The 144,179-nt window shown below is 44.0% G+C and overlaps 1 protein-coding gene across 3 annotated transcripts; it reads right to left on the bottom strand.

Annotated features, from left to right (window-relative positions):
- Window positions 1-25,860: 25,860 nt before the first annotated feature.
- RASIP1 (Ras interacting protein 1) lies at window positions 25,861-143,840 on the bottom strand. 3 transcript variants are annotated; one of them, XM_040434344.1, is made up of 12 exons: window positions 143,478-143,840; window positions 121,619-121,770; window positions 113,962-114,560; window positions 63,433-63,812; window positions 61,632-62,270; window positions 49,235-49,272; window positions 44,910-45,061; window positions 42,900-43,015; window positions 40,721-40,961; window positions 38,779-38,951; window positions 36,277-36,424; window positions 25,861-26,614 (listed from the first exon to the last, which is right to left on the bottom strand). In XM_040434344.1, the coding sequence occupies exons 2-12, from the start codon at window positions 121,750-121,752 to the stop codon at window positions 26,415-26,417; spliced, it is 2,820 nt and encodes a 939-aa protein (XP_040290278.1). In that variant the 5' UTR covers window positions 121,753-121,770; window positions 143,478-143,840; the 3' UTR covers window positions 25,861-26,414. The 3 variants fall into 3 exon arrangements, with proteins under 3 accessions (XP_040290278.1, XP_040290287.1, XP_040290296.1); XM_040434353.1 differs by having other exon boundaries at window positions 25,861-26,611; XM_040434362.1 differs by having other exon boundaries at window positions 26,415-26,614; window positions 113,971-114,560.
- Between the last annotated feature and the right edge of the window lie 339 nt (window positions 143,841-144,179).

Genomic DNA, 144,179 nt, shown 5'->3' with positions numbered 1-144,179 from the left:
CCATATACTACATCAGCTGCAGGCTGAGCCTGTGTCACCCAAGTGCATTTAACCATCAACAGTGTGGTTATTTTTTGGCCATATATTACATCAGGGGCAAGTTGAGCCTGTCACCCAGCGCCTAAAAAATAGACCTGACATTTCTATTCAACCAAATCTGCACAGTTTTAGCTGGTCAAGTTATTTGTAGTGACCGTAAAAGCAGACTTTTTGTTTTGGGTTGAAAACGCATTCCCAAATTTGCCATTCTGAAAATAACTAGTTTGTGGTATTTGAGGCCTACTTGAAATCTATCCCAAAAAGAAAATCTTACATTGAAGGTATTGATAGTGTGATTCAGAAAAACCTAAGACACACGCTAGCGTGCTGATAGAAGTGTCATTATGTGATTAAACCTATAACTGTCACACAGCGCAAAAAAAAAACAGGTCTCACATCTCTATTCAACCAAATCTGCACAGTTTTAGCTGGTCAAGTTATTTGTAGTGACCGTAAAAGCAGACTTTTTGTTCTGGGTTGAAAAAGCATTCCCAAATTTGCCATTCTGAAAATAACTAGTTTGTGGTATTTGAGGCCTACTTGAAATCTATCCCAAAAAGAAAATCTTACATTGAAGGTATTGATAGTGTGATTCAGAAAAACCTAAGACACACGCTAGCGTGCTGATAGAAGTGTCATTCTGTGATTAAACCTATAACTCTCACACAGCGCAAAAAAAAAACAGGTCTCACATCTCTATTCAACCAAATCTGCACAGTTTTAGCTGGTCAAGTTATTTGTAGTGACCGTAAAAGCAGACTTTTTGTTCTGGGTTGAAAAAGCATTCCCAAATTTGCCATTCTGAAAATAACTAGTTTGTGGTATTTGAGGCCTACTTGAAATCTATCTCAAAAAGAAAATCTTACATTGAAGGTATTGATAGTGTGATTCAGAAAAACCTAAGACACACGCTAGCGTGCTGATAGAAGTGTCATTCTGTGATTAAACCTATAACTGTCACACAGCGCAAAAAAAAAACAGGTCTCACATCTCTATTCAACCAAATCTGCACAGTTTTAGCTGGTCAAGTTATTTGTAGTGACCGTAAAAGCAGACTTTTTGTTCTGGGTTGAAAAAGCATTCCCAAATTTGCCATTCTGAAAATAACTAGTTTGTGGTATTTTAGGCCTACTTGAAATCTATCCCAAAAAGAAAATCTTACATTGAAGGTATTGATAGTGTGATTCAGAAAAACCTAAGACACACGCTAGCGTGCTGATAGAAGTGTCATTCTGTGATTAAACCTATAACTGTCACACAGCGCAAAAAAAAAACAGGTCTCACATCTCTATTCAACCAAATCTGCACAGTTTTAGCTGGTCAAGTTATTTGTAGTGACCGTAAAAGCAGACTTTTTGTTCTGGGTTGAAAAAGCATTCCCAAATTTGCCATTCTCAAAATTACTAGTTTGTGGTATTTGAGGCCTACTTGAAATCTATCCCAAAAAGAAAATCTTACATTGAAGGTATTGATAGTGTGATTCAGAAAAACCTAAGACACACGCTAGCGTGCTGATAGAAGTGTCATTCTGTGATTAAACCTATAACTGTCACACAGCGCAAAAAAAAACAGGTCTCACATCTCTATTCAACCAAATCTGCACAGTTTTAGCTGGTCAAGTTATTTGTAGTGACCGTAAAAGCAGACTTTTTGTTCTGGGTTGAAAAAGCATTCCCAAATTTGCCATTCTGAAAATAACTAGTTTGTGGTATTTGAGGCCTACTTGAAATCTATCCCAAAAAGAAAATCTTACATTGAAGGTATTGATAGTGTCATTCAGAAAAACCTAAGACACACGCTAGCGTGCTGATAGAAGTGTCATTCTGTGATTAAACCTATAACTGTCACACAGCGCATAAAAAAACAGGTCTCACATCTCTATTCAACCAAATCTGCACAGTTTTAGCTGGTCAAGTTATTTGTAGTGACCGTAAAAGCAGACTTTTTGTTCTGGGTTGAAAAAGCATTCCCAAATTTGCCATTCTCAAAATTGTTGTGAACGGGAACAATGAGGAAAACATCTAATAAGGGACGCGGACGTGGACATGGTCGTGGTGGTGTTAGTGTACCCTCTGGTGCTGGGAGAGGACGTGGCCGTTCTGCCACAGCCACACGTCCTAGTGAACCAACTACCTCAGGTCCCAGTAGCCAGCAGAATTTACAGCGATATTTGGTGGGGCCAATGCCGTTCTAAGGATGGTAAGGCCTGAGCAGGTGCAGGCATTAGTCAATTGGGTGGCCGACAGTGGATCCAGCACGTTCACATTATCTCCCACCCAGTCTTCTGCAGAAAGCGCACAGATGGCGCATGAAAACCAAGCCCATCGGTCTGTCACATCACCCCCATGCATATCAGGGAAACTGTCTGAGCCTCAAGTTATGCAGCAGTCTCTTATGCTGTTTGAAGACTCTGCTGCCAGGGTTTCCCAAGGGCATCCACCTAGCCCTTCCCCAGGGGTGGAAGAGATAGAATGCACTAACGCACAACCACTTATTTTTCCTGATGATGAGGACATGGGAATACCACCTCAGCACGTCTCTGATGATGACGAAACACAGGTGCCAACTGCTGCGTCTTTCTGCAGTGTGCAGACTGAACAGGAGGTCAGGGGTCAAGACTGGGTGGAAGACGATGCAGGGGACGATGAGGTCCTAGACCCCACATGGAATGAAGGTCGTGCCACTGACTTTCACAGTTCGGAGGAAGAGGCAGTGGTGAGACCGAGCCAACAGCGTAGCAAAAGAGGGAGCAGTGGGCAAAATCAGAACACCCGCCGCCAAGAGACTCCGCCTGCTACTGACCGCCGCCATCTGGGACCGAGCACCCCAAAGGCAGCTTCAAGGAGTTCCCTGGCATGGCACTTCTTCAAACAATGTGCTGACGACAAGACCCAAGTGGTTTGCACGCTGTGCCATCAGAGCCTGTAGCGAGGCATTAACGTTCTGAACCTTAGCACAACCTGCATGACCAGGCACCTGCATGCAAAGCATGAACTGCAGTGGAGTAAACACCTTAAAAACAAGGAAGTCACTCAGGCTCCCCCTGCTGCCTCTTCTGCTGCTGCCGCCTCGGCCTCTTCTGCTGCTGTCTCGGCCTCTTCTGCTGCTGCTGCCGCCGCCTCGGCCTCTTCCTCTGCCTCTGGAGGAACGTTGGCACCTGCCGCCCAGCAAACATGGGATGTACCACCAACACCACCACCTGTGTCACCAAGCATCTCAACCATGTCACACGGCAGCGTTCAGCTCTCCATCTCACAAACATTTCAGAGAAAGCGTAAATTCCCACCTAGCCACCCTCGATCCCTGGCCCTGAATGCCAGCATTTCTAAACTACTGGCCTATGAAATGCTGTCATTTAGGCTGGTGGACACACACAGCTTCAAACAGCTCATGTCACTTGCTGTCCCACAGTATGTTGTTCCCAGGCGCCACTACTTCTCCAAGAGAGCCGTGCCTTCCCTGCACAACCAAGTGTCCGATAAAATCAAGTGTGCACTGCGCAACGCCATCTGTGGCAAGGTCCACCTAACCACAGATACGTGGACCAGTAAGCACGGCCAGGGATGCTATATCTCCCTAACTGCACACTGGGTAAATGTAGTGGCGGCTGGGCCCAAGGCGGAGAGCTGTTTGGCGCACGTCCTTCCGCCGCCAAGGATCGCAGGGCAACATTCTTTGCCTCCTGTCTCCTCCTCCTCCTACTCAGCTTCCTCCTCCTCTTCTTCCACCTGCTCATCCAGTCAGCCACACACCTTCACCACCAACTTCAGCACAGCCCGGGGTAAACGTCAGCAGGCCATTCTGAAACTCATATGTTTGGGGGACAGGCCCCACACCGCACAGGAGTTGTGGCGGGGTATAGAACAACAGACCGATGAGTGGTTGCTGCCGGTGAGCCTCAAGCCCGGCCTGGTGGTGTGCGATAATGGGCGAAATCTCGTTGCAGCTCTGGGACTAGCCGGTTTGACGCACATCCCTTGCCTGGCGCATGTGCTGAATTTGGTGGTGCAGAAGTTCATTCGCAACTACCCCGACATGTCAGAGCTGCTGCATAAAGTGCGGGCCGTCTGTTCGCGCTTCTGGCGTTCACACCCTGCCGCTGCTCGCCTGTCTGCACTACAGCGTAACTTAAGCCTTCCCGCTCACCGCCTCATATGCGACGTACCCACCAGGTGGAACTCCACCTTGCATATGCTGGACAGACTGTGCGAGCAGCAGCAGGCAATAGTGGAGTTTCAGCTGCAGCACGCACGGGTCAGTCGCACTGCGGATCAGACACACTTCACCACTAATGACTGGGCCTCCATGCGAGACCTGTGTGCCCTGTTGCGCTGTTTCGAGTACTCCACCAACATGGCCAGTGGCGATGACGCCGTTATCAGCGTTACAATACCACTTCTATGTCTCCTTGAGAAAACACTTAGGGCGATGATGGAAGAGGAGGTGGCCTAGGAGGAAGAGGAGGAAGAGGGGTCATTTTTAGCACTTTCAGGCCAGTCTCTTCGAAGTGACTCAGAGGGAGGTTTTTTGCAACACCAGAGGCCAGGTACAAATGTGGCCAGACAGGGCCCACTACTGGAGGATGAGGAGGACGAGGATGAGGAGGAGGTGGAGGAGGATGAGGATGAAGCATGTTCACAGTGGGGTGGCACCCAAAGCAGCTCGGGCCCATCACTGGTACGTGGCTGGGGGGAAACACAGGACGATGACGATACGCCTCCCACAGAGGACAGCTTGTCCTTACCTCTGGGCAGCCTGGCACACATGAGCGACTACATGCTGCAGTGCCTGCGCAACGACAGCAGAGTTGCCCACATTTTAACGTGTGCGGACTACTGGGTTGCCACCTTGCTGGATCCCCGGTACAAAGACAATGTGCCCACCTTACTTCCTACACTGGAGCGTGATAGGAAGATGCGCGAGTACAAACGCACGTTGGTAGACGCGCTACTGAGAGCATTCCCAAATGTCACAGGGGAACAAGTGGAAGCCCAAGGCGAAGGCAGAGGAGGAGCAAGAGGTCGCCAACGCAGCTGTGTCACGGCCAGCTCCTCTGAGGGCAGGGTTAGCATGGCAGAGATGTGGAAAAGTTTTGTCACCACGCCACAGCTAAGTGCACCACCACCTGATTACGGAACGTGTTAGCAGGAGGCAACATTTCACTAACATGGTGGAACAGTACCTGTGCACACCCCTCCACGTACTGACTGATGGTTCGGCCCCATTCAACTTCTGGGTCTCCAAATTGTCCACGTGGCCAGAGCTAGCCTTTTATGCCTTGGAGGTGCTGGCCTGCCCGGCGGCCAGCGTTTTATCTGAACGTGTATTCAGCACGGCAGGGGGCGTCATTACAGACAAACGCAGCCGCCTGTCTACAGCCAATGTGGACAAGCTGACGTTCATAAAAATGAACCAGGCATGGATCCCACAGGACCTGTCCATCCCTTGTGCAGATTAGATATTAACTACCTCCCCTTAACAATATATTATTCTACTCCAGGGCACTTCCTCATTCAATACTATTTTTAATTTCATTTTACCATTATATTGCGGGGCAACCCAAAGTTGAATGAACCTCTCCTCTGTCTGGGTGCCGGGGCCTAAATGTGTGACAGTGGCCTGTTCCAGTGGTGGGTGACGTGAAGCCTGATTCTCTGCTATGACATGAAGACTTATTCTGTGCTGACATGAAGCCAGATTCTCTGTTACGCGACCTCTCTCCTCTGCCTGGGCCTAAATATGTGACAGTGGCCTGTTCCAGTGGTGGGTGACGTGAAGCCTGATTCTCTGCTATGACATGAAGACTGATTCTGCGCTGACATAAGGCCAGATTCTCTGTTACGGGACCTCTCTCCTCTGCCTGGGTGCCTGGGCCTAAATATGTGACAGTGGCCTGTTCCAGTGGTGGGTGAAGTGAAGCCTGATTCTCTGCTATGACATGAATACAGATTCTGCGCTGACATAAGGCCAGATTCTCTGTTACGGGACCTCTCTCCTCTGTCTGGGTGCCGGGGCCTAAATATGTGACAGTGGCTTGTTCCAGTGGTGGGTGACGTGAAGCCTGATTCTCTGCTATGACATGAAGACAGATTCTGTGCTGACATAAGGCCAGATTCTCTGTTACGCGACCTCTCTCCTCTGCCTGGGTGCCTGGGCCTAAATGTGGGACAGTGGCCTGTTCCAGTGGTGGGTGTTGTGAAGCCTGATTCTCTGCTATGACATGAAGACAGATTCTGTGTTGACATAAGGCCAGATTCTCTGTTACGGGACCTCTCTCCTCTGACTGGGTGCCTGGGCCTAAATGTGTGACAGTGGCCTGTTCCAGTGGTGGGTGACGTGAAGCCTGATTCTCTGCTATGACATGAAGACAGATTCTGTGCTGACATCAGGCCAGATGATCTGTTACGGGACCGCTCTCCTCTGTCTGGGTGCCGGGGCCTGAATGTGTGACAGTGGCCTGTTCTAGTGGTGGGTGACGTGAAGCCTGATTCTCTGCTATGACATGAAGACTGATTCTGCGCTGACATAAGGCCAGATTCTCTGTTACGGGACCTCTCTCCTCTGCCTGGGTGCCTGGGCCTAAATGTGTGACAGTGGCCTGGTCCAGTGTTGGGTGACATGAAGCCTGATTCTCTGCTATGACATGAAGACAGATTCTGCGCTGACATAAGGCCAGATTCTCTGCTACGGGACCGCTCTCCTCTGTCTGGGTGCCGGGGCCTAAATGTGTGACAGTGGCCTGTTCCAGTGGTGGGTGACGTGAAGCCTGATTCTCTGCTATGACATGAAGACAGATTCTGTGCTGACATGAAGCCAGATTCTCTGCTATGGCATGAAGAGACTGATTCTGTGCTGACATGAAGCCAGATTCTTTGCTATGGCATGAAGAGACTGATTCTCTGCTGACGTGAAACCAGATTCTCTGCTATGGGACCTCTGTCCAATTGATATTGGGTCATTTTTTTATTTTTTTTTTAAATTCATTTCCCTATCCACATTTGTTTGCAGGGGATTTACCTACATGTTGCTGCCTTTTGCAGCCCTCTAGCTCTTTCCTGGGCTGTTTTACAGCCTTTTTAGTGCCGAAAAGTTCGGGCCCCTATTGACTTCAATGGGGTTCGGGTTCGGGACGAAGTTCGGATCGGGTTCGGATCCCGAACCCGAACATTTCCGGGAAGTTCGGCCGAACTTCTCGAACCCGAACATCCAGGTGTTCGCTCAACTCTAGTCACATTCTATTCCTCTATGTACACATCTTCCCATATTCAGTCACTTTGGTGAAGGGGTGCTCCGCATGCTGGGCGGCATCTCGCGTGCTGGTACGGCGGTTCTTGGCACATCGGTGGTCCGTAATACTGGTGAATGGCACAAACTGGTGTGGGCTATTCATCTTCTGCATTAATCATGTTGTGTTTTAGTAAGATGTCTCAAGAATCATTGATGGACGATACATCATCATCCTGTGTGAGCGTGGTGTCACATTCCGCAAGAGACTCCACACCATCATTTGGTCATAGACTGTGCCCAAGTTGATGGCAGAGTTATCCAAAAGAGGCATTCCATTTCCAGCTTCTGCAAGGAAGGCGGAACTGTTCTGTCTTCAGTTTCGGAGGTCCAAAATCCGCAGGTGGTGTCCATGGACACTATTCAGACCTCTCTTACGCAACTGCACGCGGCCATCAACTCCATGGCGTCATCAATGTTGAACTTTCAGGCCAGGCTAGAGTCGGTCGAGGCAGGCGATACAGCTGCCCGTTTGGTCGAGGCAGGCTAGTGTTGCTGGTGGGTCAGGTTCTGTACCCCCTATCGCACCGTTCCACTTCGTTCCAGCCAACATTCGTCAGGAAATAATTGACTGCAAGGATGTGAACTTAACATCCTTACTCATAACAGCTCATGAGGCGCCAGATAACAAGACCATAGTCTGAGGGGAGGTCTCGGTGGTCCTCAAATCTAAGGACGTGAGGTTGAAAAGAAACTCAGTATACCAGAGTTTATCTTAGCCTTTAGTCTGTACAGGGATGTTGTCTTATCCTGTTAGGGTCCCATCCACATGCACACTGGGTACAGTATGTTATCAATGGTCTTTCCGCAGGTTTCCATACAGGGCTATTGGCTCTTCTCTTTTTGCAGGTCTCTCCACAAGCAGACCGCGTACCATCACCAGTGCCCAGGCTCGACCAGCTAGTGATGGACTAACGGTTCATCTCGCCACCGCCAGGTCCCTTATGACTAAAGCCCTGTCGTGTAACACCCTGAGGATATATAAGAAGGCATGGACCTCGTTCTGTAATTTTTAGAGAACCCATTCTTCGGCAGGAGTGGGCAACATCTCTCACCCACTGGCCTTTGCCGCATTTTTTGGCCATTCTCACCACAAGCTGTCATTTAGCACTATTAAGTTATACCCGGCTGGGATTCAACATCATTTGTATCTATGGCATCCTAATTAACCCTCCTTGTTTTCAGCCCATCTAATTAGAATGTTACTGAAGGGTATCCAGAAGGGGTCCGCTGTGGCCCACCCTACACGACAGCCATTTACAGGGTCAATGTTTAGATTGCTTTCAGATAAACTACGCAAAACCCCTTCAGTAAGCACACTAGTTTATTGATCAAGACACCATGTACCTAGCCTTCTACGGCTTCCTCAGACCAGGCGAGTTCACCTGCGCCACAACATGCAATTGCTATCTGAGGAAGGATCAGCTGTCATGGGATGGATCATGCTAAATTCTTACTTTAACGTCCACAAGACGGCCCGAGCGGGTCAGCTCACAGAGGTTAGATACTTCCCCACTGGTAAAAAGTAGTGCCCAGTTATGGCAGTGCAGGATTGGACGCGCTTTACCGAAGCAACCCCAGGGGATGCTCTTCTGCTAAGGCTGGGTTCTGCGCCTTTGAGTTGTCAGAACTTTCTCAAATTCATCCGAATATTATTGAGGAATGTTGGGGTCAGTCCAAGTTCCATCACGGGGGATTCCTTTCGCACTGGTCTGGCTTCGCCGCCTCAAAGCACAACGTCTCAGTGCATGTTATTAAGAAGTTGGGCAGATGGCAGTCGGCTTGTCATGCACGATATATACCAAATCCAAAGCGTGAAATGTTTAATGCCATTGCTTTCAGGAATCTGGTATTGTGATTTTGTTTATAACTAGGGATGAGCGAACCCGAACTGTATAGTTCGGGTTCGTACCGAATTTTGGGGTGTCCGTGACACGGACCCGAACCCGAACATTTTTGTAAAAGTCCGTGTTCGGGTTCGGTGATAGGCGCTTTCTTGGCGCTTTTTGAAAGGCTGCAAAGCAGCCAATCAACAAGCGTCATACTACTTGCCCCAAGAGGCCATCACAGCCTTGCCTACTATTGGCATAGCTGTGATTGGCCAGTGCAGCATGTGACCCAGCCTCTATATAAGCTTGGGTCCGTAGCGCTGCACGTCACTCTGCTGATTCAAGCATAGGGAGAGGTTGCAGATGCGACGTTAGGGCGAGATTAGGCAGATTAACTCCTCCAAAAGACTTCATTCTGTGATCGATCTGCAGCTGTGGATCATTGAAGCGCTAATATTGACTTGCTCACTTTTTTGAGGCTGCCCAGAGCGTTTTTAGATCACTTTTTTTCTGGGGTGATCGGCGGCCATTTTGTGACTTGTGGTGCGCCAGCACAAGCTATCACCAAGTGTATTTAACCATCAATAGTGTGGTTATTTTGTGCTATATCCTACATCAGCTGCAGGCTGAGCCTGTGTCACCGAAGTGCATTTAACCATCAACAGTCTGGTTATTTTTTGGCCATATACTACATCAGCTGTAGGCTGAGCCTGTGTCACCGAAGTGCATTTAACCATCAACAGTCTGATTATTTTTTGGCCATATACTACATCTGGTGCAGGCTGAGACTGTGTCACCCAAGTGCATTTAACCATCAACAGTGTGGTTATTTTTTGGCCATATACTACATCAGGGGCAAGTTGAGCCTGTCACCCAGCGCCTAAAAAATAGACCTGACATTTCTAATCAACCAAATCTGTACTGTTTTAGCTGGTCAAGTTATTTGTAGTGACCGTAAAAGCACACTTTTTGTTTTGGGTTGAAAAACTATTCCCAAATTTGCCATTCTCAAAATAACTAGTTTCTGGTATATGAGGCCTACTTGAAATCTATCCCAAAAAGGATATCTTACATTGAAGGTGCTGATAGTGTCATTCAGAAAAACCTAAGACACACGCTAGCGTGCAGATAGAAGTCTGATTCTGTGATTAAACCTATACCTGTCACACAGCGCAAAAAAAAAACAGGCCTCACATCTCTATTCAACCAAATCTGTACTGTTTTAGCTGGTCAAGTTATTTGTAGTGACCGTAAAAGCACACTTTTTTTTCTGGGTTGAAAAACTATTCCCAAATTTGCCATTCTCAAAATAACTAGTTTCTGGTATTTGAGTCCTACTTGAAATCTATCCCAAAAAGGATATCTTACATTGAAGGTACTGATAGTGTCATTTAGAAAAACCTAAGACACACGCTAGCGTGCAGATAGAAGTCTGATTCTGTGATTAAACCTATACCTGTCACACAGCGCAAAAAAAAACAGGCCTCACATTTCTATTCAACCAAATCTGTACTGTTTTAGCTGGTCAAGTTATTTGTAGTGACCGTAAAAGCACACTTTTTTTTCTGGGTTGAAAAATTATTCCCAAATTTGCCATTCTCAAAATAACTAGTTTCTGGTATTTGAGGCCTACTTGAAATCTATCCCAAAAAGGATATCTTACATTGAAGGTACTGATAGTGTCATTCAGAAAAACCTAAGACACACGCTAGCGTGCAGATAGAAGTATGATTCTGTGATTAAACCTATACCTGTCACACAGCGCAAAAAAAAACAGGCCTCACATCTCTATTCAACCAAATCTGTACTGTTTTAGCTGGTCAAGTTATTTGTAGTGACCGTAAAAGCACTTTTTATTTTCTGGATTGAAAAACTATTCCCAAATTTGCCATTCTCAAAATAACTAGTTTCTGGTATTTGAGGCCTACTTGAAATCTATCCCAAAAAGGATATCTTACATTGAAGGTACTGATAGTGTCATTCAGAAAAACCTAAGACACACGCTAGCGTGCAGATAGAAGTCTGATTCTGTGATTAAACCTATACCTGTCACACAGCGCAAAAAAAAACAGGCCTCACATCTCTATTCAACCAAATCTGTACTGTTTTAGCTGGTCAAGTTATTTGTAGTGACCGTAAAAGCACACTTTTCTTTCTGGGTTGAAAAACTATTCCCAAATTTGCCATTCTCAAAATAACTAGTTTCTGGTATTTGAGGCCTACTTGAAATCTATCCTAAAAAGGATATCTTACATTGAAGGTACTGATAGTGTCATTCAGAAAAACCTAAGACACACGCTAGCGTGCAGATAGAAGTATGATTCTGTGATTAAACCTATACCTGTCACACAGCGCAAAAAAAAACAGGCCTCACATCTCTATTCAACCAAATCTGTACTGTTTTAGCTGGTCAAGTTATTTGTAGTGACCGTAAAAGCACTTTTTATTTTCTGGATTGAAAAACTATTCCCAAATTTGCCATTCTCAAAATAACTAGATTCTGGTATTTGAGGCCTACTTGAAATCTATCCCAAAAAGGATATCTTACATTGAAGGTACTGATAGTGTCATTCAGAAAAACCTAAGACACACGCTACCGTGCAGATAGAAGTCTGATTCTGTGATTAAACCTATACCTGTCACACAGCGCAAAAAAAAACAGGCCTCACATTTCTATTCAACCAAATCTGTACTGTTTTAGCTGGTCAAGTTATTTGTAGTGACCGTAAAAGCACACTTTTTGTTCTGGGTTGAAAAACTATTCCCAAATTTGCCATTCTCAAAATAACTAGTTTCTGGTATTTGAGGCCTACTTGAAATCTATCCCAAAAAGGATATCTTACATTGAAGGTACTGATAGTGTCATTTAGAAAAACCTAAGACACACGGTAGCGTGCAGATAGAAGTCTGATTCTGTGATTAAACCTATACCTGTCACACAGCGCAAAAAAAAACAGGCCTCACATCTCTATTCAACCAAATCTGTACTGTTTTAGCTGGTCAAGTTATTTGTAGTGACCGTAAAAGCACTTTTTATTTTCTGGATTGAAAAACTATTCCCAAATTTGCCATTCTCAAAATAACTAGTTTCTGGTATTTGAGGCCTACTTGAAATCTATCCCAAAAAGGATATCTTACATTGAAGGTACTGATAGTGTCATTCAGAAAAACCTAAGACACACGCTACCGTGCAGATAGAAGTCTGATTCTGTGATTAAACCTATACCTGTCACACAGCGCAAAAAAAAAACAGGCCTCACATTTCTATTCAACCAAATCTGTACTGTTTTAGCTGGTCAAGTTATTTGTAGTGACCGTAAAAGCCCACTTTTTGTTCTGGGTTGAAAAACTATTTCCAAAATTGCCATTCTCAAAATTGGTGAACGGGAAAAATGAGGAAAAAATCTAATAAGGGACGCGGACGTGGACATGGTCGTGCTGGTGTTAGTGGACCCTCTGGTGCTGGGAGAGGACGTGGCCGTTCTGCCACAGCCACACGTCCTAGTGTACCAACTACCTCAGGTCCCAGTAGCCGCCAGAATTTACAGGGATATTTGGTGGGGCCCAATGCAGTTCTAAGGATGGTAAGGCCTGAGCAGGTACAGGCATTAGTCAATTGGGTGGCCGACAGTGCATCCAGCACGTTCACATTATCTCCCACCCAGTCTTCTGCAGAAAGCGCACAGATGGCGCATGAAAACCAAGCCCATCAGTCTGCCACATCACCCCCATGCATATCAGGGAAACTGTCTGAGCCTCAAGTTATGCAGCAGTCTCTTATGCTGTTTGAAGACTCTGCTGCCAGGGTTTCCCAAGGGCATCCACCTAGCCCTTCACCAGGGGTGGAAGAGATAGAATGCACTAACGCACAACCACTTATGTTTCCTGATGATGAGGACATGGGAATACCACCTCAGCACGTCTCTGATGATGACGAAACACAGGTGCCAACTGCTGCGTCTTTCTGCAGTGTGCAGACTGAACAGGAGGTCAGGGGTCAAGACTGGGTGGAAGACGATGCAGGGGACGATGAGGTCCTAGACCCCACATGGAATGAAGGTCGTGCCACTGACTTTCACAGTTCGGAGGAAGAGGCAGTGGTGAGACCGAGCCAACAGCGTAGCAAAAGAGGGAGCAGTGGGCAAAATCAGAACACCCGCCGCCAAGAGACTCCGCCTGCTACTGACCGCCGCCATCTGGGACCGAGCACCCCAAAGGCAGCTTCAAGGAGTTCCCTGGCATGGCACTTCTTCAAACAATGTGCTGACGACAAGACCCGAGTGGTTTGCTTGCTGTGCCATCAGAGCCTGAAGCGAGGCATTAACGTTCTGAACCTTAGCACAACCTGCATGACCAGGCACCTGCATGCAAAGCATGAACTGCAGTGGAGTAAACACCTTAAAAACAAGGAAGTCACTCAGGCTCCCCCTGCTGCCTCTTCTGCTGCTGCCGCCTCGGCCTCTTCTGCTGCTGCCGCCGCCTCGGCCTCTTCTGCTGCTGCTGCCGCCGCCTCGGCCTCTTCCTCTGCCTCTGGAGGAACGTGGGCACCTGCCGCCCAGCAAACATGGGATGTACCACCAACACCACCACCTGCGTCACCAAGCATCTCAACCATGTCACACGGCAGCGTTCAGCTCTCCATCTCACAAACATTTGAGAGAAAGCGTAAATTCCCACCTAGCCACCCTCGATCCCTGGCCCTGAATGCCAGCATTTCTAAACTACTGGCCTATGAAATGCTGTCATTTAGGCTGGTGGACACACACAGCTTCAAACAGCTCATGTCACTTGCTGTCCCACAGTATGTTGTTCCCAGCCGCCACTACTTCTCCAAGAGAGCCGTGCCTTCCCTGCACAAACAAGTGTCCGATAAAATCAAGTGTGCACTGCGCAACGCCATCTGTGGCAAGGTCCACCTAACCACAGATACGTGGACCAGTAAGCACGGCCAGGGACGCTATATCTCCCTAACTGCACACTGGGTAAATGTAGTGGCGGCTGGGCCCCAGGCGGAGAGCTGTTTGGCGCACGTCCTTCCGCCGCCAAGGATCGCAGGGCAACATTCTTTGCCTCCTGTCTCCTCCTCCTCCTACTTAGCTTCCTCCTCCTCTTCTTCCACCTGCTCATCCAGTCAGCCACACACCTTCACCACCAACTTCAGCACAGCCCGGGGTAAACGTCAGCAGGCCATTCTGAAACTCATATGTTTGGGGGACAGGCCCCACACCGCACAGGAGTTGTGGCGGGGTATAGAACAACAGACCGACGAGTGGTTGCTGCCGGTGAGACTCGAGCCCGGCCTGGTGGTGTGCGATAATGGGCGAAATCTCGTTGCAGCTCTGGGACTAGCCGGTTTGACGCACATCCCTTGCCTGGCGCATGTGCTGAATTTGGTGGTGCAGAAGTTCATTCGCAACTACCCCGACATGTCAGAGCTGCTGCATAAAGTGCGGGCCGTCTGTTCGCGCTTCCGGCGTTCACACCCTGCCGCTGCCCGCCTGTCTGCGCTACAGCGTAACTTCTCCCTTACCGCTCACCGCCTCATATGCGACGTACCCACCAGGTGGAACTCCACCTTGCATATGCTGGACAGACTGTGCGAGCAGCAGCAGACCATAGTGGAGTTTCAGCTGCAGCACGCACGGGTCAGTCGCACTGCGGATCAGACACACTTCACCACTAATGACTGGGCCTCCATGCGAGACCTGTGTGCCCTGTTGCGCTGTTTCGAGTACTCCACCAACATGGCCAGTGGCGATGACGCCGTTATCAGCGTTACAATACCACTTTTATGTCTCCTTGAGAAAACACTTAGGGCGATGATGGAAGAGGAGGTGGCCCAGGAGGAAGAGGGGTCATTTTTAGCACTTTCAGGCCAGTCTCTTCGAAGTGACTCAGAGGGAGGTTTTTTGCAACACCAGAGGCCAGGTACAAATGTGGCCAGACAGGGCCCACTACTGGAGGACGAGGAGGACGAGGATGAGGAGGAGGTGGAGGAGGATGAGGATGAAGCATGTTCACAGCAGGGTTGCACCCAAAGCAGCTCGGGCCCATCACTGGTGCGTGGCTGGGGGGAAACACAGGACGATGACGATACGCCTCCCACAGAGGACAGCTTGTCCTTACCTCTGGGCAGCCTGGCACACATGAGCGACTACATGCTGCAGTGCCTGCGCAACGACAGCAGAGTTGCCCACATTTTAACGTGTGCGGACTACTGGGTTGCCACCCTGCTGGATCCCCGGTACAAAGACAATGTGCCCACCTTACTTCCTACACTGGAGCGTGATAGGAAGATGCGCGAGTACAAGCGCACGTTGGTAGACGCGCTACTAAGAGCATTCCCAAATGTCACAGGGGAACCAGTGGAAGCCCAAGGCGAAGGCAGAGGAGGAGCAAGAGGTCGCCAACGCAGCTGTGTCACGCCCAGCTCCTCTGAGGGCAGGGTTAGCATGGCAGAGATGTGGAAAAGTTTTGTCAACACGCCACAGCTAAGTGCACCACCACCTGATACGGAACGTGTTAGCAGGAGGCAACATTTCACTAACATGGTGCAACAGTACCTGTGCACACCCCTCCACGTACTGACTGATGGTTCGGCCCAATTCAACTTCTGGGTCTCCAAATTGTCCACGTGGCCAGAGCTAGCCTTTTATGCCTTGGAGGTGCTGGCCTGCCCGGCGGCCAGCGTTTTGTCTGAACGTGTATTCAGCACGGCAGGGGGCGTCATTACAGACAAACGCAGCCGCCTGTCTACAGTCAATGTGGACAAGCTGACGTTCATAAAAATGAACCACGCATGGATCCCACAGGACCTGTCCATCCCTTGTGCAGATTAGATATTAACTACCTCCCCTTAACAATATATTATTCTACTCCAGGGCACTTCCTCATTCAATACTATTTTTAATTTTATTTTACCATTATATTGCGGGGCAACCCAAAGTTGAATGAACCTCTCCTCTGTCTGGGTGCCGGGGCCTAAATGTGTGACAGTGGCCTGTTCCAGTGGTGGGTGACGTGAAGCCTGATTCTCTGCTATGACATGAAGACAGATTCTGCGCTGACATAAGGCCAGATTCTCTGTTACGGGACCGCTCTCCTCTGTCTGTGTGCCGGGGCCTAAATGTGTGACAGTGGCCTGTTCCAGTGGTGGGTGACGTGAAGCCTGATTCTCTGCTATGACATAAAGACTGATTCTGCGCTGACATAAGGCCAGATTCTCTGTTACGAGACCTCTCTCCTCTGCCTGGGTGCCTGGGCTTAAATGTGTGACAGTGGCCTGTTCCAGTGGTGGGTGACGTGATGCCTGATTCTCTGCTATGACATGAAGACAGATTCTGTGCTGACATAAGGCCAGATTCTCTGTTACAGGACCTCTCTCCTCTGTCTGGGTGCCGGGGCCTAAATGTGTGACAGTGGCCTGTTCCAGTGGTGGGTGACGTGAAGCCTGATTCTCTGCTATGACATGAAGACTTATTCTGTGCTGACATGAAGCCAGATTCTGTGTTACGCGACCTCTCTCCTCTGTCTGGGTACCGGGGCCTAAATGTGTGACCGTGGCCTGTTCCAGTGGTGGGTGACGTGAAGCCTGATTCTCTGCTATGACATGAAGACAGATTCTGCGCTGACATAAGGCCAGATTCTCTGTTACGGGACCGCTCTCCTCTGTCTGGGTGCCGGGGCCTAAATGTGTGACAGTGGCCTGTTCCAGTGGTGGGTGACGTGAAGCCTGATTCTCTGCTATGACATAAAGACTGATTCTGCGCTGACATAAGGCCAGATTCTCTGTTACGGGACCTCTCTCCTCTGCCTGGGTGCCTGGGCTTAAATGTGTGACAGTGGCCTGTTCCAGTGGTGGGTGACGTGATGCCTGATTCTCTGCTATGACATGAAGACAGATTCTGTGCTGACATAAGGCCAGATTCTCTGTTACAGGACCTCTCTCCTCTGTCTGGGTGCCGGGGCCTAAATGTGTGACAGTGGCCTGTTCCAGTGGTGGGTGACGTGAAGCCTGATTCTCTGCTATGACATGAAGACTTATTCTGTGCTGACATGAAGCCAGATTCTCTGTTACGCGACCTCTCTCCTCTGTCTGGGTGCTACACCTGTATGTCACCTTGCCACTCTGTGGTCTCTTGATGTTGCTGCTACCTCAACACAATGCCACCTTGCCACTCTGTGACCTCTTCATGCTGCTGCTGCTACCTCCATACTCAGTTATTGTGCTACTCTGCGGCATCCTCATGCTGCTGCTACCGTACCTCAACACTATGTCACCTTGCCACTCTGTGGCCTCAACATGCTGCTGCTGCTACCTCCATACTATGTTACCTTCCCACTCTGTGGTCTCCTGATGCTACTGCCACCTCCACATTATGTTACCTTGCCACTCTGTGGTCTCCTCATGCTGCTGCTACCGTACCTCAACACTATGTCACTATGTCACCTTGACACTCTGTGGCCTCATCATGCTGCTGCCGCCACCTTCACACTCTGTCATTGTGCTGATGCTGCTTCCACCTCCACACTCATGTCATTGGATCACTCTGTGGACTTCTCATGCTGTTCCCACCCTCCCAACTTAATGACTGGGTCACTATTTTGTCTTTTTGGCCTTGTTGATATCATCATTTATTTGACCCTTATTCTGATCTGTCAGAAGGAAGGAAAAATGAGACACACAATGGATCCTGTCTGTGTAGCAGCTGTAAGGCCTGTATGGTCCCATCAGAATTGGCCTATGATTTGGTAGCCAAAAGCAGGAGTGGGTACAAAACACAGAAGACATGCAAGTATTCCATTCATCTCTGTTTTGGATCCACTCCTATTTTTTTTGGGCATTAGCAATACTGATGGATTACTGACAAAAAGCTGACTGAGTGAAAGCGGATGCTCAACAGACAATCCATTTTTTGGGGGGTTATTGTTCTGGCGGATCAGAGGAAGGGCAAAATAATCAGTGATGTCAACACAAACTTACTGAGGACACCCTCTCCACTCTGTCAGAGGGGATCTACTTGTATAAGCGTTTAATAGAACATGTTCTGTAGGCATCTACAGTGGATATAAAAAGTTTACACACCCCTGTTAAAATGTCAGGTTTCTGTGCTGTAAAAAAATTAGACAAAGATAAATAATTTCAGAACTTTTTCTACCTTTAATGTGACCTATAAACTGTACAACTCATTTGAAAAAAAAAACTGAAATCTTTTAGGTAGAGGGAAGAAAAAATTATAAAAATAAAATAATATGGTTGCATAAGTGTGCACACCCTTAAACTAATACTTTGTTGAAGCAGCTTTTGATTTTATTACAGCACTCAGTCTTTTTGGGTATGAGTCTATCAGCATGGCACATTTTCACTTGACAAGATTTGCCCACTCTTCTTGGCAAAAACACTCCAAATCTGTCAGATTGCGAGGGCATCTCCTGTGCATAGCCCTCTTCAGATCACCCCACAGATTTTTTATCGGATTTAGGTCTGGGCTCTGGCTTGGCCATTCCAAAACTTTAATCTTCTTCTGGTGAAGCCATTCCTTTGTTGATTTGGATGTATGCTTTGGTTCGTTGTCATGCTGAAAGATGAAGTTCCTCTTCATGTTCAGCTTTCTAGCAGAAGCCTGAAGGTTTTGTGCCAATATTAACTGGTATTTGGAACTGTTCATAATTCCCTCTAGCTTAACTAAGGCCCCAGTTCCAGCTGAAGAAAAACAGCCCCAAAGCATGATGCTGCCACCACCATGCTTTACTGTGGGTATGGTGTTCTTTTGGTGATGTGCAGTGTTTTCTTTGCGCCAAACATATCTTTTGGAATTATGGCCAAAAAGTTCAACCTTGGTTTCATCAGACCATAACACCTTTTTCCACATGCTTTTCGGAAGCAGCAAATTGACATGGGAAAATGTGCTGCAAATAAATGAGGACTTTTGGTGCTTCATGAAAGATGCAATGACGTGACAAATGAGCATTTGCTTGTTTGTTGGGTGATCGGTGGCATATTTAAATTGTGCAATGATCAGGAAAGAACATTTTATTTTCCAATTATCAACCCATGTAAATGGCCCTAACACAGTGACATGGTATTTTTTAACTGCATTGCTTATGATACATTCTGATGATAAATAATGCATCATGATATGATGTCAATTTGTGACACAGGGCTGTATATTTACAAATACAGTAAACTGTAGAAACATTGCATGCCATCGTGTAGGACAAATTTGTAATAATCTGATATGACTATTTAATTTCTAAGCAACGTTTTGGGCCACAACTTTAAATTTGTAAAAAAAAAATAAACTTTATCACTTTATCCTAATTATTACATAAAATGATCCAGATCTTTTTACAGTATCTCCCCTCACATTTTTGCAAATTTTTTATTAAATCTTTTTATGGGACAACACTGAAGATATGACACTTTGATACAGTGTAAAATAGTCAGCTTGTAAATTTGGTGTGCCTTCAAAATAACTCAACAAACAGCCATTAAAGGGCTTCTGTCACCCCCAAAACCCTTTTTTTTTTTTATCTTGTTAAAATCCTTTTATAACGACTATTCCCTACATAGGGATCTTACCTTTGGCTGTGGTTTATTTTCCTTAAAAAACTATCTTTTAAAATATGCTAATCACTTCACTACCAGCAAGTAGGGCGTCCAGTTGATTGACAGGGCCAGCAAACACTCTCCTCTCCAGGGGAGAATTACCTCTGTATTATCTAGAGACTGCATAATTGTACTGCTGCAACTGAAAGACATCTAAAGTAAAAGTTGTGAGTTGCATCTTACCACTGTCTACCTCATTATTACTACCTATGGTTGTACCACCATTAACGGTACTGGCTTCACGACAAAAACCATCAAGGGACTCAGCCGCAACAAGCACCCTAAGCACCCCTAACATCAAGGGCACCTCAACCACCATCTTGGCTGATGCTTCCTACCACAGAGCGTGCCCTGGAGGATTTTGTGCTGTCCACCTCAACACTGTGCTGCCAGCCCAGGGAGGCTATCTGCTAACCGTGAGTAAACTGATGAGCTGTGTGTTATACCATTTGACCCCTCATCGGTCCACCGTGAACCTCACGTGTCCCCCCTGTGACTGGCTGGCTGCACTCTCAGTAAAGGAATACTTCCTGATATTACTTTTAAACCTTTGCCCCTCTAATTTAAAACTATGTCCTCTTGTAGCAGTTTTTCTTATTTTAAATATTCTCTCCTCTTTTACCTTGTTGATTCCCTTTATGTTTTTAAAAGTTTCTATCATTTCCCCTCTGCTCTACATAAATATGACCTAGGCTATAAGAAGATTGGCAACACCCTGAAACTGAGCTGCAGCATTGTGACCAAGACCATACAGCTGTTTAACAAGACAGGTTCCACTCATAAAGAAAAGTCCTCGCCATGGTTGGCCAAAGAAGTTTACTGCACATGCTCAGCGTCATATCCAGAGGTTGTCTTTTCAAAAATAGATGATTGCTGCCAGCATTGCTGCAGAGGTTAAAGGGGTGGGGGGTCAGCCTGTCAGTACTGAGACCATACGCCTCACACTGCATCAAATTGGTCTGCATGGCTGTTGTCCCAGAAAGAAGCCTCTTCTAAACAGTTTGCTGAAGACAAGCAGACTAAGGACATGGATTACTGAAACGATGTCCTGTGGTCAACTGAAACAAAGAAAAACTTATTTGGTTCAGATTGTGTCAAGCGTGTGAGGAGTACAAAGACAAGTGTGCCTTGCATACGGTTAAGCATGGTGGTGAGAGTGTCATGGTTTGGGGCTGCAGGAGCTACAGTTTGAGGGAACCATGAATGCCAACATGTTCTGCGTTCGCTGGCCCTGTCAATCAACTAGAGGATGGGGCGTTTTTTTGCTGCGGCTACCAGCAAGTAGACGCCCTACTTGCTGGTAGTGAAGTGATTAGCATATTTTAAAAGATCGTTTTTTAAGGAAAAGAAGCCACAGCCAAAGGTAAGATCCCTCTGTAGGGAATAGTCGTTATAAAAGGATTTTAACAAGCTAAAAAAAAAAGGGTTTTGGGGGTGACAGAAGCCCTTTAATGTCTAAACCACTGGCAACAATAGTGAGTACATCCCTGAATGAAAATGGCGAAATTGTGCCTAAAGTGTCAGTTGAAATGAAAGTGTCAGTTGGTCACCACTTTTTTCCGGCACTGCCTTAACTCTCTTTTGGCGTGGAGCTTCACAAGTTGCCACTGGAATCCTCTTTCATACGTCCATGATGACATCACGGAGCTAGTGGATGTTAGACACCTTGCGCTCCTCCATCTTACATTTCAGGATGCTTCACAGATGCTCAATAGGGTTTAGGTTTGAAGATATGCTTGGCCAGTCCAGCCCCTTTAACTTCAGTTTCTTTAGCAAGGCAGAGGTTGTCTTGGAGGTGTGTTTGGGGTCGCTATCATATTATCCAGTTTCTGAAGGGAGGGGATCGCACACTGCTTTATTATGTCACAGAACATGTTGGCATTCATGGTTCCCTCAAACTGTAGCTCCTGCAGCCCCAAACCATGACACTCTCACCACCATGCTTAACCGTATGCAAGGCACACTTGTCTTTGTACTCCTCACACGCTTGACACAATCTGAACCAAATAAGTTTTTCTTTGTTTCAGTTGACCACAGGACATCGTTTCAGTAATCCATGTCCTTAGTCTGCTTGTCTTCAGCAAACTGTTTAGAAGAGGCTTCTTTCTGGGACAACAGCCATGCAGACCAATTTGATGCAGTGTGAGGCGTATGGTCTCAGTACTGACAGGCTGACCCCCCACCCCTTTAACCTCTGCAGCAATGCTGGCAGCAATCATCTATTTTTGAAAAGACAACCTCTGGATATGACGCTGAGCATGTGCAGTAAACTTCTTTGGCCAACCATGGCGAGGACTTTTCTTTATGAGTGGAACCTGTCTTGTTAAACAGCTGTATGGTCTTGGTCACAATGCTGCAGCTCAGTTTCAGGGTGTTGCCAATCTTCTTATAGCCTAGGTCATATTTATGTAGAGCAGAGGGGAAATGATAGAAACTTTTAAAAACATAAAGGGAATCAACAAGGTAAAAGAGGAGAGAATATTTAAAATAAGAAAAACTGCTACAAGAGGACATAGTTTTAAATTAGAGGGGCAAAGGTTTAAAAGTAATATCAGGAAGTATTCCTTTACTGAGAGTGCAGCCAGCCAGTCACAGGGGGGACACGTGAGGTTCACGGTGGACCGATGAGGGGTCAAATGGTATAACACACAGCTCATCAGTTTACTCACGGTTAGCAGATAGCCTCCCTGGGCTGGCAGCACAGTGTTGAGGTGGACAGCACAAAATCCTCCAGGGCACGCTCTGTGGTAGGAAGCATCAGCCAAGATGGTGGTTGAGGTGCCCTTGATGTTAGGGGTGCTTAGGGTGCTTGTTGCGGCTGAGTCCCTTGATGGTTTTTGTCGTGAAGCCAGTACCGTTAATGGTGGTACAACCATAGGTAGTAATAATGAGGTAGACAGTGGTAAGATGCAACTCACAACTTTTACTTTAGATGTCTTTCAGTTGCAGCAGTACAATTATGCAGTCTCTAGATAATACAGAGGTAATTCTGCAAATCCACTGTTGTAGGCTTGTCAGGTTTTGTGGTTTTGGAGCAGTGGGTTAGGTGTACCTGGTTCCTTTAGATGCTTTGGATCCTATTCCTTGTCTTTCCCTACAAGCTAAGTATTTTAGACAGGAAAACTCAACTGTCCCTTAGAAGGTTGGTGTGGCTGCCTGAAGCTATAAAACCTTCAGCATGCAAAGGTGTCTGTGGCCCTCAATAATGTCTCTTATCACCGATTAATTCCTAGGAATGCTTGTTTCTTTTCCAGGGAGGCAAACTCTTCTCCTACTGGTCAGGGATGCAAGTCTATAGTCCGGCTACAGAAGGAAAACGTTCTTCTGCACCTAACATCTGAGTATCACCTCCTAGCGAAGTTGGCTCCACTCACTAATCTGTGTTGCGAAGTCTTCACTCTATCTTTCCTCCCACTAACTTGATCTGACTACCTCAGATCTGCTCACTTCTGAACTACATCCTGGTTTCCACTACTCTGCCTCCACTTCACAACTGACTAACTAGGCCTGACCTGAGTATATATAGGACCTGAACTTTATCCCCATCTAGTGGCGGGATGTATAAATTACACCTAATAGGCCTGTTAACAGGGATTTTGCAGATACACAAATGCAAAGTTATACATGACAACCTAGTGCTTGTAATAGAGTAAAAAGTGCTTTTAAGCAGTGCCCACACACACGTAGTGGGACGCTGAAAGAGAGTAGTGGATGCATGGAATAGCATTTCTGCAGAAGTTGTAGCTGCAAATACAGTGAAGGAATTTAAGCATGCATGGGATAGGCATAAGGCCATCCTTCATATAAGATAGGGCCAGGGGCTATTCATAGTATTCAGTATATTGGGCAGACTAGATGGGCCAAATGGTTCTTATCTGCTGACACATTCTATGTTTCTATGTTTCAACAATTCTTTTTTTCAGATCCTCAGAGAGTACTTTGCCATGAGGTGTTATGTTAGACTTCCAGTGACCAGTATGAGAGAGTGTGAGAGCGATAACACCACATTTAAAACACCTGCTCCCCATTCACACGTGAGACCTTGTAACACTAACTAGTCACATGACACCGGGGAGGGAAAATGGTTAATTGGGCACATTTTGGCCATTTTCATTTAGGGGTGCACTCACTTTTGTTGCCAGTGGTTTAGACATTAATGGCTGTGTGTTGAGTTATTTTGAGGGCACACCAAATTTACACTATTCTACAAGCTGTACACTGACTACTTTACATTGTATCAAAGTGTCATATCTCATGAGATTATATAATAAAATATCTACAAACATGTAAGGGGTGAACTCACTTTTATGAGATACTGTAAATAGGTATTCCCAAGATGACACAGGTTTCTCAGTTGGTTACAAACCTAAAATGATCAATCTTTGCAAATACAACTATTTCTCAAAAATGTACAATTGCCAACAAACTAACTTTCTAAACATCCCACTTGTATAACTTATTAACCTTCTGTTGCTACAGGAGACATCCTGCAGTAGTTTTTTTCTTGGCAGCTGAATATGTGTAGATTCTGTACCCTATTTCACTATTCAATAGCGATGTCTGGATATGCAGAAGGAAACTGTGCATGCCCGGTTTCCATATCTTCAGCACTGGATAACTAAGTGCATCCTTGCTCTCTCCTGCAGTCAGTAAGCTCTCCGGGCTGTGTAGCAGCTGTAGCTAAGCATGCGTCACAGATCCTTGGAATCTCCAATGAAATAAGTCAAATAAAAAATGCCCGTATACAGGGTGGGCTATTTATATGGACACACCTTAATAAAATGGGAATGGTTGGTGATATTAACTTCCTGTTTGTGGCACATTAGTATATGTGAGGGGGGAACTTTTCAAGATGGGTGGTGACCATGGTGGCCATTTTGAATCCAACTTTTGTTTTTCCAATAGGAAGAGGGTCATGTGACACATCAAACTTATTGGGAATTTCACAAGAAAAACAATGGTGTGCTTGGTTTTAACGTAACTTTATTCTTTCATGAGTTATTTACAAGTTTCTGACCACTTATAAAATGTGTTCAATGTGCTGCCCATTGTGTTGGATTGTCAATGCAACCCTTTTCTCCCACTCTTCACACACTGATAACAACACCGCAGGAGAAATGCTAGCACAGGCTTCCAGTATCTGCAGTTTCAGGTGCTGCACATCTCGTATCATCTGAAGGCAATCGTCTATGCTGTGAAGATACGAGATGTGCAGCACCTGAAACTACGGATACTGGAAGCCTGTGCTAGCATTTCTCCTGCGGTGTTGCTATCAGTGTGTGAAGAGTGGGAGAAGAGGGTTGCATTGACAATCCAACACAATGGGCAGCACATTGAACACATTTTATAAGTGGTCAGAAACTTGTAAATAACTCATGTAAGAAAAAAGTTATGTTAAAACCAAGCACACCATTGTTTTTCTTGTGTAATTCCCAATAAGTTTGATGTGTCAAATGACCCTCTTCCTATTGAAAAAACAAAAGTTGGATTCAAAATGTCCGACTTCAAAATGGCCGCCATGGTCACCACCCATCTTGAAAAGTTTCCCCCCTCACATATACTAATGTGCCACAAACAGGAAGTTAATATCACCAACCATTCCCATTTTATTAAGGTGTATCCATATAAATGGCCTACCCTGTATATTGTTGCCTTTAGGAAATGTAGTTTGTGGCTGTCACATGGTATGAGAAGAAGTGGAGCCATGTTTGCTCTTCATAGAAAGCAGCAAGAACAGCAGACAAGAGTTGAAAATAATTTGTCGACAAATAGGTGGTATAAACTAGACTAGGCATTCTAAAGATGCACCAGATTTATCATCCAGCATCAGCTGCTGTAATAAATTTGGCACATTTTTAGAACTACCATTCTATGTTTACATTGTCTACAAATTAGACAGAATTTGTAAATTTGGGCCAGCATTCTTAATCTCTAATTTAATCTGATTTGTGAGAACTGTGTAGTTATAACCTGTATATTTCTAACATCAGTATGTATTAAAGTGGTTGTCCGCTTTTTTTTATATTGATGAGCTATCCTCAGGATAGTACTGCCTTCTCTTCATTATACTTCATCAGTATAAAAAAAGCAGATGACTCCTTTAAAGGGGCTGAATTCAACTAATTAGATTGCTAGAAGTTGTCCAATTGATATAAAACTATACTGGATACAAAATTAGAAGAAAAAAATGTATTAATAGCATTTAAGTACTTTGTTGTTGTTTTAATATAAAGAAAATATACATAGAAATTCAGACTTTGCTTCCAAAGTAAGTGGTCATTTATTGTAGAATACATTTGACACATTTTTTTTCCAGAAACATCTAAAAGAGTGCCTTTTGATTAAGCACAATAGAATATAACATACTTGTAGTTGTATCATGGCAAAGAGCGCTTATATGTGAGGCTATAAATTAATGTATGAGCTACTAACATTCGGTAAGTTTATAAAGCATCTTTTTTTACCTTACATATATCCTGTTAGATAATGGAATGAGAAGACATCCAGAACATGGTGCTATCATCTCACAAGTGAACAGTTTTGATTTTTCCTGATCCATATTGTCCATAATAAAATGTAAATGACACAAAATATATAGTCACCACAATCTTTTCTGCTTGTATTCTTGGAAACACCATATTAGTTATGCTCTCTTACTGGCTATTCTCGACCCGGTATAAAGATCTCTGGTTGGCAGGCAGTGATTTCTGCTCAAGGTCCCAAACAAACCGTCTGAGTTGACACAACTGCTTGTGAAAGGCATCATTAGTCATGGGCTGGGAAAGTTGCATACGGAAGTTGTCACATGGTAGAATCAATGGAGGATGATCAGTGAAGCTCTCAAAAATGTCTGCTGTGAACAAAGAAGTAGGTTAGACTAAAAGAAATGTATAGTAAAAATAAGCAGGTAATATCCATTTTGAAAAATATTATAACCAGAGCATACTGTACATTGAAAATTCTACATATGTTAAAGGGGCTTTCCAAGAATTTTTGATGACCTATTCTCTGGATAGGTTATCAGTATCAGATCGCAGAGGCTCCGATGCCCAAGACCCTCACCAATTAGCTGTTTCAGAAGGCATCGGCACTTGCAGTAGTGTTGTTAAAATCAACACTGAAAATGCTAAAAAAAAAAGTTGCAAAACACTAAGGAGATTTATTGATATTGTCTAAGTAAGAAAACTTTAAACTTAGACAAGCAGGTCCACATGGTGCATCTAGTTCTTGAGAAATCATCTGCACATAGCTTGGCAAAGGGAGTGTGGCTTTACAGAAACAGGGACATGGCCTAGTATGCAATATTTACCTGCAAAATTGTACCACCATTCTGGTGCAAAATTTTGCCTCACAGTAAGCCAACCAATAGTTGGTATACAGTTAGCAAAGGGGTCTATCCTGCACCAGATTTATCATCCAGCCTGAGCCCCTGTGATAAATTCAGTTGCAGGTCTAGACAGCTTGGCTAAGCTTATGCCATCTACAGGATTAGTAAATGTGCTGCACAGTTCTATTTTGCTCCCACCCTTAATCCTAATACATTCCAACACCCCAAGAGAAGGAGATTCTGCATGAGCGAATTGAGAAGAATCCATACTTTCAAGGTTACCAAATATTTGTTATGAATGGTTTGTGTGCTAGCACACGGTATGGGTAGTTCTTTGGCACACGGAAACAACTTCAATTCAGAGACTTTTGGTGTAGTTGCTATTTATTGTACAATGGACAATGCGTAACGGAGTTTATAACTTTTTCCTCAAGTCTTGGGGACACCAACAGCAAGAATGGCCAGATGGCTGGAGTCCTCCTCTGGTGCGTGCTGCTGTGTATGGCGCCATACACAGCAGCACGCACCAGAGGAGGACTCCAGCCATCTGGCCATTCTTGCTGTTGGTGTCCCCAAGACTTGAGAAAGGAGTTATAAACTATGTTACACGTTGTCCATTGTACAATAAATAGCAACTACACCAAAAGTCTCTGAATTGAGGTCGTTTCTGTGCGCCAAAGAGGTACCCATACCGTGTGCTAGCACACAAACCATTCATCACTTCTTCCACAGTCCTTAGGAGATTTTGGCAACTCCATCTAAAAGGACCGAACGGGTACCGGCAGCACCAAGCCCCTTCTCCCTGTGTATCTGCCCCTACGGACGTGGTGCTCTCACACGCACAACACCAAAAGGTGAGCATATTCCATCCACTATGCTAAGCCGAATTATCGATGCTTACCCTATGAGCGCCTCTCCCCATTTTTCTCTTGCCATAATTGCCAAATATTTGTTATGGGTATTATATTGAAAACCAGCTATTTTCTCAGAAGGAACCAGTGTGTTAACTGCTGCTTTCTATTTATTAACTTTGAGGTAGTATTCTACTTTATATGTATCAGGTAATGTCTTGTCTACGTAAGTGCAGTATGTAAAATTGTTAAGTTTTCTTTACTAATTAAAACTAGATACAGCATTTACAGATAGGCTTTACATCAGCCATATGCCTCATAGACTAAAGATGCCTATTGACGTCTATGGGAGAGTTTGTAGACATTCTGTGTGACCAGTACAGAATGTCATTGTGCAGGGAGAGAGAGGAAATTAGCTGTGTCCATCACATATTTCCAATTATTATTATTTCATTGTAATCCTTCTTGTGATGATAACAAGGTCACTACTTAATGTTTAGCAAAAAGATTTGATATAAACCAAGAAGTCATATTCTTCAAGCAAGACTACAAACACTAGCTGCTGGGGTTGCAGAAGTTTCATCCTTTCTTGATCACTCCAGCAGGGCAAGGAAATTCACCTGAGCCACTAGAGCTGCGGTCAGCCCTCCTGGTCACTGTCCAATCCACTAAGCCCACTCCTAAATATCAGTATCAGTTGGGCTTTTCCTAGGTTCCTTGAGCAACTGTCAGACCTGTTAAGAAGGCAAGTATCAAGGAAAATGAATATAGATGGGTATGACAGGCACACTCTCATACGTTGCTGCACGGACAGTGCTGGGGTTTAAAGTTGTGTATTTATATCTAAATATTAAAAGTTGTTTAAAAACAGTTATTATAAAAGCAGTTTTTGGTAAATTTGTTGTTGGGGATGGGGAGTCTTCTTTCTTGAATGGCTGTTCAGTTGTGATGTGGTTGTAACGGTCACGTACACACACACACAGGGGGGGAGGGAAGTGACCACTGCGCTCCACCCTTACCCCTGGCCCTGCCTACTTGCCTCGCGAGTCCTAATGACAGGGGACAACTGGACGGCAATCCCTAACTTGGAATAAGTGCAGGGATGACAGACAGACAAACAACAGGACGTGAACGGACCGAGTCAATACCAGGAAAGCTACAAAGTACAAAGGATTAAGCAAAGAATGGTCAGGAGAAGCCAGGGTCAAATACCAGGAGAGCAGAGAAGTACAAGAGGAGTCCTAAGAGAGTAGTCAGGTGGGAGCCGAGGTCACAATACCAGGACGGATGCGCAGTACAGGAGGATCAGGCAAAAGGATGGTCAAGGAACAGGATCAGGTAAGTATTCAGCAGTCCAACAGATAGCCAGGAACCTAGAAATTAACAGGCAACCTGTAGCCAGCAGGCTGCCTGTATTTATAGTGGGGAGTGAGGGTCATGTGACGTGGCCAGCGTCACATGACCGACAGACCAACCAGTCGAGCACCGAGTGATCAGCTCGGCGCTCAAGGCAGACTTAGGAGCAGGGAGCCACCCAGCTAGTAAAGCCGCCCTGGGAATGAGGTCAAACACAGATCCTCATTCCCAAAGCTAAGCAACAGGTCTGCGGGCGATGGGGGACCGAGTGCACCTTCGGAACCCCGTGACAGTGGTGTTTGTTTATGTTTAATCGTTGTGAAGTTTGGCTGGGGTGTAAGGTGTGTGGGTACTTGTGCCGGATGGTTCTTAATTGGGTATTAGGTGTGATGTGTGAACTTCAGTTAGGATGTGTGCATATAAACGCAAAAGTGGGGAAGGGGTTGGGGTTCCAATGTTTCCTCAGGATTTTTGTCCTGGTAGAGGAATTTGTATGGCAGTTTTGTGATAATCATAAAGTCAAAATAGTCCAAAAAAAACAAAAAAATCTTTCCATGTGTTGGATAAGCCTTGCAATGTGAAAGGTGAAAAAGTAATAATAAAAAATGAAAATGCAATAAAAATACAAAAATAGAATTGAGAGTGAAGTATGCTTTCACTTTAAGTTGATTAAAAGATGTGAAGTAGATCGTACTTTACCAATTTGCTGTGTTGTGTTCCGCTTGTTCAATCGCTTACTTTGCCCTGCATTACAAGCCACTGAGGAAGGAGCAGATTAAAAGGATCCGAATCTCGTCTGGTAAAGGAACTCGAGGGTCATATACATTTATTCCACCTTTTTCTTATACAAACCCCACATCCGTTTTTTTGGAAATCATTCGAATTTCCTTTCGAAAAACTTAAAAACCAATCATAAAGAACCAGAAAGTGGATTACCAATTGCGACTCCACACTCCAAAAGCGAAATCCCGCCCGAACCTTTGGGACCAATCGCAAGCACCGCCAGGAGTGACGTGTTACTCCACCCTGTCACGTGAGACGCCACAACACACCCGCAACGGACCACGTGGGACGCCTCGTAGGTCCTTGCAGGGCAAAGTAAGCGATTGAACAAGTGGAACACAACACAGCAAATTGGTAAAGTACGATCTACTTCACATTTTTTAATCAACTTAAAGTGAAAGCATACATCACTCTCAATTCTACTTTTGTATTTTTATTGCATTTTAATTTTTTATTATTACTTTTTCACCTTTCACATTGCAAGGCTTATCCAACACATGTAACAATTTTTTTGATTTTTTTTAACTTTTTTATGATTATCTCAAAACTGCCATACAAATTCCTCTACCAGGACAAAAATCCTGAGGAAACATTGGAACCCCAACCCCTTCTCCACTTTTGCATTTATACGCACACATCCTCACTGAAGTTCACACATCACACCTAATACCCAATTAAGAACCACCCGGCACAAGTACCCACACACCTTACACCCCAGCCAAACTTCACAACGATTTAACATAAACAAACACCACATCACAACTGAACAACCATTCAAGAAAGAAGACTCCCCATCACCAACAATAAATTTACCAAAAATTGTTTTTATAATAACTGTTTTTAAACAACTTTTAATATTTTGATATAAATAAATACAGAATTTTAAACCCCAGTACTGTCTCTGTATTTATTCCGTGCAGCAACGTATGAGAATGTGCCTGTCATACCCATCTATATTCATTTTCCTTTCTACTCACGGCCTCTGGGAGTGCCGATGACAGAGCACCTCACTCCATTTTGCTAAGTTGGTGAGCCACTGTACAACCTACCTTTCTAAGTATCAAGGAACTTAGAAAATAGGCTCATCTCAGATGGTCTGACCTCCCTTTTTCCTCCCATCCTATGTGTGCAAGACCTTTGCTAGGGCACAACAGGTAAAATTTTGAGCAGCTACTACAGTGCTACTACAGAGCTGCACACTATTTCTGAAAAGAAGACCCCCCAAGCTGGAGACCACAAAATTTACATGCAAGTGCTCAGCTATGGTATATAGTGTTGAGCGAACCCGAAATATAAAGTTCGGGCCCGTACCGAACTTTACAAGTTTGGGTACCTGGACACAAACAGGAAATTTGACGGGTTTGAGTTCGGTGTCCGGGCATTTAATAAAGCTTTTAAAAGGCTGCAGGGCAGCCAATCAACAAGCTTTTAAGCTGTGGGCACTTAGAAGCCATCACAGCCATGCCTAGTAATGGCATGGCTGTGATTGGCCAGTGCATCATGATGATCCAGCCTCTATACAAACTGGATCACGTTTAGCACTGGCCATCAGCTCTGAGTAGTGCAGGGACAGGAATCAGGCAGCTGAAGTGAGGGAGAGTGTTAGGAATCTGGCTATTTGTTTTGTGGGTGACCTATAATGATTTTTTGTGGGTGCAATACACCAGCTTTGCACCCTTGACACAGAAATATAATAATAAATCTGGCTGTTAATTCCATGGGTGACCTATAGTGATTTTTTGTGGGTGCACCATTTTTGTACCCCTGACAAAAAAATATAATAGTCTGTTAGTTGAATGGGTGACATATACCCATTTTTGGTGTGAGATACACATGCACTGCATATGTGACAGGGAAATTAATATAGTTAATCTGTCTGTTAGTTCGGTGGGTGACCTCAAAGAATGAGGAGAGCATCAAATAAGGGTCGTGGTGCTGCTGGTGTTGGTGGAGCTCCTGTTGCAGGGAGAGTACGTGGTCGATCTGTGCCAGCTACACACCCAAGTGAAACACCTTCCTCAGGTGCACGTAGGCGACAGGACCTTCAGCGTCATTTTGTAGGCCCGAATACCAGTGTACGAATGGTGAGGCCAGAACAAGTAGAGGCAGTAGTCGATTGGATGGCTGACAGTGCCTCTAGTTTCTTCCCATTGTCTCCCACCCGGTCCCCTGTTGAAACCACAGAATTGGCACCTGCAGCCCATAGGCATCTGTCTTTCGTCTCACCCCTTTGCAAATCAGGCAAGCAGTCTGAGCCCCAAGTCATGCAGCAGTCTCTTGTACTTTTTGATGACTCTGCTGGTGGGGTTTCTGTCGGCCATCCACCTAGCCCTGCGCCAGAAGTGGAACAGATTGAGTGCACTGATGCCCAACCACTTATGTTTCAGGATGAGGACATAGGAGGACTACCGCAGCACATCTCTGATGATGATGACGAAACACAGGTGCCAACTGCTGTGGCTTTCTGCTATGTGCAGACCGGCAAAGAGGGCAGGGGTGAAGAGTGGGTGGAAGATGATGTGGAGGATGATGAGGTCCTAGACCCCACATATAATCAAGGTCATGTGAGTGACTTGTGCAGTTCGGAGGAAGAGCTGGTGGTCACAAAGCACCAACCGCACAGCAAAAGAGGGAGCAGGGTGCAAAAGTAGAGTGACCGTCCCCTAGCCAGCATGCCTGCTACTGCCCACCGCACCAGGGACTGAGCACAGCAAAGCCAGCTCCAAAGAGTTCTCTGGCATGGCAGTTCTTTAGACAATGTGCTGACGACAAGCCGCTAATGGTTTGCACGCAGTGCAATCAGAGCCTGAAGTGAGGCATAAATGTTCTAAACCTAAACACCACCTGCATGACCAGGCATTTAAATGCAAAGCACGAGCTGCAGTGGAGTACACACCTGAAAAAACACAAATGATCTCAAGTTCCTCTTGCTCCCTCTTTTGCTGCGGTCTCCGCCTCTTCCTCCCCCTCTGGAGTGACAGTGGCACTTGCCACTAATCAAACAGAGGATGTGGCAGCAACACCACCACCTCCACCACCATCACCCAGCATGTCCACATTGTCCCATGAAAGCGTTCAGCTGTCCATCCCCCAAACACTGGAGAGAAAGAGGAACTACCCCCCTACCCACTTACGATCCCTGGCCCTGAATGCCAGCATTTCAAAATTCCTGGCCTTTGAAATGCTGTCATTCCGTCTGGTGGAGACAGAGACTTTTAAAAACCTTTTGGTGGTGGCTGTCCCACAGTACGTGGTTCCCAGCCACCACAACTTTTCTATGCGAGCAATCCCTGCCCTGCACAACCAAGTGGCGGACAAAATCAGGTGTGGCAAGGTCCACATAACTAATGATACATGGACCAGTAGGCACAGGCAGGGACATTATATCTCCCTAACTGCACACTGGATAAATGCAGTGGCGGCTGGGCCTGAGGCGGATAGCAGTTTGGCGCATGTCCTACCGCCACCGTGGATTGCAGGACATTTCTGGTTGCCTCCTCCTCCTACTCCGCCTTCTCCTCTATCGCCTCCTCATCCGGTCAGCGTAACACCTTCACCACCAATTTCAGCAAAGCCAGGGAAAAACGACAACAGGCTGTTTTGAAACTCATCTGGGGGAAAAACCCCACACCACACAGGAGCTGTGGACGGGCATGGAACAGACCGATGAGTGGTTGGTGCCGCTGAGCCTCAAGCCTAGCCTGGTGGTGTGCGATAACAGGTGAAATCTCGTAGCAGCTCTGGGACTAGCCAGTTTGACGCACAACCCTTGCCTGGCGCATGTGCTGAATTTGGTGGTGGAGAGGTTCCTGAATAATTACCCCGATATGTCAGAGCTTCTGCATAAAGTGTGGGCAATATGTGCGCTTTCAGCGTTCTCACCCTGCTGCTGCTTGCCTGTCTGCGCTGCAACATAACTTCGGCCTTCCCACTCACAGCCTCATATGCGACGAACCCACATGGTGGAACTCCAGCTTGCACAGGCTGGGGAGACTGTGCAAGCAGCAGGCGATAGTGGAGTTTCAGCTGCAGCACGCACGGGTGAGTCGCTCAGCTGAACAGCACCACTTCACTACCGAGTGGGCCTCCATGCGGGATGTGTGTTCTGTGTTGCACTGTTTTGAGTACTCCACCGACATGACCAGTGCCGATGACGCAGTCCTCAGCATTACTATCCCACTTCTATGTCTCCTTAAAAAAACACTTTGGGCGATGATGGAAGAGGATGTGGCACAGGAGGAAGAGGGATCATTTCCACGGTTATCAGGCCATTCAGAAGTGGCTCGGAGGGTGGGTTCCTGCACCAACAGAGGCCAGGTACACAACTGTCCAGCCAGAGCACAGTTCTGCAGGATGAGAAGGAGCAGGATGATGAGGAGGAGGAACCATGTTCACAGCAGGGTGGCACCCAAAACAGCTTATAGGCATCAATGGAGCGTGCCTGGAGGATACAGAGGACACAGATGATACAACTCCCACAGAGGACAGCTTTTCGTTGCCTCTGGGCAGCCTGGCACACATGAGCGACTACATGCTGCAATGCCTGCGCAACGACCGCCGAGTTGCCCACATTCTAACCAGTGCTGATTACTGGGTGGCCACCCTGCTGGATCCCCGCTAAAAGGACAACGTGCTGTCCTTAATTCCGTCACTGGAGCGTGATTGGAAGATGCACGAGTACAAGCGCACGCTGGTGGACGCGCTGTTGATGGCATTCACACCTGACAGCGGGCACTCAGTGGAAGCATAAGGCGAAGGCAGAGGAGGAGGAGGAAGAAGTTGCCAACACAGCTTGGGCACCGCCAGCACCTCAGAAGGGAGGGTTAGAAAGGCTGAAATGTGGAAAAGCTTTGTCAGCACGCCACAATAATCAGCACCACCAGCAGCTCTTAGCAGGAGGCAGCATTTCAGCAACATAGTGGAACAGTACGTGTGCACATGCCTACACGTACTGACTGATGGGTCTGCCCCATTCAACTTCTGGGTCTCTAAATTGGGCACATGGCCTAAGCTTGCCCTTTACGCCTTGGATGTGCTGGCCTGCCCTGCAGCCAGTGTATTGTAAAAACTTGTATTTAGCATGGCAGGGGGGGTCATCACAGACAAGCGCAGCCGCCTGTCCACAGCCAACGTGGACAAGCTCACGTTCATTAAAATGAACCAGGCATGGATCACACAGGACTTGTCCGTACTTTGTGCTGAGTAGACAAGTATACCAGGCACACCCAGCCATTGTTATACTCCAGCACACTTTCTCTTTGCATTCTCTTTTCTGTTTCCCAATGTGTGTGGGTCTTCCCAATTTTTTTAAAAAAAACTGTGTTGGCTACCTCCTTCTCCACCGCTGCTTCCACCTACACCGCCACGTCCACCGCCTCCTCAACCCCACTTTGACCTCTGCCTCCTAGTTCAAGATTATTATTTTAATTTTTTTTCTATTTTATGTTATTTTAAGTCATTTCCCTATCCACATTTGTTTGCAGGGCAACTGTCCTGCTCTTACCCCCATTTTGCTTCCTTTTGCAGTCCTCTAGCCCTTTCTATGACTATTTTACAGCCATTTTAGTGCACCAAAGTTCAGGTCCCCATTGACTTCAATGGGGTTCAGGTTCGAGTTTGGGTCAAGTTCAGGTACCGAACCCGAACTTTGACCTAAAGTTCGGCCAAACCCGGCGAACCCGAACATCCACGGGTCCGCTCATCCCTACTGGTGTACAGTACAATATACTTTCAGAGTTTATCTAGCTGGTTACTGCTATGCTTCTACTAAAGCCTGTGGTAAGTACAATAAATCTCCTTTCTTAATCATTTGGAAAGCAGTCTACACTATTTTATAGGTAAACCATCATTTGAGGTAGAGTATCCCGACACTGGGGATGCTATCCTTCACATCTCCTCCAAGTAAGGACATCTGAGGCTTATGACTCCCAGAGAGGTGCCCAGTCATGGGACTGTTGGATACTTTTGTCACAGTTTACAGTTGCTTTCACCTTCCATTTCTCTCTTGTAAAAATTCCTACTAGTCATCATAAACTGCCCACTAAGCTACGTATGAGCTGAAAATATGAAATATGACACAGACATGTTTTCAGCATCTTGACTACAAGATGCATTTTGAATTAAATATTTTTACTTATCAGTAAGAAGGAAATTGAATCAAAGAGTTTAGGGCATGGAGCAAGGTCAGGCGGCACTCACTGTTTGTCATCTCATCCTTTTCTTCCTCAGGGGGGTCCCAAGCAGCTGGATGTGATCGTCCCACTCCCAGATGATAGTTCCTTAACAAGTGGTTGAGCTGAGCACTGCTAAGCGCGGAATACTCACTTCGAAGACTGCTCCAGGAAAGCTGTTTTACAAAAATGTATTATTACCGAACACATTTTAATACATTCTTAGCGCATTACACAATTCATAGTGCATAAAAGGCACACTAAACATATATATGAAACGTCTCATCTGTCTACTCAATTACTGTTTTACAATTATGTAATAGCAAACTGTTGTATAGTAGTTGACTGTATAGACAGTTATGTTTTCTGTGCGGCTATAACAACTACAGGGAGTGCAGAATTATTAGGCAAATGAGTATTTTGACCACATCATCCTCTTTATGCATGTTGTCTTACTCCAAGCTGTATAGGTTTGAAAGCCTACTACCAATTAAGCATATTAGGTGATGTGCATCTCTGTAATGAGAAGGGGTGTGGTCTAATGACATCAACACCCTATATCAGGTGTGCATAATTATTAGGCAACTATCCTTTCCTTTGGCAAAATGGGTCAAAAGAAGGACTTGACAGGCTCAGAAAAGTCAAAAATAGTGAGATATCTTGCAGAGGGATGCAGCACTCTTAAAATTGCAAAGCTTCTGAAGCGTGATCATCGAACAATCAAGCGTTTCATTCAAAATAGTCAACAGGGTCGCAAGAAGCGTGTGGAAAAACCAAGGCGCAAAATAACTGCCCATGAACTGAGAAAAGTCAAGCGTGCAGCTGCCAAGATGCCACTTGCCACCAGTTTGGCCATATTTCAGAGCTGCAACATCACTGGAGTGCCCAAAAGCACAAGGTGTGCAATACTCAGAGACATGGCCAAGGTAAGAAAGGCTGAAGGACGACCACCACTGAACAAGACACACAAGCTGAAACGTCAAGACTGGGCCAAGAAATATCTGAAGACTGATTTTTCTAAGGTTTAATGAACTGATGAAATGAGAGTGAGTCTTGATGGGCCAGATGGATGGGCCCCTGGCTGGATTGGTAAAGGGCAGAGAGCTCCAGTCCGACTCAGACGCCAGCAAGGTGGAGGTGGAGTACTGGTTTGGGCTGGTATCATCAAAGATGAGCTTGTGGGGCCTTTTCGGGTTGAGGATGGAGTCAAGCTCAACTCCCAGTCCTACTGCCAGTTTCTGGAAGACACCTTCTTCAAGCAGTGGTACAGGAAGAAGTCTGCATCCTTCAAGAAAAACATGATTTTCATGCAGGACAATGCTCCATCACACGCGTCCAAGTACTCCACAGCGTGGCTGGCAAGAAAGGGTATAAAAGAAGAAAATCTAATGACATGGCCTCCTTGTTCACCTGATCTGAACCCCATTGAGAACCTGTGGTCCATCATCAAATGTGAGATTTACAAGGAGGGAAAACAGTACACCTCTCTGAACAGTGTCTGGGAGGCTGTGGTTGCTGCTGCACGCAATGTTGATGGTGAACAGATCAAAACACTGACAGAATCCATGGATGGCAGGCTTTTGAGTGTCCTTGCAAAGAAAGGTGGCTATATTGGTCACTGATTTGTTTTTGTTTTGTTTTTGAATGTCAGAAATGTATATTTGTGAATGTTGAGATGTTATATTGGTTTCACTGGTAAAAATAAATAATTGAAATGGGTATATATTTGTTTTTTGTTAAGTTGCCTAATAATTATGCACAGTAATAGTCACCTGCACACACAGATATCCCCCTAAAATAGCTAAAACTAAAAACAAACTAAAAACTACTTCCAAAAATATTCAGCTTTGATATTAATGAGTTTTTTGGGTTCATTGAGAACATGGTTGTTGTTCAATAATAAAATTAATCCTCAAAAATACAACTTGCCTAATAATTCTGCACTCCCTGTATATCTAATTGCTATACAGATGTGTCCTTTGTTACCTTTCCTCTTAGCTTGGCATATCCTGAGATGAGTGGGACGAGATGAGCAGCACTGAAAAAACATACGATTTCACGATATTTGGTTGGGATTTGTTTATGCTATATGTGTCCACCCAGTGATTGTGATGTGAATTGCAACTTGTTGAAGGTTTTGCTAGCAAGTTGTGTATTGAATTTACACTGTCAATTTACCGCAAGGTAAAAGTGGACACATCTGTACATAGAGTTCCCCTATAAAGGCTACCTAGCGGGCCATTATGGTACCTGTTTTTGCCACCCAGGATAGACTAGATCTGATGTTGATATGCCCGTCTTTGCTCTTCACTTTAACTTTTGTCCAATTCACCACCCTCTTGTTTCTAACAATGCAGATCATCTGTATACCTAGTAGCTAAGGGAATGGGACCAAACAGGGGTGGCCCTCATGGCACCTTCAGGGACAGCTTCTATAGAACATACACCAGTATGTGCATTGCTATAGCTGCCACAGATTCAAATTCTTTCTATTATGAGTTTAGTGTACAGACAATAATGCATATCCTACCTTTAAAAGACTGGTTTTAGGAATGCACAGCAAGTTCACAGTTGTAGACAACTTTCTGAAGAATTCAGAGGCTATATCACCAAGACCTATACCTTGAAGCCAATCAAGTACAAGGTCAAGGTTTGTACGAATCTGAACAGCCTTTGACCACTGGTAAAATGGTTCTCCATTGCCTGCAAAATATGTAAGGATAATAATTGATAGATAAATGAAATTAAATTAGATAATTAAACCCAAAGCTGAAAATGAATTTTTAGTGAATATGTGTTTGAAGAAATAAAGCTTGTCTTACACGTTAGATGTTTGCTGAACCCGCTGGATTTTTGTGGGTGCCTTCCTATTCTCCCCCAACAGCAGATGTTGTGGAAGAGAAGGATTGAGCTTTTGGGTTTCAGCATGTCTAATCCTTTTGTTTTCAGCTGCCGCTAGAGGAGTCTGGTAACAGCTTGCTCCACCCTTCCTGGTGAGAACACATGCACACTCAAGCAGTAGGTAGCGGTATGTGTAGGGAGGTCAGTAGAGATTGCTGTTGGTCTAACGTGCAATCGGCTGGCAGTTATAGAATGGCAGCTTTTTTTTCAGCTATTTGTATATACATGTATACATACTGTACATACAAAAATCTATTGGTGTCCCTACACCATATAACCATTAAGAAGTTGTACAGTCCATCTGGAACAAGCAATGGGTTAAGTTCAGATGCTGTTATGGAAAAATAAAAGCACGTCATTCTTTTTTTTTCAGTGCAGGCAACCTTCTGCTTCCTGCTGCGAAGGGAAAAAATGCTCTCGGCAGCGCTGAGAGCAATGCAAGGAGGAAGCACACAACTTCCTGCAGATAATCTGCCAGGACAATTAGAGGAACTGCTAACTCATGGATGCAGTCATAGGACCAATCCTTCCTTCATCAGGCAAGATGAGTGAAATAATTAGTCAAAGATGCTTTAAAGCAGAAGGATGGAACTTTTCAGGCTACATACAGCAAATTACACTATATACAATCAGAAAGCATGCATCAAAATCTATTACTACTACTATTAATTGTAATACAACAATAATCTCAAATTGTTAACCCATTTCTAATGACTCTAAATCATAAAATGTCTTAAAACAATACACACAGTATACCATCAAATAAAAAAAAGGAGTGGGGCTAAGCAGAGAAGACAAGATACCTTCAGATCCACAACTTTGATTGTGTAGACAGTTCTTCCGAGCCAAAAGGCTGCTATGCATATATATTACATAAATGTACATGTATGCCTCTTAAAAGGGTATTCCTCTTAAAAGGGTATTCCAATCTTGTAAAGGTGATGGCATATAACTTGGAGATGCCATCCCCTCATGATCTGTAGAAGTTGCACTTCAGGAACCCCCTCACCGATGATGAGAATCAAGAAGTATCAGTGCTGATTTAACACTGCATCCCCTTCTTAACTCCAGGCTGTGCAGGGAATGGCTGTCTGATGCCATTTACGAGTGCGAGCCTGCACGGGCATGAGTTTGTTCAGTCACTTCGGGCGGCACACAGCTACGAGACCATGGAGTATTTAAAGCTCATTTAGTCTGTCTTTCAGAAAAGTTTCTCCTGGGATTCGAACTCACGACCTTTCACATCAGAGGCAAGGCATTTACCCACACAGCTATGAGAGCTGTATAGCCAGTTACTTAAAAAAAATATATATAAGACTTCTACTGTAGAAACTTTGATACCTAGTGTACATCTATACACATGACGAAGGCGGCGGTCGGGTGCTACTGCTTGGGAATCGGACTCCGGCCCAGAATATAGCAAACGTTAATGGTCATGACAGCCAAATAATTTGAGAGTCATAATCTTGCATAACAATTTAGAAGTAGTAAATATATATTTTCTTGGCAATTACTTTTCATAAAATTTTTGAAACTGCATCGTTTTAATTTCATTAATGACATAGCTTTACCTTTTTCCATAAGAGTATTAAAGAGTGAAGCATTGGAGAAAAAAAATAGATAGCCAAAAGTCTGAGAGACGAGATCTGGATGTAGTTCACACTCTCGAGTTAAATCCAGTGTCGCCTGGTAAATGGAAAGCGTGCCACGGGTGCCTTCCGGCATGTTGTTTAACTCGCCTACATCTGATAGACTGCCTGGATCCGTGAAGGGATTGCTCTCCAGGAGGGCAGGCAAAGCTGCATATAATGTCTGCAAACAGAAAATACTTTTTCAAGACTCCTGAATAAACAATTTTAGAAAACAGTAATGCGCTTTTTCCCCTGTGATGGTGCTACAAGGGAACTGAACACTAGCAGATTGATCGGAGTCTCAAAGGGTCACCTAGTGATCAGTTTATTTTCTAGGCTTCTTCTAATTAGAAGAGATATCTTGAAGCAAACAACCTCTTTAAGGCCTGGGCTACACAGCTGTCATTCAATAGTTAAAATTAATCAGTCGTGTTACAAATAGTCGCAGTGTAGTCCAGGCCAAAACCCCTTTTGAGGTCTGTGTCAGTTTTGGCCTTAAAGACCAAGAAATGGTTTTCATTTTTGACAACTCATGAATAACCATTACTTACTTTTATGGCCACATAACTATTTGAAGATTTGTTTTTTTGTGGGGTGAGTTTTATATTTTTAGGCATCATTTTAGGTACATACAGTACATTGTAGTGGTAAATTTATATTATATTTTCAAGAAAGGTGAAAGGCACAAAAAATAAATCCCGGCATTCTTTCCACAGTTAAAACTAATAGAGAGGACAATTCCACTACTAGCCTCACCCAGGCCTTATCCTCCCTGAGCATGCACAGTGCAGCAAGGTACATCCTAGATGACTACAAAACAACAGCACATATGCAAGATTTGGAAAATGTGAATTCCTAATAATTTCACCTCCACGATGCTTCTTCGATGGTAATTTGCCTACAGCACTTGGTGTTTTGAAAAATTATATTTTGGAATTTTGCTGCATCAGATTTAGCAAACAGGGGGATTTTAAAATATTGTCAGTTCATGTAAAAAGGTGTAGTGGCGGTTGTCAGTGCAAAAATGACCTGACAGGTTTCCTTTAATGTTTAATGCGTTTATAATTAAAGGGGTTCTGCAGTTTGTTTAAACTGATGATCTATCCTCTGGATAGATCATCAGCATCTGATCGGCAGGGGTCCGACACCCGGAACCCCCGCCGATCAGCTGTTTGAGAAGGCAGCGGCACTCCAGCAGCGCCGCGGCCTTCTCACTGTTTACCGCTGGCCCAGTGACGTCACGACTAGTATCAACTGGCCTGGGTGGGGCTAAGCTCCGTTCACCATTCATGTGAACATGGGCTTAGCCCCACCCAGGCCAATACTAGTCGTGACGTCACTGGGCCTGCGGTAAACAGTGAGAAGGCCGCGGCGCTACCCAGGTGTCGGACCACCGCTGGTCAGATGCTGATGATCTATCCAGAGGATAGATCATCAGTTTAAACAAACTGCAGAACCCCTTTAAGGATAATTATACATTATACATTCACTGTACAGAGCTGCAGAGTATAAGTACATATACATAATAGTAGCATAAAAAGAAAATTGTTGATCAGAATATAGAACCATCTAGTTCATATTTTATTTTGGATTTATAATAATCATATTACAGGACCTTTTAATCTTGAAGGAAACCTATCACCAGCGACCTCCCTATCTAGCTGTATGCATAGACACATAGCTGTGGTTCACCAAAAGTTTTTTATAAGTTATGATACTATTTCTTAATATGCAGATAAGGCATTTGGTGCTATGAGGGTATCACCATTGCTCTTGTTGCACCCAAGCTTCACTCCTTTTTTCGGCAAGCTCCTCCCTCACTGATTTTATTGACTGGGCCAGGCAGTGGTAAAGCAGCAATGGAGCAACTGGCCACAGAAAGCTTGGGTGTAATGAGCACAATAGTGACGCCCCCAGTGCACCAAATGCTTAATTTACATATTAGGAAAAAGTATTATACCTCGGGATCAGAGCCTCGGATCAACCAAAGAAAAACAGCATTTTAATCAGGCAAACCACAGCTTTGTGTACATGCAAACAGCTGGACAGGGAGGTCGCTGGTGATACATTCCCATTAACTCCATCTAATTCATTTTTGGTTGTGATCCTTAGTTCTTACCTTGGTTAAGTAGTAGACACACTGCTGAAATGTGTACATGATGACCTCATCAAGAAGTGCCATGGACTCCTCACACGCTTCTAAGTCACTTGAGAGCAAAGCATCTTGTGAAGTGCCTGAAAAACAAATGATTTCCAAAAGAATGGGGGTGAAAAGGGTATTTATTCTTATTCATGTCTGATCGTTGGATTGTTTATATGCACGTCTCTTTCCTTTGAACTCTGAGATTCATGTACTTCCTCCTTTGATAATGTCATGTATGAACTATATCATGCAGCATTCCCATCTTCTAGGTTCACTGAGGAGCTGCCAGTGCCTGTTATGTACAGAATGCCCATGTTCATATGTGTCCACATTGCTGAGAAAAATGTTTTAATATATGCAAATGAACCTCTAGCAGCAATGGGGGCGTTACCATTACACCTAGAGGCTCAGCTCTCTTAACAACTGCCACGCTCTCTCCACTTTGATTTTGACAGGGCCAGGCAGTGAAAACAATGATCACACCTGGACCTGTCAAAGCACAGAGGGCACGGCAGTTGCAGAGGGAGCAGAGCCTCTAGATGTAACGACAAAACCCCCATTGCCCCTACAGGTTCATTTGCATATATTAAAACTTCATTTTTCTCAGCAATTCAGACACATATGAACATGGGACCAACACAGATGCCTTTAGCTGCCAAGCGCACATGTAACAGGTCAGCCAGTTTGATAGGTACAGATTTCTTTTTAATATGGAATCCCACATAAAAACCTGTGAAAGCCTTACATGAAATCAGAGACTACAGTAAGGTCCCACACACGTTTATAAGTACAACTCAGGTCATACAGAGTCAGAAAATGGCCATATAAATGAGGTCTAACGCTTGTTTCACATTGGTTTTTGCCCTGCTTCTTTCAAGATTATCCTACATACTCTAGATCAGTGATGGTGGACCTTTAAGAGTCCGAGTGCCCAAACTGCAACCCAAAACCCACTTATTAATTGCAAAGTGCCAACACGGCAATTAAACCTGAATACCAATATAGTATATCTTCCATGTACGTTATCATTTAGCTATAATAGCCTGTCTACATTCAATGCACTGCCTGTGCTGTTCATAGTGCGCCGTGGGTGCCCACATAGAGGGCTCTGAGTACCACCTAGGTTCACCACCACTGCTCTAGATAAAGAAGTCCTATAGTGAAGATGGCCAAAGTCTTACTGCCATGCTGTGTCACATTTAAAAAGGGATGATGCAATGTACAGTACTGGGTATGGGTTGTAACACAAGGTGATCCATCACCATGGTAAAAGATCATGTGATGGATCATGTGATGACCGGAGTGACGTCACCAAAGGTCCTTTACCTGTAATTAATGCTCACCACAGGTCCTGTTCAGCAAAGGAGACAGAAGGAGATGCCGGCTACGCGATCAAGTGGATTAAGGTGAGTTAAATTTTTTTTATTTATGTTTTAACCCCTTCAGCGCTAGTTTACTATGCATTCTGTATTCAGAATGCTATTATTTTCCCTTATAACCATGTTATAAGGGAAAATAATAATGATCGGGTCTCCATCCCGATCGTCTCCTAGAAACCGTGCGTGAAAATCGCACCGCATCCGCACTTGCTTGCGGATGCTTGCGATTTTCACGCAACCCCATTCACATCTATGGGGCCTGCGTTGCGTGAAAAACGCAGAATATAGAGCATGCTGCGATTTTCACGCAACGCACAAGTGATGCGTGAAAATCACCGCTCATCTGAACAGCCCCATTGAAATGAATGGGTCGGGATTCAGTGCGGGTGCAATACGTTCACCTACCGCATTGCACCCGCGCGGAAATCTCGCCCGTGTGAATGCAGCCTTATGAATAAACTGACAACTGTGTGTTGTGTGTTATGGGGCTGGGGTGCTTTTTGTGATAGAGCTAACACTGTCCTTTTAGTAATAAAATTTAGAGAGAAAAAATATATATTAAATTTTTTTTATATATATATATATATATATAACAACTTTGGCTTACCTTCTGACTCCCACTCCTTTTCCATGTCTAGAATCTTTCTCTGTACAAAATTGAGAAGCTCCATAGAGTTGGCCATCCACAGCATTAATGGTTGCAGGTCAGAGGCCACCTCTTCAATCCCTAAAGAACTCCCTAAATTTTTTTCTTGCTGACTGGAATAATAAAAGAAAAGGTTTATATCACACACATAAGAAGTGACTGCAAATTTGTTTTTAACTGGTAATATAGTTAAAAAGCATTTCTAAATTAAATTTTCTCAATATGCACTAAAAGCAAGTATAAAAATGGGGGCATGGACCAATCAGAGGTAACATCTTTGTGCTTGCATGGGTTTATGTTTGGTGCCTTGCAGTGCTGGGTCATGAGTTTGAATCTGACCATTCCTAATCTACATGGAGGTTGTATGTTCTGAGGTTAATTTGGAATTCAGATTGTGAGCCCCAAGGAGGACAAGGTGGTATGGCACAGTCCCTGTCCCTAATAGAGCTTTGTCCTTTTTAACACAAAAGTATTAAGGGAATGTTTTATCAGAAAATGACTTGTTGTCTAAATCATGTTTTATGTTACACATATATTTAAAGAATGTTTTAATTTCCCATGTCACTATCTATATTTAAAAAAAATTATATAATCCTGCAAGTTTCACACTGGCCACTAGGACTAATAGGTCATGATTTCCTGTTCTTTCAAGTAACTTAGTAGTCACTATCATTATCACCACAGGCAGAATTGCAATTACAAGTAACACCTCTATATAGATAACACAGGATCCACCATTCACACTGCCTGATATCACTAGTTGTCTACTCCCCCCTGACCTCCGCACTGGTCACAGAGCATGCCAAGAAAACTTTGGTTTCAAGCTGAAACTAAATATATCTACAACCAATTATAACTGGTGATGGAAATACAGAAAATGTTTTGGAAATAGGAATCATGCAGGACAATGAAGATACATTCTTCAAGCAAGAAAAATCTCATGATCACAAATGCTGGTCACAGAGGGAACATTTAAAGAGATAAAATACTTGTGTACCAAGAAATGAAACTTAAGTTTTAATAACAAACACATATTCTAGATAAGAAATTAGAAAGAAATGATGAACTTCTAACTTAAAAAAAGAGAAATAAAAAAAAACAACCCATCAGGCTTCCAAGTTAGGCTACTTTCACACTAGCGTTTTGGCTTTCCGTTTGTGAGATCCGTCGTGGGCTCTCACAAGCGGTCCAAAACGGGTCAGTTTAAAAAAAATAAAAAAGCCAAGGTCTGAACAGTGCTAGAAACGGGTTTGGAGCATTTTCACCCGTTTAGGCCACTTTTTTCAGTGAGTTTTTGTCTTTATGGGTATGGAATGTGCCACTTTATTTTGCTGGTAACGTTCTTTTGCACCTGGTAGCTTCTGTGTCACATGGTCTGTTGTGGGTGCGGCTTCTGTGTCACATGGTCTGTTGTGGGTGTGGCTTCTGTGTCACATGGTCTGTTGTGGGTGCAGCTCACAGCTTTATTCTACCTCACAGTGCATTGGTGATACCACTATGGAGGCATGTGAGGGCCTGGCTGTCAGTTAATTGCACTGTTCAGACCCTGTTCACACACCACGGGCAGTTGAGTGGTAGGACCCCATGCGTGCTGAGACACCGTGACGTGGTGCATGAGGGGCTCCGATATGTTCCTGACTGGAAGATATTGGCAAAGTTCTCAGCTTCTAACATCGGCATGAGGAATCGGCTAGTATTGTCAGTTACGTATCATTTTGGTGCATTTTTTGCAGTGATTTTTATATGTATATATTTTCATCTGCACAATGTATCATTTTGTGTAAGATGTCCTTGTGGTGCATGCGTTCCGCCCCGGCATCCTCCGTTGTACGCCTTTTTTGCTGGGGATTGCCGTTGTCTGCGGACCGCATGCGGAGGAATTGCTCCCTCGATTATAGACACGCTACAGTGTCTGGGTTTGAAGCATTTTCACCCGTTTTTTTCCTAATGCATTCTGCCTGCAGCGTTTTTATGTCCGTCCTGGGATGCAGAGCGAGACTGACACACAATCTAAGTCAATGGGGACGGATCCGTTTTCTCTGACACAATCTGGCACATAAGAAAACGGATCTGTCCCCCATTGACTTTTAATGCTGTTGAAGACGGATCATGGCTATTGAAGACATAATACAACCGGATCCCTTTATGACGGATGCATGCGGTTGTATTATTGCTAGTGTGAAAGTAGCCTTAGGACAGGATGGAGCATCTAATTATTCCTACAGGAAACCTTTAAAATGTTCAGCAAGGAAATAGAAATGTAGATCAGTGCCAGGCAGACAATGAAATTAGTCAAGTCTGCATACTATCTCTTTACTTGACCGTATAGGCCTACATTTTAAACTGAAGGAATGATTAGTTATCAAACTTCCATAGTAATCTAAGGCTCTGTTTATACAGTCAGGTCCATAAATATTGGGACATCGACACAATTCTAACAGTTTTGGCTCTATACACCACCACAATGGATTTTAAATTAAATGCACTAGATGTGCTTTAACTGCAGACTGTCAGCTTTAATTTGAGGGTATTTACATCCAAATCAGGTGAACGGTGTAGGAATTACAACAGTTTGCATATGTGCCTCCCACTTGTTAAGGGGCCAAAAGTAATGGGACAGAATAATAATCATAAATCAAACTTTCACTTTTTAATACTTTGTTGCAAATCCTTTGCAGTCAATTACAGCCTAAAGTCTGGAACGCATAGACATCGCCAGACGCTGGGTTTCATCCCTGGTGATGCTCTGCCAGGCCTCTACTGCAACTGTCTTCAGTTCCTGCTTCTTCTTGGGGCATTTTCCTTTCAGTTTTGTCTTCAACAAGTGAAATGCATGCTCAATCGGATTTAGGTCCGGTGATTGACTTGGCCATTGCATAACATGCCACTTCTTTCTCTTAAAAATCTCTTTGGTTGCTTTTGCAGTATGCTTTGGGTCATTGTCCATCTGCACTGTTAAGCACCATCCAATGAGTTCTGAAGCATTTGGCTGAATATGAGCAGATATTATTGCCCGAAACATTTCAGAATTCATCCTGCTGCTTTTATCAGCAGTCACATCATCAATAAATACAAGAGAACCAGTTCCATTGGCAGCCATACATGCCCACACCATGACACTACCACCACCATGCTTCACTGATGAGGTGGTATGCTTAGGATCATGAGCAGTTCCTTTCCTTCTCCATACTCTTCTCTTCCCATCACTCTGGTACAAGTCAATCTTGGTCTCACCTGTCCATAGGATGTTGTTCCAGAACTGTGAAGGCTTTTTTAGATGTCGTTTGGCAAACTCTAATCTGGCCTTCCTGTTTTGAGGCTCACCAATAGTTTGCATCTTGTGGTGAACCCTCTGTATTCACTCTGGTGAAGTCTTCTCTTGATTGTTGACTTTGACACGTTTTTTTTTCAGTGTAATAATGGCTTGCTTCACTGATAGTGACAGCTCTTTGGATCTCATCTTAAGAGTTGACAGCAACAGATTCTAAATGCAAATAGCAGACTTGAAAGGAACTCTGGGCCTTTTTTCTGCTCATTGTAATTGGAATAATAAGGGAATAACACACACGTGGCCATGGAACAGCTGAGAAGCAAATTGTCCCATTACTTTTGGTCCCTTAACAAGTGGGAGGCACATATGCAAACTGTTATAATTCCTACACCGTTTACCTGATTTGGATGTAACTACCCTCAAATTAAAGCTGACAGTCTGCAGTTAAAGCACATCTTGTTCGTTTCATTTCAAATCCATTGTGGTGGTGTATAGAGCAAAAAATGTTAGAATTGTGTTGATGTCCCAATATTTATGGACCTGACTGTATGTCTTTGTTTCCTTCCATCACAAGTATATGTCGGGTGTATTCTTTCTTGTACATCTCGAACTGAAGGCTGTGATATATGTCATTATACAGGCATTTTGGTATAAGTCGTCCAAACAGACATAACAGGCAATGCATTCCTATGCTGTAAAAAGGTACATCAAGGCACACCAGCAGGATATGTCAAGGGGGCACTCATTTTGCATATGCCAAATACATGGGGCCCTATGGATATTTTCAAAGTATGTGTCCGGAGCTCTCCCAGAGCACATGCCATTTGTGTTCTCATAACCAGATGTGACGAGATCCTAATATTGTACATTTGTTCAGGACAACTAGTGTTTCTACATAAAGACTCCAGCGTACAAGGTTTCTAAAAACATCCCTTTGTCAATCAGTTTGAATTGGTCTGACAGTAGAATGTATAGTAAATACAAGTCCTAGTCACTATTACTGATCACAACTTACTTTTCAGGTTGTTTGTCTCCAATTTCTTTAATCTTCTCCTAAAAAATTAAAAAACAAAATTCAACACTGTTTTAAAAAAATATATATATATTCTGCAACAAACCCATACTCAATATGTAAATACATTATTTATAAGTCATTATACCCTGGACATTGAAATGTTACTGTATATTGTGGAATAATACTACAGTGGTTTTAGTGAAGCTTTTTGGCATGGGTGAATAAGGGCTTCAGAATTCATCTCATACAATCAATACTTCAAATAGTAACAGCAGCTTTGGCAGCAGAAGAGTGAGTCTGTTTGGGTAGGTCTTCATCAGGGTCCTTTTACATGGGCAGATATTCTGTCCAGTAATGATCCACGATAACAGAATATCAATCAGTGCTCATTACTAGAGATGAGGAGCGAAGTTTTTGAAAAATTTGTTTAGGCCCATTTGGCGAAGTTCACCAAGAATTTTGATTTGTTCCGAATTAATTGGTCACAAATCACTATAAATCAGGTATACCCAGGCCACTCTGTCTAATCCTATTCTTCCTACTTGCTGGCCCAATCTCAGTGTGAAGGCTTGGAAGTAAACCCTCACCCGATCACTGACAGTAAATTTACTTTGGCAGTCAGGCATTTAAAAATGGTGCCGCTGGCATGTGCACTAATGTCCATGACCAGTGGTAATTCCGATCGCTAACCCTTTAGATGCTGTGATCCTCCATGTGTGCTCTGGCTCCCCCTGTCTGGGATCAAGGGAGCCGGAGCATGTAAGCAGCAGCCCCTGTCCTCCTGCGTGATGGTACCAGAGATGGCACACAGCATTGAGGTGGGAAAACCTTCCCCAAAGCAATAAAATGGAGGGATCCAGAATAGGGATGACCATAATCCCTCCATAAGGTCCGGATCCCTCCCTACTATGAAACTAGTGGTGTTTTGCTTTTAAAATGATTAGGGTTAAGACCAGATGGCCGAACATGATGGGTGGATCAAACATGGCCGCTGGATTATTGCAGCAACACTGTCCCTGGCGCATGAGCTCTTGTCATGTCTCTCTCTATGCTCAGCTCATAGGGTAATGGCGGAGACCGCGTGGGACGAGGGTTTTATAGGGCTGTGGCACAGGAGATGGCCACCTGCAGTTTGGCTGGCTGCATGGTATTATGGGTGATGACGTGTTCTCTGGATTCTTACTTTCACTTTGCAACATGAGCAGCAGCCATTTTAGGAAAACCTGATTCGTTACCACGAAGCGAGAGAAAATTCGGTTTCATTCTGAATTGAAGTTTTCAGAAATTTTAGACCGAATTCCTCATCAAATGCTTCTCTTTGCTCAACACTACTCATTACCAATAGTTACATGTGGCAATTATTTTTAGAAAGAGGATGGACAATCGGTAATGCAATCGATCCTTATACAGCTTTAATTTTTCAGCAGCACTCCCCACTTTATATAATGATTGGTGCACATAAATGATGTGACGGCCTGAGTGTTTGCTTGTCAGATGATTGGACAGACATGATGAACACACACTGTTTGTTCCTGATTAGTGTTGAGCGAACTTCTGTTTTAAGTTCGGCGTCTAAAGTTCGGCTTCCGGTTAGCGGAGAATCCCGATATGGATTCCGAATTCCGTTGTGGTCCGTGGTAGCAGAATCAATAATTGGCCATTATTGATTCCGCTACCACGGACCACAACGGAATTCGGAATCCATATCGGGATTCTCCGCTAACCGGAAGCCGAACTTTAGACGCCGAACTTAAAACAGAAGTTCGCTCAACACTATTCCTGATCATTGGCCCATGTATATTTGCCAGGACTAGACAACAATCTAATGTGTATGGGAGCTGCCAACTCTCCCCCAGCAGATGATGTTGAGGGAGAGAAGGAATGGGCAGAAAAGCCACTGCCAGAGATGTCTGGCAGCATCTTTTTCCTTACTCCCCAATGCAAACACATATATACTCATAACATTTATGGACACCTTTATTCTTCTTTGCCAAACTGTCCAAGCCACAGTAAAGGTCTAACTAAAAATTCTCAAATGTTGCCTGGAATATAAATCCATAATTCTTCCCCCATTATCTTATACACTGCAAATAGGCAACATAGTAGAAACATTGGTATATAAAGTATATATCTATATTTTGAAGTTATTCCTGTGTGCAGCATTTTTTTTTATTGTACTGTAAAATTGGTTTGTATGAGCAGGCTATAAAATTACCTGATTTCAGGCACTTTCAAATGTTCTCTGGTAAACTATAGCCCCTAGATACGATATGAGCATTAAGGAGGAGATTTATCTTTCCCCAACAGCAGTTCTCTGGTGTAAAAAAGTCACAACCCCCAGGTTTGCCACAAACCCCGTTTACAGCATAGTCATTACTAACTGCAGCATCTAAACAGTTAGGCCTCTTTCACACGAGCGTGTCCTGATAAGGTCCGGATGCGTTCCGGCAAACCCGCGCGAGTAGGTACGTAATTGCAGTCAGTTTTGAGTGCGATTGCGTTCCGTTGTTAAGTTTTTATCGGGCGGGTGCAAAACGTTTTGCACGCGCGTGATAAAAAACTGAATGTGGTACCCAGACCCGAACTTCTTCACAGAAGTTCAGGTTTGGGTTCAAGGTTGTGTAGATTGTATTATTTCCACTTATAACATGGTTATAAGGGAAAATAATAGCATTCTGAATACAGAATGCTAAGTAAAATAGGGCAGCAGGGGTTAAAAAATATAAAAAATAATTTAACTCACCTTAATCCACTTGTTCGCGCAGCCAGCATCTCTTCTGTCTTCATCTGTGAGGAACAGGACCTTTGATGACGTCACTGCGTTCATCACATGGTCCATCACATGATCCATCACCATGGTGATGGACCATGTGATGAGCATAGTGACGTCATCAAAGGTCCTATTCCTCACAGATGAAGACAGAAGAGATGCCGGCTGCTCGAACAAGTGGATTAAGGTGAGTTAAATTATTATTATAATTTTTTTAACCCCTCCAGCCCTATTTTACTTAGCATTCTGTATTCAGAATGCTATTATTTTCCCTTATAACCATGTTATAAGGGAAAATAATAATGATCGGGTCCCCATCCCGATCATCTCCTAGCAACCGTGTTTGAAAATCGCACAGCATCCGCACTTGTTTGCGGATGCTTGCGATTTTCACGCAGCCCCATTCACTTTTATGGGGCCTGCGTTGCGTGAAAAACGCACAAAATAGAGCTTGCTGCAATTTTCACGCAACGCACAAGTGATGCGTTAAAATCACCGCTCATGTGAACAGCCCCATAGAAATGAATGGGTCCGGATTCAGTGCGGGTGCAATGCGTTCAACTCACGCATCGCATCCATGCGGAATACTCGCCCGTGTGAAAGGGGCCTTAGAGGGAGAGGCTATAAAATCACCTAATTTCAGAACTTGCACATGTTCTCTGGTAAACTGTAACCCCCATATACAGTATGAGCATTAGGGGGGAGAATTATCTTTCCACTATGGCAGTTTTCTGGTGTAAAAGAAGTCACAAACTACTTACATGGCATAGTCATTAATAACTGCAGCATCTAAACAGTTAGGGGGGAGGGGCTATAAAATCACCTAATTTCAGGCACTCTCACATGTGCTCTGGTAAATTGTAGCCCCCTAGATACAATATGAGCATTAAGGGGGATAATTATTTTTCCCCTTTGGCAGTACTCTGATGTACAAAAAGTCATAAACCCTAGGTTTGCCACAAACTCCTTACATGCCATAGTCATTAGTAACTGCAGCATCTAAACAGTTAGAGGCAGGGGCTATATAATCACCTAATTTCAGATGTTCTCTGGTAGCCCTTAGATTAAATATGAGGTTTCTCTTTCCTTTTTGGCAGTTTTCTGGTGTAAAAAAGTCACAAAGCCCAGGTTTGCCACTTTTTTAACGCCATTGCGACTTATCGTAAATGCATCCTCCAGCAGTGCTGGGACTATCAAGACCAGCATAGCACATGCTGGTTTTGATAAATCAGGGCCTAGCTTTCTCTGTTATGTTCACACACCGTGATTTGTTGCATACATTTTTTTCACGTGACAATTTGTTCCATAAATCTGAACTGGGTTGTGTCCGCAGCATGTGTGTGGACTTCGGCAAACCCTATTCAGATGTATAAGACAGTTGCACATATTTCAGCAACAAATCTGTTTCGTGTGAATACTTCCTTACTGTTGCATAGCTTGGCACCCATGCAACAGTTAAAAGTCTTTCTCGATCAGACTCGATCAGTGGTGTTATAGATCTTAAAGTTCCCCATAGTACATACTTTTTTTTATTTAGACTTCTTGACTTTCCACTTACTTGTGTTCAAGAAAACTTCCTCCCTTCCTGTTTACGACACCATTACACAAAAGGTTGTCCCTGTGGTGACTGTGTCGCATACTGAGAGTTTGTGACATGACTGCAGCAAGGACACACTGTCTGAGCAGTGTATGGGTGTCCAGTATGTTGAGAGAATCAGAGGAAGGCTTGTACATGCATGAGCACCACTGTAATGTTTAAATGCAGTGGCACTTAATTAAGGGGTGATGGACGGAGTTTATTTCAAACCATATGTCTCTGCAGATAAATCCACTCATAAGCAGCAGGTACTCGCTGTGCTGGCTGTGTCATACAGCTGATATCCACCTAGATAGACAGCCGTATAGCCCCTTACATGGCACAGTCAATAGTAACAGCAGCATCTTAACAGTTAGACGGAGGGGGCTTCCTCTGTCACGTGATCACATCAAAGACCCCCTGAAACATGCAACATTATTGCAGAATGCCAAGAGGTTATCATGGCAGCAAGGGACCTAATGATGGCTCCCAGATCTGCCATGTGTACGAGCAGCATAAAGCGTCAAATGATTTTTTTCATGCACCAGACCATCTCAGCAGAGAGAATGTGTTGTTTTAAGGTCAGGCAGTTGCAGCTCATCAGAGACATGTGCTGTGTACTCAGGCCCTTTGAAGAGGCCACCAGATTTGTCAGTAGGGATAACTGCCGTATCAACAATGTCATCCCCCTGATATTTTTCTTAGACTAGGCAATCACACTTATGCGACAAGAATCTGCGGAAGAAAATCAGCATCCGCATCTTGCTGGCCACCCTGTAGCTGTTGGGGACCCACAGAAAGTCCCATTGAGGTGGAAGTGGAGAAGAAGAATGAGGAGCTACCACTGGAGGAGGAGGAGTCGGTGGTGGAGTAGCACAAGGCTGCTGCTGATGATGATGACACTGGCCATAATGACCAATCATCACAGTGGAGGCAGAGCCTGAAAAAGATGGCCTGCTTACATAATGACAGATGTATCGTTAGCATCAAGCAATCTTATAATTACTGGATGGCCATGCTTTTAGACCCTTGGTATCAAAGCAAAAAGGTGGTATGTTTTCTTGCTTCCAAAAAGGAGGCCAAAATGCAGTTTTATTGGGATACTCTGTGTATACAGTGTACCATATCTTTCTGCGAGCAGACACCTGCCGCCCACATGTCTGACAAGTAGGCCCCTCTCTGTCCCACACCAAGTCAACCACCTCCTATCATCTCTCCTACCACAAGTAGCAGAAGCTGCAGCAGCAGCCAGTTCAGTATCATAACCGTGATGGAGCAGCTTTTTCAGGTCCTCGCTAGGCTGACGTAAATCAGCAAACCGAGATGTACTGCCTGAACAATCAGATTCAGTCATACCTCGACTTTGGCCTTTTTCTCACACATACCATATTTTCTGACCCCATGGACTTCTAGGCAGCCAGACTAAAAATAGTGGCCAGAACTGGCCCAATTTGGTCTCACTGTACTGGCTTGTCCAACCTCCAGTAACATCTAAGAGAGGGTTTACCAGGTGATGTCATCACACTCAAAAAACAAAGTCACTATATGCCACTACCATTACCAAGAGGGCACTAATATAACTACCCCTAAACCGGTGGCTGTTCCATGCTGTATTGCTACTGCTGTTGCTACTATTTCTATCACATGCCCCTACACACCTTACTCATGCCCTTTCCATATCCACACTGTACTGCTGCTGCTCCCAGAAATAAGGGAGACATTTTCAAGGTTTGTTCATAAAAAGCCACTGTTTCCTCTGACAATTAACACTTATGTACAGTCGTGGCCAAAAGTTTTGAGAATTACATAAATATTGGAAATTGGAAAAGTTGCTGCTTAAGTTTTTATAATAGCAATTTGCATATACTCCAGAATTTTATGAAGAGTGATCAGATGAATTGCATAGTCCTTGGGCTAATTTTGCCCAAAAACACAGCCGTGAATAAAGAATGGTACCAAAACACCCTCCAACAGCAACTTCTTCCAACAATCTAACAACAGTTTGGTGACGAACAATGCATTTTCCAGCACGATGGAGCACCGTGCCATAAGGCAAAAGTGATAACTAAGTGGCTCGGGGACCAAAACGTTGACATTTTGGGTCCATGGCCTGGAAACTCCCCAGATCTTAATCCCATTGAGAACTTGTGGTCAATCCTCAAGAGGCGGGTGGACAAACAAAAACCCACTAATTCTGACAAACTCCAAGAAGTGATTATAAAAGAATGGGTCGCTATCAATCAGGAATTGGCCCAGAAGTTGATTGAGAGCATGCCCAGTCGAATTGCAGAGGTCCTGAAAAAGAAGGGCCAACACTGCAAATACTGACTCTGCATAAATGTCATGTAATTGTCGATAAAAGCCTTTGAAACGTATGAAGTGCGTGTAATTATATTTCACTACATCACAGAAACAACTGAAACAAATATCTAAAAGCAGTTTAGCAGCAAACTTTGTGAAAACTAATATTTGTGCCATTCTCAAAACTTTTGGCCACGACTGTACAGTCCTGATCAAAAGTTTAAGACCACTTGAAAAATGGCTAAAAATCATATTTAGCATTGCTGGATCTTAACAAGGTTCTAAGTAGAGCTTCAACATGCAACAAGAAGAAATGGGAGTGAGACCAAAAAAAATTTGAGCATTCAATTTAATGAAAACAACGAATAAACCGAAACAGGCTGTTTTTAAGCTGATCAAAAGTTTAGGGCCACACCTCCAAAAAAAAACTAAACCCCCCCAAAACAGAAATCCAACCTCCAAACATGAACTCAGTAATGAGTAGCTCCGCCGTTATTGTTTATCACTTCAAAAATTTGTTTCGGCATGCTTGATGCAAGCGTTTCCATGAGGTGAGTGGGAACATTTCTCCAAGTGGTGAAGAGGGCCGCACGAAGGCCATCTACTGTCTGGAACTGTTGTCCATTTTTGTAAACTTCCCTTACCATCCATCCCCAAAGGTTCTCAATTGGATTTAGATCAGGGGAACACGCAGGATGGGCCAAAAGAGTGATGTTATTCTCCTGGAAGAAGTCCCTTGTCCTGCGGGCATTGTGTACTGTAGCATTGTCCTGTTGAAAAACCCAGTCGTTACCACACAGACGAGGGCCCTCAGTCATGAGGAATGCTCTCTGCAACATCTGGACATAGCCAGCGGCCGTTTGACGCCCCTGCACTTCCTGAAGCTCCATTGTTCCACTGAAGGAAAAAGCACCCCAGACCATTATGGCACCCCCTGCACTGTAGCGCGTAGAAAACATCTCAGGTGGGATCTGCTTGTCATGCCAGTAACGTTGGAAACCATCAGGACCATCAAAGTTACATTTTTTCTCATCAGAGAATAAAACTTTATTCCACCTTTGAATGTCCCATGTTTGGTGCTCTCTTGCAAAGTTCAAACGAGCAGTTCTGTGGCGACAAAGTCTTTGAAGACGTTTTTTGTTTTTGAAGCCCTTCAGTCTCAGATGCCGTCTGATGGTTATGGTGCTGCAGTCAGCACCAGTAAAGGCCTTAATTTGGGTCGATGATCGTCCAGTGTCTTGACGGACAGCCAATTAGATCCTCCGGCTCAGTGCTGATTAAATTTTTTTGGGTCTTCCTCTTGACTTTTTTGTTCCATAACCCTCAGGATCATTTAAGAATTTAAGAAATGTAAAATGACTGTCTTACTGCGTCCCACCTGAGTAGTGATGGCGCGCTGTGAGAGACCCTGCTTATGCAGTTTCAACAACCTGACCACGTTCAAAAAGGGAATGTTTTTTTGTCTTTGCCATCACAACATGTGACTACTTGACAGAAAATGACAATGAATCCACATCTTTGCACAGATTTGGCCTTTTAAAGGCATGTGGTCCTAAACTTTTGATCAGCTGAAAAACAGCCTGTTTCAGTTTATTCGTTGTTTTCATTAAATTGAATGCTCAAAAAATGTTTTGTCTCACTCTCATTTCTTCTTGTTGCATGTTGAAGCTCTACTTGGAACCTTGTTAAGATCCAGCCATGCTAAATATGATTTTTTTGCCATTTTTCAAGTGGTCTTAAACTTTTGATCAGGACTGTATGTATAAATATGGGCAGTCATCATTCTGCTTCTGTTAAGGCAATGTATTTGGATGCCTGTTCCCAACAAGCCACTGTGTGTGTTTAAACATCATCTGCCCCCAATAAGGGCCAATTTTTAGAGGCTTTCTAATATGAAAAAGCATAACAAATGTGATGGTGCAGTGTGTTTTTAAATACACTGTTTGTTAACACAGTCAACCAGGCATTTACCCATAGCTACATATATATATCAGTATCACTCTGATATGATTTGCTATTGCTGTCATTGTGTTAAAGAGGTTAAAAGGGGAGGGGAAGAGAAAGAGCAAAAATTAGAGAATAAAAGAGAAAATGAAAGACAAGAGAGAAATAATATAATCCCTATGAGACTTTTAGAGTTTCATATACCAATTTCGGGCCAATTAGAGTACTTTTGATGTGGGTAGAATCTATTCGGACACAAATCGAAGTTTTTGAAACATTCAACGAATCAGTCAAGAAACAAATCTCTACTGTCAGTATATGGCAAGGGTTTTGTTTGTAATACTTGACTAAAATTATATATTTGCTATCACTGCACAGTATCGTTTTTGCAGTCCATAAAAGGCAGATCTGCAAAATATGGATAACATCAATGTTCATCTCATCTGCATTATTTTGCAGACTGCATTTTGAGCACCAGGATAGGACATATTCTATAATTTGCAGAATGGACATATGGATGCGAACTCAAATGGATACAGTTGTGTGCATGGTGCCTAAGCCCATATTTTTTTATTTTTTGTTTAGTTAATTTAATTTAATTACAGTATTCAATGCCCCAGACACTTTCATGCATTGATTAATAACCTTGCCACAAAGCTGTTTGAAGATTTTGGGGTTCTTTTTTGTTTGTTTTGTCTTTATAAGCACACTGAAAGTTTCACCGCTCAGAAATACTTGTATACTGTAATCATATGACATACCTTGGGTCACTTTTACCAAATTCCTTATGCCAGTTTTCTTTTGTTAAAAAAAAGTACACATTTTGGTGCAAACCCCCCAATGTGCAACTTTTTGGGAGGTTTGTCTTGTGCTTGCCACTTTTGAAAAGGTGGGTAGCACAGGACAAGGAATGAGTGTGTGGAGCAGGACCTAGGAAGCTTGGCACATTTATTAAAGAGGACTTGTAACCTCTGCTGGCATATCTGTTTTAGTAACTCGTTGCATTTCCCATATATTAACAATTCTGGAGTATCTATTGTTAAGACTCTGTGTTGTGCAATTCCATGAATTAATAGCAGTTTGCAATAAAGATCCAGATGGGTATTACCATTTAGCGGTGTGTCTCTGCACAATCTGACATTATACAATCAGTGATAGACTGTTCAGTGGCACCCCATTCCCCACCCAAACTTGTAACACCAATGTTGACCTTTTTTGCACAGTGCTAGTAATTTATTTATAACTTCTACCTGGTATAATAAATATAGAAATAGGCAAGTTGACTTCCTGCAAAATTGGGCATTTTATGTTGAGGTCAAGCAACTATATGGCAGCCACTGACTAACCAGGGAAATCACATTACAAACGTTTATCATTGTCATTGTACAATAAAGGAATGGCACAACATAGAGTCATACGAATAGATGCTCCAGAATCTTTATTACATGGAGAATGCGAGTATTTACAAAAACAGACATGTCAGCAGAGATTATATGTCCTGTTTAAAATTTATGCCAAAAACTGTAGTAAAATATACCTGAAATCTACTGTAGGGAAAAGTCATTTAATACATTTATTTTACAGAGAATTAAGCAAAAAATAAGTTCTACTTTTTTTTTTAATTGTTGAGCTATTTCTAAAGAATAAACCTAACCAAACAAGACATAGAATGCAATAATTCCCCTGAGAAAGCCTATTTAGTAGACTTATGAATAAAAAAGTAAAAATTCTGATTCAAAACTTTTGGGCATAACATAAAGTTTGAAGGTTATTATCATTTGACTTTAATTGATATGAATCATTATGAAAAAAAATCAGTTGAAATAATGAAAACATTTTACTTATGTTATATACACTGCGTGCAGAATTATTAGGCAAATGAGTATTTTGACCACATCATCCTCTTTATGCATGTTGTCTTACTCCAAGCTGTATAGGCTCGAAAGCCTACTACCAATTAAGCATATTAGGTGATGTGCATCTCTGTAATGAGAAGGGGTGTGGTCTAATGACATCAATACCCTATATTAGGTGTGCATAATTATTAGGCAACTTCCTTTCCTTTGGCAAAATGGGTCAAAAGAAGGACTTGACAGGCTCAGAAAAGTCAAAAATAGTGAGATATCTTGCAGAGGGATGCAGCACTCTTAAAATTGCAAAGCTTCTGAAGCGTGATCATCGAACAATCAAGCGTTTCATTCAAAATAGTCAACAGGGTCGCAAGAAGCGTGTGGAAAAACCAAGGCGCAAAATAACTGCCCATGAACTGAGAAAAGTCAAGCGTGCAGCTGCCAAGATGCCACTTGCCACCAGTTTGCCCATATTTCAGAGCTGCAACATCACTGGAGTGCCCAAAAGCACAAGGTGTGCAATACTCAGAGACATGGCCAAGGTAAGAAAGGCTGAAAGACGACCACCACTGAACAAGACACACAAGCTGAAACGTCAAGACTGGGCCAAGAAATATCTCAAGACTGATTTTTCTAAGGTTTTATGGACTGAAGTCTTGATGGGCCAGATGGATGGGCCCGTGGCTGGATTGGTAAAGGGCAGAGAGCTCCAGTCCGACTCAGACGCCAGCAAGGTGGAGGTGGAGTACTGGTTTGGGCTGGTATCATCAAAGATGAGCTTGTGGGGCCTTTTCGGGTTGAGGATGGAGTCAAGCTCAACTCCCAGTCCTACTGCCAGTTTCTGGAAGGCACCTTCTTCAAGCAGTGGTACAGGAAGAAGTCTGCATCCTTCAAGAAAAACATGATTTTCATGCAGGACAATGCTCCATCACACGCGTCCAAGTACTCCACAGCGTGGCTGGCAAGAAAGGGTATAAAAGAAGAAAATCTAATGACATGGCCTCCTTGTTCACCTGATCTGAACCCCATTGAGAACCTGTGGTCCATCATCAAATGTGAGATTTACAAGGAGGGAAAACAGTACACCTCTCTGAACAGTGTCTGGGAGGCTGTGGTTGCTGTTGCACGCAATGTTGATGGTGAACAGATCAAAACACTGACAGAATCCATGGATGGCAGGCTTTTGAGTGTCCTTGCAAAGAAAGGTGGCTATATTGGTCACTGATTTGTTTTTGTTTTGTTTTTGAATGTCAGAAATGTATATTTGTGAATGTTGAGATGTTATATTGGTTTCACTGGTAAAAATAAATATTTGAAATGGGTATATATTTGTTTTTTGTTAAGTTGCCTAATAATTATGCACAGTAATAGTCACCTGCACACACAGATATCCCCCTAAAATAGCTAAAACTAAAAACAAACTAAAAACTACTTCCAAAAATATTCAGCTTTGATATTAATGAGTTTTTTGGGTTCATTGAGAACATGGTTGTTGTTCAATAATAAAATTAATCCTCAAAAATACAACTTGCCTAATAATTCTGCACTCCCTGTAGTTGTGTCCTTTCCTAACCTTTGGTTAAAGATATTCCTAGTTGAGTGGCGCAAGATGACCAGCTTTAAAATTAAACTTACACGTTACTCAAAACTCCTAGCAAATAACACAAAAGTTTTTCTTTTAAAGCTGGTGATCTCATACCACTCAACTCAGGATATTTCAAGCCAAGAGGGAAGATAAGCAAGGACACATCTGTATGAACTGAATAATGTGTGAACCGTGCAGCCCCATGATAATGGACCAGGAGACTTTCAACTTTTCTGTGAAGTTTACATTTCCTGTTTTCAGACTGAATGACTTCTAGAGGAAAAATTTATAAGGGAAGAGTACACAATGAAAGGCAGAAGGATATCTCCAAAAACAAAAAGCTGATATAGGTTGTAAATTAATAGTCTTACCCAAACTACTTCCTTTATCATGGTGGCGATCTTCATTACTAGTTTAGGAAAGTGTCCAGGATCCAGTGCTCGAGTGGAATGCTCAATGCAAAGGCTAAAGAGATATGCAGGAGCCAGCTTAAATTCAGTTTTCGAGTTACCAGATTTTTCAATAATCTCCTTTAGTACAGCATCCTCTTCTTGAGAGCGATATTGTAGGATGAAATCTCTGCTTTCTATGTAGGCCTGAACAGCCTCTTGACGCTCCTGAAGTGATCTGCCACACATCTGACATGAAAATGCTCCACTCAAGCCAGAGGTAGACCAGGACTGCGGAAGCCAAGCAGGCCGTGTTTGAGCTACTCTAGGGTCCTTGTACATGAACAAAAAGTGCTCTCCAAGCCCTAACAAGTCCCCAGTGTGCAGTTCGGCTTCTCTTTGGAGGACTCCTCCATTGTGAGTAACAAGTGCCCCCCGATAAGGCCTTACTCGAACTATATTTTTTTGTGTAGAAGAATCCAAGCGCCATACACAACAGTGACGAGGAAGTATGTCTGGAGCAGATAGAAAGGTATCAACATAAGGACCTTTGTCTCTTGAAGCTTTTTCTGATCTTCCAAACAGATGCTTCTTCCTGGTCATCACATATATAATAAAGTCCTATCATACAAAGAATACAGAGACATTTATAGACCAATTCATATATTTTTTTGAACATAATATGGCTTATTTGTCAACTACTAAATTTATCAAAATTCTAAGAATATAAATAAAAAAGGTTATTTGGAAAAAAATTATAATCTGCCCCCGCCCTGTGCTACTCTTGTTCATAGACTGTGTCTGATATTGCAATCAAATGTCCAGCTGCAATTTCACAGTTAGGCCTCTTGCACACGAAGGCAATTTGAATGGGTCCGTGATCCATCCGCACCGCAAAAAAATAGAACAAGTTCTATTTTTTTGCGGTGCGGCGGCACAGACAGAAACACCACGGAAGCACTCTGTAGTGCTTTCGTGGGGTTCCGATCCGTGCTTTTATTCTACGTGATTGCGGACCCATTCAAGTGAATGGGTCCGCATCCGTGATGTGGAGTGCGCACGGGCCGGTATTGCGGACCCACCGTATGCGGGCCGCAATACGGCCACGGGCACACAATGTTTGTGTGCAAGAGGCCTTAGGCTGCTTTCAGACGAGCGAGTGCAGCATTATGTCAGTGTTATCCAATACATTCAAGACCCCTAAGGGTTATATAGCATCATAAATCAATATAATGCTATGCGACCCCGGCAGTGCTCGGAGTTCAGGACAGGTGCTGTGCTGCGAGTCCGGAACGTGACACTTGCTCGTCTGAAAGCGGCCTTAGCCCATGGACAAGAATAGCACTGTTTCTAAAAAACAGCCCTATTTGATTAATCTTGGACAAGCCCTTTAGGGCTTATGCACATGACCGTATTTTGCAACCGATAAATAAATTTTAAAAAAGTACCTAAGAGCAGGAAATGGTATAAGATAAAAAAAAAAAAAGCATTACTCACCCAACTCCATTCCACAGCACCTGATCACTGAGGCAAATGAACGGCTGCAGTGGTCACATGAATGATATATATGATCTTGTTGTTGCAGGACTGGTGGGGAGATTTAACAGGTGAGCAATGTTTTTTTTTTTCAGACCATTTTCTGCTCTTAGGCAACTTCACTAAAATCTCAGATAACCCTTCTAAATCATATATAATATATACAGTAAATATATAATATTAGGAATCACAAGAATTATCATAATGATAGTTATAATAGTGATATAGATAGTTATAAAGTAATTACCACATCTTTGTTGTAACCTTGCAAAAGGAGGAAGTATGGATGTTCTGAAGGTGGTTGAATTAGGCACTGAGAGAGGCGTTCAAAGTCTAAATCAATCTGATCAGTAGAATCCTCTGGACAATCTACACTGCTATTGCGTTCTGTTGAGTTTTGCATGTTTCCATCTTTTTGGTTTAACCCTCCATCTTGATCAGGGTCCGTATCATTAGCCACCATACTCTTTATACTTTTCCTCTCTCTACGTTTCTTGGTGTTTAGGTTGATATCACTTATACTGCGACGAAGAGAGATGCTGTCTTCCCTCTCTCGTAATGGAGCATTTCCACCGGAGGCTGCACGAGACCGACTTTTTTGTAGTCTTCGTGCTTGAGCATTGATTCCTGTTGACAGATTATATAAAATAAATCAAAAGTTCCTACAAAAATCTCTTAGTACCAGTAATACAAGAAAACAGTAATAGAATAAAACTGTGATTTAGCATACAAATAAACCGTATTCTATCACATGTAAAATAAAAAAATAAAGCTAAGAAAATATTTTATAGGAAAAAATGTATCATGAGGGGAATATTTGAAGTCAGTTTTGTTTGAGTCTGTGTTGCAGTACTTTATGCCACATTTATCAAATGTTGCATGTTGTTTGACAAATTTGTCTTATCCTTAAACAACACTTTTTTCTGTAAATTCTTTATTTTACATGTTAACATAATGAAGAACAATAACAAAAGTCAAGTATATCTTCAGCAGACTGTTCAAGTACACAGCATAAGCATTGACTTAAAGTAATATATGATACAAAAAAGGGGAAGAGAGGAGGGGGGATTCAGAGGGGGGGGGGGTGAAGCGGGGAGATCCACTATTCCAGATAATGTATGGACTCACATAAATACACAATATAAAGCTTAACACAAATGTTGCTTCATCACAGTTTTTATATAAACAGCCTTATGAAGAAGAAGAAAAGGAAGTGCCCAGCCTACTGGAGGTAGATATGAACCTTGTTCATACGAGACTATTACAATGTGAAGCTACATATATACGGTAACACTTTTGTCTAGACAAGATACTCCAGTTTTCCTACTCCACCCTCATAATGAAGTGAGAAGGCGACTTAAAAAAAAAAAAGCCTTGGTGATAAATCTGGAATGAAATTCATTAACATAGCTAACCATGCCCACTTTCCCACATGTATTTCAGAACTGAATGAAGTGGTGTAAAAATGCAAAAAGTGCCAACATTTTTGTGAAAGTAAAAATACCCATTTTTTTACTTTTTGAAGATAGAATTCTGGAGGGAAGATGTGATAAATCAGGGCCATTATGTCATCATCATATGTAGCATTTTTTTTTTAGGTGAATGGCTACCCATGTGATGCACGGAAGGCAAAAATCCACTGTTTCAGGCTATGCTCAGTAGCAGCTATCTATAGGACAATGGCCAAAGTCGACAATCTTGCTACCTATCGAGGGAAGAGGGAGCTTCATGGTTTTATCCCTAAGGGTGAACTCATCAGAGCAAGACCCAATTGCTCTGGTGACCAAGCCTTCAACAAAGAGATGGCATTGGTTGCTTCGAGATTATCCTTGCAAAATTATCCATCCTCGACTATAGATCGGGCACAGAAATTTGTTGCATGTAAAGTCCAGAACTGATCTTGTTTTTCCTGACAGACGTTCATCTGTCATAAGTAAGAGGGGACGTATTGATGGCAAAAAAGAGAACGCTGTATCTTTTGTTACAAGTTATAGCCCTGAATATTCAGAAATATGCAGGATCGTAAACAGACACCTTGCGGTTTTGACTTTTACTGAACAGTGGACCAGTAAAGCCCAATTTGGTATTAAGTGTATTGCGCGTCGCGCACCTATCTTGGCACAGAAAATTTGTCCTAGTTTATATACTGAGAGAAAAAAACGCAATGTGTCTACCTGGTTGAAATATAAGGGCACGTACAGATGTGGCCATCATATTTGTACGTGCTGCAACTATATTCAAATTGGTTCCTCTATTTTTTCTTTTTCCATGCAACGTTCTTTTGTGTCCAAACAATATTCAATTGTAATACCAGCTACGTTGTATATTGTATTACATGCTCTGTCTGCCATCTACAGTATGTTGGTTGTACAACTAACAGCTTAAAGACAAGAATTCGGAGACACCTATCAGACTACCTTTTACTAGAACTAGAAATGTCTCAGCTGTTAGTTTCCATTATGCTGTGGCACATCAGGGCAACGTAGCAGGATTTCAAGTACAAAGTTTGGAAAGGGTTAATCCCCCTGCCAGGGGAGGGGATTACAAACGCAAGCTATTGAATAGGAAAGTTTTTTGGATTTTTTCTATGGGTACTTCAGCTCCACAGGGGTTAAATCGTAGGCATGATCTGATCCTGCATTTTTTGTTTATATATCAAATATTATATTCTTATATGAATTGTACTTTTATATATTATATATTTTATATGTATATTTTAGTCCTTTTTTCATAATATAATGTGCTATCGAATGGAAGTTGTGCGTGTGTTATGTAAATTGTGCTCACCTGGTAATTAGTAGCTGTGTCTACTTAAATCAGAGGGCAACTATTCACTTTTGTCATGAGGAAGGATCAGGAGTAATCGATCCGAAACGCATAGATGTGAATTCACTGTTGTTCTACTGTATTTTAACAATAAAGGCTGTCACTGTATGGAAGCTGGATATCTGCACAAATCTTTTCTGCCATAGTCTGGAATCAGCGCTTGATTGCCAGCGCAATCCGTGCATCCCGTGTGAAATAGGTCTGGTGAGCGCCACAATCTTTTTTTTTTTGTGTCTTCCTGATACAGTGTTCATAGGCTTATTGCCAGCACCTCAATAGTATTCTGCTGCAAAAGATGAGCAATTGCACATTTTTTTTCTAAAAACCATTTCGGTACACGTATACCCGTGTTATTAAACTTGTTGCATATTACTGCAAGATAACATTGAGTTATAACTAGAGATGAGCGAATTTCTCAAAAATTCAATTCGGCCAGATCGCCGAATTTTTTGAAAATATTCGGTTCGATACGAATTTATTTGTGGCGAATCGTGTTAAAAACGGCTATTTCCTGGCTGCAGAGAGCCTTTAAAGTGGTGTAGAACACTGTGCCTTGCAGTAACACGCATAGGGAGTCTGCTGTGGTAGTGAAACAATACTGTGAGTCAGTATGACATGCAGATGATAGGTGTGAACTCAGCCTTACAGGTCAATGTTAGCGTCAAGAAGAAGCGCACTCCTTTTACACCGTCGGCAGCTGATTTCACATAAATGTCTACAGAACCTGTTCTATTAAATGCTTATACAAGTAGAGCGCCCCCCGACAGAGTGGAGAGTGTGTCAGCAGTAAGTTTGTGTTGACGTCACTGATTATTTTGCCCTTCCTCTGTTCCGTCAGAACAATAACCCCCAAAAAACAACGGTTACATAGACAGGATCTATTGTGCGTCTCATTTTTCCTTCCTTCTGACAGATCAGAAAAAGGGTCAAATAAATGATGGCCAGGCCAAAAGGCAAAATAGTGTCACGAAGTGGGGAGGGTGGGAACAGCATGAGGAGTCCACAGAGTGGCCCTATGACATAGTGGTGAGGTGGAAGCAGCATGAGAAGGCCAAAGAGTGGTACAATGAAAGTGTGGAAGTGGCCGCAGCATAAGGAGGAGGCCACAGAGTGGCACAATGACAGTGTGGAGGTGGCAGCATCAGCATCAGGAGGCCACAGAGTGGCACAATGACAGAGTCTGGAAGTGGCGGCAGCAGCATCAGGAAGAGGCCACAGAGTGGCACAATGACAGTGTGGAGGTTGCGGCAGCATGAGGAGGCCACAGAGTGGCTCAATGAAAGAGTGTGGAGGTAGCGGCAGCAGCAGCATGAGGAGGAGGCCACAGGGTGGCACAATAACAGTGTGGAGGTGGAAGCAGCACCAGGAGGAGGCCACAGAGTGGCACAGTGGCAGAATGTGGAGGTGGCAGCAGCATCATCACGAGGACACAGACTGGCACAATAACAGAGTGTGGAGGTGGCAGCAGCAGCATCAGCATGAGTAGACCACAGAGTGGAATAATGACAGTGTGAAGGTGGCAGCAGCATCAGGAGACCACAGAGTAACAAGATGACATAGTGTGGAGTTGGAAGCAGCATCAGGAGACCACAGAGTGGAAAGGTGACATAGTGTGGAGGGGGAAGCAGCATCAGGAAACCACAGAGTGTCAAGGTAACATAGTGTGGAGGTGGCAGCAGCATCAGGAGACCATAGAATGACCCAGTGACAGAGAGGGGAGGTGGGTGGCAATACCAAAACCAGCTGAAGATGGTGGGTGAAAGAAGGAGCACCTGGCATCAAATGTGTGGCATCAGGCAGATGGCAGCATCAGAATAGTAGCTGAGGCATGTAGCCAGAAGAAAACGGTCTATTTTGTCAAATTGTTGGTGTGATACCATGAATGATCTAGTCTGATGCATCAGGCATTGGAGGGTGAAAATCCTGGCTGATCCTTGCCTGATTCATCTTGAGAAAGGTCAGTATGACATGCAGATGACAGGTGTCGCTCTTAGAATCACTGCACACTTCACTTCTTTGGGCAGTTAAGGGGTAAAAACTGACCAAATAACTCAATTGTGAACTCAGCCTTACAGGTCAATGTTAGTGTCAAGAAGAAGCGCACTCCTTTTACACCGTCGGCAGCTGATTCCACATAGATGTCTACAGAACCTGTTCTATTAAACGCTTATACAAGTAGAGCCCCCCCCCCCCCCCCCCTTGACAGAGTGGAGAGTGTGTCAGCAGTAAGTTTGTGTTGACGTCACTGATTATTTTGCCCGTCAGAACAATAACCCCAAAAAAAGGGAACCTGTCTGTGGAGCATCCGCACTCGGTCAGCATTTGGTCAGTAATCCTTCAGTATTGCTAAAGCCAAAAAAACAGGAGTGGATCCAAAACAGAGCTTTTTGCTACCAAATAATAAGCCAATTCTGATGCAAAATAGGAACCATGTCATGCAGGTCTTACAACTGTCACATAGACAAATTCCATTGTGCATCTCATTTTTCCTTCCTTCTGACAGATAAGAAGAGGGTCAAATAAATGATGATGTCAGCCAGGCCGAAAGGCAAAATAGTGGCCCAGTCATGAAGTGGGGAGGGTGGGAACAGCATGAGAAGTCCACAGAGCGGCCCTATGACATAGTGGTGAGGTGGAAGCAGCATGGCTAAAGTGAAGAGGTGGCAGCAGCAGCATCAGGAGGAAGCCACAGAGTGGCACAATGACAGTGTGGAGGTGGCAGCAGCATCATAAGGAGGCCACAGAGTGGCACAATGACAGAGTGTGGAGGTGGTGGCAGCAGCATCAGGAGAAGGCCACAGGGTGGCACAATGACAGTGTGGAGGTGGCAGGGCAGCAGCAGCATGAGGAGACCACAGAGTGGCACAATGACAGAGTTTGGAGGTGGTGGAAGCAGCATCAGGAGGAGGCCACAGAGTGGCACAATGACAGTGTGGAGGTAGCGGCAGCATCAGGAGGCCACAGACTTGCACAATGAAAGAGTGTGGAGGTGGCGGCAGCAGCAGCATCAGGAGGAGGCCACAGACTTGCACAATGAAAGATTGTGGAGGTGGCGGCAGCAGCAGCATGAGGAGGAGGCCACAGGGTGGTACATTAACAGTGTGGAAGTGGCAGCAGCAGCATCAGGAGACCACAGAGTGGCACAATGACAGAGTGTGGAGGTGGCGGCAGAATGAGGAGTAGGACAGCTTTTCCAGGGCAAACTCTGCCAGTTGCAGCCACAAATCCAGTATGGCTGCCCAGTAGTCCAGCGGATCTTCTATGTGGGGTGGCAGGGTGCTGTCCAAGCATGCAACCACCTGCTGGTTCAAGTCCTGCTACAGGTCTAGCTGCTGCTGCTGAGTAGTTTCTTCACTAGGCGGGTGAAGAGAGCTGCTCATGAGCGACTCTAGACTCAAGTTGCTGCTGATGGAACTGGAACTGCTCCTGCCCCCCCACCCTGCCACAGAAGCCATGGCAGAAGAACGTGAGCACAGAAGGCCCCCCTGTCAGACCTGCGAGAGGATGGACGATGGCGCAGATAGGCAGAGGCCAACTGACTACATAGTATGTCTCTATAGTAGTTCAGCTTGTCCTCCCTCTCAGGATCAGCGGGTGTAAAAAAAGGCCCCCATTTTAGACCGGTAGCAAGGGTCAAACACGGTGGAGAACCAGAAGTCATCCCTTTGCTGAATGGTGACAATTCGGCTGTCACTACGCAAGCAAGTGAGCATCCATCGGGCCATTTGTGCAAGTGATACGGAGGGACTCCCTGCCTCCATCTCCACTGTATACTGCCACGGTGTGTCTTGCTCCTCTGCCTCGTCTTCTTCATAGGCCTGTAGCTCCTCTGGCTGCTTCTGTTCCTCCTCACCTGTGTAGAAAAACCACCCATTTCGCTACACATTCCTTGTGCTCCAATGTCCTCCTCCTCCTCCAGTTCAGCCCCCACAGGGCTCATGTGGCCGTGAGATCTAGGCGCCACGTCTCCAGTCCCCTGACCAGTCATATTTTCCAGAATCTGTTCCAGGACATGAAGCAGTGGATTGACGTTGGTTATTCTGTAGTCCTGGCTACGGACAAATAACGTGTCCTCCTCAAAGAGCCTGTGCAAACGGCAGGTGTCATGCATGAGCTGCCACTGGCTGACATCAACGTTACACAGAGGAGTACTTCTGTCCGCTTGGATCATCAAGAAATCGTTTATGGACTTTCTCTCTTCATAACGCCGGTCCAACATATGGACGGTGGAATTCCAACGGGTGGAAACGTTGCAGATCAGACTATGTTGGGGGATGCCATTCTGCTGCTGAAGCTCAAGGAGGGTGTGTTTTGCGGTGTACGAGTGGCTGAAGTGCATGCAAAGTTTCCTGGCCATTTTTAGGATGTCTTGCAGATGGGTGGAAGAGTTCAGGAACCGCTTGACAACTAGATTGAACACGTGTGCCATGCAGGACGCATGGCTCAGCCCTCCTTGACGCAGCGCCGACACAATGTTCTTCACCATGGTTTCGATTTTGAGTTGTCGCGGAGAAAGCCAAGATTCGATTTCTTGATGAAGGACACGGAGCAGTTCCTCCGCTGTGTGACTCAGTTCGCCCAGGCAAACGAGGTGCAGAACAGCGTGACACCGCCATGCCCTGCACATGTGGTATGCTGGAGAAGCACTGTGAATGGTCCCTGCAATGGAGGCTGAGGACACGGTAAAGGATAAGGAGGCAGAGGTGGACATTGTCTCAGGACCAACGGCGTGAGAACGTGGAGGCGGAAGCGGCATCATCTGGCCAAGTTGCTAGTGTGGCTGTGCAGGAACCACATTCACCCAGTAGGCCGTAAAGGACATGTTTTATCCCTGAATTTAGTTACAGATCCACAGGTCAGCGCTGCCGTGCACTTTGGCAGACACCGACAGGCTCAAGGACAGGCCCACCTTCTGTTCTACATACATGTGCAGTGCTGGTACTGCCTTTTTGGCAAAGAAATGATGGCTTGGGAATCTCCACCTTAGCTCGGCACAAGCCATCAGTTCTCTGAAAGGTGCAGAGTCCACCACTTGGAAAGGGAGGGACTGCAGCACCAGAAACTTGGCCAGAAGCACAATGTCCCTTGGCAATCGCTTTGATGATCGATTGCTGACAGAATGACTGACGAGCAGTAGGAGGAGGAGCAGGAGCATCAGGACCAGCAGATGTTGGGAAGGACAGAAAGCTCCTTTAGGCTGAGGTGGTAGAGCCTAGACTGTCGAAAATCGGGTGCATGCCACTGGGTGACGACCACTCGATGACACCGGAAGTTTAGGCCTCTCGCTGTGACTCCTGCTGCCACGCCCCCCTTACTCTGCTGCGAAATGTGCCTGCACCAGAAACAGTTGCGAACTGTGCCTGCACCAGAAACATTTAGCTCTCTGCCATTCCCCTGTGCAGGGCCTGGCACTTCTCTGTCTGAGATACTGTTAGATCAAATAAATAAATTAAAAGGAAATTAAAACACCCAAAAAAAGTCTGTAATTTTCTAACTTTACCACACAACAGCTAATAAGCCCTTTTTTCCCCACTAATACACGCCAAAAAGGTCTTTAGAATAAATAACTGCACCGCTGAACAGCAAATAGGCCCTTATTTTTTTCCACTTATACACGCCACAAAAAGGCTTTAGAACATAAAACTGCACCGCTGAACGGCAAATATATATATTTTTTTGCCACTAATACACGCCAAAAAGGGCTGTAATTTTCTCACTTCACCACACAACGGCAAATACTTTTTTTGTGCCACTAAAACATGTAAAAAAGTGCTTAAAACATATAATTGCACAGCTGAATGGCAAATATATATTTTTTGCCACTAAAACACGTCAAAAAGGGCTGTAATTTTCTCACTTCACCACACAACGGCAATTACTTTTTATGTGCCACTAATACACGCCACAAAGAGCTTTAGAACATATAACTGCAATGCTGAACGACAAATAATATATATTTTTTTGCCACTAATACACGCCAAAAAGGGGTTTAGAACATATGACTACACCGCTAAATGGCAAATAGGCCCTTATTTTTTTTACTTATACACGCCACAAAAGGCTTTAGAAGATATAACTGCACCGCTGAACGGCAAATAATATTTTTTTTTTGCCACTAATACATGCCAAAAAGTGCTTTAGAACATATAACTGCACTGCTGAACGGCAAATAAGCCCTTATTTTTATCTTCTTATACACACCAAAAAAGTTTTTTGAACAAATAACTGCACCACTGAACGGCAAATAATATATATTTGAAAAGTTTTTTCCACAATAATGCTTCTTGTGCATCGTCTTATTATCTTTTTGGAGACAACTATGTCATTTCCCATCAAAAAATTGCTGGCTGGTTGAATAAAAGTAACTTTAAGTAAAAATTTGCGAGGGGTATGAATAATTATGGGCAGCACTGTATACAGCCAGGTCCATAAATATTGGGACTGTAACGAGCCCCTGCTCGCTCTATTCTGCTCCCTGATGTGACCACAATATCTGCTGGTTCCGCCGTTGATGATCCGGCCTCAAACGACCGCTCGTGTCATTTTAATTCTCACAGAACTAACACTAGTCAGGCTGTATGTGAGTTCAAACTGACCAAATCTTTATTGAATGCATCACATATATTTATAATGACAGTTGGAACACCTCTTTCAATTGGTAAATTGTAAAACCCCCTCTGATTGGCTATGCAAATGAGGTAAGCAGAGATTAGTTCAAGAGCTTGGCTGGGAGGCAGATGGGTGTGGCCATTGTCACAGAGAGAGTCAAACCATGACATTACCCCCCCTCCCGGGAAACAGTCCAACAGCCACAGTGGGACCCTCACCGGGGCAACTCGAGGATGTTGGAAAAGTAGTCTTAAGATTCCAGGTCCGTTTGCCGTGACAACCCATCCGCATTCCCGTTTTGAGGCCCTGGCCGATATTGTATGGTGAAATTGTAGAGTTGCAAAGCCAGGCTCCACCTTAGTAATCGGCCATTCTCTCCCGCCACCTGGTTTAGCCATATCAAGGGATTGTGGTCTGTCATGACAGTAAAAGAGCGTCCATAGACGTAGGGCTGCAATTTCTTTAAAGCCCAGACTAAAGCCAAACATTATTTTTCCACGGCAGCATATCCAACTTCACGGGGTAACAACTTGCGGCTGAGATATGCCACCGGGTGCTCCTTCCCATCGTCGCCAACTTGACTTAGTACGGCTCCCAGTCCGAACATGGAGGCGTCTGTATGTACGACAAAGCGTTTGTTAGGATCGGGTGCCGCCAGTATGGGAGCTTGTGTTAGTGTGGTTTTCAACTGTTGAAATGCTATTTCGCACTCCGGGGACCACAGGACCTGTCTAGGGAGATTCTTTTTGGTCAGGTCCGTCAGTGGTTTGGCTATGTCACTATAGTTAGGTACAAACTTTCTGTAGTACCCGGCTGTCCCTAAAAATGCAAGTACCTGTGCCTTGGTTCTGGGAACCAGCCAGTTTAGGATGGCCTCGATTTTTGCAGGCTCCGGCCTCTGCTTCCCACATCCGACTCTATGTCCCAAATATTGTACCTCAGACATCCCGATATTACACTTGTCTGGCTTCAGGGTCAGGCCTGCAACTCTGATTCTGTCTAGCACTATGCCCAGGTGTCTGAGATGCTCCTCCCATGTCTGGCTATAAATTGCGATGTCATCAAGATATGCGCATGCAAAATCCTGCAGACCACCGAGGAGTTGATCTATCATTCGTTGGAAGGTAGCCGGAGAATTTTTCATCCCGAATGGCATTACCCGGAACTGGTAAAGGCCAAACGGGGTGATGAAGGCCGACTTTGGAATGGCGGCCGCCTCCAGGGGAATCTGCCAGTAACCCTTACACAGGTCAATAGTCGTCAGATAATGTCCCTGAGCTATTTTGTCCAACAATTCGTCCACTCGGGACATGGGGTAGGCATCTGTCACAGTACAGTCATTCAGTCGCCTATAGTCCACACAAAATCAGGTCGTGCCATCCCATTTTGGAACTAATACTACAGGGGAAGCCCAGGGGCTTGCTGATGGTTCGATCACCCCTAACTCAAGCATCTCCCTAATCTCTGCTCTCATCCCTTCTTGCACAGCTCCAGGAATCCTATAGGATGATTGTCTCAGGGGCTTCTGCCCGAGGGTCTCCACCTTGTGCACTGCCAAGTGAATGTATCCAGGGAGTGTTGAGACCATCTCTTTCCGGTCCTGGAGTAATTCCCTGACCTGTTCTTGTTCCTGGGGTCCTAATCCATCTCCTAACTGAACATCTTCCACCCCCCCCAGAATGATTACTGATTGCAGGAAGCTCCAGCATCTGCAGGTATTCAGAGTCCCCGGTGGCAGGAGCGCATATGGCGGCTACTGCCTCAGCCCTCTCGTGATAGGCCTTCATCATATTGATGTGGAATGTCCTCTTAATTCTTGTGTCTGCACAGCTGGCGACCACGTAGGTGGTGTCGCACAGCTGTTTTACCACCTGATAGGGGCCCTGCCAGAAGGCCTGTAATTTATTTTGCTTCAAGGGTTTTAGTACTAGGACCTTCTGTCCGACACAAAAAGTGCGATTCCGAGCAGATCGATCATACCAAACCTTCTGCTGACTCTGGGCTGATTGCATATTCTCATGGACTAGCTCGGTAAGTTCCCGCAGTCGACCCCTGAGTTCCAAGACGTAACTAAGGATGGGGAGGCCTTCAGGATCTTCTCCCCCTTCCCACTGGGCCCTCACTAAGTCTAAGGGTCCCCTAACTCTTCGCCCATACAACAGCTCAAATGGTGAAAACCCTGTGGACTCTTGAGGTACCTCCCTGTATGCGAACAGTAGGTGGGGAAGATATTTTTCCCAGTCCTTCCTACTCTCCACAAAGGCCCGAAGTAGCTGTTTTAGGGTCCCGTTAAATCTCTCGCACAGCCCGTTCGTTTGGGGGTGGTAGGGTGCACTCTGGAGGGTTTTAATACCACAGAGGTGCCAGAGCTGCTGGGTCAGCTCAGCGGTGAACTGATTTCCTTGATCAGACAATATCTCCTGGGGAAATCCTACCCTAGTAAAACACCCGCAGTAAAGCATCAGCTACCGTGTCAGCCTGGATATTGGATAGGGGAATAGCTTCCGGGTAGCGGGTGGCGTAATCCACCACTGTAAGAATATACTTCTTCCCAGTAGCACTGGGGCAGGCCAGTGGGCCAATAATGTCTACTGCTATCCGGCTAAAGGGTTCCCTAATTATCGGCATGGGGTGCAGAGAGGCTTTTGGATGATCCCCCGCCTTTCCTACTCTCTGGCAAGTCTCACAGGTCCGGCAGTATTCTCGTACCTCTGCATGTAACCTAGGCCAGAAGAAAGCACGAGACAACCGACTCCGGGTCTTAGCTATCCCTAAATGTCCGGCCAAGGGGATGTCGTGAGCCAGCCTCAATAGCTCCTGTCTGTACTGGGGTACGACTAGCTGTTTGTGGGGGCCCTCGCGTTTCCCGTTGCCCACCCCTTCAGTGTAACGATAAAGAAGCCCTCCCTCCCACTCTATTCTGTCTTCCCCTAACCCCCCTGGATCCTTGCCCATCCTGTCCCGATAGCACACTAAAGTAGGGTCTCTCCGGGTTTCTTGCCTAACGTCGGAAGGAGAATCCCAGGACATGGGGTTGTTAAGTCGGGGTAACGTGGGAGGATTTGGTCTTACCTGGGTCCCCATAGGAGTGGAGTTGCCTTGTAGGTGGCTTTGTTGTCGGGTGGTCACGGCCATGGCGGTCTCTGGTGCAAATGAAGAAGTCAAATGCCCCAAGTCGTTCCCCAAAAGTACTTCTGCGGGTAACTCACGGAGTATCCCTACTCTCACTTGTCGCTTCCCTGAGCCCCAATCCAGGTGAACTCTGGCGGTGGATAAGCGCAGCACCTTGCCCCCTGCTACCCTGACTGCCACAGTCTGGCCAGTTCGGGCCGACTGAGGAACCATGTGAGGCTGAATAAGGGTAATCGTAGCCCCGGAATCACGAAGTCCCTGGGCCGGCTGCCCATTAACCCATACCGCCTGACGATGGTGCTGCCGATTATCTTCAGCTGCGGCCTGGACGGGATCCGCCTCGAACAGCTCACCAAACTCTTCCTGAACATCTAGCGGGTTGGCCTCGTTCTGGAGGCAATAATTCGCCGACCTGGATAACTGGGCAGTCTCTTTGTACCTCGGGGATCGGTTAGGGCAATAACGCTGCAGATGACCCGTTTGATTACATGTATAGCACTTAGGCCCGGTAGAAGATTTTGATTGGGCTAAGGGTCTAGAGGCAGCCCACTGAGATACTGGAGTTGGGCTCGAGGTCGGTACACTGGGCCGCGGTAGTGGATAGCGCTGGCCTCCAATGGATCTCCGAGAGTCCAGATATTCATCGGCCAAAGTAGCTGCTTGCTGTACCGTCTGTGGCCGCTTATCTCGCACCCAATCCCGTACTATCGGAGGGGTGTTGTCAAAGAACTGCTCTAAGAGAACTAGCTGGGTGATGTCCTCTATGGTATGAACATGGCTTCCCTGGAACCAGCCCTTGAGGTTCCGCTGCAGACGATGTGCCCACTCCACGTAGGTTAGGTTGCCTTGTTTCCGGGATTCTCGAAACTTAATTCGGCTGGCTTCAGGGGTAATTGCAAATCGGGCTAGCAGGGCTTCTTTTAGCCGGTCATAATCCATGGCGTCCTCATCCTCCATGGCCCGATATGCATCCGCAGCTTTGCCAGTTAGGTTACTCACCAGTAAGGCGACCCGATCTTGGGACGGCACTTTATGTATCTAGCACAGTCTCTCAAAGTCATGGAGGAACTCTTCTATTTCCTCCTCTCCTTCCTTAAATAATTTGAATGCGCAAAAGGGCAACTTACGGACAGGTGCTGTATCTCTAGGTGCTGTCTCTGATCGCTGTATTTCCGCCATTCTCCACTCATGTTGTCGCTCCAATTCTCTCTCTTGTCGCTCTAGTTCTTTCTCTTGCCGCTCATCCTGCAGTTGGATGTCTCTGATGGCATTCTGTATGGCAGTCTCGGATGGGTTGGCACCATATAATGCCAACCGTTCTTTAACTCGTTGCTGAAACAAGGCTTCCACGGACCGAGGTCCGGCATCACCATCCCTCTGATCCATCTCAGCTAACTCACTGATCAAGGTGGCCTTGTTCTTTGTCCCAGCGATCCCTCCTCGGCTCTCAAGTAAATCTTTCAGCGTGTCTCTCCTGCAGGCTGCGTAGCTGGTCATTCCTAGTTGTAATTTGGAGTGTCCCAGTAACTGGAGAGCCAATCCCACCGCTGCCACCAATGTAACGAGCCCCTGCTCGCTCTATTCTGCTCTCATGGCACTCCCTGATGTGACCACAATATCTGCTGGTTCCGCCGTTGATGATCCGGCCTCAAACGACCGCTCGTGTCGTTTTAATTCTCACAGAACTAACACTAGTCAGGCTGTATGTGAGTTCAAACTGACCAAATCTTTATTGAATGCATCACATATATTTATAATGACAGTTGGAACACCTCTTTCAATTGGTAAATTGTAAAACCCCCTCTGATTGGCTATGCAAATGAGGTAAGCAGAGATTAGTTCAAGAGCTTGGCTGGGAGGCAGATGGGTGTGGCCATTGTCACAGAGAGAGTCAAACCATGACAGGGACATCAACACAATTCTAACATTTTTGGCTCTATACACCACCACAATGGATTTGAAATGTGCTTTACCTGCAGACTGTCAGCTTTAATTTGAGGGTATTTACATCCAAATCAGGTGAACGGTGTAGGAATTACAACAGTTTGCATATGTGCCTCCCACTTGTTAAGGGACCATAATTTATTGGACAATAGGCTTCTCAGCTCTTCCATGGTCAGGTGTGTGTTATTCCCTCATAATCCCAATTACAATGAGCAGATACAAGGTCCAGAGTTCATTTCAAGTGTGCTATTTGCATTTGGAATCTGTTGCTGTCAACTCTCAAGATGAGATCCAAAGAGCTGCCACTATCAGTGAAGCAAGCCATCATTAGGATGAAAAAACAAAACAAACCCATCAGAGAGATAGCAAAAACATTAGGCGTGGCAAAAACAACTGTTTGGAACATTCTTAAAAATGTGAGCTCAGCAACACCAAAAGACCCGGAAGACCATGGAAAACAACTGTGGTGGATGACCGAAGAATTCTTTCCCTGGTGAAGAAAACACCCTTCACAACAGTTGGCCAGATCAAGAACACTCTCCAAGAGGGAGGTGTATGTGTGTTAAAGTCAACAATCAAGAGAAGACTTCACCAGAGTGAATACAGAGGGTTCACCACAAGATGGAAACCATTGGTAAAGCCTCAAAAACAGGAAGGCCAGGTTAGAGTTTGCCAAACGACATCTAAAAAAGACTTCACAGTTCTGGAACAACATCCTATGGACATATGAAACCAAGATCAACTTGTACCAGAGTGATGGGAAGAGAAAGTATGGAGAAGGAAAGGAACTGCTCATGATCCTAAGCATACCACCTCATCAGTGAAGCATGGTGGTGGTGGTGTCATGGCGTGGGCATGTATGGATGCCAATAGAACTGGTTCTATTGCATTTATTGATGATGTGACTGCTGACAAAAGCAGCAAGATAAATTCTGAAGTGTTTTGGGCAATATTATCCGCTCATGTTCAGCCAAATGTTTCAGAACTCATTGGACGGCGCTTCACAGTGCAGATGGACAAAGACCCAAAGCATACTGCAAAAGCAACCAAATATTTTTTTTAAGGGAAAGAAGTAGAATGTTATGCAATGGCCAAGTCAATCACCTGACCTGAATTTGATTGAGCATGCATTTCACTTGCTGAAGACAAAACTGAAGGGAAAATGCCCCTATAACAAGCAGGAACTGAAGACAGTTGCAGTAGAGGCCTGGCAGAGCATCACCAGGGATGAAACCCAGCGTCTGGTGATGTCTATGCGTTCCAGACTTCAGGCTGTTATTGACTGCAAAGGATTTGCAACCAAGTATTAAAAAGTGAAAGTTTGATGTATGATTATTATTATGTCCCATTACTTTTGGTCCCTTAACAAGTGGGAGGTACATATGCAAACTGTTGTAATTCCTACACTGTTCACCTGATTTGGATGTAAATACCCTCAAATTAAAGCTGACAGTCTGCAGTTAAAGCACATCTTGTTCGTTTCATTTCAAATCCATTGTGGTGGTGTATAGAGCCAAAAAGTCAGTGCAGCAAGGTGTAATAGAATTGTTCCTATTACCCAGGCTGTAAACTTCCCTACTGAACCCTGTTCTGCTTTAATACTGTGGAATGATTCCTACCTGTCCTTTCCCTGAACTTCTATACAGGAAAATAAAAGTTTTAAAGTCTTTTCTACCACTATCCCTAGCGTCTGCTGACGTCTCTCCCTGCACTAAGTACACTGGAAAATGGCTGAATCCAAGATGGCTGAGGCTATTTATACAGCTGTGACATTACAGGGCTGGCTGGCTGCTGATTAGCTGAATGCATGGCATTGTGGGTGATCCCTCGTTCCCAGAGTTCCTTAATCCATGTCCAAACACGTGCAGCAGCCATTTTAGGAAAAAATGTGATTCGTTATCACGAAGCGTGAGGAAATTCAGATTCGGTGCGAATATATTTTTTCCTGAAATTCAGATCGAATTCCACTTTGTCAACTTCGATTCACTCATCTCTAGTTATAACAAAAGCATTTTACAGCAATAACGTCATTATTATACCCGTGTTACTAAACGCGTTGCATATTACTGCAAGATAACAGGTAGTTATAGCAAAAGCTTTTAATGGCAATAATCCTATTATTATACCAGTGTTATAAATGAGTTACATATTACTGAAAGATTCTAAATAGTTATAGCAAAAGCATTTTACGGCAATAACACCATTATAATACCCGTGTTATTAAACACGTTGCATATTACTGCAAGATAATGTTCAATTGTAGAAAAAGAATTTTATGGAAATAACACCATTATTATAACTGTGTTATTAAATGTGTTGCATATTACTGCAAGGTAATGTTCAGTTGTAGCAAATGCATTTTATAGCAATAATGCCATTATTATACCCATGTTATTAAACGCGTTTTATATTACTGCAAGATAAGGCATAGTTATAGCAAAAGCATTTTACAGCAATAACTGTGTTATTTAAAATTATTATACCTGTGTTATTTAACATGTTGCATATTACGTTCAGTTATTGCAAAGGCATTGTACAGCAATAATGACATTATTATATCTGTGTTATTAAACGCCCTGCATATTACTGCAAAATATCGTTCAGTTGTGGCAAAAGCATTTTAAAGCAATAACACTATTATTATACCCGTGTTATTAAATGCATTGCATATTACTGGAACATAAGGTTTAGTTTAAGCAAAAGCATTTAAAGCTATAATCCCATTATTATACCTGTTATTGAACACATATTTGAAAGACATTTTACCGCAAGCATTGCATTCTTAACGGGTATTTATAGCAAAATAATTTTATGCAAATAAGGCCATAATTATACCTGTGTTATTAAACATGTTGCATATTAGTGCAAAATAGCGTTTTTTTGCAAAAGTATTTTACAGCAATAATGCCATTGTTATACTCATATTATTAAACACATTGCGTATTACTGCAAGATAACATTTAGTTATAGAACAATACTGCAATAATACATTTTAAAACAGTACCCGTGTTATTTAATGCATAGTTCAAAGACATTTTACTGCAAGCATTGCATTGTTATACTCATGTTAGTAAACGGATTACATCATCAGAACATAGACTTCAAAGACAAAAATTACATTGGTATACCCATTATAGTGAACACATAGTTCAAAAACATTTTACTGCAAACATTGCTTTGTTACACCAGTGTTAGTGAAAGCATTACTGCAGCATACCATGTAGGTCAAACACATTTACTGTAAAATAAAAATAAAAATTATCAAGGTAAATTGTCAATGCCAGTGTGCAGTGTGCTTGTAGAAAATTAGGGACATTTAATTGCACTTCTATCTTTAACCACCTCCGGACCGCCGAACGCAGCGACGCGTCTTGGAGGTGGTTGATTCATTCCTCCTGGACGCATATACGCGTCCTCTTGTGAGACGCGAGATTTCCTGTGAACGCGCGCACACAGGCGCGCGCGTTCACAGGATCGGAAGGTAAGCGAGTGGATCTCCAGCCTGCCAGCGGCGATCGTTCACTGGCAGGCTGGAGATGCGATTTTTTTAACCCCTAACAGGTATATTAGACGCTGTTTTGATAACAGCGTCTAATATACCTGCTACCTAGTCCTCTGGTGGTCCCTTTTGCTTGGATCGACCACCAGAGGACACAGGTAGCTCAGTAATATGTAGCACCAAACACCACACTACACTACACTACACCCCCCCTGTCACTTATTAACCCCTTATTAACCCCTGATCACCCCATATCACCCCATATAGACTCCCTGATCACCCCCCTGTCATTGATCACCCCCCTGTCATTGATCACCCCCCTGTAAGGCTCCATTCAGACATCCGTATGATTTTTACGGATCCACTGATACATGGATCGGATCCGCAAAACACATACGGACGTCTGAATGGAGCCTTACAGGGGAGTGATCAATGGCGGGGGTGATCACCCCATATAGACTCCCTGATCACCCCCCTGTCATTGATCACCCCCCTGTAAGGCTGCATTCAGATGTCCGTATGTTTTTTACGGATCCACGGATACATGGATCGGATCCGCAAAACACATACAGGCGTCTGAATGGAGCCTTACAGAGGGGTGATCACCCCATATAGACTCCCTGATCACCCCCTGTCATTGATCACCCCCCTGTCATTGATCACCCCCCTGTAAGGCTGCATTCAGATGTCCGTCTGATTTTTACGGATCCACTGATACATGGATCGGATCCGCAAAACACATACGGACATCTGAATGGAGCCTTATAGGGGGGTGATCAATGACAGGGGGGTGATCACCCCATATAGACTCCTGAAAAAATGTAGCAGCACTACAATAATTTAATACTGTTCCTTACTGTGGTGGTGCCCGCTGTGTCAGAAGCCAGTCTTGTACTTCCCAGATCCAGACGCAATTGTGACAAAACTGCAGCACTCTCCAGCCTTAGTTCTTTCAATCCTTTATTCACCAGTACAAATAATGCGACGTTTCGATCTATGTGATCTTTCTCAAGCAATTGCTTGAGAAAGATCACATAGATCGAAACGTCGCATTATTTGTACTGGTGAATAAAGGATTGAAAGAACTAAGGCTGGAGAGTGCTGCAGTTTTGTCACAATTGCGCCCATATAGACTCCCTGATCACCCCCCTGTCATTGATCACCCCCCTGTCATTGATCACCCCCCTGTCATTGATCACCCCCCTGTAAGGCTGCATTCAGATGTCCGTATGTTTTTTTACGGATCCACGGATACATGGATCGGATCCGCAAAACACATACAGGCGTCTGAATGGAGCCTTACAGGGGGGTGATCACCCCATATAGACTCCCTGATCACCCCCCTGTCATTGATCACCCCCCTGTCATTGATCACCCCCCTGTAAGGCTGCATTCAGATGTCCGTCTGATTTTTACGGATCCACTGATACATGGATCGGATCCGCAAAACACATACGGACATCTGAATGGAGCCTTATAGGGGGGTGATCAATGATAGGGGGGTGATCACCCCATATAGACTTCCTGATCACCCCCCTGTCATTGATCACCCCCCTGTAAGGCTGCATTCAGATGTCCGTATGATTTTTACGGATCCACTGATACATGGATCGTATCCGCAAAACACATACGGACGTCTGAATGGAGCCTTACAGGGGGGTGATCAATGACAGGGGGGTGATCACCCCATATAGACTCCCTGATCACCCCCCTGTCATTGATCACCCGCCTGTCATTGATCACCCCCCTGTAAGGCTCCATTCAGACATTTTTTTGGCCCAAGTTAGCGGAAATTATTTTTTTTTTTCTTACAAAGTCTCATATTCCACTAACTTGTGTCAAAAAATAAAATCTCACATGAACTCACCATACCCCTCACGGAATCCAAATGCGCAAACATTTTTAGACATTTATATTCCAGACTTCTTCTCACGCTTTAGGGCCCCTAGAATGCCAGGGCAGTATAAATACCCCACATGTGACCCCATTTCGGAAAGAAGACACCCCAAGGTATTCCGTGAGGGCCATATTGAGTCCATGAAAGATTTAAATTTTTGTCCCAAGTTAGCGGAAAGGGAGACTTTGTGAGAAAAAAATAAATAAATATCAATTTCCGCTAACTTGTGCCAAAAAAAAAAAATTTCTATGAACTCGCCATGCCCCTCATTGAATACCTTGGGGTGTCTTCTTTCCAAAATGGTGTCACATGTGGGGTATTTATACTGCCCTGGCATTCTAGGGGCCCTAAAGCGTGAGAAGAAGTCTGGGATCCAAATGTCTAAAAATGCCCTCATAAAAGGAATGTGGGCCCCTTTGCGCATCTAGGCTGCAAAAAAGTGTCACACATCTGGTATCGCCGTACTCAAGAGAAGTTGGGAAATGTGTTTTGGGGTGTCATTTTACATATACCCATGCTGGGTGAGATAAATATCTTGGTCAAATGCCAACTTTGTATAAAAAATTGGAAAAGTTGTCTTTTGCCGAGATATTTCTCTCACCCAGCATGAGTATATGTAAAAAGACACCCCAAAACACATTGCCCAACTTCTCCTGAATACGGCGATACCACATGTGTGACACTTTGTTGCAGCCTAGGTGGGCAAAGGGGCCCACATTCCAAAGAGCACTTTCGGATTTCACAGGTCATTTACCTACTTACCACACATTAGGGCCCCTAGAATGCCAGGGCAGTATAACTACCCCACAAGTGACCCCATTTTGGAAAGAAGACACCCCAAGGTATTCCGTGAGGGGCATGGCGAGTTCCTAGAATTTTATATTTTTTGTCACAATTTAGCGGAAAATGATTTATTTTTATTTTTTTCTTACAAAGTCTCATATTCCACTAACTTGTGACAAAAAATAAAAACTTCCATGAACTCACTATGCCCATCACGAAATACCTTGGGGTGTCTTCTTTCCAAAATGGGGTCACTTGTGGGGTAGTTATACTGCCCTGGCATTTTAGGGGCCAAATGCATGAGAAGTGGTTTGAAATCAAAATCTGTAAAAAATGGCCGGTGAAATCCGAAAGGTGCTCTTTGGAATGTGGGCCCCTTTGCCCACCTAGGCTGCAAAAAAGTGTCACACATGTGGTATCTCCGTACTCAGGAGAAGTTGGGCAATGTGGTTTGGGGTGTCATTTTACATATACCCATGCTGGGTGAGATAAATATCTTGGTCAAATGCCAACTTTGTATAAAAAAATGGGAAAAGTTGTCTTTTGCCAAGATATTTCTCTCACCCAGCATGGGTATATGTAAAATGACACCCCAAAACACATTGCCCAACTTCTCCTGAGTACGGAAATACCACATGTGTGACACTTTTTTGCAGCCTAGGTGGGCAAAGGGGCCCACATTCCAAAGAGCACCTTTCGAATTTCACCGGCCATTTTTTACAGATTTTAATTTCAAACTACTTACCACACATTAGGGCCCCTAGAATGCCAGGGCAGTATAACTACCCCACAAGTGACCCCATTTTGGAAAGAAGAGACCCCAAGGTATTCGCTGATGGGCATAGTGAGTTCATAGAAGTTTTTATTTTTTGTCACAAGTTAGTGGAATATGAGACTTTGTAAGAAAAAAAAAAAAAATCATCATTTTCCGCTAACTTGTGACAAAAAATAAAAAGTTCTATGAACTCACTATGCCCATCAGCGAATACCTTAGGGTGTCTACTTTCTGAAATGGGGTCATTTGTGGGGTGCTTGTACTGTCTGGCCATTGTAGAACCTCAGGAAACATGACAGGTGCTCAGAAAGTCAGAGCTGCTTCAAAAAGCTGAAATTCACATTTTTGTACCATAGTTTGTAAACGCTATAACTTTTACCCAAACCATTTTTTATCAAAGACATGTAGAACAATACATTTAGAGAAAAATTTATATATGGATGTCGTGTTATTTTTTGCAAAATTTTACAACTGAAAGTGAAAAATGTCATTTTTTTCCCAAAAAATCGTTAAATTTCGATTAATAACAAAAAAAGTAAAAATGTCAGCAGCAATGAAATACCACCAAATGAAAGCTCTATTAGTGAGAAGAAAAGGAGGTAAAATTCATTTGGGTGGTAAGTTGCATGACCGAGCAATAAATGGTTAAAGTAGTGTAGGTCAGAAGTGTAAAAAGTGGCCTGGTCATTAAGGGTGTTTAAGCTAGGGGGGCTGAGGTGGTTAAATTATATATTTTTTTAAATGCTTGTAATTTTGCTAGTGTAGTTTCATAATCTGTGAATTTTCATTTGCAGGCCTCATAATAAAATGCCAGGTTTTGTCATCTGAAGGTCAGAATGTGGTTTTTAGCACCAATAGCAGCACCAGACATCCGGCCAGTACTAGCATTAGTAGAGTTTTCCCTGGCTTTCGATAGGCGCCACATTATTATAGGAGAAATAGGATGAGATTGTGGACTGGATGGCTCATGCCTTCTCTCAGTCATGACAGAATAATGTAGATGTCATTTTTGAGTCTGGCACCATGCCTTGGAGTCAGTGGGCATGATGACATCATTACAGGCCGCGTGAGATTTCTATCATCTAGAAGGCGGCGGCCAGCTCTTCTTTATCAAATGTATGAGGGTAATTATGATTTTGTTATTTATTTATTTTTATTTTACACTGTAATTAGTGACAGTGAAATTTGCTGCGCCACGTCTCCAGTGTAAAGTGTGCACATCCAAAAAATATCTGTGACATACAGTGTACTTTTTCCATAGACGGTGTCCACTTCTGACAGTGACATTACCAGTGCAACATCTGCAGTGTAACGTGTGCGCTGAAAAAATTAATCTGTGACATATAGTGTACTTTTTCTATAGTCGGTGTCCGCTTCTGACAGTGACATTACCTGTGCCACATCTGCAGTGTAATGTGTGCGCTTAAAAAATTTATCTGTGATATACAGTGTACTTTTTCAATAGACGGTGTCCACTTCTGACAGTAACATTACCAGTGCCACATCTGCAGTGTAACGTATGCGCTGAAAAAAATGTATCTGTGACATACAGTGCACTTTTTCATAGACTCTGCGGACAGTGACATTACCGGTGGTACCTCTCCTATATAACGTTTCCTCATCCCAAATACCTGTGACATTCCCTGTAATTTTTTATTAGCCACTGGTGACAGCATTGACATTATCTGCGGGATATCTCCTGTGTGACGTTTCCACCTCCCAAATACGTTTTTAAATTTGTTTGCGCATACACTTCTAAATCCTACGCTACTGTATGTGTGACAGACTTTCAAGTATATATAACATTTAATATGAAGAAGGCGAGCAGTAAGTGGCAGGGAAGTTGCTGTGATGCTGATGGTTCACGCAGAGGCCGTGGCCATGGGCGCGGTGAAACTGTGCCTGCTGCCAGAGCACAAGAAAAACAATCATCCATGATACCTACCTTCATGTCCCAGTTTTCAGGGCAGCGCAGGACACCACTCTTGAAGTCAGACCAGTGCGACCTAGTGGTTGGTTGGATTGCAGCATATAATGCTTCCAGTCGGTTAAGCACTACCCAGTCTTCCACCAAGTCCAGTCTCAGTAGCCAAGAGTCTGCTCAAAACAATCCTCACCCTGATCCTCCTTCCTCCCACAATGGAGAGTCTGGGCAAACAAGTGCTCCCACAATATTCAGAGGAGCTCTTTTCAGCGGCATTCCTTGATCTGGCCCTCTCGCCAAGCATGTTTGAAGAGGGACAGATCTTGTGCCCTGATTCTTGAACTCTTGAGCATCCACAGTCACAAGAAGATAACGGTGGGAAACGGCAATTACTGTTTAATGAGGTGGATGATAATGAGACACAGTTGCCAATAAGTCAACGGCAATTACTGTGTAACACCCCAGAGTTGTGTTACTACACGCCTCTACCCGGCTACTATCTTCTAAGAGCCATTATATTGTCATCAGATATAATTTGTATGATGACTTCACAGATGTGCATTTAAAACCATGTAAAATACAATTGTTCCTTGTCATTTTCCAGGTTCACCAGCAGGTGGCAGCAATGCATTGGCCAGGTACTAGTCTTAGTTTAGTGTATCTAGGCTGGAATGGATTATTCCAGCTTAGCTACCCCTCTGTGGAGGTGTGGACTGTTCCCACATCCTGCAGCATGGGTGGAGAAGGAAGTTAGAGTCAGTGGAGCAGCCCCCCTGCTAGGGGAAGGTTGTGTGATAGCGTTCAGGAGATCCCCTGCATAGGGAAGACAGCAAGGATCTTGTCTCGGCTGAGACCTGATCACATTCCCAGACTGAGCACTACCAGTCTCAGCTGGGTGAAAAGAAGCAGAAAGCTACAGACAACATCCAGAGTTCTAGGAAGAAAGCATCCTCTGGGAATCATTTGTGAGTTAAGTCCAGAGACCTAGGAGAAGCCATTCCCTCCTCAGCTAGTCTGTCCCCATACAGCAGAAGTACAGAAAAGTGCAGAAGATTAGTTCCTGCCACAGTTACAGAGCTACCAAGCAGACGACTTATCCTGCAAGCTCACTTAAAGCAGAAGTATTTATACCTGCCAACCATTGTCAAAACCTGCTGGGACCCAAGACCAAAGCTGTATACTGCTTGGATACGAGTTATCTTCAGTAAAGAAACATTTCAACTTCACCTAAAGGTCTGGACATCATTTTCTGCTGCAGAATTCCCCTATTACTCCTACTATCACTACACTCAAATTTATTGCAAGTGAGCCAGGAGTCCAGCCATACCCAGTTAGGAGACACCGTTGACACACTACTACTATCTTACAGAGACATTATAGGCTATTACACCACTGGCATTCGTAACCTGGGACGTGCATTATAACACCTTGGAAGGGCCTTGGGGTAGTACCCTGCACACGCTGCAATTGGCGTCACGAACTAATACAGACTACTATCCACCCGTGTCCTGGCCCACTGCATAAGTGGGGTCAGCGTACCCGTTCCTGGTCACTGCAACTGTCTCAAGAGGTTGATGAAGAGGATGAGACACAGTTGTCAATCACTGAGGTTGTGGCTAGGTCAACAAGTCAGGAGGATGAGCAGAGTGAGGAAGTGGAAGAGGAGGTGGTGGACGATGAAGTCACTGACCGAACATGGGAAGGTGGAAAGCCGAGCGACGACAGCAGTACAGAGGGGTAGGGATCTGCTGCACCACAACAGGCTGGAAGAGGCAGTGGGGTGGCAAAAGGGAGAAGGCGGGCCACACCAAACAGGCCCGCAACTGTTCCCCGAAGCACCCCCTTGTGGAAATCTCCCTTGCCAAGAGGTAGGTGTCCCGCAGTATGGCGCTTTTTTGAGGAAAGTGCGGACGACAAAAGAATAGTAGTTTGCAACCTGTGTCGTACCAAAATGAGCCGAGGCGTGAACACTAGCAACCTCACCGTATGCCTCCCGCCCTGCACTTGGACCTTCACAAACACCATCAGCGACCACATCCACTTCCGTGTCCCAGCGCAGCGTACAAATGTCCTTACCCCAGGTATTTGAACGCAAGTGCAAATACCCATCCACAGGCCATAGCACTAAATGCGCAACTTTCCAAATTACTGTATAAAACAAAACATGCAATGCAACAGCTCTCTGCAAACCAAATAAAGTACAAAAATGCATAATAATTGCTAGTGCTATACTTATAAATTAGAGATGCTTGGCAAATCATTTTGTACAAAATTATTTGAGCCCGTATGCCGCACGTCAAGGCGATCTCTGTAAGACGGTTTCCTAACACTAAATTCTACCTGTTATGTGCCATGACGGCTACCATACAATTCAGGGAGTGTAGGTTCCACATGCATGCTGGGCCTGCTTCAATTTCTGTCATCTTTGGTGCCAAAATGGCCTCCATTATATCCAAGGAATGCAGGTACCAACATGCATGCCGGCCCCACTCCACACCACTCCTGGCGCCAATTGGCCACCAAAGAATGCAATGAGAGTCCACAACTATATCTCTCCTGGTGCCAAATGGCTTCCAGTGAATGAGGGAGAGCAGGCCAAGCTATATACTCACACTAATTAAAATCAGACTATAGGGCAGACGAGCTGGTCAGGAGTGCACTGAGTTGTCAGCCACACCTCCAGTACAAACTGCAAAGAAAAAAGGGGTCAGTCAGCACATCCCAATGCGCAGAGGGGAACGTTGCTATGGCTGTGAACATATATGAGTATATAGCTTGGCCTGCTCTCCCTCATTCACTGGAAGCCATTTGGCACCAGAAGAGATATAGTTGTGGATTCTCATTGCATTCTCTGGTGGCCATTTGGCGCCAGGAGTGGTGTGGAGTGGGTCCGGCATGCATGTTGGTACCTGCATTCCTTGGATATAATGGAGGCCATTTTGGCACCAAAGATGACAGAAATTGAAGCAGGCCAAGCATGCATGTGGAACCTAAACTCCCTGAATTGTATGGTAGCCGTCATGGCACATAACAGGTAGAATTTTGTGTTAGGAACCCGTCTTACAGAGTTCGCCTTGACGTGCGGCAGACGGGCTCAAATAATTTTGTACAAAATGATTTGCCAAGTATCTCTAATTTATAAGTATAGTACTAGCAATTATGATGCATTTTTGTACTTTATTTGGTTTGCAGAGAGCTGTTGCATTGCATGTTTTGTTTTACATTGTTGTTCTTAGCCATAGCAAAGTGCCCCTGTGGATTGGGATGTGCTGACTGACCCCCTTGTTCTTTGCAGTTTCCAAATTACTAGCCCTGGAAATGTTGCCATTTAGGCTTGTGGACATTGAGGCCTTTCGCAGTAACTTGATGGCGGCTTTGGAGCTCAGCAAGCTCACACACATCCCATGCCTAGCCCACGTCTTAAACTTAGTGGTTCTGCGGTTTCTCAAAAACTACCCCAATTTGCCTGAGCTAATGGTGAAGGTGCGCCGCGTGTGCACATTTCCGCAAGTCATCGACAGCTTCAGCTGGTCTGTCAACGCAGCAGCAGCCTTGGAAATTGCCAGCTCACCAGCTGTTGCATGATGTGAGCACGCGCTGGAACACGACGTTCCACATGTTGGCCCGGCTTTGTGAGCAGCAGAGGGCAGTAGTGGAATTCCAGCTACAACATGGTCGTCGTCTATCCAGTCAGCTTCCGCTATTCACAAGCGAAGAGTGGGCATGGATGTCTGACCTCTGTGAGGTTTTAAGAAACTTTGAGGAATCAACACAGATGGTGAGTGGCGATAATGCCATTATCAGCATAACCATCCCACTTCTGTCTCTACTCAAACGCTCGCTGCTCACAATTAAGGACAACGCTTTGCATGTGGAAGAGGTGGAAATGGGGGAAGACATTACACAGGATGATATCCAGACCATCCTCAGTTCGTCTTCTCAGTACAAATTGGACAATGAAGAGGAGGAGGAGGAGCAGGAGACGGTTGCCTCCGCTACAGAGGGTAGTACCCATGGAAGTTTAATTCCATCTGTTCTGCGTGGGTGGGCAGAAGAGTAGGAAAAGGAGGAGGAGATTGAGAGTCATCCTCCTGATGACGACAGCAAAGTCTTTCCTGTTGGTACTCTGGCACACATGGCTGACTTTATGTTAGGCTAACTTTCCACCGACCCGCGCGATATACGCATTTTAGACAACACGTATTACTGGTTGTTCACCCTTCTCGACCCACGCTACAAAGAGAACTTTGCATCTCTCATTCCTCTGGTGAAGAGGACGAGCAAAATGGTGCAATACCAGAAGGTCGTTGTTGAAAAATTGCTCCAAAAATTTCCATCTGACAACACGGGCGGCAGAGTCCGTAATTTCTTGGGCAACTGAAGAGGGGAGACAAGGGGAATACACAGCAGTTCCAACAGAGGCAGGGCAACACTCTCCAAAGCCTGGGACAGTTTCATGACACCCCGCCAGCACCCTCACCCTGATGCGCGGCCTACTGTCACAAGGAGAGAAAATTTTTGGAAGATGGTGAAGGAGTACATAGCAGACCGTGTCAGTGTCCTCAATGATCCCTCAGTGCCTTACAACTACTGGGTGTCCAAGCTGGACACGTAGCACGAACTGGCGGTCTATGCCTTAGAGGTGCTGGCCTGCCCTGCTGCCAGCGTTTTGTCTGACCGTGTATTTACTGCTGCTGGTGGCATTATAACAGATAAGCGTATCCCCCTGTCAACTGACAATGCTGACAGTTTAACTCTTATAAAAATGAACAAGGCCTGGATTGACCATGACTTCTAGACCACCAGAGTAAAGCTGATGAACATAAAGGCACTTTAAATGTGTTTATAATGTACTGAATACACTGTATTCCCATGCACCCCTTCCACCACAAACGAGGGTATATGGTTGAATCTTCCTTTTCTCATCATCCTCCTCCTCCTCTTCCATCTTATCAACATGCTTATTCGTCGCATATAATGCCCTCCCATATATGCCCTCGCATATAATGTTTTACAGGGTTAGCTTATCAGCAAGTCCTCACCTACAATCTTTTACAGGGTCAGCTCACCTGCAGGCCCTCGCATATAATTTTTCAGAGGGTCAGCTCACCTGCAGGCCCTTGCATATAATTTTTAGAGGGTCAGCTCACCAGCAGACCCTCACCTACAATCTTTTACAGGGTCAGCTCACCTGCAGGCCCTCACCTACAATCTTTTACAAGGTCAGCTCACCTGCAGGCCCTGACCTACAATCTTTTACAGGGTCAGCTTACCTGCAGGCCCTCGCATACAATTTTTTAGAGTGTCAGCTCACCTGCAGGCTCTCGCATATAATTTTTTAGAGGGTCAGCTCACCAGCAGGTCCTCACCTACAATATTTTTCAGGGTCAGCTCACCTGCAGGCCTTCGCATATAATTTTTTACAGGGTCAGCTCACCTGCAGGCCTTTTCATATAATTTTTTACAGGGTCAGCTCGCCTACAGACCCTCGCATATAATGTTTTACAGGATCAGCTCACCTACAGGTCCTCGCATATAATGTTTTATAGGCTCAGGTTACCTGCAGGCCCTCGCATATAATGTTTTACAGGGTCAGCTCACCTGCAGGCCCTCGCATATAATGTTTTACCGGGTTTGCTCATCAGCAGACCCTCACCTACAATCTTTTACAGGGTCAGCTCACCTGCAGTCCCTCGCATATAATTTTTTAGAAGGTCAGTTCACCAACAGGCCATCAATCAGGATTTTTCAAGGGTGTATGATTCCCTCCTTTATGTGTAATAAAGGGTGTATTGGAGTGCCGGTTCCTTGTAATTTTTGGCAGCCCTTTCACTTAGTGCATAGGCTTTATGAGTGTAGGAGTCCCACTACCTGAACAATTGTGCCACAATTTGAATGAGGCCCTCCTTTATGTGATATACAGGTTGTATCGGAGTGCCTCTTCCTTGTAATTTTTGGCAGCACTTGCACTTTATATACAAGTAAATATATAGGAATGAATATATAGGGGGCATGATGGCTGACATGGGGGGATAATGGCTGACATGGGGGTCTGATCTGAGGTCTGATTAACATTGGGGGTCTGATTGCTAGTCTGACCTGAGGTGTAATGAAAAATATTTTTTTCTTATTATCCTCCTCTAAAACCTAGGTGTGTCTTATGGGCTGGTGCGTCTTAGAGGTCGAAAAATTGTGCTCGGGTGCTCGGTAGAGCACCCGAGCATCCTGAGGTGTTCGGCCCAAGCACCAGAGCACTTTGGTGCTCGATCAACACTAACTGTAATATTGCTGTCAGATGCCGCAACCATTCAATTCTATGGGGCTGAGCCAACGAGCCACCTCTTGGCTATTTTCGGCGGCCCCATAGAAATGAATGGAGGGTGGCAGCACATGCACGGTGCGCCCTCCGTGACTTTCAAAGCTCAGTTTACGAGATAGATGCGGGTCCCAGAGATGAGAATGGCACCTATCAGACAATGGGGGCATATCCTAGCGATATGCTCCCATTGTCTGAGATGGGAATACCCCTTTAGGCCATTGGTGGCGAACCTATTGCACTGGTGCCAGAGGCGGAACTCAGAGCCCTCTCTGTTGGCACCTGCACCCTGGAAAAAGTCTATGGTGTACCAATATGTCTTAGACTTTCCCTGCCATTCATCAGCGCAGGCAGGGCCGGTTCTACCATAAGGCAGAACAAGCGGCTGAAAAATGAACATTCTTTTTTTTTATCACTTACTTGTGAGTTGCGTCGGCGCCCGCCCGCCCCAGCCTGCGTGCGCCGTGCGGCCCTGGCCCTCACTCACAGAGCGGCACGGGCCCAGCAGCACGGCAACATGGTCATGGGTTCAGGCCAGGGGGGTGTGACTGGTGAGTGGCGCAGTGGCGGCAGGCGGCAGCAGGGACTGGAGCTGACTGTGTCTGTGAGTCTGACTCACACATAGCCAGATTGCAGTAGCAGCAGGACAGGTGGGTAGGTGATGAACACACTTGCGCCAGAGCGCACGGCATAATGTGTTTTAAAAAAAATATTACACAACAGTCATAAATGGAGAGGGGTGGGGTGGTGACCGTGACATGATGGGAGGGGGGACAATGTCTGTTGTCTGTGTCATGAGGATGGGGCCAGGGCCGGCCGGGGGGGGTCAGATGATGTGCCATGGGGGGGGACTGAAATGTGACACAATAGGGGGTAATGATGTGATAATGATGTGACACGAAAGGGGTGATGTGACATGGTTTGGGGGAGAAATGATTTGACATTGAGGGGGAGAAATGTGACAAAGGGGGGTGATTTGACATGGCGGGGGGGAAATGTGACATGGGGGCATGATGGCTGACATGGGGGGATAATGGCTGACATGGGGGTCTGATCTGAGGTCTGATTAACATTGTGGGTCTGATTGCTAGTCTGACCTGAGGTGTAATGAAAAATATTTTTTTCTTATTATCCTCCTCTAAAACCTAGGTGTGTCTTATGGGCTGGTGCGTCTTAGAGGTCGAAAAATACGGTCCTCAAACCAGCGATTGTCTGAAGCAGAGAGAAGATACCAGGACCACACAGAGGAGAAGCCAGACAGGACCAGGGCCAGGTGATTCGCGAGGTGGGCGGGGGGGCCAAAATGTAGCTTTGCTTGTGTTGGCAAAAATTCTTGCACCGGCCCTGAGCGCAGGGCACACTATGAACAGCACAGGCAGCACACTGAATGCAGACAGGCTATTATAGCTAAATGATAAAGTACATGGAAGATATACTATATTAGACTGTAGTATTCACAGGCTATTATAGCTAAATGATAAAGTACATGGAAGAAAAATAAGACTCCCTAAAATATAACCTTTATTAACTTTTCATGGCCGGGCAATTTTCAATTTTTCCATTTTCGTTTTTAACTCCCAGCCCTCCCAAAGCCATAACTTTTTTATTTTTCTGTTCAAATAGCTGTATAATGGCCCTTTCTAATGGTACCATATTTTTTTTGCATACAATGTGGTGAGAAGTGGGAACAAATTAGAAATGTGCTGAAATTGGAAAAAAACGCAATTGTACAATAATAACTTTTTTGTATTTATGTGTGCGGAGCCTAGTTTTTTGGGCAAAATAGGGCATTTTGACATTTTGTTTTCTGTTTTACCGCTTTCCATATGGGATTACATGGGATACCTATTATGTGTATTTTTTTTCCCCTTTCGTTCTGGGGAAAGCGGGGTGATTAGAATTTTTATATTTTAGAATTTTTTTATTTATTTATAAAAACATTTTTTTTATTTTTACGCTTTCCCCATAGGGAACTATAACAAGCAATCATTGGATTGCTTTTCTCATAGACTCTATTGCATTAGCATTGAAGTTTATGGGGATCTTACTGTATTTCTATGGAACCCTTCTATTACTAGGCAGCAGCCTCCAGTCTCACAGGAGGACAGGGGATGCGGCTAACATGCACGCTTCCAGGTTTTTAGCATTCAGATGCCCATGTTCAGGATTGACCACGGCATCTAAAGTGTTTAAATGTCCGCAATCGGCATTACCGCGTTCTCAGACATTATCCGCGGGTGCCTGCTGTATGAAATAGTAGGCACCCCATGGCTATGGTGCCTGCTCCGCTCAGGAGTGGGTGCCATGTTTAAAGTCCTGACCGCTGACGTAAATAGCCTTATGGTGGTCGGAAAGAGGTTAATGATATTTAAAATAGGTAGTGCCTAATCATGGGAATTTTAAAATTGGTTGAAGTATAACCGGAGAACACCCTTGGCCTACTAGGTACCTCAAGGATGTGGTCTGAATGGCAACAACTGTGTGATAGTCAGAACTTTGATGAAGAAATTAAAATCCTGCTTCAGCGCTAGTATAAATACTAACCTGATGAAGGGATCAGAATTCCCCGAAACGCATTGTTTTTTTACCCTGTATGATTTATAATGGAATAAAGAAGGTTTTTCAAGACAAGACTGTCTTGACCGGGTTTCGTAGCGCCGAAGCAGGATTTTAATTTCTTCATCAAATTAACCTTTCTGGAAGGACTGGACATCCCTCTGCAAAGGAACCCCGACTTGCGGCAGCACACCCGAAGACAGGCATTTGTCTAATAAGTCTACAATAGGGTTGTGCCTACCATATATTAGCACAACCCCAAAAGGTGAGCTTCCATTGTACATCATTTATTTTACACATATGTCATAGAACGCACTTCCCTATTGTGCACCTTTCTTATCGAGCTCTAGGCGCGTCCATACTTTAAATGATAGTGAGATATTGGCATAGACATTTATGACTATCTAGGACATCTGCCAACAGAACCAGATGGACCCAATGTTGTGGTCATATCATTAGATTACACTATAGCTATCTATAATTTTAGACTTTCCTGAGCCTATTCTGGGGGTATTAGGGTTCCCCACTGTTTTTCAGCTGATTTACAATAAGTCATGGATTCCTGACTATATCTCTAACTAGTAGGTGTCATTCCCTAGGACGGCTGTCCTGCTCCAGTAGGGCAGGTTGGGGCGGATCTTTCCACCACACAGCAGAGTATCTATCCACTTATACATCTTTGTGGGGTTATCCACCCCAAGGTTACCCTTGGTTGACTGGATCTAGTTATATTAGACCCTGAGCCTTATACATATCCTGGCTCCATCAACCACCACATCACCCTCCAGTTAGGCATCCCACCAGTTTCCTATCATCTGTTTGCTAGGTCAGGGCTTCCCAGGGCCAGCTTTGAAGAAAGTAGGATCGATCTTATCAGGGTGGCTATTCTGCTTTAGGTAAGGAAAGACAGGGATAGCTTCTCCTTACCAGTTCCCTCTCTGATTATCACACAGGTGTTACCATCCAGACCACATCCTCGAGGGAGTACGGTTCATCTAGTGGGCCAAGGGCGTTCTCCAGTTATACTTCAACCAATTTTAGAATTCCCATGACTAGGCACTACCTATTTTAAATGTCATTATTAAGATTAGATTTTAGGGAGGGTTATTTTTCTTTTCTTCTGTGATTTTGCTTATACTCTCTGAAATATCCTGTTTTCTGATAGCAGACCGATCAGTTCTTTGTGTTACTGCATGGAGCATGTGATAAACTTACTCGTGCAACGCTTTTTGAAAAGGTATTGAGGCTTGCAGAAGGTGCTGGCCATGTCTAGGATACTTCCTCACATTTCAGCCATTCTTATGTGGCAAGGAAGGCTCTTCTGAACTTGCAGCAACACAGAAAAGCCTGCTAGTGATCTGCAGCATGCCAACTCGCTGAAATTCCACCTTGCAAATGCTAGAGCATCAATAGGAGCAGTGTAAAACGGTGAATGATATTGTCATTGTCTCAGCAGAGAGCACGTGTTGTTTCAAGGCCAGGCAGTAGCAGCTCTTCATAGACACTTGTCGCATACTCAGGCCCTTCAAAGAGGGCACTAGATTTGTCAGTAGGGATATCTGCAGCATGAAAGATTTCATGCCCCTGATATTTATTCTAGAGCAGATGCTCACTCCTATGCAACAAGGGTCATCATGTAGTTGTTGGGGACCTATATAGAGAAAGTCCCATGAAGGAAGAAGTGGAGGATGAGGATCTCCTACTGGAGGAGGAGCAGGAGGAGTTGCTTGTGCAGGAGAACGAGGTTGATGATGATGGTGATGACACCAGCCATGATGATCAAGCATCTCAGTGGGAGGAGGAGCCAGAAAGAACTGGGTCCTCAGGCATGCTGGCCAGAATGGCAAGCTGTATGGTTGTGTGCTTATGTAATAACAGATGTATCCTTACCATTAAGCAGCCTGATGATTAGGGGATAGCCATGCTTTTAGAACCTCCCTATCAAAACAAAATGGAGGAATGTTTTCCTGTTGCCTAAAGGGAGGCCTCAGGAGGAGGATTAATCTGAGCGGGAGAAGTAAAAACTGATGATGATGATTACCAGGAAACAATGTGTATGCAGCTTTCCACAGCTTTCAGTGTGCAGACCTTTGCCACCTGTGTTTCTGAGGCCCCTATCAGCCACCCATCTAAAGCTGTCTCCGCCACAAGCAGCAGAAGCCACAGCAGCAGGCAGCCAGTTCAGTATCATCAACATGATGGAACAGTTTTATTGTGTACAGCACCAGGCTGATACAAATCAGCAAATGGAAATATACCGCCTCAACTTTCAGGTACAGTCCTACCTGCACCCTGGCATGTGCATATTGTGTTCCTTGACCCCATGGACTTTGGGGCAGGCAGACTGAAACAGTGGCCTGATCTGACTGCTTGTGCAGAACAAGGTACTCGTTCTTCTGACATTAACATGTGTATGTATAAACAGGAGTAGGCATCTGCCTCCATTTTTGGATGCCTGGTCCCAACAAATAAAAAACTGTATTGGTTGCCCATAGCAACTAATGACAGTACAGCTTTAGCTTTTCAAAATGTCAAATAAAAGCTGTTCTGTGATTGGTCGCTATGGGCAACAAAGAAAGGTTTTTCATAAAGGCAGCTATGGGATGCATGCCAGTGTTGTGTTGTAAGTAGTGTATAAGTATAGTGGGTGTATCTAGTGTAGTATATGTGTAGTGGAGTATAGTGTTTGTGCATGTAGACTCTGTGTGTGAGGCGTGCGAGTGGTAAATAGTGGGGTTAGGGATTTTTTAATTTGATCTGATCTGGAGTCTGAATTTGTTTAGGGGGTCTGGTCTGAGGTCTGAGATAATTTTCACCAAAAACTTTACATGGTGTACATGCTTTGCACCACCCACATTTATTGTGTTGTAGGTATTTTTTTAACTTGCCCAACAAGAGGGTGTGGCATAGCTGAAAAAGCAGTTGTGGTCTGAGAGAATAGGAAGTGGCTTAAATAAGTCAATTTTGGCCTAAAATTCTGACTTAAAATAAGCCAATCACTAGGTGGTGTAAAGTTAATGGTTCTTGCATTAAGCCAGTTTCCCACTGGCATTCATTTTTTCCGGCAGGCTGTTCAGGCAGTGGAACAGCCTGCCATATCCGTACTATAGTGTACACACATGTGCTGCCGGAAGTCCGCCCGGCTTTATTTACTATAATGGGGAGCAGCATAGATCCAGCCGCAGCACAGCAAATATACCGAGAGACGGCCAGATGAAAACCTCTGCGTGCCCACTGTACTCCTCAATACTATACTGTATTATAATACTATACAGATAGTCCCCCCATAGTAATAGTGCTCCCAGACTGCCCTTCATATTATGCCAAATAATAATGCCCCAAAAGTATCTCCATTACTAAAAATGCCCCTATAGGGCCCCTAGTAATAATAAAGCCCCCTATAGTATCCCTAGTAGTTATAATGCCCCCTGTAGTAGCACCAGTATTTCTAAAGCCCCGCTGCAATGTATTATGATGCCCCTGTAGTGCCATTACATATAATGCAGCCCCCTGTAGTGCCCATATGTATAATGTCACCTGTATTATAATGCCTCCTATAGTGCTGTGTATAATGCTCTCATCCACACCTGGCCCCCGTAGTATAATGCCCCCTCTGTATTGACAGTATATATAAAAGCCCCCTCTGTAGTATATATCATGGTCCTCTCTGTAGTATGTATAATGGTAGCCTCTATAGTATATACAATGTACCCTTCTGTATTATATAGAATGCCCCGCTCTGTAGTATATAAAATGGCCCCCTCTGTAGTATATAGAATACCCCTCTACAGTATTTATAATGCTCACCTCTGTAGAATGCCCCCTCTCTAGTATATATAACCTGCTGCCACCTGCATTCCTCTTGCTCTCCTGTGTTCCGGAAGGCAGTCACAATGACATCACTGTGCCCCCCAGCTCCAGTCACGAATGTCATGACGTCATCCCGCGAGACCTGGCACAGGAGGACATGGTGATGTAATCGCAATCTCCTGCATCGTTCTACTGCCTCATAGGCTTCAGTCCTAGTGGCGTGAGGCCTATGAAGCTGAATGGCAGGGATGGGAGCCAGAGGCTCCTGTGCCCCTCCATAAACTGACGCCACCCTCAGAGCTCAATTTTAGCTTTTAGATATATGAAAAACAATGAGTGACATCACATTTATGACATCTCTATCAGCTGGCAGTGGAACACCATCGGCACCAGGATTTAAGTTTAAATTAAAACTTTAAAAAAAAATTGCCACTTGGACACAGATTGAAGTATAATGCTGCTGTATAAATGCACAACAAAGAACAATATGCCAATTTTTGGTGGCATGAAACACAATTAAACAATATGCAAAAAAATGCAGACAGTGGCATACTATCAGCCCCAGGTTTAATACATTCATGTATATTATTGTAGAAGATTTTTAGTTGTGAACGATGTGATGAAGATTGGGGTGATTCATACTTCTAAGAAATTTATTGTATAGTATTAGCTGCTGCAGTACTCACAGGCACGGCAATGGCTGCCAGTCTACTGTCTGACTCTAATTCTTATCTCTCTTTCAAATATATCTATCAGAATCTAGATATCTATCTGTGTTTTACTATCTCTCTCTGTCAGACGTCCTATTTCTCCTATATACACTCCCTGTCCAGAAAAAAAGTTGCCACCAAAAAAAAAAAAGGTCACACACTCTAATATTTTGTTGGACCGCCTTTAGCTTTGATTACGGAACGCATTCGCTGTGGCATTGTTTCTATAAGCTTCTGCAATGTCACAAGATTTATTTCAATCCAGTGTTGCATTAATTTTTTACCAAGATCTTGCATTGATGATGGTAGAGTCTGACTGCTGCACAAAGCCTTCCCCAGCACAGCCCAAAGATTCTCAATGGGGTTAAGGTCTGGACTCTGTGGTGGCCAATCCATGTGTGAAAATTATGTCTCATGAACCACTCTTTCACAATTTGAGCCCGATGAATCCTGGCATTGTCATCTTAGAATATCCCCGTGCCATCAGGGAAGAAAAAATCCATTGATGGAATAACCTGGTCATTCAGTATGTTCAGGTAGTCAGCTGACCTCATTCTTGGAGCACATACTGTTGCTGAACCTAGACCTGACCAACTGCATCAACCCCAGATCATAGCACTGCCCCCACAGGCTTGTACAGTAGACACTAGGCATGATGGGTGCATCACTTCATCTGTCTCTCTTCTTACCCTGATGCGCCCATCACTCTGGAACAGGGTAAATCTTGACTCATCAGACCACATGACCTCTTCCATTGCTCCAAAGTCCAATCTTTATGCTCCCTAGCAAATTGAAGCCTTTTTTTCTGGTTTGCCTCACTGATTAGTGGTTTTCATACGGCTACACAGCTGTTCAGTCCCAATCCTTTGAGTTCCCTTCGCATTGTGCGTGTGGAAATGCTCTTACTTTCACTATTAAACATAGCACTGGGTTCTACTGTTGTTTTTCTTCGATTTGATTTCACCAAACGTTTAAGTAATCACCGATCACGATCATTCAGGATTTTTTTCCCGCCACATTTCTTCCTCGAATACGATGGGTCCCCACTATCCTTCCAGTTTTAATAATGCGTTGGACAGTTCTTAACCCAATTTTACTAGTTTCTGCAATCTCCTTTGATGTTTTCTCTGCTTGATGCATGCCAATGATTTGACCCTCTCAAACAGACTAACATCTTTTCCACGACCACGAGATGTGTCTTTCGACATGGTTGTTTAAGAAATGAGAAGCAACCCATTGTACCAGTTGGGGTTAAATAACTTGTTGCTAGATGAAAGATAATCGCCCATGCAGTAATTATCCAATAGGAGGCTCATAAGTATTTGCTTAGTTAAATCCAGGTGGCGACTTTTTTTTGGACAGGCAGTGTATAACCTTACCAAACACAAGATTTTCTTGGTTGGGATGTTACCTAGGGGGTCATTTATAAAGACCGGTATTGAAGAGGCGCCGGCCTCTACATAACTTCGGTACATCCAGCATCAGTCTAAATGTGAGCCAGCTTCCTTCTTGGCTTAGATTTAGACCATTTTCTACGCCTAAAACAGAAAATGATGAATGAGACGGGCTCATACCCTTCCCAGCTCATGCCATTCCCACTTTTTGAGACCTGATGTGAGCGGGGAAAAGAAAAGTCACAGATTGCAGCACAAATAACCTTTGTGCCGCAATCTGCGCCAGAAATATGCCAAATGCGCATATTTCTGGATATTAAATTACCCCCATAGTGTCTATGACTCATCCACTGAGTCAACAAATATTGAGATCTATAGTTCCTTATGATTGGTTGAGTCTGTCTAAAAGGCATTATGGGTAAGCCCACCAGCCTGGGCCTCCCCCTAGGTCATATGATCCTTCTTCCTCTTTTCTGTCTTATGATCTGTAAAATGGTGTCCATAATTTTTAGCAATTTATGCAGGACGAATCCAAAAAGTTTTGGACACTCTAAAAACGGAAGCTTTTGGGAAATTTGTAACAAGTTTGATTCGTGTAGAATCGATTCACTTCATGTAAAAAAATGTAGCTGCAAACAGTGCTGCCTAATCTTAACCTAAAATAGTAATACTTCAGTATAGTCCCACATTAGTAAAAAAAAATCTTGGCTACAGCATGGTGCTTAATGTTAAAGCTTATTTACGTCATAACTAAAGGAAGAATTCCACAAGCATGACTTCAGTGAGTAATTTCCTGAGTGAGCAGAAATTCAATTCTCGTGAGTGTACAGAATCTAAGGCATGCAAAGTGTCTGCAATCAACTATGCATACAATATGACAAACTATAGTCATCAGAAGAAAACCGCTCCTGTGTTCTCTCCACAAAATTCATCATCAGAAGTTTGTAAAAGAACATCTAAACAAGCCTGATGCATTTTGGAAACATGTCCTGTGGACCGATAAGGTTAAAATAGAACTCTTTGGCCACAATGAACAAAGGTATGTGTGGAGAAAAAAGGACCCAGAATTTCATGAAAAGAACAACTTTCCAACCATTAAGCATGGTGGTGGATCAATCTTGTTTTGGGGTTGTGTTGTACCCAATGGCACAGGGAACGTTTCACGGGTAGAAATGGGAAATAATGGATTCAATGAAATACCAGCAAATTCTGGAAGCTAACACCAAACAACCTGAAGAGGCAATCATATGGAGTATGTAAAGCCTAAAACGAAACTTTTAATACATATTACTAATATAAGATATCCCTAAAAATATATGATATGACACAATACATAGAAAATGTAGTAGGAAAATAGTTGGTGCACGGCGGCACCTATGGATAACCAGTTGCCCTTTTCATCGCCGGCCCCTAGTCAGGGTGGATTGTGGCTATTATCATATGCCACAACACCGCCCCTATCTTGCCTTTTTGAGCTGACTTCATATCCAGACTCAGCTCTATCATTACTTGGGAACCGACGGTTTGGGGCCAGCTCATTACGGCCCATACCACGGCTCCCGGATTCCAACTATACTTGTGCTCAGCTCCCCATGTTTCCCCTGATGAGTCCTTCTTCTGAAGGTGAAACGTGCATGTAGGGATAGATAGGAGCAGGGCATACTAGGGCTATTTATTTCAGGGTATGGTTCCTGACAGGGTCGCCCTTATCAGGGCGGGTGCTCTGCTGTTAGGCTGCTACATATATTTAGCTATCAGGGCCAGAGCAGTACCCCCCCACTTAGGGCGTAATTAGGGATATGTCCTTTTCCCTGTCCTTTGGTCATTACCACGTCATTGTACCCAGGGATAGCTTTTGTTTCCTATTCAGCTTCCTTCCTGGGATCATGGAGCATTGGAACCTTCCGGGTTGTAGTAGGACAACTGGTTATCCATAGGTGCCGCCGTGCACCAACTATTTTCCTACTACATTTTCTATGTATTGTGTCATATCATATATTTTTATGGATATCTTATATTAGTAATATGTATTAAAAGTTACGTTTTAGGCTTTACATACTCCATATGATTGCCTCTTCAGGTTGTTTGGTTAAATAATAGGTGATCTAACACGATTTTCATTAATATTCCTTAACCACTTAAGGACCACAGGTTTATACCCCCCTAAAGACCAGGCCCTTTTTTACAAATCGGCACTCCACAACTTTAGCGGTTTATTGCTCGGTCATGCAACTTACCACCCAAATGAATTTTACCTCCTTTTCTTCTCACTAATAGAGCTTTCATTTGGTGGTATTTCATTGCTGCTGACATTTTTACTTTTTTTGTTATTAATCGAAATGTAACGATTTTTTTGCAAAAAAATGACATTTTTCACTTTCAGTTGCAAAATTTTGCAAAAAAAACGACATCCATATATAAATTTTTCTCTAAATTTATTGTTCTTCATGTCTTTGATAAAAAATAAATGTTTGGGTAAAAAAAAAATGGTTTGGGTAAAAGTTATAGCGTTTACAAACTATGGTACAAAAATGTGAATTTCCGCTTTTTGAAGCAGCTCTGACTTTCTGAGCACCTGTCATGTTTCCTGAGGTTCTACAATTGTTAGACAGTACAAACACCCCACAAATGACCCCATTTCGGAAAGTACACACCCTAAGGTATTCGCTGATGGGCATAGTGAGTTCATAGAACTTTTTTTTTTTTGTCACAAGTTAGCGGAAAATGATAGCTATACTGCCCTGGCATTCTAGGGGCCCAAATGTGTGGTAAGGAGTTTGAAATCAAATTCTGTAAAAAATGACCTATGAAATCCGAAAGGTGCTCTTTGGAATGTGGGCCCCTTTGCCCACCTAGGCTGCAAAAAAGTGTCACACATCTGGTATCTCCGTATTCAGGAGAAGTTGGGGAATGTGTTTTGGGGTGTCATTTTACATATACCCATGCTGGGTGAGAGAAATATCTTGGTCAAATGCCAACTTTGTATAAAAAAATGGGAAAAGTTGTCTGCCAAGTTAGTGGAAAATGCTGATTTTTTTTTTTTTTTCTTACAAAGTCTTATATTCCACTAACTTGTGACAAAAAATAAAAACTTCCATGAACTCACTATGCCCATCAGCGAATACCTTGGGGTGTCTTCTTTCCAAAATGGGGTCACTTGTGGGGTATTTATACTGCCCTGGCATTCTAGGGGCCCTAATGTGTGGTAAGGAGTTTGAAATCAAATTCTGTAAAAAATGACCAGTGAAATCCGAAAGGTGCTCTTTGGAATATGGGCCCCTTTCCCCACCTAGGCTGCAAAAAAGTGCCACACATGTGGTATCGCCGTACTCAGGAGAAGTTGGGGAATGTGTTTTGGGGTGTCATTTTACATATACCCATGCTGGGTGAGATAAATATCTTGGTCAAATGCCAACTTTGTATAAAAAAAATGGGAAAAGTTGTCTTTTGCCAAGATATTTCTCTCACCCAGCATGGGTATATGTAAAATGATACCCCAAAACACATTCCCCAACTTCTCCTGAGTACGGAGATACCAGATGTGTGACACTTTTTTGCAGCCTAGGTGGGCAAAGGGGCCCATATTCCAAAGAGCACCTTTCGGATTTCACTGGTCATTTTTTACACATTTTGATTTCAAACTTCTTACCACACATTTGGGCCCCTAGAATGCCAGGGCAGTATAACTACCCCACAAGTGACCCCATTTTGGAAAGAAGACACCCCCAGGTATTTCGTGATGGGCATAGTGAGTTCATGGAAGTTTTTATTTTTTGTCACAAGTTAGTGGAATATGAGACTTTGTAAGGAAAAAAAAATAATCATCATTTTCCGCTAACTTGTGACAAAAAATATAAAATTCTAGGAGCTCGCCATGCCCCTCACGGAATACCTTGGGGTGTCTTCTTTCCAAAATGGGGTCACTTGTGGGGTAGTTATACTGCCCTGGCATTTTCCAGGGGCCCTAATGTGTGGTAAGTAGGTAAATGACCTGTGAAATCCTAAAGGTGCTCTTTGGAATGTGGGCCCCTTTTCCCACCTAGGCTGCAAAAAAGTGTCACACATGTGGTATCGCCGTACTCAGGAGAAGTTGGGGAATGTGTTTTGGGGTGTCTTTTTACATATACTCATGCTGGGTGAGAGAAATATCTCAGCAAAAGACAACTTTTCCCATTTTTTTATACAAAGTTGGCATTTGACCAAGATATTTATCTCACCCAGCATGGGTATATGTAAAATGACACCCCAAAACACATTGCCCAACTTCTCCTGAGTACGGCGATACCAGATGTGTGACACTTTTTTGCAGCCTAGATGCGCAAAGGGGCCCACATTCCTTTTATGAGGGCATTTTTAGACATTTGGATCCCAGACTTCTTCTCACGCTTTAGGGCCCCTAGAATGCCAGGGCAGTATAAATACCCCACATGTGACCCCATTTTGGAAAGAAAACACCGCAAGGTATTCAGTGAGGGGCATGGCGAGATCATAGAATTTTTTTTTTTTTGGCACAAGTTAGCGGAAATTGATTTTATTTATTTTTTTCTCACAAAGTCTCCCTTTCCGCTAACTTGGGACAAAAATTTCAATCGTTCATGGACTCAATATGCCCCTCACGGAATACCTTGGGGTGTCTTCTTTCCGAAATGGGGTCACATGTGGGGTATTTATACTGCCCTGGCATTCTAGGGGCCCTAAAGCGTGAGAAGAAGTCTGGAATATAAATCTCAAAAAAATTTTACGCATTTGGATCCCGTGAGGGGTATGGTGAGTTCATGTGAGATTTTATTTTTTGACACAAGTTAGTGGAATATGAGACTTTGTAAGAAAAAAATAATAATTTCCGCTAACTTGGGCCAAAAAAATGTCTGAATGGAGCCTTACAGGGGGGTGATCAATGACAGGGGGGTGATCAATGACAGGGGGGTGATCAGGGAGTCTATATGGGGTGATCACCCCCCTGTCATTGATCACCCCCCTATAAGGCTCCATTCAGATGTCCGTATGTGTTTTGCGGATCCGATCCATGTATCCGTGGATCCGTAAAAATCATACGGACATCTGAATGCAGCCTGACAGGGGGGGTGATCAATGACAGGGGGGGTGATCAATGACAGGGGGGGTGATCAATGACAGGGGGGGTGATCAATGACAGGGGGGTGATCAGGGAGTCTATATGGGGTGATCACCCCCCCTGGAAGGCTCCAGAGAGACGCCTGTATGTGTTTTGCGGATCCGATCCATCTATCAGTGGATCCGTAAAAATCATGCAGACGTCTGAATGGAGCTTTACAGGGGGGTGATCAATGACAGGGGGGTAATCAATGACAGGGGGGTGATCAGGGAGTCTATATGTGGTGATCACCACAGTCATTGATCACGCCCCTGTAAGGCTCCATTCAGACGTCCATATGCGTTTTGCGGATCCGATCCATCTATCAGTGGATCCGTAAAAATCATGCGGAAGTCTGAATGGAGCTTTACAGGGGGGTGATCAATGACAGGGGGGTAATCAATGACAGGGGGGTGATCAGGGAGTCTATATGGGGTGATCACCACAGTCATTGATCACGCCCCTGTAAGGCTCCATTCAGACGTCCGTATGCGTTTTGCGGATCCGATCCATCTATCAGTGGATCCGTAAAAATCATGCGGACGTCTGAATGGAGCTTTACAGGGGGGTAATCAATGACAGGGGGGTGATCAGGGAGTCTATATGGGGTGATCACCACAGTCATTGATCACGCCCCTGTAAGGCTCCATTCAGACGTCCGTATGCGTTTTGCGGATCCGATCCATCTATCAGTGGATCCGTAAAAATCATGCGGACATCTGAATGGAGCTTTACAGGGGGGTAATCAATGACAGGGGGGTGATCAGGGAGTCTATATGGGGTGATCACCACAGTCATTGATCACGCCCCTGTAAGGCTCCATTCAGACGTCCGTATGCGTTTTGCGGATCCGATCCATCTATCAGTGGATCCGTAAAAATCATGCGGACGTCTGAATAGAGCTTTACAGGGGGGTAATCAATGACAGGGGGGTAATCAATGACAGGGGGGTGATCAGGGAGTCTATATGGGGTGATCAGGGGTGATCAAGGGTGAATAAGGGGTTAATAAGCGACAGGGGGGGGTGTAGTGTAGTGGTGCTTGGTGCAACATATTACTGAGCTACCTGTGTCCTCTGGTGGTCGATCCAAACAAAGGGGACCACCAGAGGACCAGGTAGCAGGTATATTAGACGCTGTTATCAAAACAGCGTCTGATATACCTTTCAGGGGTTAAAAAAATCACATCTCCAGCCTGCCAGCGAACGATCGCCGCTGGCAGGCTGGAGAACCACTCTCTTACCTTCCGTTCCTGTGAGCGCGCGCGCCCGTGTGCGCGCGTTCACAGGAAATCTCGGCTCACGCGAGATGACGCCAATCGGCGTTAGCGTAGCCTGGGGGAGCCGCCGCGATGGCGCCTTTCGGCGTTACAGTTGCGGCAAGTGGTTAATATTTATTAAGCTAAGGCCTCATGCACACGACCGTTGTGTGCATCCGTGGCCGTTGTGCCGTTTTCCGTTTTTTTTCGCGGACCCATTGACTTTCAATGGGTCCGTGGAAAAATTGGAAAATGCACCGTTTTGCAGCCGAGACCGTGATCCGTGTATCCTGTCCGTCAAAAAAATATGACCTGTCCTATTTTTTTGACGGACAACGGTTCACGGACCAATTCAAGTCAATGGGTCCGTGAAAGAACACGGATGCACACAAGATTGGCATCCGTGTCCGTGATCCGTGGCCGTAGGTTACTTTAATACAGACGGATCCAAAGATCTGTCTGCATAAAAGCTTTTTCAGATCTAAGTTTTCACTTCGTGAAAACTCAGATCCGACAGTATATTCTAACACAGAAGCGTTCCCATGGTGATGGGGACGCTTCTAGTTAGAATACACTACAAACTGTGTACAAGACTGCCCCCTGCTGCCTGGCAGCACCCGATCTCTTACAGGGGGCCGTGATCAGCACAATTAACCCCTTCAGGTGCGGCACCTGAAGGGGTTAATTGTACTATCATATCCCCCTGTAAGAGATCAGGGCTGCCAGGCAGCAGGGGGCAGACGCTCCCCCCTCCCCAGTTTGAATATCATTGGTGGCCAGTGCGGCCCCCCCCCCCTCTATTGTAATAATAGGTTGGTGGCCAGTGCGCCCCCCCCCCTCCCTCTATTGTAATAATTCGTTGGTGGCACAGTGTGCGCCCCCCTCTCGCTCCCTCTATTGTAATAATTCGTTGGTGGCCCCCCCTCCCTCTATAGCATTAACAATATTGGTGGCCAGTGTGCGGCCTCCCATCTCCCCCCCCCCCATCATTGTCGGAGTCCCAGTTTAATCGCTGGGGCTCCGATCGGTAACCATGGCAACCAGGACGCTACTACAGTCCTGGTTGCCATGGTTACTTAGCAATAGTACAATAGTAGAAGATTCATACTTACCTGCTCCTGGCTGCTGCGATGTTCGTGTCCGGCCGGGAGCTCCACCTACTGGTAAGTGACAGGTCTGTGCGGCGCATTGCTAAATGAACTGTCACTTACCAGTAGGAGGAGCTCCCGGCCGGACACAGACATCGCAGCTCCCAGGTAAGTATGAATCTTTTACTATTGTACTATTGCTAGTAACCCGCTGCCACCAATGATCGGGGGGGGGGGGGATGGGAGGCCGCACACTGGCCACCAATCTTGTTAATGCTATAGAGGGAGGGGGGGCCAATGGGGGGCGCACACTGTGCCACCAACGATTTATTACAATAGAGGGAGGAAGGGGGGGGCGCACACTGTGCCACCAACGATTTATTACAATAGAGGGAGGAAGGGGGGGGCGCACACTGTGCCACCAACGAATTATTACAATAGAGGGAGGAAGGGGGGGGCGCACACTGTGCCACCAACGAATTATTACAATAGAGGGGGGGGGGGCGCACTGGCCACCAATGATATTCAAACTGGGGAGGGGGGGTCTGCCCCCTGCTGCCTGGCAGCCCTGATCTCTTACAGGGGGATATGATAGTACAATTAACCCCTTCAGGTGCGGCACCTGAGGGGTTAATTGTGCTGATCACGGCCCCCTGTAAGCGATCGGATGCTGCTAGGCAGCAGGGGGCAGTCATGTAAACAGTTTGTAGTATATTCTAACTAGAAGCGTCCCCATCACCATGGGAACGCCTCTGTGTTAGAATATACTGTCGGAAATGAGGTTTCACGATCTAACTCATATCCGACAGTATATTCTAACATAGAGGCGTTCCCATGGTGATGGGGACGCTTCAAGTTAAAATATACCATCGGATTGGAGAAAACTCCGATCCGATGGTATAAAAGGGACTCCAGACTTTACATTGAAAGTCAATGGGGACGGATCCGTTTGAAATGGCACCATATTGTGTCAACGTCAAACGGATCCGTCCCCATTGACTTGCATTGTAATTCAGGACGGATCCGTTTGGCTCCGCACGGCCAGGCGGACACCAAAACGACTTTTTTTTCATGTCCGTGGATCCTCCAAAAATCAAGGAAGACCCACGGACGAAAAAACGGTCACGGACCTACGGACCCCGTTTTTGCGGACCGTGAAAAAAAACGTCCGTGTGCATGAGGCCTAACACCAACTATAAAAGCTGAAGCTGAAGCTGAAAAGAGGATGGCTTCTACAAATGGATAATGATCCTGAATACACCTCAAAATCCACAATAGACTACTTCAAAATGCACAAGCTAAAGGTTTTACCATGGCTCTCACAGTCCCTGATCTGAATATTATTGAAAATCTGTACATAGACAGAGCAGTGCAAGACAGCCCAGGAATCTTACAGAACTGGAAGATTTTTGCAAGGAAGAATGGATGAAAATCCCTCAAAAGAATTGAAAGTCTCTTGGCTTGCTACAAAAACTGCTTACAAGCTGTGTTACTTGCCAAAAGGGATTCTACTTGGTAGTAACAATGCAGGGTGCCCAAAGTTTTGCTTCAGGCGCTTTTCTTTTTTGTTATTTCGAAAATGTAAAAGATGAAAATAAAAAAAATGCTTTTGCTTAAACTACAAAGGGAATGTGTCATATTTAACTTTATATAGGTTTTGGAGATCACTTCATCTTCAACTTGCTTAACTGTTCACAGTAACAGTAATTTTGACCAGGGGTGCCCAAACTTTTGCATGCCATTATATATATACACCCATAACTACACTGTAAAAATAAAACTTTAGTTGCTTAGTTTCCTAATGTGTTTCTTTAATAAAAGTAATTTGTAATATGAGTCCCAACATATTTTATATGGTATTATAAAGTCATGTTCATATCTGCGTCGGAAGAAACATAGAAACATAGAATGTGTCGGCAGATAAGAACCATTTGGCCCATCTAGTCTGCCCAATATACTGAATACTATGAATAGCCCTTGGCCCTATCTTATATGAAGGATAGCCTTATGCCTATCCCATGCATGCTTAAACTCCTCCACTGTATTTGCAGCTACCAGTTCTGCAGGAAGGCTATTCCATGCATCCACTACTCTCTCAGTAAAGTAATACTTCCTGATATTACTTTTAAACCTTTGCCCCTCTAATTTAAAACTATGTCCTCTTGTAGCAGTTTTTCTTCTTTAAAATATTTTCTCCTCTTTTACCTTGTTGATTCCCTTTATGTATTTAAAAGTTTCTATCATATCCCCTCTGTCTCGTCTTTAAGCTCTGTTAGGGGCTTCCACTACAGATTCGATAAAAAATGCTGGACAAAATAGCACTGGCATTTGAACTATTTGTGTCCGTCATGCAAATATTTGATATATGTGAACATAAGTAAAATAAAAAAAAAGTATATAAATATAAAGGTGATGTAATGGAACAAAAGAACTATAACAATACGACTTTTCAATAATTTAAAGGGGTTCTCTGGCTATTTCACCTAATTATTATTATTATTTATTATTAAAGTGCCATTCATTACATAGCGCTGTACATATGAAAAGGGGTATACTTTCATAATACAAACAATTGTACTAAGCATAAATAAGACAAGTTACAAACTGGTACAGAAGAAGAGAGGACCCTGCCCATGAGGACTTACAATCTACTATGGTACCTAATCCATAGTTATTAAGATCTTTTAGATAGTACTTATCCATCCTGGCTCCTCTGGCTCCACAAGCTGAGAGGTCTTCTGCCAGTGTCCGAACCAGATGTTGCAACTAATGTAGCTGAACAGGAAAAGACGCAGCAGAAGAGCCCGCAGCTTGTGCAAGTGCGTAATGGTTGGGACATCAGTGGTGCCAGGATGGGTAAGGCTACTTTCACACTAGCATTTTAGTTTTCCGGTATTGAGATCCGTCATAGGGGCTTCAATACTGAAAAAAAACGCTTCAGTTTTGCCCCCAATTGTCAATGGGGACAAAACTGAACTGAACAGAACGGAATGCTATAAAATGCATTCCGTTCCGTTTAGTTGCATTCGCATACCGGAGAGCAAACTGCAACATGTTGTAGTTTGCTTTCTGTCCTGGGAGGCGGAGCAAGACGGCATGACCCCCAATGCAAGTCAAAGGGGACGGATCCGTTTTCTCTTACACAATCTGCCACAATAGAAAATGGATCCGTTCTCCATTGACTTTTAATGAAGTTTATGATGGATCCGTCTTGGCAATGTTCATAACGGATACAGATGGTTGTATTATCAGTAACGTAAGCAATTTTGCTGTACCCTGCCTGATCCAGTAAAAATGCTAGTGTGATAGTAGCCTTAGTACTATCTAAAAAATATTCCTTCCATAGGTTTAGTAAAAACTATGGATTAGGTGAAATGGCTGGAGGAACCCTTGAATAAACGAAAAAATGACAGATATGTTGTTTCCTTCTTCAGAAAAAGTAGGTACTGTACAACTTTTGACATACTGAGAACCTGATCTGCTTGGTTTGGAAATGTTCCCCTATTTGGGAGATCATCTGTGAGTGGCTAGGAAAAAATGCCAAACTGCTCAGGCTAGACCACCTCAACAATCCTACAAGCAAAATGCTAGTTGGTTAAATTCTTTAAGCACACTAGAATCACTTCAGAATATCAGGGCAAGACTAAATTTAGCCCACCCACACCTAGGCAAGCACCAGGTGCTCTGAAACAGCAGGTAAAAGGTGAGAAAGCACTGTGACAGAGGGTGCCAGGACCCATGGAACTAGACCGCACTTTATTAATGTCAAACCACACAAACAAAAGTAGAGGCAGTACCCCGAGAATTCGAAAATTTTGTGTAAATTTGAAAATGCCTCCATGGAGGAGCTGAAACATTGCATTACTTAACTATGGTTGAATACATTTACCCAGCCATTTGGACTTCTTGAAGGAAATTGTTAAGTTTTACTGATGACAAAAAGCTGTGTAGGCTATGACACTATGTCATTGTAAAATATTACAGAAAGACTTTGTTCATAAATGTAAACTAACACACTTAGTAATAATATGGCTGCACATACATTAACTGGAATGTAGCTAAGGATAACTGAGCAAGAGAAGGTCTTTGAAATACTGGATAATAGTTAGGTAAACAGTAACATTCAATGTCAAGCAGCAGTTGCAAAAGCCAATAAAATGAGAGCTAAAACCTGTGATTTAAATAGCATATTGTCTCTGGAGAGGTTTATCTTACAAAAATGAGGCTTCTTTACCATAGAAAAATGCATAAATATATAAATAAATACATACATTTGCATTATAGGATATTAATTTCAAAAATTGTACATTGGACATCATGAATATCATGGACATCAATGATATCATTAACATGTGGAGGAAAATGGTTCTGTCAGTTAATCGGTATAGAAAAGTTTTTGTTTCTTTTTTTTACAAAAAAGGCAGTCGTAATACTCTATGGAAATTTGTAATTGGTTCCAAAGCCCCCAAAATATCATCCCAAAATAATACATAATGAAGACTGAAAATACAAAGCAAATAGCCAATAAAGATAAAGAAGGACCTTGCATAAGACAGAAAGAGCTGTTGTAAGCTATAAATCATCTTCTATGTAGAGGACAGGAGTTTCTTCAGGGTCATGTACTGTAAATACAGTGTACTCGAAAAATAACATGGGGCCGCCCTCAGAAGAAGCTACTGCTGGCACAGGTAAAAAGCGGCACAGAACATGTAATACCATACTGAGAGATGCCAATAGACAGCCAATCAATGCATACACTTCAGGACTACCCTTGCTTATTGACTTGATTAAAAACATATAATCTGCCACTAAAAAATACTGTATATATTTTTTCTCACCATTACCACACAATGACTTGATTGATCGCTAATCGTTCATGTATAATAAAAATAAAAGCTCCCATGATATCTATTGCCATTTACGGTATATGCCCATGATGAAATCATCCTGCTGTAGTAAAGGGTGGCCAGTTGAGAAGGAGAAGGGGACGAAGTTAATAGTTGGGATTACTACTTGTAATGTTTTTGAACAGTAAATAAATCTAGCTTACATTTATATTATTTCACAATAATAATTGCCATTTTTAATGCAGCACAAAACATAAATTAATATCAGTCAAAGTTAATAAATAAGTTTTACACACCATGCCCACCTGCAGTCTCATTATCTTCTGCTGTAGTCATCTTCTCCACCTCTTGCTTTCTCCTGATTTCAAACCTTCGAGAGAACCCAGCTTTAGGCTTCCACATTTCTTGTAAAACCAGGGGTCGTTCATGGTCCCCAACAATGCGTAGGTACTCCATCTTCCATTCACCATCATGCCCTACAAAACGCCCTACCACATCGCAAAGGACAAAGGCATCTGTGTCTGAATCTGCCACAGCGTATCTTTCCAGGGCTTCTTTTACTAGTTCCCGTGCCATGGACCGTGGGGTAGCTAAAACACTTTTGTAGTTGGTGCCAGAAGAAATGTCATCTCCGAATATTTTCAGAATACCAGGCAAATTCTTCTGACTGGAAAGCTCAACCAAATCTTCTGGCACTGAATCAATAATCTCTGATAATTTCTTCTCACTAGCCCAACGCCCTGCTGCACTACCGGCACTGATACTACCAGTCATCAGTATTGTACCACGGTGAAAGATATTAGATAGACGTTTGTGACGATTGTTTTTATTCTTTGTGGGTTGACGTAACTCCACCGTCTCATTGCTGCGACTTGCTGTGTCTGAGGAGGTAGACCTGTAAAGTACAAGAAATATGTAAAGATATGGGGCCAGATTTATCATTACTCTGACAGCTCACTCCACTTTCACATATGGCTAAAGTCCGTTTTAGCCAAGTCAGATTTATGATCGGCCCTTTTAGACTGTAATAAATGTGGCTTGACGGAAGCAGTTTATCCGTCAGTAAGCAGCTTTACAAAAGTCGCACATCTTTACGAAAAAGTTGCATGTTCTATTAAAAAGTCGCATAAGATAAGCATGGTCCTCACTGGAGTGAAATTGCGCATTTTTTAGCAACTTTTTTGCGACTTTTTAAATAGTTGCAATAGTAAATCTGTCTAGAGATTCATTTACATAAGAAAACATGCCCACTTTCAGAAAACTGCCGAGCATAGTGCAGAGCCAATAAAAGTAAAAAAAGTTTGCGTAGTTCAAGCGATTGCGCAAAAATTTGCGACTTTTTCACTCCATTATTCTGACTTGAGCTAATGATAAATCTGGCCCATGGCGTCCTCTCAGGCAGTGTCCTTGTTATGCAGTATGCCAATTAGCTCTCTTTCCAAAAAGAAAAGCTGTGCTTCTAGTGCCACCAGATGCAAGGTAGATCAACTTTTTAAACAAACCTTGAGACATTCTTAGTGGAAAGAGAGCTAATTTCCATACCCTTTTCCCAGAGGAGCATTGCATGGCCTACTTAGAATCCAAACACCTACTAGGTTCTTTCCACAAGGAGAAATAATAACCCCGGATCATGTTATACAGCGATATGTGAAAAGCTGATGTATCATTACATGACTAGCTGTGTATGTATGCTTGATAAAGGCTATGTCTTAGCTGAAACGTTGCATGTATATGGACTGCTACAATATGGATTAAAAAGTACACTTTTTTCATCTTTGCCTTGGTGCCTCCATTTTTCCAATTTTTGTGTATGTATGTCATAGCCTTGGGCTGTGTCACAATTCCTGTAGGGTCTATAATAGATATCCTTGAGCTCTACTGGATACAAATACAACTATCTGTCCTCGCTGTGGAGGGAAAGTGCTGAAGAGGTCTGTGCCCTAAATCAAGGATATGTAATTGTTTTTAATTTTTAAACACATTTTTATTGCCTTTTTTTGTTCAGATGGATCCAAACTTAAACTTTGCCAATATATGCAAATTAAATTAAATTGGATCAGTTGCCATTGACTTTTTCTTTGTTACATACTAAAGAGGCTAAAAAAGCAGCACCACACTTGCACATGGGCTGGGCCTGGTACTGCAGCTTGGTTCTATTCAGTTCTAACCAGAACAACCTCTTAAACCAATTCCCGACATCTGCTGTAATAGTAAAGCGGATGTTGGATCTTTAAATGTTGCTCTTGATCCAGAATGGAGCGAGTGCCAAAGCTACATGGTGTGTCTGTTTCAACCAGCAGACACCCAGGGATAATGTCTGCAATTGGCAATAACACCAATCGTGGATAATTAACCTCTCAGATGCCATGGACAAATGTGACAACGGCATCTGAAAGGCAAAAAACCTGGGCAGGAACTACTTCTCCTGGCTGAGATCGGGGAATGCATTCCATAGTAGCAATAGGCCGGAGCCTGTACAAGAATTTTAGGCCAATTACTGGTATATCCCAATGCAGGCCTGCAGGGGGCAGCATTGGAATATACTGATCTTGGTATACTGTAATGGTTAAAATGACATTACTTTATAGAAACGTCAATCTAATGATTGCATGTTGGGGTCCACTTGGGGGCCTAAAAAATCAAATCACTCCCCTTTCACCAAAATTTAAATTAAAATAAATAAACAATCAAAAATTAACATTGCCTCATCCTAAAACAGCCGTACTATTAGAATATTTAATTTTTTTTATTCCATATGGTGAATGGCATGATGGAAAAAAAATCTATATGGCCGATTTTTACATTGCTTCACCTCCTCAATAAAAATAAATTAATAAAAGTGATCAAAAAGTCATACATACAAAAATAGTATCAATAAAAACTTCAGTTCATCCCACAAAAATTAGCCAGCTCACAGCTCCCTAGACAAAACTACTCCCTAGACACATACTACTAAAACACAAGAAAAACTATTCAAATGTGGTATTGTTGTAATCAAACTGATCCAGAAAATGAAGGGCACAGGTCAGATTTACTATGCAGTGAACATTGTAAAAACCAAACCCATCAAACTATGGGGCTTTTTTTTTTTTCTTTTTTTACATCATATGCAATATTAAGTGGTGCCATTAGAAATGAAAACTTGTCCTGCAAAAAACAAGCCCTGATATGGCTATGTGAGTGGAAAAATAAAAAAGGCAGGCAGGTAGTAAAAAAAAGAAAAAGCAAAAAGGGAAAGTTGCCATGTCAGGAAGGGGATTAATTCATTCTACACATTCTACATTTTTCAAACCGGCAACTGGATCTGAATACTTTTGTAATTGCATGTAATTAAAAATTTAGTACAGCCAGGCTATTCAATAAAATGTATCTGTATAGCGCCACCTGCTGTTTGTACTTTTCCATATTTTTTGGTCCGTCTCACTGAGTTGGTCAAATGTGCACAGTTTAAATCTTCAGCTTCCACCAGCCATATGTTCTGTTAGAAGCTGTGGCAGTTACAGGGGGAGAGGTGCAGCATAAAGGACACTCCCCCTGAGCTTTCAGACTGAAGATAATGTAGCAGAGCAACTGGAGCAGTGAAAGTGAAGATCTCTAGACCCATGTGAGGAACAGGGCTGGTTCTAGCTTTGTTAAAAAGGTATTGCCATGTACCGTATGATGTCTGATGTTCATGGCATAACCCCTTTAAAGGGTTGGCCACTTCATGAATGATATGTACAAAAAAGTGGGACAGTGGGATATGTATAGCTTACTAATATAAAGAACTTAAAATTTCTGCGCAGTTCTCAAGCACTGCGAAATGTCAGCACACATCGTTTAGGTCATTTTGATTGACAGCCCTGCTACTCTAATCCTAAAAATGGCTACTCGTGGAAGGACACGTGGTGCGATTCTGTCCATCAGTGACTCCTATTGTAATACATTGCTCCGTAGTTTCCTGGTGGGAAATCACAGATGAGATGCTACTGAAGTGCTTACAATGGGAGACGCTAAAGGACAGGGCCAATGGGACTCTCCTCAGAGAAGACCTGGATGACAAGTTGGTGGCACTTCATGGCTCTGGAGAATGGCGGAAAAATTCTAAACATCATATTAAATATATCCCTCCCTACCCTGTCTTTTGTACATATTATATATAAAGTGGTCAACCTCCTATAAATCTGATTGTCAGTGTTTTTACACAGGCAGCATAAACTTCTTTGTATTTCAGGCTTAACACTTGGTCTTATAAGAACATCTTGAAGATACTTGATTAAATAGTTTGCATTTTTGCATCACTGTGGTTTTTTCGACCTACATCAGTAAAGTGGAAATGCTTCTTCACTCAGCCATTTGTTTAGGAGATTCTTTAGAAGTTTTTCTGACCTCTGGAATTTCCTTGTCTCTACACCTGGTGTGGTGGTGGCAGCTATCCTATCAAGCAGGACACGAACATATCTGTGTTTACAGAGGGCCAGCTGAAAAAAGACATTTCAACTAAAACAAAATTTCTGGCCAAATAGTCAAGGACACCTTGCCATCCAACTTTTGCATGATATGCAAAAAAAAAGTTTAGGCTTGGCCAAAACACAGCACTGACTAATAATTCAAATATGTTTTATTTTATTTTTAGGATTGTGAATTTATCCTTTCCTTAATAAGGCTTAAAGTGAGTCTATCCCCAGGACAGGAAATTAGCTGTTAAACCAGGCACAGTGGGGAACAGTTACTAATGCTTTTATGCCACTATTGTGGCCTGAAAAAGTCACAAATTATGGCACAAGCCATATTTGTGCTATAATTTGTGACTTATTATGTGCTTATCATGAGAGTTGGGGCTTAGTGTGGCCCACCGAATGTACTATAACTGATGCCAAAAACTGGCGTAACTTGTAGCTCAGGTCTGCACCAGCTCCTAGCTACTGTAGAGTTGAGTTTCTGGCCCATGGAGTGGTGGAGATGCACCTAATTTTTTAAAAGTCACCTGCCTCTTAATAATTTAGGCACGTCTTACTCCAGTGCAGTGAGATCAAGACTGGCACATGGGAACGTCATGATAAATCTCCCCCAATGACTTGTAGGGCTAGCTCAGCTGAATGTAAAGAAAACTTTCAATTAGCAATCCATTGCTTTATTCTGGAAAAAAAGTACTTTTGATACACATGCAAATGAGCAGTTAAGTGCACTGAGGGTAGGCTCAAGCCATTGTGTGCATCCATGCTCCTCCTGCTTCATCTTCTAGCATCTCCCTTCTTGATTGACATGACCAGGTGAGATGATTATGCAGGAACCTGGTCCTTTCAATCAAGAGGGTTGAACTTGCAAAATGAGGAAGAAGTAGCAAGGGTGCACTGAGGAGCTTGGACCCACCCTCGGTGCATTTAACTATTCATTTGAATATAGATTAATAGTGCTTTTTTCCATAATGAAACAAAGGATCACTAAGTGACAGCAAAGGATCACTAAATGACCATTACATTCAGCTGATGTAACCCTAAAAGGCAGTGAGGATCATATATGAAGACCCTAAGTCTGAAAACTGGGTTTTGGGAGGTTTGCGATTTTTTAAGCAGCATTTGCACAAAAGATTTTGTCCTCACCACTTTCTGAAAAAGGAGCGTGGTTTGTGTGAGTCGTGTGGGTGGAACAATCATCCCCATCAGATGTATTATCATTTACGTGCCAGCTTTCTGGTGTAAATGACTGAAATCTATGCCAGCTACAAGTTGCAGGAGATTTAATTATAGAATGCACTTAGTTTATGACAAGTCGTGCACAGATGGATATCAAGAGCGGAGCCTGGTTTAACAGTGAATTTCCTGGTGACAGATTCCCTTTAATTGCAAAAAATTAAATAAATGTATGTTGAAAAGAAGCTAAAGAAAATAAGCTATGACAAGTCACTGGTCTACTGGTAATTAACTGTTAAACCTTCAGAGGGAGTTCTGGACAATAGTAACTTGCCAGAAACTCTCTCCAGTCTTCTGTAGTATTCCTAGCTTCAAGGCCTTGCGGAAATGATACAGTACAAGGCCCCCACCCCTTTAACTTCCTGTCATTCCATTCTTTCATTTCATTATCTGTCATATGACTATGTTACCGGATGAAAGGAAGGTGGAGGGATCTCACACTCACAATGCTACAAAAATGTTACATGTAAAAATCAATGCTAAGGCTTCTTTTACACATAGCTTTATGGTGGCATTATAATTGGTTGTAAAACAAAATGCCATGAATTTCATGTATTTTTTAGAGGCATTTTGTTTGGTAACAGTTTTTTTGTATCCAGGCAATTTTAGCCTGTGTTATATTCAAATGTGTTTCAAGTCCTATAGAGATGTTTATGGTAAGAGACTACGGGCCTCAAAACTGTACCAAAAGTGAAGAAAAACACTACAAACAAAAAGCATTGTTTGTAGTTCAATTTATATTTCATTATAGGCTGCAGCATTTTTTGCAAACAAACAAATTCTGGAAAAAATTCATTTTTATTTCTACGAACAATCAAGGTAGGAGTTATCTTGTCTGACTACACAAAAAATATAAAACAGTATATAATACTGAACATAGTATAATGAAGTACCGATTGTTATTGATTTTTAAAGCTGCTCAATACAAAAAAGATGGAATTTATCATCAACATTTTATGAAATAGTCTATAGGAGTGAAATATAGTGGACATATCAAAAGTTTTGATCGGTGGGGTCCAAGCGCTGAGACCTCCAGCAATTACTAGAAGGAGGAGAGAGATGCTCACATATCACACTCTCCCTCCGCTTCATGAAGCGAAACAGACTCAACAGAAGGTCTATGAGCCCACCTCGATTCTGTGCTCTGCAGCGAGGGTATAGAATGCGATATGTGAGCTCTTCTCTGTCCTCGATCTAGCGATCAGACCCCCATTGATCAAAACCTTTGATATGTCTTTGTGGACTTAGATCTGCATTTCAGGATAAATTTGATTTGCCATGAAACTGAATTTCCCCATGCTTCGTGGAAGTTAATTGATTTTACCAGAAATAGTTTAAAAACAAAAAACAAAAAATGATACTCCCCTCATCAATTTGCTCGCAAAACGGCCTGCCACCACCATCTTGCTTGAAGATCTCACTCGAAATCCGGTGAGCGGTGATGTATGACGTCACCACGCCAATCGACATGACGTCATCTTCAATCATTATTACGACGGATGGCCCGTCGCGAGCAACTGGATGAGGTGAGTATGATTTTTTATTTTGTTTTATAAATTATTACTCTGTTATTACTATCAGATGCCATGATCAGCTATGAACGCGGCGTCTAACGGGTAAGTTTGTCATGTCATTGCAACCACTACTTACAAAGAAATGCGCTTCATGGCAAAGTAATTCATCATGATGCAACTTTTTTTTTGTAAAATTCAGTGAAGCAGCCAAATCAATTTTTTTAAATACTTCGCTCATCTCTAGTCTCTATGAGACATCATGCATTTTCTGGAAACTCAATGACCCCGTAAAGTGTAACAGTGTACAGGTTGAAAGTATATAAAATATATAAAGATATATTATTAACTCCATATGATGAACCAGACCGTAAGCAGCTTGGGATATTATTAGTGAATATACACAGGTAATTCTACCTTATTTTCATTTAAAAAAAAATATATATATAGGAGAAGAGTTGTTATGGCTGCAAGAAAATGTTTTGTTCCCCATAGCAACCAATCACAGCACAGCTTTCATTTCCTGTAGTGTTTTTGAAAATGAAATCAGCACTATGATTGGTTGCTAAGGGCAACAAGGGCAGCTTCTCTGTTAGACTGCATTCAAGAATCTCTCTTCCATAGTGTGTATTTTGTTATACTGTATATTTGAAATGAAAAAAACAATTACTCATTGTTGAGACCTTGTAAATTTTAAGAAGTCTCTGCTCTGTACAGATATAATTAAAAGATTATAAAAGTATAAAAAAGGAAATTATATGGATTCTTACTTGATGGAGCCAACACTAGGCCACCGTCTACCTAGCTTGGCAAAGTGTTTCTTTGGAGAATTAATCCAGAGGCCCACAGGAAAATGAAGCTTCCCGAATCTAGGACTTCCTTCCTTCTTCTCTTCGTGAAACATTGTATAACCCTTTCAAAACTGCAAAGAAAAAAAAGTCAAGTTTCCTATGGATCTGAAGGAATGCTCTGATCTAATTGTGATCTTACATTGCAGCATACTAGAAAAGGTTCAAGGAAAGAAAAAAGGCAGTAAATTTTGTGCAACATTCAGACTTATCAGGTGAACATGCATCTTACATTGAGAAATTAAAAAAAAGGTATGCTGTAATTCAGATTGCACCTTAATAACATAAATCCTTATAATTGTATGGCTTAGGATCAAAACTCAGGAAACACCAAAATATCTGAAAGGCATTGGCCCAGATTTACTAAAGATGGTGTAAGCTTAGACAAGTTGTCTAGACCCGTACTAGATTTATCATGGTGGCTTAGGCTGGATGATAAATCTGGTACAGGAATAGACACTTTCTATGACTATACCTTGATTGGCATATTTGGCTCTGAAATTTTGGCACAAAATGGCGCATCTCAGACTCCACCTAGAGAAGTTCTGTCAACTTTCAAATAAAAGCCCCAATCGCTTATTAAGCATGTCGGGAAAAAGTGCATAAACACTCTATGCACCAGATTGCACCACTTTTTTATACAGGTTTTTTTAGGCACATATACTATACATTAGTAAATATGGGCCATTTTATTAGACATATTATTACATTGCTCCAATTTGCCTGAAAATTGGTATATGACATTGTGAGGGCTCCTTGGACTTAGATATATATATATATATATATATATTATATATAAAAAATTAGTTTCTGTCTGTCTGTCTAGACGTCTGTATGGACGTTCTTTATGCGTGACCAAACGACTAGACTGATCTTCACCAAATTTGGCACACAGGTACATCAGGTGTCCGGGAAGGTTTTAGACCGGGTCTCTGCTCTCTAGGACTTACCGTTCCTGAGATATTCCCCAAAAATTACCTGCATTAGCCAATAGAAGCCAGCAAGCTTTTCATTTAAATCCGAACTGCCATTTACACGGTCATATGTCCCTTATTAGCCAATAGAAGCTTGCAGGTCCTACTCAAAGTTGCCAAAACAACTGATCACAGGTTTTAGAAGTTCGCAGGTCCTGAAATATTCAGTCATATGACGTATGACAGCACAACTACACTGCTACATGCATGGGGGGCAGGGTCCACTATTAAATGGAAGGGCGCTGTGGAGTTCACTGTTAAAGGTGCGGGCACTGTGGAGGTCACTGTTAAAGGGGTGGTCAATGTTAAAGGGGCGAGCACTGTGGAGGTCACTGTTAAAGGGGCAGGTACTGTGGAGGTCACTGTTAAAAAGGCGGTCACTATTAAAGGGACGGGCACTGTGGAGGTTACTGTTAAAGGGGCAGGCACTGTGGAGGTCACTGTTAAAGGAGTGGTCACTGTTAAAGGGGCGGACACTATGGAGGTAATTATTAAGGGGGAAGGCACTGTGGAGGTCTCTGTTAAAGGGGCAGGCACTATGGTTATCACTGTTAAAGGGGCGGCTTTTATGAAGGTCACTGATAAAGGGGTGGTCAATGTTAAAGGGGCGGGCACTGTGGAGGTCACTGTTAAAGGGGCGGGCACTGTGGAGGTCACTGTTAAAAGGGAAGGCACTGTGGAGGTCACTGTTAAAGGGGCGGGCACTGTGGAAGTCACTGTTAAAGGGGTGGGTACTGTGGAAGTCACTGTTAAAGGGGCGTTCACTGCGGAGGTCACTATTAAAGGGGCGGGCACTGTGGAAGTCACTGTTAAAGGTGCAGGTACTGTGGAGGTCACTGTTAAAGGGGCGGGCACTGTGGAGATCACTGTTAAAGGGGTGGGCACTGTGGAGGTCATTGTTAAAGGGGCGGGTACTGTAGAGGTCACTGTTATGGGTAAAATTGTTAATATCTTTTTACGACACACGGAAACATAAAATAAAATACATGAAATATACCCGTGCGAAGACGGGTCCTTCTGTTAGTATATATATATATTTTGGGTTTCGCTCTGTTAGACAGGATTAGTGGACGCAGTATAGAGGCAACAGAAAGTTATTTGGATCAAACAGTTCAGTGTTTTATTCACACTTTAGGCAAGTGACAAAACAAGCAGTCATAATCAAACAAAAAGTCACCTTGCGGTGTTGGTGGTAATTCACACCATGCAGCAATTCTGCCTCAAAGAGTCCTTGACCATAGCAGCACCAATCTGCTTTCACGCCAAACAGGTATCAAGCCTTCATCCAGACACAAGGCTCCCAGATCCCAACAGAGAGACCTGGCTTCCGAGTCCAGCTGCCTATTTAAGGACAGCCAGGTGCTGCCAAAACCCAGACAGGCACTTAAAATCCGGTCCGGTATTTGACCTTACCTGGCTGTAAATCAACCCAGCAACACATGCTGGGAGGAAAATACCTGTTTTCCCAGACAAAACCTCTCACTGTTCTCACAATATATATGTTTATAAATATATATGTTTTCGTTATCTCTTTTTAAAAATCATTTATCATTTTTTGCTCTTTCTCTTCTCCTCACTTTCCCTTTTAAGCTCCTGATCACAATGACAGCAATAGCAAATAATGTCAGAGTGACACGGAAATATAAAGCTATATGTAAATTCATAGTTGATGGTGTTACTGTTAACAAATAGAGTGTTTAAAAACACACTGCACCGTCGCATGTACATAGTAACATAGGGGCACATTTATTAAGACCAGCATTTTAGAGGCCTTTCTTAATAAAGCCCCATTGCTGGTGGTGGATCATTGAAGTTATGAAGAGGCGTCGTCCTCTTCATAACTTCGGTGTATCCAGCGCCGCTTCTAAATTTAAGACACCTCCCCAGCTGTCTTACATTTAGACATTTTTCTGTGCCTAAAACAGGCGTAGAACATAGTAAATAAGACAGGCCTGCTGGCCCGTCCCCTTCCCTGCCCATGCCACGCCCACTTTTTTAGACCTGGCGTGAGCGGGGAGAAGTTGCAAATTTAGGCATATTTCAGCATGATAAATAAGCCCCATAGGTTGTTAGGCTGAAAAAAGACATCTGTCCTTGCAGTTCAGCCTGTTATACTGCAAATTAATCCAGAGGAAGGCAAAAAAAAAAACTGTGAGGTAGAAGCCAATTTTCCCTTCCCGAATCCAATCAGGCAATCAGAATAACTCCCTGGTTCATCGACCTCTCCAGAAATCTAATAACTATAACCTGTAATATTATTACACTCCAGAAATACATCCAGACCGCTCTTGAACTCTTTTAGTATGTGGATAAGTGCCTGGTGTGGGTACCAGACCGACACACAAATGTGGAGGTTCAATAAGACCTGGATTTCTTACTGCAGTTCTGCTTCGCTACTGCCACTCAAAACATTAACCAAGTGGGCTGTGAAAGACATGTACTATCCCCACCTGTAACAGCTGCTCCAAGTGTCCGTGGTGGAGTACACATTGCCTCATAGCAGGAATTGCCAGCAATGGCCTACATTCTCTGCCACATGGTAGTACATGGCAGGCATGGCTTTTTTTGGAAATAATGCCAGCTAGGTATCTTCCAGCGAGGCTGAGTGCACACCATGAGCTGCCTAAAGGCAGCATAATTCACTAATTGGTACGGCAGCAACTCCACTTCCAGCAACTTGACCAGGTGAAAGTTAAGCTTGTGCACCAGCTGATTACCTCGCATACAGAGTTGTTTCCTGAACACGCATTCTGTTATTGATTGCTGATGATGGAGCCGGAGGAGTAGGCGGATCATGTGCAGCGGGCCGCCCCCTGGGGCCCTAGTAGATGGTGCTTTGGAGTACCCAGGTGTAGGAAATAGCCGAGTGGTATAGGGTTGCCTAAAATGTCCCTTCTAGTGTAAGTGTCACGGTGCCCCTACCTGGATATGGATGGACCCCAGGCATTGGCTCCGAAGCAGACAAATAGGAGTGAATAATGTTAACGATGACACAATGTAGTGCATGTGGATAGAGGTGTTGTGCCTACATTTGTGTTTGAATGCCCATGGATAATTTTAATCCTGCAGGTCTTGCACATGGCAATGCCTTTGTCTTCCGACACTGTGGAGAAAAACGTCCAGAAGGGAGATACACATTAAACACAAAGCTAGCGGCAGCCAAACTTGGCTTAGGTCTGACACATTTTGAGCCTGCTCCCACAGTATCAGCAGCATCACCAGTTCCCAAGATGACTATAATAGAAGCAGATCTGACCCTGGCAGTTTTCCTTGGAGCTTGTGGCAATACGTTGCCTCTGTTCTTTATTGCTTCTGCTGACACTACTCTCCTCCTGTGATGTTACCTCTGCCTCAGCACCCCAATCCAATCTGGCTCCCAAGTCCTTTTCCAACACACAATATTTAACATCGTTATTCTCACCCTGTGATATTTCACTGTGGGCTTCTTGGCCCCCCTCCCAATTCCCTATATAGCACAATATTCTAAATCTTTGCGAATACTCGATGTTGCGATATTCGCGATTCTAATATTCGCGCCCAACACTATTGATGACTTACCTGAAGAATAGTAATAAACAAAGTGTAGAAGCAGCACCACTCGGTCCTTGTTGATGTATCCAAATAGATGCAACAGCCTCACCGATGGCCTTGGATGCAACGGCCAGAATATATAGAAAAGTGCAGATGGTATCAGCAGCATCTCACATCATCGACTTTATTCGGACTTCAAAGCAATAATACAAATGGCAACATTTCGGCTGATACACAGCCTTTGTCAAGCCTACTCACATTGTGTTACATACATCAATTTATAGTAAAAACAAGTGCGCCACCCCCATCCGGATTATCCAATTGCGGGCAATGGCACAGCCTGACCAATGAGAATGCGTATTTACTTAACCTAATACACCTATATGCCTCATCTGAGTATCCAACAATTCTCCTAAAGGTTAACCCCATCATCGCATAACGTCTGTAATTGCTAAGTCTCAAATATAAAGCAAAACAACACTTGCCATGTCCGGCGTTCCTTACCGCTCAGTGCGCATGTATACCCAGCTGTCTAATCATTCACATCATCATCAATGGTCCACGTAATGCTTCCGTGGGTCCGCCCCTAAGCGCCACGTTACTCCGTCCTCTACTGCCGACGTCATCCGGTCGCGACAAGCGCTCCCGATTACATCACCCTGGCGTCGACGAGCAACTTACTGACCTCCATCTTTCTGGACAAGATCTTGTGTGTCCATGCGACCTCGGCCCCATCCTGACCAAATTAAGTGAAATCAGATTACCTAAGGAGTTTTTGCTAGTCAGCTTTGATGTTGTATCATTATATACATCTATTGACCATACATATGGGCCTAATGTCGTCGATGTGGCCATGGCCAGCATGGGTCTCTCTCCAGGGGCGTGCCAGCTGATCCTCGACCTCCTGGAGGTGGTCCTGAGGAGGAATTATTTCCTCTTTGGTGACACCTTCTACCAGCAGAAGCGTGGGGTGGCCATGGGGTCCAATGTGGCCCCGACCTACGCTAACATCTTCATAGTGGAGGTCGAGGATTGACTGGTATATCACTCCAATTTCAATGAGAGAGTCCTGTGCTGGTGGCGCTACATCGACGACATCTTTATGATTTGGATAGGCAGTATCACGGAACTAGAGGAGTTTCACCAACATTTGAACTGTGGTGTCCGGGGACTCCAGTTCACTGTGACTGTGTCAGACAGTGAGCTGCAGTTTCTGGACGTCAGGGTGTATCTGCAGGACGGGTCACTCAAAACCGATCTTTTTCAGAAACCCACTGATAAAAATACACTGTTGATGTATGACAGTAATCATCCACACAAGATGGTTGACTCGCTGCCATGGAGCCAATTGTTGCGGGTCTCGGAGGATGATACTTTTGAAAAATGTATTGATGAGATGTGTAGGAAGTTTACAAACAGGGGATATCCCAAGAGGTTGATTGGACACACTAGGAAGAGGATTATAGACACGGAGCGCAAGAGCACTCTAAATGTGAGCCCCCATAATACAAACCGGATTCCAAAAAAGTTGGGACACTAAACAAATTGTGAATAAAAACTGAATGCAATGATGTGGAGATGGCAAATGTCAATATTTTATTTGTAATAGAACGTAGATGGCAGATCAAACGTTTAATCCGAGTAAATGTATCATTTTAAAGGAAAAATACGTTGATTCCAATTTTCACGGTGTCAACAAATCCCCAAAAAGTTGGGACAAGTAGCAATAAGAGGCTGGAAAAAGTAAATTTGAGCATAACGAAGAGCTGGAAGACCAATTAACACTAATTAGGTCAATTGGCAACATGATTGGGTATAAAAAGAGCTTCTCAGAGTGGCAGTGTCTCTCAGAAGCCAAGATGGGTAGAGGATCACCAATTCCCACAATGTTGCGCAGAAAGATAGTGGAGCAATATCAGAAAGGTGTTACCCAGCGAAAAATTGCAAAGACTTTGCATCTATCATCATCAACTGTGCATAACATCATCCGAAGATTCAGAGAATCTGGAACAATCTCTGTGCGTAAGGGTCAAGGCCGTAAAACCATACTGGATGCCCGTGATCTCCGGGCCCTTAAACGACACTGCACCACAAACAGGAATGCTACTGTAAAGGAAATCACAGAATGGGCTCAGGAATACTTCCAGAAACCATTGTCAGTGAACACAATCCACCGTGCCATCCACCGTTGCCAGCTGAAACTCTACAGTGCAAAGAAGAAGCCATTTCTAAGCAAGATCCACAAGCTCAGGCGTTTTCACTGGGCCAGGGATCATTTAAAATGGAGTGTGGCAAAATTGAAGACTGTTCTGTGGTCAGACGAGTCACGATTCAAAGTTCTTTTTGGAAATCTGGGATGCCATGTCATCCGGACCAAAGAGGACAAGGACAACCCAAGTTGTTATCAACGCTCAGTTCAGAAGCCTGCATCTCTGATGGTATGGGGTTGCATGAGTGCGTGTGGCATGGGCAGCTTGCATGTCTGGATTTGTTGACACCATGAAATTCTGATTCAACATATTTTCCCCTTAAAATGGTACATTTTCTCAGTTTAAACTTTTGTTCCGTGATTTATGTTCTATTCTGAATAAAATATTAGAAGTTGGCACCTCCACATCATTGCATTCAGTTTTTATTCACGATTTGTATAGTGTCCCAACTTTTTTGGAATCCGGTTTGTAGAATTGAGACGAGGATCCCTTTTGTGTCCATCCATGGGGAAGATAGTGGCAAAATTGCCACAATCCTTAGAGAAGAATGGCACATCCTACATCGTGGCCTGCCCACTATTAAGGAATTTGGATTACCTCCCATGATGGCATACAAAAGGGGCCCAAACATTCGTGATCGAGTTGTTAAGGCAGATGTTGGAGGAAAAAATTTAGATAGACAACTACTCCTGGCCCCCAAAAAATATAGGAATTTCTCTTGTCTCTCATGCTGCAACTGTAGTGGCATCATGAGAGGCGATAGCTTCCCACATCCATACAGTGGCAAAATATTTAAGTTGAAGGGATATTACACATGCAGATGTAGAGATGTCATTTATATGATACAGTGCCCATGCAGTTTTTTATATGTTGGTGAGACGACAATGGAATTAAGGGAGCGGATCAACAAGCATAAGAGCACAATAAGGAAAGGGATGATTGACAAACCTGTAGCAAAGCACTTTATTGAATGTGGACATTCCATAAATCAATTAAGTTTTCGTGCAATAGATGGGGTAGGTTATCTCCGAAGGGGAGGGGATAAGGATAAGATTTTGAGGAAAAAAAGAACTCAAATGGATATATAATTTGAAGTCACTCCAACCCTATGGATTAAACATTGAGTTCAATGTTGCCACAATAGATTAAGTTCGGGTTGTGTGATTTCTTTGTGGGTGTACAATGCTATCATTGTTTTTACATACAGTGGCCTTTTCCCCATCCGGGATTGTCTGAGAGAGTGTATATGGCAATTCTGTCTTTTGACAATGGCGGAGCAGGAGATGTTGATGCCCGCTTGAGTTATTGGGGGGGGGACAGAATTAGATGGTGAGGAGTGTGTATAGTGACATCAGGATATGGATTATGCCTCTGCAGATTAGATCACATATGGGTTGCCCTGATCAAATGCGTGTCTGACTTTATTGTAATATGCGGATTGATTATCCGGACAGTCTGGGGTCATTACCCCACAATCCATACCTTGTAGTGTGGATTGGGATCATTGTTCATCCAGTTTCCCTTATGCATGTGATTGATCACTGTTTACAGTCATGGGACTTCTATGGATCCCTGGATACCTTCAGTGTTGCTGTGTGTTGCTGTGGTAACATTGGGACGCCCTCTGTGAGGTCAGTAAGTTGCGCGTCGACGCCAGGGTGATGTAATTGGGAGCGCTTGTCGCGACCGGATGACGTCGGCAGTAGAGGACGGAGTAACGTGACGCTTAGGGTTGGACCCACGGACGCATTACGTGGACCATTGATGATGATGTGAATGATTAGACAGCTGGGTATACATGCGCACTGAGCGGTAAGGAACGCCGGACATGGCAAGTGTTGTTTTGCTTTATATTTGAGACTCAGCAATTACAGACGTTATGCGATGATGGGGTTAACCTTTAGGAGGATTGTTGGATACTCAGGTGAGGCATATAGGTGTATTAGGTTAAGTAAAGGTCAGTAGGTCAGGCTGTGCTATTGCCCGCAATTGGATAATCCGGATGGGGGTGGCGCACTTGTTTTTACTATAATTTGATGTATATAACACAATGTGAGTAGGCTTGACAAAGGCTGTGTATCAGCCGAAACGTTGCCATTTGTATTATTGCTTTGAAGTCCAAATAAAGTCGATGATGTGAGATGCTGCTGATACCATCTGCCCTTTTCTACCTGAAGAATAGATCATCAATATCAGATCAGCGGAAGTTCAACACCCAGGACTCCTGCTGATCAGCTCCGTGAGCACTGCTGCCTCTTCCTAGGCCATGTGATGTCAACGTACATCGGTCAGATGGCATAGTTTCAGCTTAGGCCTCTTGCCCACGGAGTGCTGTCCCCATCTTTTGCGGTCCCATTGAAGTGAATGGGTCCGCGTCCGAGCCGCCAAAACGGCGGCTCGGATGTGGACCCAAACAACGGTCGTGTGCATGAGGCCTTAGTCCCATTGATGTAAATGGGGCTGAGCTACAATACCAAGCACAGCCACTGTACTATGTATGCACTGTGCTTGGGGAGATGCCGGGAGCGGCTGCATTCTCTAGAGCACCAGTGGCTCCCTGTAACAACTGATTGTGGGGGTATCAGGACTTAGACTCTGCCAATCTGATAATGATGACCTATCCTATGCATTATATGTACCAGGATAACCCCTATAAGCACAGCTCCTCACTCGCTCAAGGCTTTTTCTAAAGCTTTCCCTGATCAAATTCCCTAAACTCTACACAATTATATCTCTCTATTCTCTCCCTACAGTGTCCCTTTCACACTGTATTAGTGGCTTGTGTCTGCAATTGCTTTTGGTCAGATCCTTTTGTCACATCTTTCCAGTTCAGAAGTTGAACACAGTATGGTAATTCTTCTCATCCAGCTTAAGAATCTCCCTGGCTACTGCCCCCATGATTGGCTCATGAGGCTTTCCCACCTACTTCCTCATAGTGTCATTTGATCCTCCATCTTCCTTCTCCCTTTAAAAAGTTTTGGTCTTGTTTGTGAAATGTGTCTATTTGTGAAATTCGTAACACATTCAATTAGTTTATCATCGATTTTCTCATAGTATACAGTCAGGTCCATAAATATTGGGACATCGACACAATTGTAACATTTTTGGCTCTATACACCACCACAATGGATTTGAAATGAAACGAACAAGATGTGATTTAACTGCAGACTGTCAGCTTTAATTTGAGGGTATTTACATCCAAATCAGGTGAACGGTGTAGGAATTACAACAGTTTGCATATGAACTTCCCACTTGTTAAGGGACCAAAAGTAATGGGACAATTATATTCTCAGCTGTTCCATGGCTAGGTGTGTGTTATTTCCTCATTATCCCAATTACAATAAGCAGATAAAAGGTCCAGAGTTCATTTCAAGTGTGCTATTTGCATTTGGAAGCTGTCAACTCTCAAGATGAGATCGAAAGAGCTGTCACCATCAGTGAAGCAAGCCATCATTAGGATAAAAAAACACAACAAACCCATCAGAGCGATAGCAAAAACATTAGGTGTTGCCAAAACAACTGTTTGGAACATTCTGAAAAAGAAGGAACGCACCAGTGAGCTCAGCAACACCAAAAGACCCGGAAGACCACGGAAAACAACTGTGGTGGATGACAGAAGAATTCTTTCCCTGGTGAAGAAAACACCCGTCACAACAGTTGGCCAGATCAAGAACACTCTCCAAGAGGTAGGTGTATGTGTTTCAAAGTCAACAATCAAGAGAAGACTTCACCAGAGTGAATACAGAGGGTTCACCACAAGATGGAAACCATTGGTGAGCCTCAAAAACAGGAAGGCCAGATTAGAGTTTGCCAAACGACATCTAAAAAAGCTTTCACAGTTCTGGAACAACATCCTATGGACAGCTTAGACCAAGATCAACTTGTACCAGAGTGATGGGAAGAGAAGAGAATGGAGAAGGAAAGGAACTGCTCATGATCCTAAGCATACCACCTCATCAGTGAAGCATGGTGGTGGTAGTGTCATGGCGTGGGCATGTATGGCTGCCAATGGAACTGGTTCTCTTGTATTTATTGATGATGTGACTGCTGAAAAAAGCAGCAGGATGAATTCTGAAGTGTTTCGGGCAATATTATCTGCTCCTATTCAGCCAAATTCTTCAGAACTCATTGGCCGGCGCTTCACAGTGCAGATGGACAATGACCCAAAGCATACTGCAAAAGCAACCAAAGAGTTTTTTAAGGGGAAGAAGTGGAATGTTATGCAATGGCCAAGTCAATCACCTGACCTGAATCCGATTGAGCATGCATTTCACTTGCTGAAGAAAAAACTGAAGGGAAAATGCCCCAAGAACAAGCAGACACGACTCTACTGGAGTCGTGTTTGCGCCAAGAGGTATCACAGTTGTGTACTGTCTTGGTACATATCCCCCCATTGAACCTCACATCACTCCTCTGGAGAATTTGGCCTCTCCACCTACGAGGACTGAGAGATACCGGCAGCACCGACCCACTGATCTCACGAGTGTGGTGCCTTTGATGCACAACACAAAGGTGAGCACATTCTTTGGCACCCTCCATGTTTGTTTCACCCTTTTGTTTCATACTATCCTATGAGCGCCTTTCCCCCTTTTTTTCGCCACATATACCAAGAACAAGCAGGAACTGAAGACAGTTGCAGTAGAGGCCTTGCAGAGCATCACCAGGGATGAAACCCAGCATATGGTGATGTCTATGCGTTCCAGACTTCAGGCTGTAATTGACTGCAAAGGATTTGCAACCAAGTATTAAAAAGTGAAAGTTCGATTTATGATTATTATTCTGTCCCATTACTTTTGGTTCCTTAACAAGTGGGAGGCACATATGCAAACTGTTGTAATTTCTAAACCGTTCACCTGATTTGGATGTAAATACCCTCAAATTAAGACTGATAGTCTGCAGGTAAAGCACATCTTCTTCGTTTCATTTCAAATTTATTGTGGTGGTGTATAGAGCCAAAAATGTTAGAATTGTGTCGATGTCCTAATATTTATGGACCTGACTGTATGTGAATAGCGTGTATAGCCACGGCTATAATCTGTCCTGTACTTGTGTTGCTATGCTCTGTATTCACCAATAAAGTAATGGATTTTACCAGATGAAGTTGTGCTTTCTTTGTTTCTTTCAAAAATATACAGTAAGTCATAGGAGACCGAACAGTGTTATATACTAACTTTATGGGCAATTGAAGAATATTTGATTCAAGTCCAATCAATTCATATTTTTTTACACAAATTCAAAAAATCTGACCCAAAATGAAATCCAAGAAATTCGTATATATATATATATAGTACAGACCAAAAGTTTGGACACACCTTCTCATTCAAAGAGTTTTCTTTATTTTCATGACTATGAAGGCATCAAAACTATGAATTAACACATGTGGAATTATATACATAACAAACAAGTGTGAAACAACTGAAAATATGTCATATTCTAGGTTCTTCAAAGTAGCCACCTTTTGCTTTGATTACTGCTTTGCACACTCTTGGCATTCTCTTGATGAGCTTCAAGAGGTGGTCACCTGAAATGGTCTTCCAACAGTCTTGAAGGAGTTCCCAGAGATGCTTAGCACTTGTTGGCCCTTTTGCCTTCACTCTGCGGTCCAGCTCACCCCAAACCATCTCGATTGGGTTCAGGTCCGGTAACTGTGGAGGCCAGGTCATCTGGCGCAGCACCCCATCACTCTCCTTCATGGTCAAATAGCCCTTACTTTCAAAGTTTTCCCAATTTTTTGGCTGACTGACTGACCTTCATTTCTTAAAGTAATGATGGCCACTCGTTTTTCTTTACTTAGCTGCTTTTTTCTTGCCATAATACAAATTCTAACAGTCTATTCAGTAGGACTATCAGCTGTGTATCCACCTGACTTCTCCTCAAAGCAACTGATGGTCCCAACCCCATTTATAAGGCAAGAAATCCCACTTATTAAACCTGACAGGGCACACCTGTGAAGTGAAAACCATTTCAGGGGACTACCTCTTGAAGCTCATCAAGAGAATGCCAAGAGTGTGCAAAGCAGTAATCAAAGCAAAAGGTGGCTACTTTGAAGAACCTAGAATATGACATATTTTCAGTTGTTTCACACTTGTTTGTTATGTATATCATTCCACATGTGTTAATTCATAGTTTTGATGCCTTCAGTGTGAATCTACAATTTTCATAGTCATGAAAATAAAGAAAACTCTTTGAATGAGAAGGTGTGTCCAAACTTTTGGTCTGTACTGTATAACAAAATAAAACAAAGAATAGGTGCACTTGAGTACAAGAATGGATGGTTGAGGCTGATATAAATGTCTATTCTGCACAAGGTACGGACAAGTCCTGTGGGATCCATGCCCGGTTCATTTTAATAAACGTAAGCTTGTCCACATTGGCTCTGGCCTGTGATAATGCTCTCTGCCGTGCTAAACACACGTTCACACTATACACTGGCTGCAGGGCAGGTCAGCACCTCCAAGGCTGACAAAGCTTTTACACATTTGGGCCATGCTAACCCTGCCTTCTCAGGTGCTGGCGGTGCCCCAGCTGCGTTGGCGACCTCTTCCTCTTCCTCTGCCTTCGCCTTGTGCTTCCACTGTGCCCCTGCTGTCAGGTGGGAATGCCATCAGCAGCGTGCGCTTGTAGTCGCGCATCTTCCGATCAGAAACAGATGTTTTCACTAAATTTAGTTCCCTGTCAGCAATGCAGAGCAGGGGTTCATTTATGGCAAAAGGGGGTTCATGTCACCCAGCAATAGAACAGAGGATTTTGAGAGATTTAGGCCCCTGTCACCCAGGCACAGCAGGGGTTCATTCACGGCAAAAGGGGGTTCATGTCACCCAGCAATAGAACAGAGGATTTTGAGAGATTTAGGCCCCTGTCACCCAGGCACAGCAGGGGTTCATTCACGGCAAAAGGGGGTTTATGTCACCCAGCAATAGAACAGAGGATTTTGAGATATTTAGGCCCCTGCCACCCAGGCACAGCAGGGGTTCATTTACGGCAAAAGGGGGTTCATGTCACTCAGCAATAGAACAGAGGATTTTGAGAGATTTAGGCCCATGTAACCCAGGCACAGCAGGGGTTCATTCACGGCAAAAGGGGGTTTATGTCACCAAGCAATCGAACAGAGGATTTTGAGAGATTTAGACCCCTGTCACCCAGGCACAGCAGGGGTTTGTATACGCCAAAAATGGTAAAATGTCACGCGACAATTCAAAATAAGAATTTTTTCAATTTAGGGCACTAAAATTGGCACTTTTTTGCATTAAAATGGCTCTAAAATAGTCCTTGAAAAGGCTAGAGGGATGTAAAAGGCAGTACAATGTGCTTAAGAGCATGGCAACTGCTCTGCAAACAAATGTGGATAGGGAAATAACTTAAAATGAAATAATATAACAAAAAATTACAAATTATTAACCTGCAACTCAGAGAAGGAGGTGGATATGGAGTCGAAGGTTGAGGAGGCGGTGAATGTGGTGTTGTAGGTGGAGGCAGCAATGGAGTAGAAGGTAGCCAACAATGTTTATTTTTTATTTTTTTGGGGGTAGGTAGCCCCCAAAATATTGGGACAAATAAAAAAAAAGAAAACAAAGAATCATTGCACTTGACTTGAGTACAAGAATGCATGTTTGATGGTGGTATAAATGTCTATTCTGCACAAGGTACAGACAAGTCTTGTGGGATCCAAGCCTGGTTCATTTTAACGAACGTGAGCTTGTCCACGTTGGCTGTAGACAGGCGGCTGCGTCTGTCTGTAATGACGCCTCCTGCAGTGCTAAATACACGTTCAGAGAGTACACTGGCTGCAGGGCAGGCCAGCACCTCCAAGGCATACAGGGCAAGCTCTGGCCATGTGGACAATTTGGAGACCCAGAAGTTGAATGGGGCAGAACCATCAGTCAGTATGTGTAGGCGTGTGCACAGGTACTGTTCCACCATGTTGTTCAAATGCTGCCTCCTGCTAACACACTCCATATCAGCAGTTGGGGCCGGTTGTTGCGGCGAGGTGACAAAACTTTGGTGACATGTCGGCCATGCTAACCCTGCCTTATGTGGTGCTGGCGCTGACACAGCTGCGTTGACGACCTCTTCCTCCTCCCCTGCCTTCGCCTTGTGCTTCCACTTGTCCCCCGGCGTCAGTCGGGAATGCTCTCAGGAGCGCGCCTACCAGCGCGCGCCTGTAGTCGTGCATCTTCCGATCACGCTCCAGTGAGGGAATTAAGGACGGCACATTGTCTTTGTAACCGGGATCCAGCATGGTGGCCACCCAGTAGTCAGCACACGTTAAAATGTGGGCAACTCTGCAGTCGTTGCGCAGGCACTGCAGCATGTAGTCGCTCATGTGTGCCAGGCTGCCCAGAGGTAAGGACAAGCTGTCCTCTGTGGGAGGCGTATTGTCTGCGTCCTCCGTATCCCCCCAGCCATGCACCAGTGATGGGCCCGAGCTGCGTTGGATGCCACCCCACTGTGAACATGCTTCATCCCCATCCTCCTCCTCCTCCTCCTCCAGTAGTGGGCCCTGGCTGGCCAAATTTGTACCTGGCCTCTGCTGTTGCAAAAATCCTCTTTCTGAGCAACTTCTAAAAGACTGGCCTGAAAGTGTTAGAGATGACCCCTCTTCCTCCTCCTCGTCCTGGGCCACATCCTCTTCCATCATCGCCCTAAGTGTTTTCTCAAGGAGACATAGAAGTGGTATTGTAACGCTGATAACGGCGTCATCGCCACTGGCCATGTTGGTGGAGTACTCGAAACAGGGCACACAGGTCTCGCATGGAGGCCCAGTCATTGGTGGTGAAGTGGTGCTGTTCCGCAGTGCGACTCACCCGTGCGTGCTGCAGCTGAAACTCCACTATGGCCTGCTGCTGCTTGCACAGTCTCTCCAGCATGTGCAAGGTGGAGTTCCACCTAAAGGCACGTCGCATATGAGGCGGTGAGCGGGAAGGCCGAAGTTACGCTGTAGAGCAGACAGTTGAGTGGCGGCAGGATGAGAACGCCGGAAGCGCGCACAGACGGCCCGCACTTTACGCAGCAGCTCTGACATGTCGGGGTAGTTGTGAATTAATTTCTGCACCACCAAATTCAGCACATGCGCCAGGCAAGGGATGTGCGTCAAACCGGCTAGTCCCAGACCTGCAACGATATTTCGCCCATTATCGCACACCACCAGGCCGGGCTTGAGGCTCACTGGCAGCAACCACTCGTCGGTCTGTTGTTCTATACCCCGCCACAACTCCTGCGCGATGTGGGGCCTGTGCCCCAAACCCATCAGTTTCATCTGCTCACGTTTACCCCTGGCTGTGCTGAAGTTGGTGGTAAAGGTCTGTCGCTGACCGGATGAGGAGGTGGTAGAAGAGGCGGAGGAAGCCGAGTAGGAAAAGGAGGCAACAGGAGGCAAAGAATGATACCCTGCGATCCTTGGCGGCGGAAGGACGTGCGCCAAACAGCTCTCCGGCTGGGGCCCAGCCGCCACTACATTTACCCAGTGTGCAGTTAGGGAGATATAGCGTCCTTGGCCGTGCTTACTGGTCCACGTATCTGTGGTTAGGTGGACCTTGCCACAGATGGTGTTGCGCAGTGCACACTTGATTTTATCCGATACTTGGTTGTGTAGGGAGGGCACGGCTCTCCTGGAGAAGTAGTGGTGGCTGGGAACGACGTACTGTGGGACAGCAAGCGACATGAGCTGTTTGAAGCTGTCTGTCTCCACCAGCCTGAATTACAGCATTTCAAAGGCCAGTAGTTTAGAAATGCTGGCATTCAGGGCCAGGGATCGAGGGTGGCTATGTGGGAATTTACGCTTTCTCTCAAAGGTTTGGGAGATGGAGAGCTGAATGCTTCCGCGTGACATGGTGGAGATGCTTGGTGACGAAGGTGGTGTTGTTGGTGGCACATCCTCTGTTTGCTGGGCGGCAGGTGCCAACGTTCCTCCAGAGGCGGAGGAAGAGGCCGAGGCAGCAGCAGTAGAGGGAGCAGGAGGGGCCTGAGCCCTTTCTTAGTTTTGAAGGTGCTTACTCCACTGCAGCCTGTGTCTCGCATGTAGATGCCTGGTCATGCAGGTTGTGCTAAGGTTCAGAACGTTAATGCCTCGCTTTAGGCTCTGATGGCACAGCGTGCAAACCACTTTGGTCTTGTCATCAGCACATTGTGTGAAGAAGTGCCATGCCAGGGAACTCCTTGAATCTGCCTTTGGTGTGCTCGGTCCCTGGTGACGGTGGCCAGTAGCAGGCGAACTGTTTTGGCGATGGCTGCTCTGCTTTTGCACCCTGCTCCCGCTTTTGCTACGCTGTTGGCTCGGTCTCACCATTGCCTCTTCCTCCGAACTCTGAAAGTCAGTGGCACGACCTTCATTCCATGTGGGGTCTAGGACCTCATCGTCCCCTGCATCGTTTTCCACCCAGTCTTCCTCCCTTACCTCCTTTTCGGTTTGCACACTGCAGAAAGACGCAGCAGTTGGCACCTGTGTTTCGTCATCATCAGAGACGTGCTGAGGTGGTATTCCCATGTCCTCATCAGGAAACATAAGTGGTTGTGCGTCAGTGCATTCTATGTCTTCCACCCCTGGGGAAGGGCTAGGTGGATGCCCTTGGGAAACCCTGCCAGCAGAGTCTTCAAACAGCATAAAAGACTGCTGCATGACTTGAGGCTCAGACAGGTTCCCCGATATGCACGGGGGTGATGTGACAGACTGATGGGCATGGGTTTCAAGCGCCACCTGTGCGTTTTCTGCAGAAGACTGGGTGGGAGATAATGTGAACGTGCTGGATCCACTGTCGGCCACCCAATTGACTAGCGCCTGTACTTGCTCAGGCCTTACCACCCTTAGAACGGCATTAGGCCCGACCAAATATCGCTGTAGATTCTGGCGGCTACTGGGACCTGAGGTAGTAGGTTCAGTAGGACGTGTAGCTGTGGCAGAACGGCCACGTCCTCTCCCTGCACCAGAGGCTCCGCCAACACCACCACCACCACCATCCCTTATTAGATGTTTGCCTCATAGTTAACGTTCACAAAGCAAAGTAAAAAGTGGTTAAGTCTGTTAAAAATAATTAACCGCCAATGAAAACCCTGATGTAGGGTATTGCACTCAATTTTGTTTTTTTTAAACTCTATATGACGAGATGTGCAGTATATCAGGGGGGTTTTTCACCCCAGTAACCAAAAAGCCGTATTTCTGGCCTAAATGTGACAGTCACTTATGCACGTCTAATCCCAGATGTGCAGTATATATTAGAGGGTTTTTTCACCCCAGTAACCAAAAAGATATATTTCTGCCCTAAATGTGACGGTCACTTATGCACTTCTTATCCCAGATTTTGCAGTATATTAGAGGTTTTTTTCACCCCAGTAAGCAAGAAGATGTATTTCTGGCCAAAATGTGAAAGTCACTTATGCATGTCTTATCCCAAATGTGCAGTATATTAGAGGGTTTTTTCACCCTAGTAGCCAAAAAGCCATATTTCTGGCCTAAATGTGACAGTCACTTATGCACATTTTATCCCAGATTTTGCAGTATATTAGAGGGTTTTTTCACCCCAGTAAGCAAAAAGATGTATTTCTGGCCTAAATTTGACAGTCACTTATGCACATTTTATCCCAGATTTTGCAGTATATTAGAGGGGGTTTTCACCCCAGTAACCAAAAAGCCGTATTTCTGGCCTAAATGTGACAGTCACTTATGCACGTCTAATCCCAGATGTGCAGTATATTAGAGGGTTTTTTCACCCCAGTAAGCAAAAAGATGTATTTCTGGCCTAAATGTGACAGTCACTTATGCACGTCTTATCCCAGATGTGCAGTATATTAGAGGGTTTTTTCACCCCAGTAACCAAAAAGCCGTATTTCTGGCCTAAATATGACAGTCACTTATGCACATCTTATCCCAGATGTGCAATATATTAGAGGGTTTTTTCACCCCAGTAACCAAAAAGATGTATTTCTGGCCTAAATGTGACACTCACTTATGCACGTCTTATCCCAGATTTTGCAGTATATTAGAGGGTTTTTTTTACCCCAGTAAGCAAAAATATGTATTTCTGGCCTAAATGTGACAGTCACTTATGCATGTCTTATCCCAGATGTGCAGTATATTAGAGGGTTTTTTCACTCCAGTAACCAAAAAGCCGTATTTCTGGCCTAAATGTGACAGTCACTTATGCATGTCTAATCCCAGATATGCAGTATATTAGAGGGTTTTTTCACCCCAGTAACCAAAAAGCCGCATTTCTGGCCTAAATGTGACAGTCACTTATGCACGTCTTATCCCAGATGGCCAATCACAGCCATGCCAATAGTAGGCATGGCTGTGATGGCCTTTTGGGGCAAATAGTATGACGCTTGTTAATTGGCTGCTGTGCAGCCTTTAAAAAAGCGCCAAGAAAGCGCGAACACCGAACCCGAACCCAAACTTTTACGTAAATGTTCGGGTCCGGGTGCCGAAAAACCTAAAGTTCGGTACGAACCCGAACTTTACAGTTCGGGTTCGCTCAACTCTACTTATGAACTAAAAATAGGGAGAGACTTTCCGGGCCAGTCTGATAGTCCTAATACCCAAGCCGGACGGGACATTACGGTTCTGTGACGATTTTCGCAAACTAAACAAAATCTCCAAGTTCGATGCGTATCCCATGCCCTGGGTAGATGAGGTTATCGAGAGGTTAGGACAAGCCTGATATTTTTCTGTTTTGGACCTCACGAAGGGCTACTGGCAGGTGCTCTTAACGAAGGCTGCCAAAGAGAAAACTGCCTTTGTCACCCCTGAGGGGCTGTATCAGTATAAAGTGTTACCCTTTGGTCTGCATGGTGCCCCAGCCACGTTCCAACAACTCATAGACATTGTACTTCATCCACATCGTCGGTACACGTCAGCTTACCTGGACGATATCGTCATCCACAGTACTGACTGAGAAAGTCATCTACCCAAGGTGCAGACTGTAGTGGACTCCCTTAGGAAGGCTGTACTGACCGCTAACCCAAAGAAATGTGCAATAGGTTTAGAGGAGACTAAGTGCCTGGGGTACGTCATTGGACGTGGAGTTATCAAACCGCAAGTGAATAAAATAGAGGCGATTCGGAATTGGCTCCGACCTGTCACCACTAGGCAAGTAAAGCCGTTCCTGGGAATGGTGGGCTATTATATGAGGTTCGTTCACCATTTTGCCACTTTAGCGGCTCTGTTGACAGGGCTCTTGAAAGGACGGAAGTCCCTGATGGTCCGCTGGAATGACCAGGCGGAAGAGGCTTTTTCCGCATTGAAGTCAGTCCTGTGTGGGTCATCGGTTTTGGTGACACTCGACTTCAAGAGGGAGTTTGTGGTACAGACCGATGCCTCTGAAGTAGGCCTCGGAGCTGTACTCTCTCAGGAAATCAATGGGGAGGAACATCCCGTTGTTTTCCTGAGCCGCAAACACCCCAGCCAAGACTAGGTACAGTATAGTGGAGAGAGAGTGCCTGGCCATCAAATGAGCACTCGAGTCTCTCTGCTATTATCTGTTGGGAGAAAGTTCCGTCTGGTGACTGACCACTCCCCTCTCAAGTGGATGAGTCAGGCCAAAGAGAGGAATGCTCGGGTCACCAGATGGTTCTTGTCATTACATAACTTCAAATTCTAAGTGGAACACAGGGCAGGCCGCTTACACTGTCTGGCAAGTGTTCACCCCCTCAGGGTTGAACAAAGGGGGAAGGTATGTAGGAAGGCGCAAGGGTCCGTCATTGATGGAAGGTATGTGTCACTAAGGTTCCTGGCCTCGGTGAAGTAAGAGCCGGTATTTTCAGGTGTCAGAGGCAGGTAATGCTGATTGACACTTTGCTATTTTAGTATGGCTATATAGCTGATCCAGGATGGCTCTTACTGGGAGTAGTCAAAGTGATGGGTGGGTGACTACTCCCCACGTTCCTGGCCTATAAAAATCCCATCCAGCAGTGTCAGCTGTGAGTGATTACCTCTCTCTGACAGAGCAACTCTGGCAATCGCTGGTGTGGGAACTGAGCCCTGTGCTGGGCTGAAAAGCTGAGTGTGTGTTGGGAGAGAAGGCCACCTAAAGCCTGCATTTTGACTGCTGGAGGCAGAACCGCCGACAAGGTGACTTTTTTTGTTATGCACAAACTTTCTACTTGGTGTGAACAAACACCAACCTTGCAAAGAGTGTTTTGTGTTTGACATTATGTGTGAATAACCATGGACATTTGAATTACGAACTTGTACTTTGCCTCTGTACTGTACTCGCTTATCCCAACTACCAGAGCAAATCCCCACAATATATATATATATATACATACAATATATATATATAGCGTGTATATATAGTGTGTATATATATATATATATATATATATATATATATACAAGCAAATTTCTTGAAATATATAATGTACATATTCAAATACACATACATATAATGTGACATACATTTTATTCCATTAAACTGTGACATATTCAATCAGTAACTGGATGCACCAGTCATGCGCATGTGCTTGAATCATCAGGGTAATCTAAATTTATACTAGATTGTATGTAGCTAAGATCTGATTTACTGGAGTAACACATAGGCATCTACAGTCAATAAAAGTGTTATCTAAATGTATAGTAGCTGTACTGAGGATCAGTTCATAAATAAAGTGGTAGCAAATTGAAAGAGAAATTACAATGTATATAGGAAAAAGCTTACAAACTAATACTCTCAGTTCAGTAAATCTCAAGGTACTGTTCTCCAATCGGTTTCTGTCCAGTGGTTGCAAAAGTAAAAGCTTTATTATAAGATACTACATGCATTGTTGCCATACCTACTTCAAACAGAAAAAAGCAGGAGGGGGATTAATAATCTAAGTGAACCCCACCGGATAAGCTTGTACTAGCTCAAAATATGGAATCCCTATGTACATGTTCCTCAAACTAAAAGATTACAAACTATAGATTTGACAGTAAGCATGAGAGCAAATCTGGAAAAGCAGGTGAATATTGGAATAGCACTAGAATAATATTTTCACAACAGCACAGGCAACACCAGAAACCACAATGAAGTTTCATCACATGCATAGTGCCATAAAATAATGAAGATCAAAGATTATGGTGATGCAAAATATATTTACCTGAGATATATTGTAGGACGTATTCTTTTCAGACTGCTCTACTGCAGCGCTTCCCTCCTCAATTCAGAATGTAACCTCAGCAAATAGTATTCATCTTATTCTTGCCTTCAGAATGCATGGCTTAGATTCAGGAAAATTCCCATTTACCAGTCCCAATGTGTCATAAAATGTCTATTCAAGTGTTCATTTTGAAAATAACCAAAAAATACTCCGATAAAGACCAAAGTCAATGGAAAGTGGTTGAACTGAATTTCAGCATGAAGCTAAAAGTCTTCATAAAGTCTATTTAATGTTCTGTCCTAAAGTTAAATTATATTCCCTTTGGTTCCTGTAGTTGTTTTAACAGGAGTTTCTCTTCCCTTCTGTCCCAACCCTGGAAAGGCTGTCTGTCTGAAGTCCAGTTTCCTTTGTTTTAACAATTCCAAGCCCTCCCTCTCTTCCTGGGGTCAGATAAGATGAATATAACTTGCATCTCGCAAAACTAGGCAGGATGACAAGGAAAGAATGAGGTAAAAGGGATGCCATGCAGATGGATATACCTAGGATCATATGTGAAACTGTCTCAGAAAACCACATAATGCTACAATTCTCATCCATTTAAGTACCTTTGCAAATTATGGAAGAAAATCCATTTAGGTAAATTTGTTTAAAGGGGGTTTCCCACAAAAGTATTCTACATTTTTTTCCAAATTTAATTGATTA

Source organism: Bufo bufo, chromosome 1 (assembly GCF_905171765.1).
Source record: "Bufo bufo chromosome 1, aBufBuf1.1, whole genome shotgun sequence".
Lineage (NCBI taxonomy): Eukaryota > Metazoa > Chordata > Amphibia > Anura > Bufonidae > Bufo > Bufo bufo.
This window is presented reverse-complemented; position numbering and strand designations above follow the sequence as displayed.

What these genes read in the sequence shown, in the direction of transcription:
- RASIP1 (XM_040434344.1), bottom strand. Translation starts at nt 121,752, where the DNA reads ATGTTTCACGAAGAGAAGAAGGAAGGAAGTCCTAGATTCGGGAAGCTT. An exon ending in TGATAAAGGAAGTAGTTTGG is followed by an intron (nt 49,273 to 61,631) that starts GTAAGACTATTA and finishes TTAATTTTTTAG; the next exon opens with GAGAAGATTAAAGAAATTGG. An exon ending in CTAAAACCAGTCTTTTAAAG is followed by an intron (nt 36,425 to 38,778) that starts GTAGGATATGCA and finishes TTTGTAAAACAG; the next exon opens with CTTTCCTGGAGCAGTCTTCG.